Consider the following 114,227-nt stretch of genomic DNA (forward strand, 5'->3'; position numbering starts at 1 on the left):
CTGATAGATCGGAGGCGCTCCGACCAAACCAAAGGACATTCGGGTGAATTCGAACAGTCCTCTGCGACAGGTGAAGGCTGTTTTCTGCCTGTCACATTCATCCATTTCCACCTGAAAGTATCCGCGACTCGCGTCGAGCGTCGTGAAGTACTTCGCTCCACCAAGGTTGGAAACTAACGAGGAAATGTTAGGCAGAGGGTACGCATCTTTTTTCGTCACCTCGTTCAGCCGTCTGTAGTCAACACAAAGGCGGTATGTCCCATCCTTTTTTTTTCCAGAAGCACAACAGGAAAACCCCATGGGCTATCTGACGGTCGCGCAACGCCCGTGTCGAGGAGTTCGTCTAAAGCGTTGTCTAGACCCTTTTTCTTAGCCGGACTAATTGGCCGGAGATTGCATTTCCACGGCAGGGCGTCCCCCCTGTCAATTTTGTGCTTGACGAGCGTTGTTCGGCCCGGACAATCAGCGAACATCGCGTCGTACTTGTGCAACAGTGCCGACAAACGCTCTTTTTCCCTCCTAGAAAGACCGTTCGTATCCGCCAACAAGGGGTGTATGCTCGCCCCCTGCACGGCAGCGCAATGGTCCTCTGCGGCTGGGCGCCCATCCGATTGTCTCTCCCCCGTCCCGGCTGCGCGCCTCCTCGGAGCAGCCTCGGGCGGTCGGGGAGGCCCGAGCGGCTTCTCATCCTCCGCTCTCGTTTTCTCGGCCCTCGGCAACTGCTCGATCAGCGCCGAAGCTCCCGGCGGCTTTGCAAAAGGTTTAAGGGCACCAGTTGCTCGCTCTCGATATCCGCCACTGCTGATGTCTATCACAATGACTGTCTTAAGCAGAAAATCCCGCCCCAAAATGACAGGCACTGACAGACCCGGGAGATGGGCTAGGCGTTGTCGCCTTACGCGTCTCTCCCAACGCACCACTAGCCTTGACGCGCCACTTGACTGCGCCGTGCCGCTCTCAAGCCGGAAACTCGCGTCGCACATTCTCAGCCTGATATTTTTCTTGCGGAGGTGCTCCAATACCTCATCGCCGAACAACGAAGCGCTTGCTCCTGTGTCCAGCAATGTGGTAAATTTCTTTCCAGCTATCGCCAGCTCAATGAAAGGTACTGGCGAGTCGGCAGGTTGTCCCGCACGGCAAGCGAGCGGCGCGAGTAACTCGGTACAGCTCGTAGCCGCCGTCAGCTGTTCGGTGTTTGTTAACGGCGGCCTTGGCCGTTTCCCGCTCTCGACTGCTGTTGGACAGGTGGGCGCCTGCACTCACGGGCGAAGTGCCCTTGTTGGCCACAACGGTAGCACTGCCTGCCGAAGTTCTGACGAACCTGGCGCTGGCTATCTCCGGCCTCGTGCCCACCATTCCGTCCCACCGAGCTTCCTGCAGCCGGCTGATTTCTCCAATCCGGCCTTTTTCCCCCACTGCGTTCTTTCTGCACTTGGCTACTCTCCACGCCAGATTGTGTAGTCCGCCACGCGTAGGAATATGGGTCTAGAGCCCGGTCTGAGAGTTCAAACCCGACTCGGGGTTGCTCGTCCGCATACGAAGCGGTAGCATCTGGTCCTGCTCCGATGCGACAAAGGCAGCCCTCCGTTCCACGCACAGCGGGGCTCTAATGAGTGTGTCGCGGGCGGTGGAGGCCGGTACGCACGCGCGGCGAGGATGTCACCCTGAATGCGCTTCGCCTCTCCGGCGAGCTCCTCGAGATCCCTGAACCTCCCTCCTCGCAAGTACGCCATAAATGTCGGGTGGGCCTGTCGCGTCACGCGATCGACTTTCTCTGCGTTTGTTGCTCGGGGGTCAGCGAGGCGATAGAGATCTGCCATCGCTCTCACGTACTCCAGCAGGGATTCATCTGGATGTTGGGTATGCAGCTCAAGCTCCCGGCGCAGCCGCCACTTGTAGTTTGCGGGGAGAAACTCGTCGCGGAATTTCGCTCGGAAGCCCTCCATTGTGCGCTCTCGCTCTCCCACCAGCTTGAACCATCGAGCCGCCTGGTCCGTCAGGGAAATGGGGACTATGCGTCTGAGAATTTCGGCCTCCGTCAGCCCCGTCGCCTGCTGGTAGTGTTGCAATTGGTCCAGATAATCGTTCGCGCTGGCTCTGTCATGGTAGCCACTGTACTTGGGGATGTCCACCTTTACGCGTGGCTTCCCCGCCTGCGCCGGGCTTTGGAGGCTATTCACCACTACGGACGCCATATTCTCAACGAGGCGCATCGCGTCCTGAAGGAGTGCCTCTTTCGTTGGCTGACTAGCGCCAACCGGAACGATAGAGGCAGGGGGCGGCGTTGAGAACCGGCGCTGGCTTGCCTCCGGGCTCAACCCAGTTACCGCCAAAACGTTCGCGGCAGCGTCTTTCGTACCGGGCGGGAAAAGTCTGTAATCCTCGTTGCCGATGTCAACCGCGAAAATGCCTGACCAATTGGCGCCGTCCAGAAAACGACGCTGAGCTGATAGCTCCGACAACACTCGCGCGGCCTGGAGGTCAGGCTCGCCCGCCATTGTCCTTTGTTCTCGCGCCCGTGTTCCTACGCTCTAACAAACAGAGTCCAGGTCTGCCCATTTCGCCCCACGTTGATGCGCCAAGATATGGTGTCGCCTTACTCGCTCAGCCTGGCAAGCGGGCTTCGCCTAGCGGCTCCCGCGCGAGAAACGTAGCGATCCCAACCCGCGGCGCGCTGGACAGCGGCCACGGTGGGTTCGGGCGAAAACGGAGACCTGAACCCTATCAAACAGATTTATTAAATAACTAAAAACTACAAAAACACACTGGCTGATCTTAATACGCTAACCTAAAAAAGAGAGAAAAAAGGTCGGTCAGGCTTACCCGGGCTGGGGGCGCTCCAACAGAGAACAAAGGGACCCTGGTCGACGGAGCGGGAGTGGCCTACGTCTGTTTCCTTCCGTGGTCAGGACCCGAGAGAGCGTCCCCTCGGGTTTTTTGGCGGAAAACAGAAGACGACACCACCCCCCACTTCCTCCGTTCCCTCGACGGTCAGCAGCGCGCCCCGCGGGCTACGCGGCGCACGGGAAAACGAAACAACCGTGTCTCGCCTCCCGCCGCTCAGGCGCGCCGCGACACCCGTCGCGAGAGCGGGACCTCCTTGGAGGAATGCGGGAATAATTCAGCATTCCCACAGAACCTATTCGTTTCAATCTCTATTTCTTTTTTTGACATGACTGCGTATACCAGGCTATATCACTCACCGGCGATCCTCAATTCCTGTTCACTTAATGGCCAATTTCCGCGGTGCACTTGACGTTATAAGGCAATCTTGCAATTTTAAATGCAATTGGGAGCCACCTCCACTTCTAAAATAAAAATGTGGGTCAAAAAAGCTGAAATTCCAAGAAAATATATTCATATTGTGAATTATCTGTCGGCTATTTCTGCAGTGTGTCATATAGTGAAACGTCACCCGATAAAATGGCACTAAGTGTGTTACATATTCTTCTTATGAACTTTGTATTGCACAAAACTGCATGTAGACTTTTATTCCCCAGCTTATATGCTTTTCATAGCAATATCGTTCTGTACACGTGCTCTGCTCCATAAAAAGCACTCCCATACGCTTTGGCCCAGCCACTGAAACATTCAATACGGTGACAAACACAATGCTGCTATTACGTAACTCCTCAATTGCGGATGTCAGCACCAAGCGGCTGATAGTACAGTTTAATTATTTCAATCCGTTTCCTGCCAGCAGTGTTTTGTCTGTTATCTTGCCTTATATTTTTCGCCCTCCGGTACCATCATGCTGAATAAAGATTTCGTTGCCATCAGGATAGCGCACTAATCTAAGTGCGAAGCCCCTTAAGACCTCGCAATGACCGTCCGCCGTCCGACGGTGTCTCCCCACGCATCCCACTCGGAAAAGAAAGGAAACTAGCACCGGCACGATTCGAACCACCGACTCCAGCAGCAACACACAAGGAATTCAATACGCTACCACTCGACTACGCCGCCAGACGAAAGTGGGTCAAAAAATATGTGGGTCAAGCCACCTAAAAGGGTACAAAACGCAAAAAAATCACACATCTTCACACCGTGAACGATGCCGAGGGTGGGCAGTACTGGAACGCGAATTGTCTTTCGTGTGGCGCTTGTCATTTACAGTGCATTTACTGCACCTCAAAATCATTTAAAACTCAGAGTGCATCAGCACTCACGGACGATGACACTCATCACACAGGCAATACACAACTTGCGTCCCAGTGCTTCAAACCCTCGGCATCGTTCACGGAGTGGAGGTGTGTGATTTTTTTTCGTCGACAGAACAAGATGACAGGGTACAGATAAATTTGCTGTTGTTCTTACTGACGACACTGTTAAAATTAATACGCTGCAACGGTAAACCAAAACATACCGCATACCACAAACCTCATACTGATGTGACCGGCTATCTAAGGTACATACAAGTGATGAAACAACACGCTGCACGCTGAAGGACACACAAGTAAAGCCACCGGAGCTGATTGTAGGGTTCAACGCGCCGACACAACGCAGGCGGTGAGGCGCGCCGTAGTAGAGGGCTATGGATTAATTTTGACTACCTGGGGATCTTTAACGTGCGCCGAAATCTCGTACACACGGGCGTTTTTGACAGCCACGGGAGCAGTGGCTGTCCTTGTGCCTCTTCCTTTGAGCAAGGTGTTTCCGCTCCAGGTAGCTGCGAAGAGCCACGACCAAGACCAACAGCTTTGGGCCATCGAGCAGGACCTCGGGGCGCTCGAAAGGCAGGAACCCAGCGAGCCGGCCACCGGGAGCAGGGATTCGTGTCGAGCAACAGCAATCCCGTAGATGGCGTAAGCCCACGTAGGGGCGCTCGAGCGCCCAGCTGCCGGCAGAAATAAAGTTTGTTACAATCGAATCGAATCAGCGGTGGTTTAATACTACAACGAAGCTTTCGAAGCCTCCCTGATAGCGTCCGACGCACGGCAAAACGTGCTGCCGTAAAGCCAACGTTTTCTGACGATAATGAGGATGTTGCGTCAAGTGAAGTATGGGTGAAACGCAAACCTTCCTCTGTTACACAGACACTGTGTTGAAAATCCAATGTCGCAGTCCAAAATGAAAATCGTTGAGCCCGAAACGCGCTGCTTGAAAAGGCAACTTACACGATGGGTTCCTAAAAAGTTCAACAAAGGCACATCAAGCACCTCAAGAACAAAATCCCGCCATCTCCATGAAGTGAATGATGATGAGAGGGGCGAAGCTCAAATGCCTATCGGGAAAACCGTGAAACATTCGCCCACACATCATATAAAGGCTCGACACGTCAAGCTTTCCGCCGCTCCGTTGACAAGCCCGTCGACGACGCCTCGTTTTACATATTTTTTCTTAAAAACAGGGCTGTGATTTGTCAGACACCACAAACCAACGGGTCCATCCTTGCATGTTAGTCGTCTAAAGTACATTGAACCCAGTCAACACATATCCCTTCGATTGATGGTGACAAAATTAATCGGTCTCGCAATTCGACCGTTTCCTTTCAGAAGCACGAAAGCGAGAATATACCGTTTACTACACAACCTGTAACCCGTATGACAACGCAAACCAACTGTTTCATTACTCTACTTGACCTTCTTGGTCATAATTTGCCAGCCTGCCTCGTAAAAGGTGGTACAAAACCAACTCACTGAGATTAGCATTCTCTACAATATAAGGTGAACTAATTGGCTATGCGGTGAACGTGATCATGTTGCATAGAAGCGCACACGCGCATGGGAGATCAAAACGTCAAAAACGTCATTCTGAATTCTATTCCGCACACCCTTATATACTAACGCTCCGGAACAAAGCAGTACGCCCGTAACTGTTTTCACAGCACAGCTGCGGATGGAGCACTTTGCACTATAGGCGGGCTTTGCAGGCACAAAACGCCTGTTCGCATGCCCGCATTTCACTCAACTCTGAGCTCAGTATGGCTAGCAGGATAAGCCACAAGACAATAAATCTTGTACAAATAGAGAAATCAAGCTATTACAAAAAGATGTATCAGCTGTTCACACACCGTTGCCTTTGGTCACACACCGCTCTAAGCCAACCACTCCACACACGCCCCTTTCTGAAGCCATTGATCGTAGTGTTTGCATGCGGATGGGTTTCCTCGTCTTGGGAATTATTGTAACTTCGGTGTCTTCCCAGTTAGCGCTAATTTTGCTTTCTTCAAGCCCTTGCACATATACGCGAGAAGGGCATCTCTTTGCCTACGACAATGCGCACGGTGTTCTTTTTATGCTGCCCTTTTCTGGCGCGAGATTCGTGACGATACCTTCTTGCGGCAGTTTCCTTCTATGGTAAATGGTCCGAGAAATTATGGGTTTAGTTGAGGCAGCTGGTTCTTAGGTATCGTGATCCCTATCATGATCTCTATCAAGGCACCATGATCCCAATCTGAGGGCCTCGGGAATCCCCGGACTGGATATCAGTCTAAGGGCACCTGGTGGGCGTCGCTGTCAAAGTCAGGGTCAAAAACGAACGTTATATTGTCTTACGTGCAAGTGTGCTGCTTGACGCACCTGGCAACCGCTTTCAATGCACTTTATTCTTTGCCTAATCACGTCATGTTTGCTCACGGAAAAAACGAAAGGGCGCAAACTTATCTGAAGCTCTTCGAGGATGGCTCATAAAGCTGAAATAGGTCTGACGGCAAGAGCTCCGGTGGCGTCATGTCAAAGCTATGTATAGACCGGCAGTGCTATCGTTGTACTAACAGCAAATAATAAAGCACGGCGAAATACGTGGTGACGAACATATTTCACCCCATATGCTCGAATGACGAAATATAAGCGCGTTTGGTGAGAAAAAGGCAGACAAGTCTGAGCATTATCGTATATAACGGACCGGAACAGCAAGTGATAAACAATCTCTTCTTTCGTCTCTTACATTTCTGATAGCTCATGGAAGCTGTCAGAGCACATCACTTCTTGTAATTTTCTATTCCTTAATGTCAATTTTTCCCCTCGTTGGAGGCACCAACGGAAGCAGTCAATAACTCACGCCAATTCCGCCTGCGGGCGTGAGCATGGCGCATTCCTGGGCTCTCGAGCTGCGCGTTTCATCTTCCTTTCCCCCTCCGACCAGTGCTCCTCCCTGTTTTCCCTGGCACGTATCCTCCTCTCCACCTCCCCCGCTCCTTGCTTCACTCTCCCACCTGGGCGGCCTCCGACATAGTGTCGCCGGTTGCAAAAGCGGGGCACTTACGCTTGCTCATGAAAGGGGCTCTGCAGGTAGCAGATTTAGCTCTGCACGATGGGGAGTTTTAGCAGTCCATCTGGTCCGTTGTGTACGTAGTTACCGTGTTGGCCGGGACCCGACTGAGCACTTGTGAATTCCCCGCCGTAGGGGGCTTCGTTCCGTGGGGTGAGCCTCTTTGCAATTCCTCCTCGCACTTCCTCCTCGCAGTTCAGCGCGCGCAGGCGCAGTCAGGTCCCGGTCAGCACGGTAACTACGTACACGGCAGAACAAGACGGACTGCTAAACTCTCTACTGACCACAAGCGACTGCGCCGTGCATAGGGCCCCGCACAACTAATCCGGAACGCGGTGAAAAAACCATAACTGCGACAGACCGAGTGTACAACTGCATCCGCTTTATTTAAGTGGCCAATTTGTGGACTTTCGACCAATGTTTCGGTGAAACGCTCTTCCCCTTACAAGCTACCCGTAGTCGTGCCCTTGATCGCATGGAAGGAGGAAAATGGAAGCTCCAAGAAAGAAGTGATGAAATGCGTTGAACATAAAACTGGCGTCAATTATGAAATCGCAATGTCACGTAAGTAAGCGAATGTATGTGAAACATGTAGTTGGCATGTCCGTGTGCACACGAACATAAAATTCCTGGGGGACAACCCTTCCGCCTGGCAGTTTTCCGAGCTGTTGTTAGATAAGCCAGTGCGCCCCGCGGCTTGAACAAAACAAGGTTTATGTCCAGAGGAACGGCCAGATTGCGAAAAATTACCATTTCAACGCTGACAATGATAAGCGATACTCGGTATTAGTACTTCCAGTGACACCACTACATAATTTTGAAAATATAGGGGGTTCCCGGTGCTGCTACTGCTTTCCACGGTCAGCAATGCGAACATGGTTGGAGGTTTTACGATAAACCTGCAGGGCTTCGGCTACCGTGTTGCCATTCTTGTTATGTGTGTTTTAAAATGAAGTTTGGAGATCCTACCGGCTCAGTTGCTCCCTTAATTTAAAAAAATTCGATAAGAATATTTACTCACCTTATCGGCTTATCCGGTAACTATCACACCGTATCTACATTGTCCGAGCCATTGTTAGATAAGACAGTGCACCCCGCGGCTTGAACAAAACATGGTTTCTGTTGAGAGGAACGGCCACATTTATTCATTTGTGTTATTTATTTACACGGTACTGCCGACCTCTAGTACAAGGTCATTGACAGGAGGTGGCGGTAAAAACAAAACAAAAAAAAATTCCCGCGCCTTCCCGCGAGGGGAACACGAGTAAATGCAGAGCATTGGGGCCTCAGTACTGATTGAAGGCAGTGTTGCTTCCATCGCTTCTTCCGTGATGCTGGAGTAGCAGACACGAGTAAACGTGGGCACGAGCGTCAACCAAGGAAGGAAGGAGCAACGCAGTGACTGAAGCACGAGCGACCGCTAGCCGCTATATTTGCAGCGCGCGCAGTAGAGGAAGAGCAGTACTGGGGGGAGAGCGCGCATGCGCAAGCAGCGCGCGCCCTTCCACGCCCCACCGCGCTGGTATCACGCACCTGTTACATAGAGATACGCCGAGACCGGGACGGAGCGAACGGGCTGACTACGACGCATGCGCGCGCCAGCTGCTGTTGAGAGAGAGGAGGGAAGGAGAGGCGCACTTGCTGCGGACGCGGAGCTGTTGACGCCGTCCGACGCAGGAAGAGGCGAGGCTAAGAAATGCTCTGCATTTAAAAGACGCGACATCAACAAGTGAAGGGAGCAAGTATGTGGCCATATGCCTCACTGAGAAAGGTTTATGTGTACTGGCATCACTGTAGGCACAATATAAGCACGCACAAAAAAGGCGCCCAAAAGAAAGCAAAAGCGTTAATGAGACATAGCGCACGCATGCACAAAAAGATAACTTTGCACACAAGTAGCAACCCACTAAAATCGACAAGATCCAAGGTATCTTTTCAGCAGTGATTTCATCCCAACAGAATGCGACTAAGTAAGCGAACAATGTGTTCTGCAGGAAGGTAAAAACGTTACTAAAAAAGAAAAGAAATGAAGAAAGCATGTGTGAGCGTGTGCCCTTGCGAAAAATTGCGAAATATTGTGAAAAATTATCATCGCAACGCTGTAAATGATAAGCGATACTCGGTATTAGTACTTCCAGTGACACCACTACATCATTTTGAAAATATTAAAGAGGGTTCCCTGTGCTACTGCTGCTTTCCACGCTCAACAATGCGAACATGGTTGGAGGTTTCACAATAAACCTGCAGGGCTTCGGCTAGCGTGTTGCCGTTCTTGTTATGCATGTTTTAAAGTGAAGTTTAGAGATCCTACCGGCTTAGTTGCTTCCTTAATTTCAAAAATTCGATAAGAATATTTACTCACCCCACCGGCCTATCCCGTAACTATCACGCCATATATGTATTTTCCGAGCCTTTCCATTCTTCCCAATACGCGGCCTGTGTTCGCAGGGGGGCTGGAACGACAGTAGCTTTTTTTGCAGCTGTGCTTCTGAGCGATAGGAAAAAAAACACTTGACGCAGAATTTTCTTAGCATGTTGTGTAAATGAACACCCACAACTACTGCCGTAATTTTAATAACCGCGGTTTTGAACCAACAGGCAGCCATCATGAATCTGGGTGTCGTCATCACCGTCGATAGCAACCGATGTTCGGTGTCCCGTTGTCAGAATTCTTCCAAAAAAATTTATTGCAAAATTTTTTTTCCGAATCAATTCTCGGCATTTTTGTAGGCAACGGTTTTCCCTTTTGGGTAGTAAATAAGCGAGAGGATGAGCCTATCAACATGTTTAGTTGACGTTGTGCATCGTGCTTGAGTATGCCGTGCTTGAATCTGCACGAGGACGGAACGTCCCTCGCTCTAGTGATCGACCCACCACGTTGAACCGCATTCCCATTCAACTTTGTCATCGTGGAAAGCGAAGCTGGGTAACCCCTGTGCAGCGACGCAGCCCCTGCTGACGTGCAAGCCGGAAGAAGCCTTGATTGCGGCTTCCAGAAGCCCCCTGGACTAAGGGTACACAAAAAAATCACAGCGTTTCCACTCGACATGAATGCTGTGTAAGTGCGGGGCAGTGATTGGCCACAGTGCCTGTGGCATCCTGTAGTTTCAGTGGCGGCCTGGCGTTGACACCGAAAGTAGTGAAAAGGGCGCGCCGCAGCTCCGGAAAAGGCTTATCAAGAGACGCTGGATGGAGTTTTCATTAGTTTGGGGTGCTTAATTCGTTGATTCTTAGTTTTCTTGCGTTATATCGCCTACGGGGCAGAAACTTGGAGGCTCAATAAGAGGGTTCAGCTTAAATTTAGGACCAATCAGTGGGCAATAGAACGGAAGATGATAGTGTAACGCTAAGAGTCAAGAAGAGAGCGGAGTGGGTCAGGGAACAAACGCGTGTTAAGGACATAGTAGTATAAATTAAGAAGAAGAAATGGAGGTGGGAAGGGCATGTAATGCGAAGGCGAGATAACCGTTGGTCATTAAGGGTAACAGAGTGGATTCCTAGAGAAGGCAAGCGTTGCAGGGGGCGGCAGAAAGTTAGATGGGCTGATGAGATCAACAACTTTGTGGGTATAAATTGGTCGCAGTTAGCACAGGACCGGGATAATTGGAGAATAATGGAAGAGCCCTTTTCCGTGCAGTGGGCGTAGATAGGCTGGTGATGATGGTGATGATAATATCATTGTCTGCTTATTTCTTGTCTAGCAATGGCAGTCTCCGCGGAAACGGCTCAGCGTAACGTGTGTGTCTGGGAAGCAGATAACCAGTGAAAAATTGTTCCCTGTGCCTATTGTTAGCCATACGTGAATGTTGGGATGACACTCTTCTGTCACATTCTAGACATGTGGATTCAGCCGGCTGCGAAGACATGATCTAAACTGCATAACCTTCCTGTTCAAACGTGGCGACATTCCAATAGACCTTTGGTACCATGGTCTGTGAACTGTCGATTATGTAATCAACCTAAGAATATGAACCATTTTTTTTGTGCTGTCTAGAGACGCAGTGTTCTTCTTGGGCATTTGACAATGGACACTGACGAAGCGCAGTGACATCACCCAGTATGTTATATTATTTCTTGCGGTGGACCGAGACAGTGCATTTCTACGTTATCATTTCCTACTAATGGGGCTGTCCAGTTTGTGGAAGTTCCGCATGATCGACCGACATGCGTACCCTTCTCGTTCAACCAAATCGCTATTTCGAGAGCAATGTGTGTGGGTACGGAGCGTCTATTGTACTTAACCCCACCCCGCCCATTCACTCTTCACCCCTGAACAAAACCGTTACAGGCGATTCATGCAAACGGACTCTTTCCCATGCACAGCTCGTCTACACCCCATCCACCCCTTCTCATTCACGTCTCCTAACTGCCCCAATGCGGCCCTCCACGTGGGCTTGCCCTAACTTCCCCTTCCCTCAAATCTCCAGCTGCGAGCTATGGAGAGAGGCGTTGCGTAGATCTAGCCAGGTAATTCAGGATTCCCTGTTACACATAGGTACACCGAAGTTCCTGCTGGCCTTCGCCCAGCCGCCATCTACCTTCAGTGACCGTGGCTCAAATAAAAAATATCTCTCTCTCATTCCCTCTCTTCCTCTCTACCTTTTTGATGCGTATGTGTTCCTTCCGGACTTTTAGTTCGAACTTTTGACTTGGTAATTTCCCTTCTAAAATTGTGAATATTTTAGACTACTTACAGAGAGCGCTGTTTGAGCGCATAACATTTGTTTTATTCCCATGTAACACATAAAAGTGCATCTGTGGCCCAATGGGACTGACATATTGGCTTGGTAACGCGAGGGAGCCAGGGGCGATCCCGACCGGCGGGAGCGGTGATCTTTTGGAAGTCTCTGTTTGGGTGCGTCACGCTGTGACGTCGTCACCTCGAACGAGCTAAGATGACAAACCGGGACCCTACAGTGCTCTACCCTTTGAAGATAAAGTTAATTTCCTTCCTTTCCACCTTCCGGCGTCTAAACAATGAAATGCTGACAGTCCCTTAGCACCATGATGCATACCTGAGCAAGATATCGGCCCTGGAAATGGCCTAATAATGTATAAAAGCTGCGCCCTCCTTGCTAGGGTTTGGTACTTGTTTTCTGGCTTGGCCGCCTGCTCAGTCTAAAATCGTCAATTTCCGCATTCGATGTCTTTGCCTATTTTTATGAGAGATGTGAACTGCGATATTTTGCTGCATTCTCGCGGCATTCTTTGCTCTCAACTGACCACTTGGGGGCTTCCTCCCTGTCGTCATATCGGCCGTGGATTCCCTCTCCCGAGCCACGTCCTCAGTGCTTAGTTTGGTCGAAGCTTGCATAATGTGTGTGCTGTACGACTGTCTGATGCAAATGCCCTACGCCTATTACAAACGGATATCAGGCTATTGCTTAGGCCAAGTATTGCCCCGGATTCCAACGATGACACAGGGATAATTTGAAGGATAAGAATGGGGTGGAGTGCATTCGGCAGGCATTATCAGATAATGAATGGCAGCCTACCACTGTCCTTGAAGACGAAATTGTATGACAGCTGCATCTTACCGGTACTCACCTACGGGGAGAAACTTGGAGGCTCACCAAGAGGGTTCAACTTAAATTGAGGACAACTCAGGGAGCGATGGAGCGTAAGTTGATAGGTTTAACATCAAGGGAAAAGAAGAGAGCGGAGTAGGTCAGGGAACAAACGCGTGTTAAGAACATATTAGTAGAAATTAAGAAGAAATGGGTGTGGGCAGGGCATGCGATGGGAAGGCAGGATAACCGTTGGTCATTAAGGGTAACAGAGTAAATCCCTACAGAAGGCAACAGGGCAGGGGGCAGAAGAAAGTTAGGTGGACAGATGAGATGAAGAATTTCGCTGGGATAAATTGCTCGCAGCAAGCACAGGGCCGGGATAATTGGAGATCTATGGGAGAGGCATTTGCCTGCAGTGGGTGTAGACAAGATGGTGATGATGATGATGATGGTGGTGGTGTGTGGTGATGATTATGGTGATGATGATGACAAACATATCTCTGATTTGCGAATGTTGCGAACGTCAACTGTAAAGAACATGCGAACGCGTGATAATTAGGCTACTCCATATTGAGAATAACGACTTAAAACATTTTTTTTCAGAACTCCACCGCATTCAAATGTCAACTGTTTATCCAGGCTTGCTACACGACCCGCTTTCCAGTTAACGGCCCGCTCACGTGACAGGAGCCTACGAGAGCCTTCGCGCCGACAAGTTGCCGGGTAGGAACGGCTCACTTCTTACGTGGCACTGAACACAATACCTGACTTTTCCAGCCTCAGCGCTCGCAGTGCGACCTGCGTCTGCCGGCTAACGATGCGGTCGTACCAACCAATGCACACTGTAATCGATCAGTACCCAAGGCCCCATGGTCCACCCAAATCCGCACCTTAGCTATGCTAACGTCAACTTTAAAAAGTTAACCACACTGGTAGCTTACCTACTTCTTCTACTACTTATTTTATTTTTGACCATTTGCCCTTGTTGAGACCTCCATAACCTTCCTCGAATTTGGCTTTACGTGCAGGAGTTTTATTTTTGCGTGAAGCTTCGTCTGGGCATGGTCAACATTTTACAGTAAGTGCCTGATCTTGTGTACAACCAACGCCTGCATGACCGCCTACATGACTGTTTTGTGTGTGGCAGTGTGATCATGTTAAGCGAAAATGGTTGTTTCAGCGAAGGGAGAGCTATAGTTTCTTATACAAGCTCCATGCAGCCCGTCTGAATGCACCATTGTTGCCAACAATCCACTCCCTGAGCACGTCAAAGTCAGCGAGATGAAAGCGACCATTGGTCTTCGGGCTCCGCGGTTTTACTTTCCCGTGGGGAGGGGGGCGGTAATATCCTTTTAGGGCTTAAACACCAATTGTCACCTTTCTTAGTGAGTTAGACGGGATGAAGGGGCGGATTGTTGGGAACAATGGGGCACCCACGTGGCTGCACGATTCTCGTGAAACAAACTATACACACCTGGACTTCTTCAATGCTTGCGGCTATTTCACAAGACTTAGAGTCACTTCTGCAGTACCTCGCCTACGGCGACTTACAAGACCGCGAATAAGCCGAGCTGGATATATATCCACAGTTATCTTTGGGGTCCTCTCATTCAGCTATTGCTCCCTTTCTGAAGCAACGGGAAACTCGTCGAATTAAATTCCCTTTGCTATGCTGATGCTCGCCAGTTACAGTACACAACAACAAGCAGTCTCTTACAATATTCGGCTCGCTCAAAGTGCGGTAGAGAAACAGCCGTTCATTTAACATACAACTTAGCCCTTCATTTTAACATGCAGTTGTTACAATAAACGTCACCTTCCACCAGGGTAAATATACAAAAGCTAAGTGCAACGACCCGACATCAAGGATGGAACAGCAACGACGGCAGGCCGACAGAGAGCGCACATGGTGGACGTACAGCCGAAAAAAAGGGATGACAATCTTTATAAGTCAGGATCAAATGAGGCGCAAGCTGGGTGGACTAAAGAGAGCCAAATAGGGCGAAAACAATGATCACTCGAGGGATCACCGAGAGAGAGAGAGAGAGAGAGAGAGAGAGAGAGAGAGAGAGAGAGAATGCTCTTAATGTGAACTGGTGAGGTCAGCCCTGCTAGGTACAAGGCTTGCTACACCAGATGGGGGGTGACTACGTTGTTGCGTGGTGAATATCAGACATTAGGGCTACAGCAGGAAGAAGACAAACAGGAAACGTTAAAAAAAGAACAAGAAAAACAAGGGAATGCTGCCAGCAGAGTCGGGACATAAAATACAATTGAAAAGGAAATCGTTAATGGAAATGCTCAAGCAAAATGAAAAGTAAACGACGGAAAAGAATGAGTAACAGCACCAACCCAAGAAAACTAAATGCATGAACGCCACTGTGCGACAGAGTAGATATCGTGACACACTTGATAGAGTGCATGCAGGTTGTAACCGATGAAGCCGGTCGTGGTTTGCACTAACAGCAAAAGCTGTGCGCAAGAATTAAACAATCACCCAGGCTGGACAGCGAAAACGTGTATTCATAAGGGATTTAGTAAGGGCGGCACTCAACAAGAGTCTTGTGCCACGTGCTACAGTTCCCAAGGGGTTCAGCTGGGGTGGTACCCTTGTTCCAGTACTCCAACGGCCTCTGCTGCTTTGCGTGGCCGCTGAATCAGACCGATCTGGTCTTCACAGCAGTCTCTGGCCAGCAGTGTCTCCCATTGCTCCGCATTACGGTTTCTGATTTTTAGGACAGCCGTTGTGCTTTGGTATTTCTATGTTGTGTGGTAGAGGGCGGTTTTTGTTATTGCACAATGGCCATGCGTCTGCATATCGAGTCTGGTAAATTTTGCTGACTGTTAAGTTTGGGAAAGCGCCTACATGTCTGCTGATCTCTCCAGTCGGTGGCTTCTGCCCTCGACAGGGATAACACGGTAATATGCCAGTGTGGCCGAGTATTCAGCACGGACTGGCGTAGGTTCTTCGAGGTCGGAATGGTCGGGTGCTCGGTTTGTAGTACAGCTCGAGCTACCCTGTCCGTCTTTATGTTCTCCTCTATTCCAAGTGCTCCGAGGCCCACACGATGCTGTGTTAGGTCTTACGTGGATGCTCAGGATTTTCGGTACATCGTTTTTAGCATGGAGAACTACAAAGAGTGCGCGATGGCTTAGTAGTCTGTTAAAAAAGTGTCGAAAGGCCTCTTGCGATTCGGGAATTATTGCAAGTGATCGGCCCGTCCGGAAGCTTCCGCCGCTTCCAGAGTGAGTTAGCTCCTCGGCATCTGTCATGGTACAATGGCGTAGCGAGCCCCTGGGGATCTCATGGAGGTCTGACTCTATGGCGACAGCTACCCTTCGTCCTTTCCTTGGATCTTGTGTGGCTGCATCCACGTACACTGTGTTGTTCTTGGGGGAGACCGTGCGGCGTATGAAGTCCGCTTGTGCTCGGTGTCTGCTTTGATGGGGGTTAAGGTCGACGTTTTCAGATATCGGGTCACAGGAAACTTCCGGTGGTTCTCTTAAAGAATTCCTACAGTATTGGACATATTTGTGATTTGTCCCGTGTCACCGAGCTGGCGCAAGAGCATCCTACCCGTCGGGGTATGCATCGGCCTCAGCCTGGGCCTTGAGCTGGGCTTTTCGAAGTTCTCCAAATATGTTGTGGACTCTTAAGGCCAGTAGCTTTTATGCTTAGGTGCACATTGGTGGTGTTAGCATCGTCTTGTACACTTATAAATATTTCTCCCTGTTACCATTCGGGATGGGTCTTGCCCTGGTAGGGTATGCCGTATGTCACTCTGCTTTCTGCCAAGCTGCGCGCCGGCTTCAAAGTGCCTTCTTCTCTTATTCGGGCACTTCATCACTGTGGCTACTTCCGTCGTCGCCAGTTTTAGCAAGGCTAGTGTGTGGGTGCTCCGCTAGTTGGATCGAATCCACATCATTAGAGTATTCGCAACCTTGTTTTTTCCGGTATGTCTTTGCCCTCGAGGTACACCTTGATGTGCAGATGCGCATCCACGGGCATCGTTCTGTTCCGCTTGTCCCGAACGACCCGCATTTTTTTCATATTTTACTGCTGAACATTTTCAGATTTGCGGCGGAACGCATTTGGCTGCTGCCTGACGTTTTGCTTCCTTTTCGCCCAAGAGAGAGAGAGAGAGAGAGAGAGAGATTAAACTTTATTGTTAGAAAAAGGGTTGTGATGGAGCTATTTCAGCTTAGTCGGAGTGGTTCCTTATTCACAGGTTCCCATATGCTTCCCAAGCCTCCTGGCCCCTGTTCATCAGACGAAGTTGGTCTTCCAGGGCGGGGCTGGTCAGCAAGATCTCCCATCGCTCGTCCTCTATGCTGACGGAGTCAACAAGAATTGGTGGGGACTTGAGTTTTGTGCATTCTCCGATTCTGTGTTTCAGGGTGCCTGGTTTTGAGCATAGGGGACATTCTTTTGCGTATCTAATTGGGAACATGCGGTTCAGGAGTAGCGGGTGTGGGAAAGAGGCTGCCTGTATCTGTCGATAAATTGATTGTTCTTCCCTGGATAGTTTAGGGTGAGGGCGCGGAAGGCTTCTTCTGTTCTCCCTGTAATGTTTGAGGATTTCTGCATATTTCGTTATTGGGTGCATTTCTTCTTCCGTTTCCTCTGTGGCCCGGAGGTTTAAGTCTCGGGCCTGTCGATGGGCGAATTCGTTGCCCTCGGTCGAGGAATGCGCAGGGACCCAAATGAGTTCGATTCTTGTTTCCGGGGGTTTCCCGCTTGTCAGTATTTTGTCGGCAGTTTCTGAGATCCGTCCTGTTCTGTATCTGTTGTAGGCTTTCATTGAGTCCGTGAGAATTGTCGCTATACAAGGTTGCGTTAGCGCCAGCGCTATGGCGGCCTCTTCCGCTTCCTCTGGCTCTGTGGTGTACAATGATGCACAGTTCACTATTTCGTTTCTTGTGGTCACTACTATACTTGCTTTGTTGGAGAATTTGGGCAGGGCAGCACCAGTGTAGAGTATTCCCTCATGTCTCTTTTCTTCCAACAGTTTGTTGATTGCTTTTACTCTCGCCTCCCTTCTTCCTTTGTTTCTGTTGGGGTCCATGTTCTTTGGGGTCGGTTTGGTCTCGATTTGTGAAGTCCATTGGTCTGGGACTTGTCGCTCCGTGACGCGTGGCGCTTCTTGCCATCCTATCTTCTTAAGTACAGCCCTTGCGGCGTCCGTTTTGCTGAGGCGAACTCGTTGATTCGAAAGGTGGGCTTCTACTAGCTCGTCAAGCGTGTTGTGGATTGCCATGCGCAGAAGTCGCGCTGTTGATGAGTTTTGCGGTATCCCCAGGGCTTGATTGGTCGCTTTTCTGATTAAAGTATCTAGGTATATGGTGTCTGCCTTTCTGAGATTCAGGTATGGTGCTGCATATGTTATTCTTGATATCACGAAGGCCTGCACCAGACGTAATGTGTCGTCCTCTTTCATACCTCTTGTTCGGTTGGAGACTCTACGTATCATGTTGAGAATCTGGTCCTTTGTGGTCTTGAACTTTTTCACCATTTGCGATGCCTTGCCGTGTGTTTGTATTATCAGGCCAAGGATTTTGGTATGGGTGCTAGGGGTAATCCTTGCCCCGTCTATTTCGACTTCGACTTTGCATGCTCTCTCGGGGTTTCTCGGTCCTATGATGACTAGCTCAGACTGTTGAGGGGCGCAGCTAAGACCGCATTTTTGCGCGTATTCTTTGACTGTGTCGGCTGCCCTTTGGAGCGTCGCTTCCATCCATCCTGGGATCCTGTTGTTCCGAGCCATATCGTTATATCGTCTGCGTACAACGCATGTCCCAGGTGTTCTATTTTGCCTAGAAGTTTCGGCAGTGGGAGTAGGGCCAGGTTGAAAAGCAGGGGAGAGAGGACCGATCCTTGCGGGGTTCCTCTGTCCCTCAAGGAGATAGGGTCGGACCTCTCCTCTCCTATCTTGATTTTGGCTGTTCTTTTCGCCCAAGGAGTCGTTCGTTATACAGATTGTTATATCATCCGCGTACATATCATTTCTTATATCCGGATGTCTCACAACTTTCTGGCCAGGCCGACCATCGCTACATTAAATACTTGGAGTGATATTACAGAGCCCTGTGGCACACGTAACACAGCTGCACAGGATACACCTGACGCTCTTCAGCTGCTGCTGCAGCATCGCAATGGGACGCCCAACAACGTGTAGCACATGGTGTGGATGTGTAAGGGTATCGCGGAACCACCAGAGGTCCTCGAGCCGAAGCCGGAGGAGTAGGAGCTCCTGCTTGCAGGCGATGTCCTGGAAAACCAGTGCGGCATAGTGAGCCGGGCCATTCTAGCTGCAGCTGGTTGCGTCATCCAGGACTAAGGGCGCCACTCACTATGGGTGACCGACAGCAACCTTTCTTCCCATTTTTTGGGAGAAATAAACGTTTATTTCTACTCCTCCTTGCGATAGAAGCGCAGACTCCTGATACAGGGAGTAAAAACCACAGGTCTTGAAACTAAATCATTTATATACCAAAAACAGATCTTCCGGCGTTCTCGTACCTGAAGATAGACTGATAAGGCATCCGTCTCAGCACGAGTATAAGTTTAAAGGAAGTTTGTTTTTCATACTATCAGAAGTCCACGGAACTCGCATTTGGCTCGAACTGCTGGCGATAACAGGCAAGAAATATCCTTTGTCGCGCTCAGCTTTATTTAGAACGGTCTAACAGCCATCGTGTCCCGTCCCTAAGTCGTCTGGTACTCCTGACATCAGCGCGGTTGCCGTCCCACCAAAAAACCTTTGGCATTGTCGCGGCACAGCCCGAACTGCCAATGATTTCCCACCACGCCTAACACATCATTCCCTACAACACCGCCCCACTCATAGGATGTTACTCATTTGTATGGCGTGTACAATCCACTGCACGATCAGAATAGCTCATCCTATTGCGCGTATCCTGTGACCACCGGAGTTTAGTCATCGTAGAGGGGCGGCATGGCTTTGGAGCGCTCACGTCATGTTAACTTTGATAATTAGGTTCTAAGTGCAGAACCTATACTAGAAAAAAAATTTCCCTTGCCTTAAAAATTCACTCGACCTACAATTCCGTGTTTGGTCTAATTTGCACGTGGCATATTTTGCGAAAGCCATGCGACCTGGTTCGTTTTAAAAAACTTGCATTGCCCTCGCATCTCAAAGAGTCCGGAGTTTGATCAAGCATTGCGTTTCAGCTTGCTCAAGAAGGGCAATGAATTGCGGGTTTTGGCAAATGACCTCAATTCCATTTTCAATCTTTCGATTGGGGGGAAGCGTATTTCTAATTATATATTCACTGAATGTTTAAGTAAACAACGTTTTATTGGAGAAAACAGCTCAGACACTCAGCCTAACTTGAGTACTCTGAAAACTCTTACGACTTTACCCATTGCAAGTAGTCTGTATTGATACAAATGTATACATAAATCACTGCTGCGTCGCTTTTTTGAACCTTTATCTACACCTGAAATGAGTTTAGGGAATTTTCAATATTTGCGTAGAGTACGTAGATTAAGTGACCACAGAACACCTCAGCCAAATAATATTGCTCCAGGGGCGTCACATCACATAGATTTTTCTATGTTTCACTGAACCTATATATAGCTACCCTCCGGCGATTGTCAATGTCTATCCGTCTACGAGTCGCGTCGCCACGAAAAACATTCGCCTTAAGCGAATGCTCTGTAGCTCTCAATATAAGGTAAGTATCTTGGAAAAAGTCTACTTAAATCGGCCGCTCGGCCGACTTTATGATTATACCATTTTATTTACTTCTCATAAATAGTGTACAGCGAAGTTGCGACTGTTACAGAAAAACCGTCTGCTTTCAATATCCCTAGCCGTCCACCATCGCCTCCTGTATTTTGATAATTCCAAACGCATTAGCCAGGAGCGCCAACCAAGCCCTCTCCTTCTACTCCACCAACTCCCCCTAATTGGTAGCCTTCTCAGCGCTTTAGTCACGTGACCGGTTCATCTTGGGGTGACGTGGGGTGGAAAGCGGTAACGTTGACAAAGCGTGCGCCGCCGCGCCTCTGCGTTTTCTAACGCTGGCGGGAGCGCCATTACCTGGCAATCTCAAAACCTTGGTTGCCTTGGTAACCAGGCACAAGCCTCCCTCGAATTCAGTTACGGCTGGGTGATCCCGGTTCAGATCGGGGCCCCACCTTACGACATGTGGGCACTGCAGGCGTAGCACTCACTCCCGTAGCGAAGCGCGCGATGCGTTTGGCATTGTAAAAATACAGGAGGCGATGCTTCCACAGAGGGATTATGCGTTGCAGAAAACGGCTGTCACTGTTGTTTTGCATTAACCATCCTGAAACAAAATAGTATATAAACATTACCCGCTACGACGACTCTACCATCATGCCGAGTTTCACCTACTTTTCGCTTTTACGTAGTTTACAGTGCAGTTGCAAACTATTGTGAACTTCCCGTCTGCCGTCAATGCATGGGCTTATAAGGAAGGGAAAGACAGCCCAACGTTTGCCCCTAAAATAAAACTCTACGGCTTTGAAGTTTCATTCAGCTAATTAACCAGGAATTGTGCTAAATCGCAAATTCCTAACAAACGTGTTTTGTTTCATGCCAGTGCTTCGATTGAGCTGGGACGCACGACAGCTTTACTGCTCGTGCTTGTTTACAGAGTTAAAGGGCTGATGAATTCATTTTGTTACATTCATTTGCATTGGCAGATACTAAACAGCGAAAGACATGTTGTAAACTGGGTGCTTTTCGCCAAGAATGCCAAGCGCATTTAAAAGAAGTAGCTACCCCTTCATGGAAACGACAACAATTGGGACACGTGAACCTTTCCGAAATCAAGTCCCACATTAAACGAACCGACCCAGAAGCGAGCGGACACTATTAAGTGCAGAGCACTTTGGGGGCTCGCCTTGTCGCCGCAGCTCACTCGCAGTACCCAAGTAGAGCCCCACTGCGGACTGTAGTTGCGGAGTGCCGTCGTAGGGGCGTCCCACGGAGGCTTTGAAAACCAAGCGTTTTACATAGTCATAACCGTTCGAAACTCGTGAACCGCTGGCGCTTGCCATACATCTCCGCGTTGTTTGGCTCAAAGGAAACTGTAGGTACATTTGAAGCAAAGTATACCTAATTAACCGGCTGCGCCCGCGTTCATTTAGTTAGGAACGCTCGTTGGGTTGGTTTTTACGATATTAAGCGAAAAAAAGTGGCAGTGCAACGCCGGCACGTGCGGGGTGAAAAGCAAGTAGAAAAAGAACAGAGCTCCCGCTGGCGCAGTTCGGGCAGGGGGCGTGCGAGCACCGCAAAGGCGGGAAATTTCAAATGCGTTGGACAAACCTCCATTGAATTCATCAGAAGGGGAATGCGACAGGGCGGCGAAGAGCGTGATGGGTGGTAAGAGTGAGCGGATGACGGTGTCACAGCCCATTACGGCGAATCACTCCTTTGCACTTCCGACAGCTTTCACATTGATAGGAACGACTTTAATTATTTATAATGAGTAGCATGGTGGTAACGCGATTCCAACTTTGTGTGTATGGTACGGGGCTGTGATGCTGGTCCGCTCGCTTCTGCTTTGGTTCGTTTGGTGCCGGACGGGATTTTGGAAACATTTGCGTTCCCCATCGTTGTCGTTTCGACAGCGAAGTAGTTAGTTTGTTCTGTTTAATTTTGCGCATTCATGCACTCTCCCTAAATCCCTACTGCTTCGGTCACGTCGACAAGGTGCAGTCGTATAGACGTCGGCTTCATAGCGCCAGGGACACAGTTTCGATTCCTCCCACGAGAAGGGCTTTAATGTTTACCCACTTCCGCCATGACCGCCATCACGGTCAGAGAAAGTTGGCTTTCCTGCAGTGCGTTTTGAGTGGACTACAGACAACATCAGTTAAAGAGAGAAAGCTTCGCTTTAAAACTACGGATTCTAACCCACGGCAGCAAATGTAGGCTGCTTTTTTTAAGTGCGAATGCACTTTATAAGCGACCCCAAACCATCCACCGCCGGCGGCGGCGGCGGCGGCGGCGTCCGCAGTGCTCCTCTATATTTAAAAAAGAAACAGCATCCGGCGCCAGGTTTCGATCCGAGGACTTTGCGGCCGCAGCGCGACGCTCTACCGACCAAGCCACGGACGCGACGCTGATATCAGTGTTAGTGACGCGCCTTATATCTTTAACGCATTCAAACTACGTCGTCAGCGGCGTGCGTTGGCGACTCAGCGGCGTTATAGCGGCTTGATAACTGCGTGGTGTACACGTGATACTACAAACCCGATGGAAGAGATGGAAGAGAAGGCGGCGAGGCGGTGGGCTGCGGGGGCCGAGCGCAAGCGCCGCAAGCGGGCCGACAACCGTGCATTCGCACTTTCACATTCTCCCCCTCGGGGAAATGCGGGGGAATTTTTTTTTCAGATAATGGCACAGCGCATGAACGCCTCTCCTACAGTCGCCACGTCTACCAATTTTGCTCAGTACAACACGGCGGTACAATGATAACTTTCTTTAAGAGGTCGAGTGCAGTGCGTTCACACGCATTGCACTCGACCGTTTAAAAGGCGTGGCATCATTGCGCTGCAAGGGTGATAAAATGGTGAAATTCGTCGCAATAGGCCCGTACAAGACGGATGTTCCAGATACCGCTGACGTGCCTGTGTTTGCCCTCTTCTACTTTTTTCTATCCCGCAATGCTAGCGAGCAGTGAGCAGTGTGGAAGCACCTCGTTGATAAGAGTTCCGGTTTCTCAGCCGACACGTCAAACGATTGAGCTGTGAACTCCACCCGAAAGATTTGCGATAAAGGTCATGACAAGCTGATATCTGACCGTTAGCTGAAAATTTGCTTTACAACAGGATTCATCTCAGGTTTCCTACCTGCGGCAGGAAACCTGAGATCAATTTTGTTGTAAAGCAAAGCAAAGCAAGAAAACTAAACATTTCTTCACTGCCGTTTTCTGTGGTGAACTACTTTCAAAACAGCAATATTTATTTTATTTATCTCTTCTAAATACCCCTTAAGAATATATATATATATATATATATATATATATATATATATATACATATACATACAGGGTGCCCCAGCTATCGTGCACGAATATTTTAAAAAAGAGTAATGGCGTAACTCCAAGAAAACCTAGTGCATAATATTTGCAGTACTGTGGAGAGTCGGGGCAGCGTTTTCTCCGTTAATGAGACTTAACTAATTAATTGTAATTAATTATCTAACTCTAGAAGTACTGTCCTAATCACTAAAGTGTCCATGAGTCACTTGTAGCTACCTACGAGGGGCATCTAACTGCGGTATTTTCAGCGACGAACTAATTGCGTATTCATTTATTCTGACTGATAAAGAAAACCCGCGAAATATAAAAATTACCTTGTGACGGGCTCCTCCGCGTGCATTGTAAAGCAGTTCCCTCGAACAGGCTCCCTCTGAAATAGCCAGAATGAAATAAACAAAAGATAGAAACAAGAAAAAGCGACCGAGTTTGTGCCTTATCTGTACACGCGCACCGCGAATCTTGTTGTTGCTGCTCCTTCCATGCACGCCATTATCAAGGTGATGCGCTGTCTATTCGGGCGGGTGACAGGCAAACCAGTTGCTTTCAATCAGCGTATTTGGGGACGCTGCTTTACAATGCGCCCGGAAGCGCCGTCACGTGGTATTTTTCATAGTTCGCGGGTTTTCTTGATCAGTCAGAATGAATGAGTACGCAATTGTTTCATCGCTGAAAATACTGCAGTTAGATGCCCCTCGTGGGTACCTCCAAGTGCCTTATTGACACTTTAATGATTCGGGCAGTAATTCTCGAGTTAGATAATTAATTACAAATTATTAGTTAAGTATCATTAACGAAAAATTACTGTCCGCTTCTCCGCAGTACTGCAAACATCATGCACTAGGTTTTCTTCGAGTTCCGAAATTGCTCTTGTTTCAAACCTGCGTGCATGATAGCTGAGACACCCTATATATATATTATGTATATGTGTGTGTGTGTGTGTGTGTGTGTGTGTGTGTGTGTGTGTGTGTGTGTGTGTGTGTGTGTGTGTGTGTGTGTTCGAATGTTTAACACGAGGGACTGTATTGATATTGGTCTATATTTCAGTCATCATAAAAGAGTGCCAAATCTAAAAATGGCTGTTACATTTGCTATTAGCCAATATTCAAGGATTAGACTGGGTGTGAAACAGACTGCAAAAAATAGGGCCAGCAGTATGAGACGAAGACCATCAGAACCATTTTTGAGTAATTGTATTGAAACCGACGGGATCCGGTGCAAAACAGATCTTGCGCTTGTTTAGTAAAAATAGTATACTTCGCTAATGGCAATCTCAAGCTTGTGGTGTCTTCGATTGGGCTAACATTGAATTCCAATGAATACCGCAGAATTATTGAGGCTATTAAAGTCATAAAAATGCACGTTCATCGGATGATATGTAAATTCAGTGAAGTAAAAGAGATTTTACCTCGTCCGTTTCGCGCTTCCCTCGCTAAACTTCTGAATTCTTCTTGCTCAAGTTAACTGGGGTTATGGTTCTCTTTAATTGAGCGGTAATTATATGCCGTACTGGCTGTGGCCGCGTTGCATTCGCTCGTTGCTGTCCAGCTACGACCATAGCTCGTAAGTTGCCAAAATGTTTTCTTGCGGAAGTGAAGAATTTTCTTTTCGTTTTGATTGTTTCCTTTCTGCCACATTGAAAGAAATTCTTCGGCTCTTTTTGCAATTTTTATCATCAGGCGCATTTCAAGGAGCTTTGTTTGTACACAGTCTATACCACAACGGCGGTCAATTATTTAAAATTTTATTGTTTCGCGAAGTGCGATTTCTCAAATGGTCACTCAGCGAAATCACGCACAGTAAAAAGTGCCAGGAAATATCGTTGCATCAAGAATATAAAACGAGCTCTGCCTGAAAGGTGTACCGTGTTATCAGCGCGACTCGCGCATATTTCAAAGTTATCAGAAACGCTGGTCCGTTCTGTAGAAGGAAGTAACATAGGGATAGCATCAACTGTGGTTGCAGTGCAACCTTGACGCTTATCATACTCAGTAAAGTGCTTCACGAATCACTCGGGTGCTCAGAAAGCAACGTCACACCCCTCACTCTCGAGCACCAAAAGTCCAAGAGATCGAAATAGCAGGCAAGACTTCCTATCGCGCTAAACTCACTGTCTTATATACCTTCATGCGTAAAGTAACGCTATCATGAGCTTTTCACTCGATAACACATTAAAATTGCAAAGGGCAGCGTTATAGTCCAGAAGAAATAAAAGACAAAGCACAACGAAACGCGTGGCAGATAACTTACCAGGCCGCAACGGCTAGAATCACAAATAATATGTGCATTTGCAGTGTAAACGGACGCAAAATATGCAACTCTCGAATATTGTATCCCCAAAACGTATACCCTTAAATCACTGGTTTTCCTTTGTACCTTGTATATATCGAGGCAACAGTCTAAGTACTTGAGCTCACTCAGCCTCCTTATTACAATAGACAATTCCGTTCCTTGTTTAAGAGGCCGAGTACTGCAGATGTCGCTAATTTGTTCCCCGTCTAAATTTGGGTATTCTCACACACATATACAAGGTATTGACCATGTCATGTTAACTCCACTGCTTGCGTACAACAGTATAATTCACAAACACGAGCACAATGTTGTTCGCCTCATGAGCCACTAGTACGGCATATGCTTAACCTGCTCAAGTGAACGGCACCACTTTTCGTCGTTTTCGTTTGGACGCAACATACAGCAGTAGCCCCGATGATTATTTGTAACGCACTGAGCACATGTTAGTTCCAGCCCTTGCATTTCTTCCTTTGTTGTGAGTGCGTATTCTAGCTAATATCCCGCACCAGCGATCCCCGGTGTCTGCTCACTTTACGGCCAATTTTCGCGGCAGACTTGAAGTGACAATCCACACTTTGTCATTTTAATGCAGTTACAATATTGTAACATAATGTAATGTATTAATGTGAAATTAATGCAATTTCAGGCCCTTAGTGACGTCTACCAAAATAGCCACAATTCCCGGGAAATTAATACAACTATTTATTCAACCAAGGCAAATGCCTCTTGCTACTCTTGTTGAAATATCTCTGAATGATCTTGTACGTTTTTGACCTTTCACTACTGTACCCTTTCCTGCCAAAGCCTTTGTTAGGCTAGCAGTATGTACAAAATAAATAAAATAAAAAAATAAAATTGGCTGCTTCTGTACTTCATGATGAAGGTCTGTCTGATGCAGTCAAGAAAGCGCCGGTTGAAATGACATCCCTTATATTATATATTCTTTTTATAGACACTGAGTGTGGATTAATGTAGATTCAGATTTGGTTTAACCGCCTATGCTACACTTGGGCTATGAGGCGCACCATAGTGGAGGGTTCCGGATTAATTTTGACCACACGGAGGTCTTTCATTTGTGCCGAACTTGGTACACACAGATGTTTTCGATTTTCGGTTCCATCGGAAAACACGCCACGGAGGCCGGGAACGAAATTGCGTCCTCGGGTTCATCAGTATCGGATAATGTACACATTTATCTCCCAGCTTATATACATGCAAGTACGTGCAGGGAGGCACTTACATACAAGAACTTTGGCTCAAACACTCCAATGTTCAATGCCGTGACAAACCCAATGCCGCGATTATGTCAGTTGTGTGCACCAGGCAACTGATAGCACGAGTTAATTATTTTCATCTGCCTTCTACGATCAGCTTCCTGCCTGCTATATTTCTTTGTATTTTTCATTCTCGAGCGCCGTCATGCTCAGTAGATATGTGAATGCCATCAAGGTAGGGGACTACATAGTTTTTCATCGTCCTAACGAGATGATGAGGCATAAATAAATGTACTCTTATTTTTGCTGAACATATTGCCAAAACTAACGAATTCTAACGGCAAAACTAAACATACCAGATACCGAAGAAATAATGATTTATGGCAGGATGTGATGGAGACACGTCACCCGCTGATGAAAGCACAATTCACCCAGCCAACAAATTTTGCATTACTTTGGTGTTTCGGTGGACACAGAGATAACAGATCTCACAAACTGACATTTCTATCCTGAAGCAAAAATATACCTTTCAGAATTCAGCCTGTAAGCCTTAGGCCAGAGAAACACAACAACTTTATTATCTTTTATATTGTTCCGCAAAAATTTTTCAGCCTGCCTGGTAACAAACAGACATCCGGTTAGCAATTTCTGCAATACAACGAGGTATAGTTGACTATAGAATCAACATGATTATGTTGCATGCTTGCTCGACAGGATTTGCAGGAGCATAACGTCAAAGACACTATAACACTATTTTGAAGGCTCTTCCCCACACCTTTCAACGTATTAACGCTTGACAACTCATGTATTGCGTGCGCCATTGTTTTCACAGCTCAGCTGCTGATGGAACACCCTGCAGTATTGGTGGGCTCTGTGTGCTCAAAACGCCCTTTTGCACGCCCACACTTCAGAGGAGCGCATGCCGATTGGCAGTATCCACCACAAGCACTGACGAATCTATGAAAGATGAACCTCAAGTAAGTACTACGAAAATATATACCAGACGCCCACTTAACGCGCACCTCGGAGCGCACAATCCTGCAAGTCAAGCTCACGCGTTACATTTCGAGGCCACTGGCCGTAGGTTTTGATGCTCATTGGTTTGTTAGACTTGGGAATCATTGTAACTTTTGTGTGTTTCCAGCTGCCGCTAGTTTTCCTCTCATGTGAGAGCAGAGAGTGCGCGGTGGGTTTTATTGACGTTGTCCTTTCCTGGCGTGATATTTTTGATGAGGCTTCTTCCGGCAATTTTCTTCTTTGTAATGGTAAAAGTTTGATTGATTGATTGATTGATTGATTGATTGATTGATTGATTGATTGATTGATTGATTGATTGATTGATTGATTGATTGATTGATTGATTGATTGATTGATTGTAGGGTTTAACGCGCCGACGCAACGCAGGCGGTGAGGCGCGCCGTAGTGGAAGGCTCCGGATTAATTCTGACCAACTGGAGATCTTTAACGTGCGCCGACATCTCGTACACACGGGCGTTTTTGCTTTTCGCCTCCATCAGAAAAGCGGCCGCAGCGGCCCGGAACCGAACCCGCGACCTCGTGCTTAGCAGCGCAACGCCATATAGCGACTGAGCCACCGCGGCGGGTGGTAACAGTTTGATTGTATTTAGGTTCGCTTGAGTTGGTTCTTAGCCGGTGGTGGTGTCGTCCTTACCATTACATCAGAGCATAGCCTTGGCCTTTCATCGAATATCTTACTTCTTGCCAGGATGGTTGCGTATCAGCCATTCAAAGAGCTGACTGCCGGTTCCCACTGTGCTCACTGCGCAGGCACTCCGCGAGTAACATTGAAATAGATGTTACAGTTCCTTCATAATTTTGATATAAAGGTACACTTCAACGCGCCATATTCCAAAATGTCTTCTTTGTAAGACGATTCCGTATAGTTCGGATGAAATCCCTGAATGACTGAGATATTTAAATGTCAGCATTGTGGTATATCAAACGACGCTACAGGACACAGATGTGTATCCTGTATCATGTATCCTGTATATACAGATGTGATTTGTAGCCTGTATATTTGCAGGATACAGAAGTGTATCCTGCAAGTAAATCTGAGGTAGCTGAGGCACCGGTAATATTGGGAACAAGCGTAAGCCAGAGAACAAATTCGCAGGTAAGGAAGGTAAACAAATGCGCCCACGCACTCCATACAGATGGTAAACCAGCGAAGCTGTACATGCTAAGTTCCTCGGAACCGCACCCACCCCTGCCCGCCGTCGTTCCTTGAGCTTTGCTTCACGTAGCAGCTCACTGCGCGCGCGCTTTGCTGCGAGAGGTACTTTCGCTCCCTCTGGTGCACTGTTCCACCATACCAGTGTCGGTGGATACGACAGTGTGGCCACGTCATTTATAAACTCAGCTAGTCTCTCTCTCCCCTTAGTTTTAACTCGTCTCCAACTCGTTTCTTTTCGCGCACACGCAGGGGTTGCGACGTAAAAGTTTTCAGCGTACACAGTACCCCCGGATTTTCCTTTTGCTTAGCCTTATAAAGCTTCTCTTTAAAGATGCAATGCCTCAGGCGACATGATCTATTTCCGGGGGCTTCTGAAATACCCACAGGATGTCAATCTCTAGACGCCTAGTGGACGATACTCTTAAACTCAGGATCAAAAATAACGTTCAAGGTTGTCGCGTGAGGCACCCAGAAAACATTTTAAAGCGAAGCTTTTTACCTCTTTCCCCCAAGGGTTCTGTCGTTACCGTAGTTGTCAACACAAAACTCCCGCGAACAAATAAAAGAACTTACTGGCACCGCCAGGAATCGAACCTGTAACCTATAGAGAAACGGATCCAGAGCCCGTTGCCTTTCCGATTGAGCTACAAGCCTACCCTGATACGGGGGAGGCAGACGGTGCACTCACCGAACACAGCTGCGGGTTTGCCCCGTGCGTTCTCGCTGAATTCCACGTGATAGCGCCACGCCAGTTCTCGTGCTGCCGTGCGTTCCGCCCACGGCACGTGTAGCGGCCTTGTGCGAGCCTTGCGCATGCGCTAGGAGTTAATGAATATCAAAGGAAGCTCACGCCAACCCATGGCATCTCACTTCTCCTCCGTCTCTGCCGCCGATCTCGTCGCCTCCGTCGGCGGCGGCCAAGGCGGAGGACAAGCGAGATCGTTTAACACCGGGTTTGAGCTTCCTTTTATTTTCTAAAAAAAGGAGTTTCCACTCATGTGCTTCACCAATACAATTCAACCAACCAACATTCAAGAATCATGCATTGATTTGACCTTAGCAGAGAATATCTCTTTGAAGTAATAAAGGGTGCATTTCACTTGTCTCTGGTTTCACTCTTTGTAGAGCTCGTGTGTGACTTTAAGTGACGTCGCATGGGTAATCATTGTGAGTGTCGTTTACAGCTTCTCTTCCCATCCACCTTCACAGGGTGGACTGGTGGCATTTTTTAATGCACTGCATTCCCTTAGATATCAACTGATGCTTTTGAACCGGAGGACGAGTGAAAGGCTGCACACTTTATCACCTTTATCAGCACCCGTTTTGGAGCACTAATAAAGCTGGAAGCGCCACACAGGAAAGGTCTCGTGACATGATGCACAAGTATGTATAAGCCGCCGGCGCTACTGAGCAGAAATAGCATAATAAAGCATGCCGAATCACGTGGTGGAGAACATACATATGCTGGATTAGTGAGAGATATGTGCGTTTGTCTGCAAAATGTAGATAAGATAGCGCATTATCGTTTATACCGAGCGAAAACAGCAGGTGATTGTGATTTCTTTTCTTCCTCCTTCTATTTTTCTTATACCTGATAGATGCACCCAAAGCACCTGAGTTCTTGCAACCTTCTCTTACATTACGGTAATTTCTCCTCTCGTTGAAAACAAGGACGGGAGCGTTCAGTAATTGTCGTAATTTTTTTCCGCGGGGCCTGTGCATCGCGCGTTGCTCTGCTTTACTCTGTGGCCTATGTCTGATGCGCGGCCGCTTTAACCTGAGGCGGCACATGTCATTTTCCCCATGCCGCCGAGGGCTCCACCCTACTTTCTGAGGCGCGCTGCCCCCGCGCTAAGCCGCTTGGACAATCGACCGTTTACAGTAGAGACTATCTTAGGTCATTGGTCTCTATCATCGCCTTCGCAGAAGGCAACAAAAGCCCTTCTATATTTCCTGATCGATATAAATTTACATGAACCACTGTAGTGCCCCAAACGCCTTCCCACTCCTATCTATTCTTCTTCATGTGACTCACTTTTATCCCCTCAACCCCAATTCCCAAGAGCAAGGTATCAAACCGGACCCCACACCTGGTTAACCCCCGGCCTTCCCGTCCGTTTTCTCTTCCTCTCCCCTACCCCTTTCCACCTTCTCCTGCCCCCGCCTCACTCTCCCTGTGGCCGGCCTCCGACATAGTCTCGCCTAGCGTCACTAAATAAAGGCGTTTAGAGTATCGGCACTCTTTTCTATCATTGTTATGTGCCGCCAGGATTTTCATTGGCCGGTCGGCACCACGTGACATTTGTTTACGTATGGGCGCAGCCATTTTGTTTCTGGGCGCCTCTCCTCTCCCTCACTCCGCTGACCGGACGCTAGTGCGGCCGGTCACACTCTGCCCGTCACAACCGGCGGCGATTTCGTTGGGAGAGATGGCAACACTGCAAGCCACAAACAAAATGGCCCCCAGACATTGCCGGGTGCACGAATTGGCGGTACTCTTAGGCGTAGCTTATTTAGTGACGCTAGTCTCGCCGATTTCAGAGACAAAGAACTTACACTTTCTCCTTAAAGGTTTCGAGGGAAGAGGCTTCACGTCTGCAAAATGATCGTAGGCGCAAGGGCTGCGTTTAGGAACCCGGGATTGGACAGTTGAAGGTGGTAAGGAAACAAGAACAGTGACAGGTAGAGTGTCAAATTAATTCTTCCTTAGCTTTATTTGAACGGGTGAATGAGGGGCCTCGAAGGCTATAGTTGACCGGTAAAAAGCGCAAAGGCTCATGGGTACGTCGTCTGCTCCAGCCACTTCCGGTTCGAGATCTCGCCTGGCCTCCCGTACGCCAGCGGCTTTCACGCGCGTGTGTGCGCGTTGTTTATTTGTCCCAGAGTGCTTAACTTTCAGAGGAGTCCCTAGTAGGATTCATCGTTGCTATTCATTGAATGTGCGATGCATGAGCGTTTTTTTTTTTTTTCTTCGGTGGAAACAGATAAACAACGAGCAAACGCGCGGATGAAAGCCGCCGGCCTACAGGACACCATGAGAGCTCTCGAACCGGAAGTGGCCAGGCTCCGCGGGAGCAGACAATGTACCCATGAGCCGTTGTGCTTTTTACCGGTCACCTATTGAGTGGCGTTATCGGTAAGCTGACAAGCTACCGGAAGTCATGCCCTCGATCACCAGGAAAGAGGGGAAAAAAAGCACGTACAAGCGCTCACAAAGTGCGGTGAACACCGAACCGGCGTCAATTAGGAAACGCCGATCTTGCCTACAGAAGTAAATAGGGGGACAAACAGACCATGGTATTAGTCAGTCTGTACGCAGGTAATGCGTCGGGGGCAACACTTTCGCATGGCTATTTTGTGCACTATTGTCAGATTTATTAGTGCAACGCTCAGCATGAACAAAACAAATTTTCTGGCGAGGGGAAATAGATTGCGGAAAGTTATCAGTAAAGCGACGTCCCTAAGAAAAGGATGAGGGAGACGAAGTATTAGTAATTCCATTGGTAGCAATCCATGCTAAACAGCTTTAAAAGGCTCCGATAGCCCGATGGGATTCTGGGTACAACCTGGGTGTAATTTCAAAAATATTACGGAGTTTTTGGTGTTATTGTTGCTGTCCTAGACCGGGAGTATGAACATGGTGGGAGGTTTCACAAAAAACATGTTGGACGTTAAGTACCATGTTGCTATTGTCTTTTTGCGTGCTCAACCACTCAATACACGCTGCCTGTTCTTCCTTAAGCTAGCAGGCAAACATAGGTTAACTGTCGAAATTTGTTTTTGAGTAATTGTTTGGCAGTCTGCTCTAAGCAAGTTACGTATGTTTGTAAAGTACATGCGTTCAGAGCCTACAAGTTCCTTTGTTCGCCGGAATTCAAACGTTTGATAAGGACGTTTGACTACCACTTCAGCCTCTTCAGTAACTATAACACCGTATCTGTATTGTCCGCCCCTTGCCACTTTACACAATACGCTGCCTGTGTTCCCTGGCTGGCGACAAAGAGTGTAGCTATTTCTTTTTTTTTTTAGGTGTAAGACGGGTCAGTGAGCGATATGAAAAAACATTTCACGTAAAACCTTGTTATTACGTTGTGCGCATGCACGCTCATAACTATTTTTGGGATTTTTTACTTCCACAACACTGTTTTAAACAAGCACGCAGCCATTTTAAAGCTTCTTGCCGTCATCATGGTGAACAGCAACCCATATTCCGCGTCCAGTTCCCAGAATTTGTTGCGTCCTCATTATTTTTGGGCCCTTATCTGGTGCCCGCGTTGCAGGGCGATGTAGTCTTATTGTTCTACTACAGCTTGCCTTTATAACTACCCTCATCTATCTATTTCTTGCTACAGATGTTCCTGTCTCTATCGCTCATGCACTCCAGGGTTTCCGACCATGTTGCTTTCTTTTAAATTGTTTTTTACATTCTAGTTCCTACTCGAGTACATTGCGAAGAAGCTTAGCCACAGGACGAGAGTGAACATAGTAAGCAGTGAACAGTATTTTTTACGCTGAACAAAACCTGCAAAAACCGTTTCAGTTGATTTACATCTAATGTGTAGTGTCCTCTATCAACGTTTTGCCTTGTCAAAACCGTTTCAGTTGATTTAAATATTATGTGTGGTGTGCTCTATCAACGTTTTGCCTTGTCAAAACCGCTTTAGTTTATTTAAATCTAATGTGTAGTGTCCTCTATCAACGTTTGTCCGGTCAAAACCGTTTCAGTGTATTTAAATATTAAGTGTACAGTCCTCTGTCAGCGTTTGTCTTTCGGGGTAAATAACGTTGACTTCTAGTATTCAGCTTATCAATATTACCTTTGTGAATTTCTCTAGAAAGTTTTTTTTTTTCGTTTGTTTGAAATAATTTATTTTGCCATCAGTTCTAGTCAATCAGCAGAAACAGATGCTCGCAGAAATCTCGAGCCCCTTTTATTCCTTCCGAGAGGACGATTCGACTTTCTGGGTTTCCTGCAAAAAACCCAGAAAGTTGAAACCTATGATCCACGTGTTTTGATGAAACATCATAACCATTCGGCTGCCGATCTTCTTGCTGGACTACTAAAGTACAGCTGAGGGGTTTTACTTGCAAGATTCTTATACTGTTTCGGACCCTATGAGATGCAAAAAAAATTCATCATCAGTCGTTCCTTCACTGCGACAAGAAACGGTGCGTATCCAAGGCGCTGGCAGGTAAATTCAAGCGCTCATCTCTATTTAAGCAATAAAAACCACCCCAGGTCCATGCAAATGTTAGGCACGTACCCGCTCCGGCATGTCGGTGTAGAACATATTCATCAGCCGGCTCCTCGATATAGGAGTCGAGGTTGGTAAAAGTCCTGCCCTTCCTTTATACAGCAAGCACTGGTTGACTTTGAACACTCCCGCTTCCCCTTTGCGCCAAAGTTTACAGCGTCACGCAGGTCCGGTTACAAACGTAAGGATATATTACCGGCTTCTGACACTTAAGGCATTGTTTGGAGCCCTGGCATTCTATATAAATGTTTGCTGCCACGTGATTTTTATCCGAAGCGTACATGGCTGCACTTGCATGTATTCTTGATGCCCGGGAACAACTCCTGTGCTTTGCGTTCCTTCGAAGCGCAATGCGCCAGATAACGAACGTATTAGCCCGTGCTCACCACCCTGGTCGTAACCCGTTCAAAGCATTACTGGCTAGGCCTCACCGAGCGTGGGGTGTCCGTGCGTGTACATTTATTTGTCTTTGAACCGCAACACATTGCTACCGCGAGGTGTTCATGCGTCTGCGGTTGTTTGTTGGTTGGTTTTTGTGCTTGGTTCAACTCATCTTCGCATTTGCTTTAAATGGACAAGCTACCGTTCTCAAATTTTGAATTCTAAAGTCATTGGTCGTCGTAATTGGCAGGTTTCCTAATATGCGCACTCACGAAAAGCAGAGCGCCTAAGAAGAGGTGCGGTGGTCGGTAAACAACACTGGTAAATGGTGCGCACAAAATATGTACCCCTTTTCTTTAATTCTGACCACCGTCAGTGCTCAACAAAAATAAAATCTGCTGAAATCTTTCACCTAAATTCTGTTCCCCCTCCATGTCGTATAGCCAAGTTCCTTTGCTGGTCGTTCAACTTCACTGAGTGGAGCAGCTGCTAATTTTTATTGCAAGAATGTTTCAACAGGTCAATTCTTCACATTATTTTCTTAAAACACAGTGATTTGGCCCATTTTTGGTCGTTCAAGCGCACAGAGCAGTCTATCACTCGCCGAATTAGCGTTCTGCATAGAACCAGAATGTTCTGATGGTACATCCACGGTGCCAGTGCCTATTACCGCTTTTCTGCAAGGTGGATTAAACCCGTTCTACATGGAGCGAATTTCGCGTGTGAATTCGTAGCTGCGCTGCCGCTCGTGCGGCAAAACGATCTATTTTTCTATTTTCACTCCTGCAACAAATTGCCAAACGCCCAGCTGCCTTCACAGGAGAAGTTCGACTGTTCCGAACATTCGGCAGTTTGCCACAGCAACAAGAACAGATCGTCTTGTCGCACGATCGGTGCCGCAGCTGCGAATTCTCAGGCGAAATTCGCACCATGTAGAGCGGGCTTTTGACGGGCGCAGAAGGCGATTTGTGGACAAAAATTATGTATTCACGGTACTGCACGTAGCTTCTGAAAGTAAAAACGGAAACGCAAACTTTGTCAACGGCTGCGCATATTTCACAATAATGGGAGTTATAGTAAGAGTAATAGTAATACTTTATTTCATCTCTTGAAATATACAAATCTTGAAATATACGAATATACAATATACTTTGAAATACACAAATTATGTCAGTACTACCTTTCTCGAGGTGGCTTTAGACGCCTAAAATAGGCCAAGCTGAAAAAATTCACCGCGTGTATGCAAGCTTCACTGCAAATCTTGTCGAAAGACGATAGCCGTGTGCCGCTTGAGCCAGTATATTCCTCTCTTCTCTTTCCCACTCACCTTTCACGCTCTTCCGCTCCCGCTTCGCTCTTCCAACGATAACCACGGTGGAGGTTTGCTGAAGTCAATTCAGTTTAGCCGTGTTTCATTGATCGCGCAATCTACCAGAAGTTCTTGCTACTTTGGGACTAGGAGAACAGCCACAAGGGGGCGCCGCGAGTGCGCTTTTTATTTTGAGGTCGAAACATGTTTTACAGGGCGTATATTTTATCTTTATCGCTAAACTCAAGCAGTGCTGTATACCATTTAATTGAAAGAACAGTGCAAATGGCAGTAATTTATTGATACCTCGCTCAAAAAATATCTAGGGAAGCTTGCACTCATTAGCAAGACTTTTATCGCGAACATGTTGTGGGTAAGCATTGAAGCACACATAGTTTCAGTAGCACCCCCTGCCTTTCGGTTCTCGGCCTCTTCCGCGGCCATGCGAACAATCAGCGGCCGGCCCATGCCAAGAATTGCGAAAACGTTGCGCGCGAGGTCTCTTGTACGATACTAAGCCCATGCGCACGCCGACGCAAGCTCCCGGGCGAAGGGCTCTCCTACGATACTTAGCGCATGCGCACGCTCCTCTCGAGTGTTGCGGCGGCCGCTATCACGTGTCATTCTTTTGTAGAGTGGGTATTGCGGCAGCTGCCGGTGCCTACGCGATAAGATTCCTCGCGGGTTGCTTTCGGCGCGCACGGACCCCAAACTTACGGTAACAACAGCTGCGCTGTTAATATGCCTAGTATTTCTTTCTCAACAGTGTTAAAATTATAAACATTGCCACTAGGTTTAGTAGGTTTTGAAATGGTTAGCCTATATAAACGTCTCGTTCAAAAATTCTTATAACTTTTGGACGGGCGTCTGATTGTGGATTTAATTAAAGTTTATTCTCTCTCTCGAGGGACAGACAAACAGACGGACAGACCAAAATTATCGACTTCAAGTAGCCAGAGAAAGACTATCGCCTTTTAAAAGATCCGTAGGTATCCTCGAATAACTTCCTTCAACCACTGCTTGCGTGCGAAATCGACGAGAAACTCGGGAGGGAAAATTTCCTTTGCCATGCGCCCGCTCATCTTGCACAGCCAGTACGCACCAGTGAACCGTCAAGTGCGACAATCATTCCACGAAAAGTGTGATACAAAAACAGCTCTTCATTGAACAAACAGCCGTGCCCACAACAGGTGAGCAATCCCCCCCAGGGAGAACCTGCAAGGGTGGAACTACAACGACGGCAGATCTAGAAAGCGCACATGTGGCCGGCGGACGGATAGAAGACGAAGAGGGGCGGCAAACCTTATGACTGCGGATAAAGTGCAAGCCGTTGCAGTGACGTCGTAAGGAACTAGAAAACCCAAATGTGTAAAACCGAACATGGCAGGGCGTTTCCTACAAAGGCGGCTGTGGCTTCCACAAACAGCGAAAGCTGTAGACGAGACCTTGGTAGGGACTCGGAGTGCTGAGGACACTGACAACGAAGCCGAAAGCATCGGGGGCGGGTATTTGTAATTCCAATGGCTAATAATATTCTGATAGCGAAGCTGTTAGTCGGAAAATTGAGTGTTGTAAACAAAAACCCAGACAGTACCCAGCAGTTCCCGCCTGAGACGCCGAGCGCATGTGTCAGGTTTATCGGGCACACAGCATACACCTCTATATTCGTTTCAACAACCAGAAAACAAGCATCGAAACATCATTGTGGATGATAAGGCGCCTGTGAACAATTGCCCCCCCCCCCCATGTAATAGTGTCACTAAATAGAGCAGTTCTTGCGCAAGACGCCGAGAGCTCATGCGTCAAGGTAGACAGGACCCAGCATTTGCCTCCAGAGAAGCCGAGTGCAAGTGACAAGCCCGCCGAGACGACGACAAACATTTCATACCCTCCCCATCAGAATTTGTAGTGGTTTACAAGAGTTTCGTTGAACATCCACTTTCGCAGGGCGGGATGACGACCGTTTTTTAGTTTAACTATACCCCCCGCACGTTGCTCTATTTTTGTACAATATATGACCATGTCAGCAGGCTGGCTATTCGACACAAATTCTAGTATTCACAGGTAAAGATTTAATTTACTTCGTCTCGCCCCTGTCCCTCATGCAACTTTGATCAATCATGTGCGTACGGTTCCAGGGACGATCGATGCCTTCTTGACTTCACTGGTCACCCTTTCATATTGGTTTATGGCCCCCCGAAAAAAAAGGTGTGTTGGATACTGCATCGACATAGCAGTTCCTCTCTGCCTTTAGGTACTACGGCTTTTTATTGTTCAAGCATACCTATCAAACAGAGAAGACATCTTTTAGGCCCTCATTCCTGAATGAAGGCAGCTATTACAGACCACAATATGAGCTTCATCCTATAGTTCTGCTTCTTGTAAAATTAATAGCACGCCGAAAATCCCTACAACTGCTTCCTACAGATACAGCTTTATTAACAGCGAAGTTGTTCAGCAGATCGTAATGTTTCGTGTTCACAGCTAAAAGTACCAAGAAATTGACGAGCGCACGCACGTGAGCCTGGGCCTCGCTGCGGCGGCCCGGCAATTGACAAAACCAAGAAGATTCCTGGCGCTCGTGTGTGTGTGTGTTTCGCGACGAGCTCCCAGCGTCCCCTGTGCACGTTTGTCAAGCCAAGCATACCCACTTAGAGAGATTGGCCTAGGTGGGGAAAAAAAAGACTCCAGCGTTCGCCGTAATCGTGGGGACACCCACTTACCCGCCGCGGTGGCTCAGTGGCTAAGGCGTTGCGCTGCTGAGCACGAGGTCGCGGGTTCGATTCCCGGCCGCGGCGGCCCCTTTTCTGATGGAGGCGAAAAGCAAAAACGCCCGTGTGTACGAGATTTCAGGCGTACGTTAAAGATCCCCAGGTGGTCAAAATTAATCCGGAGCCCTCCACTACGGCGCCCCTCATCGCCTGCGTTGCGTCGGCGCGTTAAACCCCACAATCAACGATCAATCAATCATCATCAATCGTGGGGACACTTCCTCGTAACGATAAAGACCACAGCGTTCGCCGTAATCGCGGTAAAACTTTCGCGGGACAAAAAATACATGTAGCGGACGCCTTCCAAGGTGATGTCCCATGATTATAAATTCCAAAAAATTAATGGAACTCCCACTTATCGCAACAATGATGAAGTATAGGTCATTGCGGCAGCGAAAAAGAAGAGAATCGGCTGCAATCCTGGGTCACGCTCGCGTTAGCATTGAATACGAATTTTTTTTTCAACACGATGAAACGTATTCTTTCCCATACTACATTGTTTCATGGATTGACAATTTTTTGTCGGATAGAAGATTCTTTTGTTCACAGCAAGGCCTGTCCTCTCCTACATACAGCCAAACGAGAATTGTTTTTCAGGGTTCTGTTCTGTCTCCCGTGCTTTTTAATATTTGAATGAGTTCGATCCCGCTAAAGCCAGACGTCCAGGTGTATGTTTACGCGGATGATATTGCTTTTTCCGCCTCAGCCAGACATATTAACATGTTGTATCAGCGTTTGCAGTCCTATTTAAACACCTTAGAGGCTTCGCTAGATGGTCTCCGCTTGAACCAAAATGTGAGTAAATGTGCCCTACTTCCATTCCCAGTAAGCGGTCCAGTCCTCATCTCCCTTAGTTACCGTAAGCAGACCATTCGTCAGGTCAATTCCTTAAAATACCTGGGAATTTTATACGAATTTTCTCTTAATTGGTGTCTACACATTGATTATATTACGACTAAAGGGGCTAGGGCTATGTCATGCTTGAGCGGGCTAAATCACAAAAGACCGGGCATGTCTCGTGAAGCCCTACTCACGATTTACAAAATCTATGTCCGGCCAATTCTACAATATAGATGCGTGCTGTTCTCCGTAAATCCGCAGTACAAACTCCGCCCGTTGATAATGCTCGAAAGACAAGCTTTCAGGTTATGTCTGGGTCTTCCCGGTTATGCGCCAATTAACGTTTTATACATGGAAGTCCGAATACCTGATTTAGTCTGCCGCATGCAAGCCCTCACCGTGGATGCATTTCTATGAGTTAAGGAATCGCCCTTGCTCAGGCTACAAACAGCCTTCGTTACATGGCCTTCGTTGTGGCCGCGGTTCAAACAACCACCGGCGGTCTTCGTACTGTATCTACTTGACCCATTAAATGTGGCCCTCTTGTCGGCTTCCGTACTTGATGGAGTCTCGCCCTTAGCTATCTCGTTTGATAAAATTTCCCCTCTAATGCTAAATTACTCCCTGTGAGTTTTTTTTACGGGCCTCCTAAAGATCATCTGAAAGGTTTCTCTTTGCACACTATTACTGCAACAGATGCCTCTGTACGAAAGGAGAAGGCAGGCGTGGGTATTTTTTATCGCCTTCTAGATTGGGCCTTTCCCAACGGTTACCTAAATTTATTATTTCTTTCCCCCAATAAATTCTTGCGACAGTCGGGGCCCCTCGTAAGCTTGGCTTTTCTAAACAACCGGCAATAATTCTTACGGACTCGTTTTCTGTTTGTGCAGCACTACCTTCCACAAGTTCATCTCCCCTATATCGAGCTCTTGCTTCTTCATCGCCTTCCTCCCTCCACAAACTTCGTTTAGTTTGGTTGCCTGGACACGCGGGCATCTGGCTCATGAATCGGCGGATTTACGGAGACTCTGAGCTCGAGCACCTCCGGCACTTATGGAAGTGCAGCGTATGCCAGTCGCCAGCCTGCGAAGTAACCCTCACTAGTTGTCGCTGTCGGGGCCAAATTTAAATTTTTCTTTGCACCGCTGTAATTTTTCCCCGTCACCAATATGTGCATTCTGCAACGAACCCAAAACGATTGATCATTTTCTCTTCTCCTACCGATGGTTCTCCTTTATACGATGAAGGTACTTAGAAGCCACTTGTATCCGCTAAATCTCCCACTGTCTGCGACACTAATTTTGTCATTCGGAGCGAAAGTACTGGGCTTCTGCCACGGGGTTCTTTGCCATGCATTCCAGTCATTCATTTGTAGCAGCCCGGAATGTCGGCGGCTGAAGGAGGCGAGAAAGCAGACGTAGAGCTGGTTGGCAGTTTCAAGACAAGACTTTATATTCCACAAAATGCGTACGCCGAGAGATTCCCCCGACGAGGGAAAGAAGGGGAAATCCCGCGTCCTTCAAAAGAGAGAGGAAATACCTCGTACCGAGCGGCTTGGTCAGTTTTGGTCAAATCTGTCGTGCTTTCCCGAACTTCCACGTCTTTTCCAGCTCCGTACCACTAAACATAATGTTCCTTCATTGCGCCCGTGATCAGTATTGACGCTTTGTTGAAGAAACATCCCCCTCGCGAGGGGCCCGATCAAATGCAGAGCATTTTCGGGGGCCCACGACGTTAAGTAGTTTGCGTTACGTTAATGTTGTTCCACTTGTGGCAACTGCTGACGGGAGAGCGCTCGTCAGCAGTAATTTGAATGAGTCAACGATATAAGGCGCGTTCGTAGCGTCCCATTCTCTGTCGGCTTTGTGGCGCAGTGGGTAGAGCACCATGTACGTTGCGTTCCGCCCGCATGGTCGAGGGATCGAAACCGGGCGCCGGATAGTATTTTTTTTATATATAGTAGGGAGGGGTGCGGTGCGGACTACGGACGTCAACGCGGGTGACATCGTGAGTTACTGAAATGCTCTGCATTTAAAAGGCCCCCCAAGCGAGCAGTCGGCAACGGAGCCAGGACTAATGCCAGGAGTCGGCCGGACAACAAGTTAAGCGCTCCCCCGAAGGCGACTGTTGAAGAGGGCGGGGGAATGACCCCCGTAGTAAGCCGGCGGTGGCGTCGCCAATACGCGTCATCCGCAAAGGCGCACTGTCGACAAGCCGGCGGCAGACCGGATAGAAAGGAAAAGTCCACGTCGGCGGGAGTCGCTTGCGCGGCGGTGCCAAGCGGCTCCCGCTGCACATTCTACAATCAGTTCGTCTGCAGTTTCAGCTGTCATTTGGGCCTGCTGTATTCCCCTGCCGAACCTACGCCCGCCTTTCCCACTGTTTCGTCTGCATTTTCATTTCGTAATTCTTCCTTATATTATTGCAATTTGTTTTTTTACTTCTGTCTATATTCTCTTCCCTTTTATTTCTCTAATCCTCTGCTGTTAATGCATTGTATGATTTACATATTTTTCTTTTTCTTCAAAACCTGTATAGATTATTTCGGTAATGCACCTATTTCCTGGCCAATCCCCCTAAGTGGGTAAGAACCATTTAATTGGTACCACCACCACCACCTATACCATCGTTATGGTCGTGAAGGTTGCGTACAGCTTTGCTAACTTCAATTCTTACGGGTTAATGTGAACTTCCTTCATTTTTCTTTAGTGAAAATAACAGCACTAATATTTTTGCAAAGTGCAGGCAGAGTTTGCAAGGCCACCAACCTCAAGTGGTTATTTTTGCCGTCGTGTTTTTGTTCTGATGAACGTACATGTAGTGAATTTAAAACCCGCCCCTTTATTGACCCTCGTTCTACGTACGTAGATTACCCTAGTAAAGTCGCGAATCGAGCGCGTTGGTGCAGGTTCATACCGTACAACAGCGCAAGCAGAGACCGACTGGAAGAAAGGAAAGACACACAAACGCTGACTAGCAACTGCTCATTTTATTCAAGAATCATATGCGTATAGTATCGACACCACGTGACACGCCGTGCGCCGTCAGCGAGTGAACGAAGCAGCGTCATGAATAGGTTTCATTCAAGAACCTAATCTCTCTTTCCAACAAGTTAATCGAAGCCTAGCTCACACAGTTTCTCCCCATCTTACTGCTGTGGTGTGCTTCCACGATTTCGCGAATATGGCGGTCATTGTACCTGAAAGCAATCATTTGTCTCAGCGCAGACTACCTATTTCACTTGCTACGTTCCACCCTGTAGATAATTTTCTATGCCTTCTTGACAGAATTCTATCCTGATGAAAGGATGAATTTAGCCATTCTGCGTGAACGTTATTCTGATGGACCCCTTTCCACTAGAAAACACTGCACGACAGATGCACTCAAAAAGGAACGATATTACTAGTACGGTGTCATTTCGTCAGATTCCCTCGCCTGAGTGAAACACGAGCACTGCGCATAGGCACATTGCAACGCACAGGGGCCGCTGTGAGCGCAGCACTTTTCGTACTAAAGTTGTCTGCAGCGCACGCTAGGGCATCGATAAAGGAGCGGCGATTTCTCGAGCAGTTGTCGCCTACTGCCTGCAGCATGCCGTGCCCACAATCTATGGGGTTGACACTGAGACACGGTGTAAAGAAAGACGGCCGTTAAGAATGCATCGATTGATTGATTGATTGTGGGGTTTAACGCGCCGACGCAACGCAGGCGATGAGGCGCGCCGTAGTGGAGGGCTCCGGATTAATTTTGACCACCTGGGGATCTTTAACGTGCGCCGAAATCTCGTACACACGGGCGTTTTTGCTTTTCGCCTCCATCAGAAAATCGGCCGCCGCGGCCGGGAATCGAACCCGCGACCTCGTGCTCAGCAGCGCAACGCCTTAGCCACTGAGCCACCGCGGCGGGTAAGAATGCATCGATTCCTCCCTTCCATGTCTATTGTTTGCAATCTGACTGGTCAGCTGCAATAGCAGCGACTGACGTATTTTCGCCTGCGCCACTTTCAAGGCTGCCAGAACCGAGACCCTCGCTAGGCTTTCGCAGAATAATATGATTAGGAAATGAGGGGCTCGTTGAGCAAATACACAAAGGTAGGTCTGAAGTCTACAACGCCAAAGGAGGCGTAGGGTTATGGTAAGGCTGTAGACTTGCGAGTGACGCCCCGGGGGTTTAAAAAGGAGGTCCCCTTCTCCCCGTGTAGTCAGAGTGGCGCTGGCTACTACCCTCAAGCGTCAGATACAGTTGTAGTAAATATAAATACCCGAGATTTTTCTCCCTGCCTTTCACTGATGACCCCGGTCTTCATGAAGTACATACAGCCATAACGCTATACGGACGACACGTGCGTGTTGTGTAACGATGCTAGGGCTTCGACCGCCCACTTACTTTCGGACTGTGAAGTGCGACCTAACGAGGCGGCAACCAGAACAGACCTACCGCCGTAGATCCAAGAAGCAGTGCGCAGTTGTGACAAGGACACTCAACTATCAGCCGTCCAGCAAGTCCTGGCGGCCCTCGAAAAGCAGCACCGGAGCGAAAGCTGCGGGGCGACGCCCTCCCTTACGGGGCAGCGGCGTCCAACCCCGTAGCGAGTAGCGAAGGGGTGGTCCGAGTAGGGGTGACGTCGGGATCGACGAGTGGCTACGTCCGGGCGCAGTGTACACACTGTTTCTGTTGCAGGTATTCAACAAAGTCTTTCTTCCTTCCTTCCTGCCTTCCCTGTCATTTGCATTATTTGCAGTTTGACTGGTGGGCTACAATAGCAGCGACTGACCTATTTTAGCCTGCGCCACTTAAGCTGTTCGTTCTTCTCGGCCTTGTTATCATGACGTTAGCTTAGATGCCTTCTTTGTGTGGGCACCCGTGCGCCACTCGTGATAATCCCGGCTGTTAGCGTCTGGAACAGAGCGCCGGCACTTACGTAATATGAAGGCTACGAACCGAGCCTGTTGTATAAGCGGCATTTTTCACAACAGAGATGACCAGCCCCGCGCCTCCCCCCCCCCCCCCCCCCCCGAATTACCAGGACATAGAAAACGGCGCTGCTGCTTGCGAAACAAGCATCAGCGCAACGCGCCTATATCAGCGCCCGCCGTTACGCCACTGAGCAAGAGGTCGTGAATTAAATTCCCGTTCCCAACGGCCGTGTTTCAAATCAAAACAAAAATGGCGTTGCTCACGTGTACCATGCCTCGGAGCTTACTAAATTCCCAAAGTAACTTGAATTGGTCAGTACACAGCCACCCCGATTTCTCGTGCCATAGCCACACAAAGCATCAGCGCGAAAAACCCAAACTTTCAATGTTTCGGCTCATGCATGCCACCACATATTGACGGGTTACAAGAAGAAAGGAATTTGTAAACATGGGTTGGGCACAAGGCAATCAGGGAGCGACGTCATTGCGGACGGCGCGATAGCATTATCGCCACGCTAACAATAGTAACTCCTTGCCTTTCGGTCAAATAATGAGCCACCTTGTTTGTGTCCTATCTGTCGACGCTACAAAGACATACGTCAGTGCCAGAGCGATAAACCGATACAAAACAAAGGAGTACCTTTGCGCATACCAGTTGTTCCCGAGCCGCCAAACTGCATCGAGAACGAATTACTAGCTCCGCATTTTCTTCTCACATCGCCATATTCCCTCAGCAGAGTTTTAATCTTGGGCTGCATCACATGCCTTCCTCCAACATTGGGCTTAAATGGCGTATTGGAAGCAAGAATGTAACAACGAAAAATTTTAGAACCATTTACGTTGTTTCTTTACAGTTCCATTGAAGAACAAAACGACAAGTATGACTTGCCGAACACATGTACCACGTATGAAACGTGTCCTTCGAATTAAGGTTTGTCTTTTTACTTAAATCGCATCTGTAGCACTACTATTCGACGCATGGTTTATTTGAATTATAAATTAAACTAACTAGCCCCGCACAGCCTATGCCGCCCCCACAAAAAAGCTGCTGCCGCAAGAAGTAGCAGGCTGCTGCAGTTATACGAAGCTGTGGAGGAGCCTTTCGATGGAGCATGTTCCTTGATGCATCCAGCAAGCGCAGCTTCATTGAACCGCACTTTTCTGTACATGCTCGTGCCGTCATTCTTGAAGCAGCCATTTGAAATGCCCTCTGTGCAATATAGGAGTGCAGCTGCCGTCCTGTAACGAAACGTTTCCGTTATCACTAACGGCTGCCTTTATAGCTTGCTTCACAACAAGCACAGCGGCGCTGCAGTGAAGGCAACAATACTGTTACCAGCTAGAGATACGGACATTGTGGAAAGTCAGCACAAAACCGACGCATGACGAGAAGAGATGAAGTGGCACTACTGAGAAGCATTATTCCAGAAGAAATAAGTAAAGATCAGAGCCATGTAATTAAATCGTCGGAAAGCTTAAGTACTCTTAAATACTTGTTCCTACTAGATACGCTATTGTCTAGTTATTTCTCGTCGTGTATTTTTGTTTTGCGTTGGCTTTCAAAATGAGTTGGCGCCAATTTGTCCGGACGTTACGGGTGCAGAAAAAATGTTAAGCGTTGGCTGATAGCTAATATTCCCGATTTATTTTTAGGATAATTTGTGGGTATTTACGGTTGAACATGCAGAAGCTCCAAATACAGGCAACGCTAAATTATCCCATTACGCTCTTGTAGTCGTTTGCTAATATTTTGCGGCAAGTATTCCGTAAGCAGTGCACTACAATAAAGATTCTAAATCGCCTTTAGTAACGAAGAAACGCCGGCGGCCACCACATTTTTTCGCCGAACGTTATTCCCAGCCAACTCAAATACGTCGTCCTGAAGCCCAATTCTGGGGCATTACGAGTACGCGCAGGAATATTGAGGTTACAGAACATACGGCTATAAACCACACTCCGGAGAAGTAAAAAGGCAGAGTTTGCCGAGTGCTTGGGAAACCTAATTGACAACAATTCTTTGAGAGTCGATGCATTATTCTAGGCGGTGATTCGAGATAATATTCCAATCGACTGAAATAGCCGAAAAAATGGGAGCTTGTGGTGATAAGCAGTGACAATGAAAACTTTGAACCTGAATTTTACACACCTTTATTATTGTGTGGTAACTGAAATAAATAGAGAAACATCTCTAACAGCAACCATTTTTTTGTGGCCTGAAAAGAGCGTGGTTTTGAAATGTCTATGATGGGTTATTTAAGGTGAGCAGCTGATAAGATTGCTAGCTGTTACGTAGGTGTAGGTGTAGGTGCATACTTCCATCAAGCGGAGTGACGGGAGGGCGTTTTCAGCTCAGGCGAGTCTTCTGAGCTACGGTATCCCGGTGGGCTCGTTTGGTTAAGATGAAAAGAAATGACACGCCGTTGAGGCATGCAGTGAACAACCGAAAAGTAGAGAATAGGAGGGTTGCACTCACTCGCACGCAGCATGTTTGGATGTCATTTCTTTAGCAGCGGATACATTGGCGATGCTTTCTTCTATGCACTTGACGTAGTCCTTGTCATGCCGCAAGCACACGCGCTCCCTCAGGTACGCTGCGTAAGGAAGGATGGCTCCGTCAACGGACATAGGCATAACTGAACAGCAAGGCTTTTTCGCCAAAGTACCTTCGACAGAAAGCCCCAGAGCGCCTTTTGGAAGGAGATGGTTTCTTTGAGTTTCTTGTGTGAACAGAGAATGCGAAACAGCGGCGCGTATTTATTGCATACCAACATTATTCGCAATGAAACCTTTTTCTTCAGTGTTTCAGTTAAACGCCAACTTAGCAGACGATCTAACATTTTTCATTGCGACTTTCCGCGCAATTGCCTTCGACTTTCGAAAACGCTGGCGGAACATTTGACAACCTTGCCAAAGATGGGATGATTTGTACATTTTTCCCGACGCATTCAAGGATAAATTATCAGAGACGTATGACACATTTTCGGGAACGTGCAATACTGGTTCCGTATAGGTTGATTTATTGGCGTTGCTGGGTCACGCGATGTTGGCCTGCAAGGTATGCTGGCAATTGCTCCGGGCTAGCGCCACTTAACGCGTTAATAATAAGGCAACGCTACCACATTTCCCAAAGTTTGGTGTTTTGAAGTAAACTATAACAAGAAGGCGCAGCACCTCCCTCCCGAATATCCAATGGCCGCTTGGGAAACGAGGTGGTGGGCGTGCGGGGACGCTAGCTTTCGACAGGGCTGTTCTTCCTGCAGAATGCTCTCGGCTGCACATTACGCAGTTTTGGATATCTTGTAATACAGTACATAACAAACACAGAAGCGATCGCACGAGGTTCGTCTTGAATTGCCACGCTGTGCTCTTCGCTGAGCGCGTTCGGCGGCGATACAGCAAAGTTGCGTCCGCTCTTGTATGTAGCTATGTGGCACAAGATTTATGTTGGTTGTCACACAGGAACTCGAAATGATCGAATGTACAGTACAAGAAGCTCGTTTGTAACGGCAAAGGAAAACTTGATTTGAACGGGATACACGGGTGCCCGTTTCTGAACGCACACGACTCAAGGTGCTGGAGCACCACCGCATACATTATTCCTGTTAATTTTGTCTTACCTCAAAGTCAATTACACACTGGCTTTTTGCCCTTTAAGGCATCTTAAATCAGTGTGCGATGGTGCTGATATGATGAGCGCAGACTACGTTCAATCCAGGCCTCACCAGATTAATGAAAACTCCGTTGCACCTTTCCAGATAGCTCCGCGCGTGCCCAGAAGTTTCCTTGCATTGTGGTCATTCTCTGGTATTAACGCGACGCATGCCCCATAAATTTTTTCACATTCCCGTAGATTTAAGGGTGGCCTCCCTCCTACTGATTCCGACGCTGTTTTTTTCGCTTAACGGGTCGCTTAATCCTTTCGAATTGAAAATTTCTCGCACATTTGCCCCATTGTCTCTATGTTGTCAAATCTGCAAGCCCGTCGGCTATTCTGAGGCCCCACTAGTGTGTGGTTGCGAGTGTGTGTGAAGGCGTGCGTATTTTAACACCTACACACATTACACAGATGTCGAATACCCAAGCAGCGCAGCAAACATTTCTTACACCTACACCTTCCATCTCAAGGTTCTTCCTGTGAGGTCTTTGTCAAATGTTTTTAGGTCATACCAGAGGTCAATAGGCAATAAGTACTTTTGTGACTGAAAATTCTATGCGAGGACTCTGACAAAGGCGCCTTTCTTTTCACTGGCATTAAATAATTCGGTTACACTTAAGTGCTAAACTTTTGCTTGGAATAATCATACGTACCCCGGCCCACTCTGCTCTTCGCCGCAACCAGACGGCACACGTCCTGGTCCGAGAATTCGCCCACCCGGCCCGCAATAGTCGGAGTGGACCTGGCAGCCACTCCTCCCATACGTCGACATAACTCAACATTACCGACTACCGAGGTAACTGTATCCACAAGTCACCAAGCAGACCCCGAAAGAACAGGAAGTCAACCTTAGACAACTACAGACCAACACTAACCTACACCCAACATGGCTACACGCCATCCATCCTACTCTTTATGATCCCCAATACCAAGCCCCAGGCACGCTGTACCATATTGCCTGAGAATGCCAACTAAGCCTCCATCATCCCCCCATCCCCAACCCCTCACGCGTGCAGTGGGAGAGTACGCTGGCCAGCTCCAGTCCTGAAACGCAGCTTGTGCTAGCGGAAAGGGCGAAGACAGCCAGCCGTACCAACGGAGTCTTGAACTGAAAACCCCGACCGCAAATATGCTCACTTCAACAATGATTAAAGTTTCTCTCTCTCTCTCTCTCTCTCTCTCTCTCTCTCTCTCTCTCTCTCTCTCTCTCTCTCTCTCTTCGTAGTCCAGAAACCTCTGGCGAGGACTGTAATATTTTGATAGTAAGGACTGTACATGTTCATCGAAAATTCATTGCTTGGTGCATATACCTGTTAGGTTCCTCTTTTGGCAGAAGATGTCTCGCTGTGAGCGGTAGGCCTTTTCGTTCAGGCTGTACTTCCTCACGTCACCCAAGCATTTTGAGTACATATCTGCCTTGCAGACCGACACCGGACCCAGGCTCCTAGTGTCATGAAAAATTAGAGCTGTGAGAAGTTCGGAAAAAATTATTTCATCTGGAAACATTACGCGTTCAGAACCTTTAGAGAAGTGAGAAGTGCAAATCCAAAACGTCATTCGATTTGCGTGGACACACAGACGAGCATAACACAAGAGATAAAGAGATGAAGAGATGAACAGTTGCGTGAGCACACACATTCCGTTTCATGTCTGCATTACATTACGACAGGCTCAAAGTGCCGTTGCCGTCATCTGTTTATGTAGCATGCTATTAATACAATTTAACCTTTTCGTTGTTGACAGTTCCTCAAGGCAAATACAAAAAAACAAACACAAAATAATGTTAAATTTCACTCACAAAATAAGGAAGCAACGGTCATTTTTAACACTGCTGAAATCTAGATAATTATTTGGTCGTTTTCAAACTGCGTGACTAACATTTTTAAACATATGCGTCACAAAGATGGGCTCCGTTATTATTTCTGTGCTCACACCCTTTAGGTACATAAAGCGTCACCGGGTAATTGATATTAAAATAAATATAAATAATTATGATCGAGGACTGGCAGTGGGCATGGCTTTTCGCAGACATCCTGCCGAGAAAAAGCCACAAAATACCTAAATTCTCATGTCATCCCTTCAGGACATCAGCTAACATGAAACAATAATGACAGATGACGACGGTCACAACGAAGGGAACCAGTTTGTGCACTTCTCAGTCTCCTCGGCGTAACCATCCCCGTTTGTACAGAGGAGCTGTTATCGGCTACGTTATGATCAAAACTGAGTGCATCGACCGGGTGTGTAGGGAAACGCGCCCAGAAAATAAACATTGCAGCAAAGACAAATTTCTTGTGAGTTCTACCTACCTCTCAATCTAACTCAAGGTAACTTGGTACGTTGTACTATCGCAAGGACGGAACACAAGAGGAAGAAAACCACAGGACGAACGCTGGTTTGTCCTTGAAACGCAAGGATAGCAAGGATCTTTAAAAAAGATCATAGTGACACTGGATGCTGAGACGGCTGTATTATTGCGACGAGCTTCATTTCTCAATCTAATGCTAGGCAACTTGGTACGTTGTAGTATCGCAAGGACGGAACACAAGAGGAAGAAAAACCACAGGACGAACGCTGGTTTGTCCTTGAAACGCAAGGATAGCAAGGATCTCTAAAAAAGATCATAGTGACACTGGATGCTGAGACGGCTGTATTATTACGACGAGTTTCATTTCTCAATCTAATGCTAGGCAACTTGGTACGTTGTAGTATCGCAAGGACGGAACACAAGAGGAAGAAAACCACAGGACGAACGCTGGTTTGTCCTTGAAACGCAAGGATAGCAAGGATCTCTAAAAAAGATCATAGTGACACTGGATGCTGAGACGGCTGTATTATTACGACGAGTTTCATTTCTCAATCTAATGCTGGGCAACTTGGTACGTTGTAGTATCGCAAGGACGGAACACAAGAGGAAGAAAACCACAGGACGAACGCTGGTGTGTCCTTGAAACGCAAGGATAGCAAGGATCTCTAAAAAAGATCATAGTGACACTGGATGCTGAGACGGCTGTATTATTACGACGAGTTTCATTTCTCAATCTAATGCTGGGCAACTTGGTACGTTGTAGTATCGCAAGGACGGAACACAAGAGGAAGAAAACCACAGGACGAACGCTGGTTTGTCCTTGAAACGCAAGGATAGCAAGGATCTCTAAAAAAGATCATAGTGACACTGGATGCTGAGACGGCTGTATTATTACGACGAGTTTCATTTCTCAATCTAATGCTGGGCAACTTGGTACGTTGTAGTATCGCAAGGACGGAACACAAGAGGAAGAAAACCACAGGACGAACGCTGGTTTGTCCTTGAAACGCAAGGATAGCAAGGATCTCTAAAAAAGATCATAGTGACACTGGATGCTGAGACGGCTGTATTATTACGACGAGTTTCATTTCTCAATTTAATGCTAGGCAACTTGGTACGTTGTAGTATCGCAAGGACGGAACACAAGAGGAAGAAAACCACAGGACGAACGCTGGTTTGTCCTTGAAACGCAAGGATAGCAAGGATCTCTAAAAAAGATCATAGTGACACTGGATGCTGAGACGGCTGTATTATTACGACGAGTTTCATTTACTTTTCATAATCAGTCCGCAGTGAAAAAGGTAGAAGTCAGAGAATTACCGGCTGCTGCCAATAAATGGCTGTCGACGGAGAGGAGTACGGTGACACAAAATGGCTGTCACTCATGTTTTATCACAACTATGCCGAAAACATTTAAATGGCAATCGGCCGCTTGGACGCCTGTAACATTACTCCGAGATTCTTCTACTTTTCATGATTACGTAGTTCGCAGTAAAGTTTCAAATTTTGTGGAATTGCCGTTTGCTGTCACGATGTGGGCTTCTACGGGAGGGAAGCGGACAGCCCCATGTTTGTAAGCTATAATAAAGCTTTGATCTTTCCCATGATCATTCAGCTAATTAACCATGAAGTATACTCAATCGCAAATTACAAACAACGTGTTTGGCTAGTGCAATTGTGGTACTGCGCCAAGCTTGATTGGTCATCCTTCTTCAGAATGGAAGGTCATTGAATTTTCGGGGTGAAGCCCCTTAGGGGCTGGGGCTGTTGGGGTCTCCTGTCGTCGCCGTCGTCGTCATCGTCGTAACCGTCGTCTCAAGTAGTCATGGTACTAAAACACCGGGAAACTCGCTTACGCCTCGAACGAGAACGTAATGCGGGCTAAAAAACCCGGTAAACTCCTTTACGCATCACGCTGGAGCACTTCCTAACGCGTACTAAAAAAATAAACACCAGGACACTCGCTTTCCACGCCTCGCGCTAGAGAGCTTCGTGCTGCAAGGACAAGGGACTTTTACAGCAAAGCTGTAAACCTCTACCCCCAACTACTACATCTCCGTTTGCAAAAAACGCCAAGCCGCCAAGAACGCACGTACACACTGCATGCTTGCCCCTGCCCAGGTTTCGCGTTAGTGGAGACGGCCCGGGATTTTTTTAAGTGCGAATGCACTTTATAAGCGACCCCAAACCATCCACCGCCGGCGTCGGCGGCGGCGTCGGCGTCCGCAGTGCTCCTCCATAAAGAAACAGCATCCGGCGCCAGGTTTCGATCCCCGGACTTTGCGGCCGCAGCGCGACGCTCTACCGACCAAGCCACGGACGCGACGTGATATCAGCGTTAGTGACGCGCCTTATATCTTTAACGCATTCAAACTACGTCGTCAGAGGCGTGCGTTGGCGACTCAGCGGCGTTATAGCGGCTTGATAACTGCGTGGTGTACACGTGATACTACAAACCCGATGGAAGAGATGGAAGAGAAGGCGGCGAGGCGGTGGGCTGCGGGGGCCGAGCGCAAGCGCCGCAAGCGGGCCGACAACCGTGCATTCGCACTTTCACATTCTCCCCCTCGGGGAAATGCGGGGGAATTTTTTGAAAACAAGTTCCTATTCCTTGCTCTAAACAGGTGTTTTTTTAATTTTCTAGTAATTTATGGAAGTAAATATTAGTACAAAAATATATTCTTCCTTACCGGCACACTTTTTCTAGCCGCTCCTGGGAGAAATTCCCATTGTTGACATTGATCCCCAGCCAGTAGAAGAACCCTGTAGCGGTGAACTCGTCGTAGCACCTGTACACTTCTGCATCGTTGCACGTAACTTGAGGCTGAATACAGGGCCCTGCAAACAAGGTTCTTGTAAGTACGCATCCGTCCCGTTACAAAAAAGCCGACGGAAAAACTGGCAAGAGCGATTAAAACGCCTGTATTTTAGTATAGATACTCTGTAAAACAAAAAAATTAAAGCCGTTCCACTCAATGTCAAAGTTGTCGGATGTGCAGAGCAGTAGTTCGCCATAATGGGCTGTAGAGCCGTTATCCGCTCACTGCTGCCACCCAATGCGTTTCAAATTTCCCGCCTTCGCAGTTCTCGCGCGCCGCCAGCCTGAAACTGCGCCAGCGGGAGTTCTGTTTTTTTAACGCGACAGTGTTTTATTCCATGGTACACCAAGATTTCACTGACGTTATATTGTCACTGACATGACGCCAGTACAACGAAGCAAGGGGCCTCTAAAAGGTGCACCCCTGCGCACAGGTCTTCCTGCAGGGAAGCAACCTTTAGTACTAAAGAGAACGTTAAACTTGTTTTTTTTTTTTTTTAATTACCCCGAAGGCTCTTGCGGTTGTTCGTTTTTGGGTTTTATATTTTAACACGAAAGTGTTTTATGCCGGGATACACCGAGATTTCACTGACGTTATATCCGTGCCCAAAATGACGCCAGTTCATTTTTGCCGAAGCGATCCACCAGTAGGACGTCGCTCAACAAACACACCCACAAGACAGCCGCCGACCCGCGAATCATACTCAGCTGCATATTTCGGTGCGCATTTAAGTTACGCGTTTCACCAATTCATATGGCAGAGAAATCAACCACAGTTTTTGTGCTTGTTTTTCCTCCCGCACGTGCCGGCGTTGCACTGCAACTTTCGTTTACCAACACCTGCCCTTTCTGTACGGTTCCTGCCGAAGACGCCGACACCAACCACCTACTATGGACGTGCCCTTCCCTTAGTGCAGCGAGATCCAGACACCTTCGCGGCACAGGCCTGCATCCTGGGAGACCTCCTGATCTGCACCGATGGCTGTGGGGGCCCCACCACCGCTGTCTTCTGGATTTCCTCCGGGAAACGGGTGCCAACTTGTACCTATAAGACTTTATGCCAAAGGGCATACTATCGCAAAAAAAAAAAAAAAAAAAAAAAAAAAAACTTTTTTTGGCTTACTATCGTAAAAACCAACCCAACGATCGTTCCTAACCAAATAAACACGGGCGATGCCGGTGAATTCCGCATATTTTGCCTCAAATGTACCTGCAGTTTTCTTTTGCGCTAAACAACGGGGGGATGTATGACAAGCGCCAGCGGTTCACGAGTTTCGAACGCTTATGTCTATATAAACCGCTTGGCTTTCGAAGCCTCTGAGGGACGCCACGACGACAGAACGCCGTGGGGCTCTACTTGGGCCCAGCCAGCAGGCAAAGACGACAAGGCGCGCGCCCCTAAAGTACTCTGCACTTAAAATTCTCAGGAGCGTGTCTGCTGACGTGCCTTGAAGGCGAAGGGCTGTCGATTACCAATGCCTCTTTGCTGCTGCGTTGCCTTTGCGCTCTCTCTTCGCTTTGGTTTGTTCCCCTTTTACGCGAACTACTCCCGCCGGGAAGCTGGGCGCAATTCACGGGGCACCGCCTCCGCATCTGTACCTCTTTACGTGCAGCTCTTCTACTCGCGGGCCAACTCGGCCACCTGTCACGCTGCACACACGCGGCTAATTCTTGCCTTTATCTGGCAGGGTGCCGATTGCACTGTGGTAACCATACCTGGCTCCTTCCCTAGAGGCCTTGGTACCAATCGCACACAAACCAGAATGTGCTTATTCCTTTTCTCTTTCCATCGATGACCATTTCTGCCCCGCTCGTATTGATGACGACTAAAAAGGAGCCATGGAGACTAAATACAAGTTTGTGTTATTCGAAAGATTTCGTCTTTTACAGTGCCCCCAGCGCTTGTACGAACGCAAACGATGCTTTATTCGCTAAGACATTGACTCATTTAATTTTGATTTTCACGATAAATCATGCGTTTTCGTGGTCTGCAATGACATCTCAGGATCAGACCGCTCTGCAGCCGATTGGGAAGCATTGTTTACCGCTAGTGAACATAGATGGCGCCACCATACTGCGGCAAGCCGTTTTCTGTCTGTGGTTTGTTTTTGACCGTATTTAAACCTGGCGCTTGTTTTTGTTCAGGGAGAGAAATAATCGTTTCGTGAGCTATAGTGCTCGCTCGACAAATATGGTCACGTAAGACACTGTCGCTTGCGTCAACCGGCCAGTGTCGTCTGAGACAACCCCAAAGCCCCGCAGTCCTGTGCAGCTAAACCAAGCATAGTGTGCGTAGTACCAACAGCAGTACGCATCGGTACTTCTATGTTTACGTGTGCTTTCGTAGCTTCCACTGTTCGTCCCACCATTCTTACGGCACATTCTTTTTAGAATGTACCCTCAAGTTAAGTGCGAATAGCTTGTTCGGCAAGCCTATAAGCTCTGGCTAATTTGCGTTTGCTTTTGCCGGCCTCCGCCAATCGCAGACCTGGCTGGTAGACATCATAGATTCTGTTGCGGGAAATGAGCTAGTGGGTCGCATGGCGATTCCTTTTTTTCCTAATCATGCAGCTTATTTGAGCGAAGTTTACGTTAAAAGTGGTGTGAGTGTGATTCTAACGAGGCAATCTTTTGAATGAACCAAACGTGTTTTCTCTTCATCGCTTCTTTAAGCTTTCTCACTAATATAAGTGTGTCGCGATGGCACTACTTCAACTTTCATTGGGGCCGCGAAAACAAGCGCCCGTATATGTAAAGAATATCTCCCCATAGAAATACATATTCTTTTTGAGCAGACTTGGAGCGTTCCTCCTCGTGTGTTTAGTTTCTGCGCCCGTTCAGTGTGGAATTGAAGCAAACTGTGAAGGTGTTACTTCTACACAGCACAGCACTTCGTTGAACTTTCTTGTAATGCTTTGTGTCACCCCACCTTGCCTCGAAAAGGTCCCTTCGCTGGATTTTTAACATCGCGAAGTGGCTTTTTAAAGGGGATTTTGTGACCAATAAACTATTTGCATAATCTTTGCAATTTATTGTTCCCTTGAGCAGGTGTCACAAAGTAACAAGGTCATGAGAAGTTGTTTGCATCCCACTTGTGGAAAAGTCAGAACAGATCCCTTCGGGTGTTGCTCTGGGGCGTAGCAATACATACTGAATCGCGTAAATGCACTCGCCGAGTGGGATCGTTTGTATAGATATAAATAACACGAGTTCGCATAACATGATTAGTACGAATTTACTCCCACGCAGCTCAAACGACGTCAAGCCATCGCCGGACAAATATAATTGGGACGCTTGCGCAAGCGGAGAATATTAAAGCGGAAGTGTCCTTATTGGGACCGATGGCCCCCTGTGAAAAACTAGTGCATTCCTCCATAGACGAGTTAGTCGACCGAAAAGCTCCGATAACATCTCTGGACAGACCGCGCATGCGCAAAACCGGGCTTCTATTGTGTCGAAGCAGTTACTTGAAATCGCGAACAAGGAAAGGTTCTAGATAAGACAATAAACGTATCGATATCATGAAAAGGGAGTACAATCATAGAGTTTCTTACAGCATACACTAGAGAGGAATCTGGCGCTAGCGTCTATGCGCCTCACATCAAGGTAGTCTGTGTCGTCATGGGCCGCCATTATAGATCGCGCTCGCCTTAGTTTAATCATTGGCTTGGATTAAAACGTTCTAGTGACCGCAAATTTAAACAAGATGCCACAAAAGCGCGAAGAATAGTGTGCAATTATGTAAGTGGAAAATAAAAACAGGCTGTTGTATGACTAAGGAAAAAGGAAGTAAAGCGTATTTTTGCCAGGACGGTTTTGCCTGCTATTCCGCAGGCCAAGGTTGTAGTTACGAACAATGTTAATATTTGGGGGGTAACTCATTAGAGACTGTGATTTTATTAATTTTACCATTATTTCAAATAAGAAGTTGTTTGAAGAGTTTCGAAAGTTTTTGAGCGTGCCTATGAAAACGCTGCCTTCGTGGTGAACCGGCGCACCGACCGCCAGCTAGTTTAACAAGAAAAAAGAAAAAGTGACCTTAAACAGTCGTGGACGATGACAAGATAGGACGCATACAAGCACCCGTATCTGCCGTATCTTGTCTTCGTCGAAGTACGTTTTGTTTCTTCTTTTCGTCGGCTACAAATTTCGCGGCGGCATATTACCCGCTCAGTCATACGTCCTTCGACTGCGGCATGAGCAACGTCAGGTGCGATGACGCATTGTTTGCTGTTTCACTGAACACGGCTACCACAGAAACCTGAGGATTTCGGCTTCCTTGCAGCTCGTAAACGTGTTAATGCATAGTGAAGAAAGCAAACCCCCCAAACCCCTTAAGAATCCAATTGTCATGCCAAGCCCAAGCCAAAAAGAGGGTCTTCCCATGAACCCCTACGACGACATGGCTTACGAGGCACAGTTTCCTCTCTAGTATACTTACTAAGATACTCTATGAGTGCAATAGTGCACCCTTATCTCATAAACGTATCGCTATACGTTTCGATCGTTCGCAGATGCGCATACTTAGTGTCCAAAAAACCGTCGCATGGGTTCGTTCTCCCTTTGCGATTTGGGTCTTCCAAGGTTTGACCATCGATTGGACGAACTTTCAGCCGAGGTTGGACGCACTTTTAGCAACGGCTTAGCAACGCTGCTCTCAACTTTCTTTGCGAAGGGATGGTAAAAATTTTATTGAACCGGGTAGACTCGACCGGCCCTACGTAACCAAACCCGACGATCGGCGCAGTGTGGTTACTTGCGGCTGTAACGTGAGCCACGCGACTGGTGAGTCAGGCTATGCTCAGACTACCGACGCAAAACCCATATCGCTATCTATGGACGTGACAAAAAACGGCATGTCACGCAGTTTGGTTGGGTGAGACGTGAAATGATGCCATTATTTAAAGTTATTACGACCGTTGCAGCCACAGTCTGAGCCCGGCCTATGTGGCATGGCTTGTACGGCCGCCGCCTAGCACCTTATTTTACAGCGTCTGCTGTTACATAGAAGATGCGTGGTCATCATCATCATCACCGGCCTATCTTTGTCCACTGCAGTACAAACCCCCTTCCCTTCCCCCACTCCCCAAGGGTTTCCTGTTACTTTTGTGTGTGTTTCAGAGCCCATTCGTTGCGCCCGATTTTCTTAGCTCATTTTTCGATCGAATCCTTGGTCCTCTCCTATTACGTTTACCGCCACTTGGTGGCCATTACGGTTAACGAAAGGTACCCCTGTTGACCTGCATCCGCAATACATGACCTGTTCAACCTCGTTTCTTTCGCTTAACTCGAACTATGATGTCGTCTGCCCGAGCCTGCACAATTTTCAGAACCCATTTTAATACTGATATTTTGTTACCCGCTCTAAAAACCCTGTCAACTGAAATCAGCTGTAACAGCAGCCTAAGGCACCCCGCGAGAAAAACAAAATAACAAGGCCAACAGAAAAAAATAGTGTTGGTCTTGTCACCTCAGGGGCCAAATAAATGCATGTTGCAAGGCACACCAAGTAACGAAGGAACACTTCTCGCCGCCATGACGGCTCCCATGACGGACGTGGCGGCAGTGACATAATTAATATACTATAAATTAGTATGAACCTCCATGGCGTTAGCACAATAATTTGTAGTATCTCTCAATGGGTGTAATATCGGCGCACTGCATCGTAGCGGTTTCAGCTGACGCCTCAGAGAAATACCTTGTGGTGTCAAGCCGTAATAACGCGAACGATGTGAGCGGAGAGACGGCCTACCGACCCCTTCGTGATCATACCCCGGCCAAACTGGACACCACTCGCTCACACTCACTCAAAAAATATTTTTCCTCACGCACCCAATCACACTCAATTCGCCAGTCACCATCACTACTCGCGCTCAATCGCAATCACACTCAACACTCAGCCTCACCACTCCTCCTTCACTTGCGCTCACGCTCGTATCTCGCCCTCACCACTCGCCCTCACTTGCGTTCACGCTCACCTCTCCCCGTCACAACTCACACTCACTCGCGCTCGCAGTCACCTTTCGCAGTGACCACTCGCACTCACTCGCACTCACGCTCACCAGTCGCCCTCACACTCGTACTCATTCGCACTCAACCCTCGGGCTCACCACTCGCGCTCGCCCTCACCACTCGTCGTCACCACTCACACGCGAGTGCGCGCACCAGTTTCTTTTCAAGTGATGACACGGAAGACTATCGGGGCATTACGGCGGCAGAAGTCTATCGAAATCGCATCCCTAATTTAACACACCACCAGAGACTTAGCTCTACGGTGCTGCATAGCAGGAGTGCAGTGACGACATATTCCCGAAGCTAAACGCAATCGCGCCATTAACAACCACCACAGCCAGCTGTTTTGAGACGAACAGCCAACAGCAGGTACAAGCGCAAGAGTGGCGCTCATCGCTTTAAGCCCCGTAAAACGCGTGAATAGGTAGAGTGCACACGCCCCTCGTGAGGGGTGAGCGGGGCTCAGCACTCGCAGTTGGTGAGTTGGTCTCACCACTCGCGAGTGCTAAGCGGGGCTTACGGTCAGTGCTCGCGAGCGGTGTGCGGGCCTCATCACGAGGGGCGCTCGCACGCGAGGGTGGTGAGCGTGGCTCACTGCGAGTGGCGCTCACACTCATTCTCACTCGCACTCGCCAGTACAAAGCAATTGCGAGGCTTACTCACCACTTACTCGTAAGTTGAGGGCATGTGAGTGCAATCGTGAGTAAGCCTTCCGACCTATGCACAAAACACACGCATGCAGCACCGACGCATCCTACAAAACCGCGCATTAATTACTTCAACAATTCTCCCCAACCGCAAGGCTTTGACTGCGCAATGATGTGCGTACTTTGCATCCCAGGTAGACAAATGGGCACATGGTGGGCTTGCCGCCGAAACCTGTTTGGAGGCGACCTCGAAGATTCGTTGCCGGCGGAATTCTCAGGCATGGAAGTCAGTGTTCGTTGTACGTCAGTGGAGTCCAATTTTTCCAACCGGTAATCTACTGAGGGCGATGCCATTGCTGTAAGAAGAGATAAAGAGAAAACTTATTGGCCCGCTCTAGTTATTTGCAATTCTATAGTGCAACGAACAGACTTTCTCGTGATTGAAAAATAGAAGCTTTTACGAGTACGAAGGCAGATTGAACAGATATAACCAAAGAACCAAGTTGAATGTACGCTTTCATGTTGTGGGCGTTCTCCAAGAATACACAGCTCGTGGGAAAGACCTAACACTAGAAATATTGACCGCCTTCCCTTTCTTTCATCGCCTCCCCCCTTTTAGGTCATAGCACCGTCCTTATCGTATTTATTCATTGATTAAATATTTATTTATTTATTTATTTATTTATTTATTTATTTATTTATTTATTTATTTATTGTAAATGAAAATATCGTAGGAGCCAACTGTACGAATAATGAGCGCCTGTCTGCGAGCTTTTACATTACCTAATCCCGAGCATGAGTATTGTTGATTGTTTCAAAGATTAAGTACATTCTCTAAAGATATGACTTCGAATGAGAGAAAACTAGAATTTTCGTGTTAACTTTCCTCAGAATTTGAATACAGAAAGCAATTTTTATGCTACACTAGCGATATAAACCACATGCCAAAATATTAGAGAGCCCATGCAGTACCCGCTTAGGTATTAGGGCGTTCTAGCTCCGATTATTGTTTTAACTATTTATAAAAATAGAAATGACGCTACTTGATACAAAAAATACCATTAGGAAAGCGGCGCGACTTAAAACCAAAGAATTTACAAAGCATTCAGCGCACCAGCGCTCAACCCGCATGCAAGATGTGAAATGCCAATATTTGTTTAGCTACTTAACCATCGTTAAGAACTTACAGAGGTACAACGGTCAACTATAGTCTTCAAGATCTTATCCTGACGCTGTCAGAGTGTAACACACTCGCGAGAATTAATAAAGTGCTAAATCAACTATGAATTCGTAGAATCATAACAACAGAAGCAAGAGGCAAGTTAGAATTACTTTTTTCGGGATTCTTTTGATTGCAGACGATTGACTTGTAGTGGTTAATACATCTACCATAATTATTGCGTTATCTCACTTTGCCAATTCAGTTTGCAGAATTTAATATTAGCGACAAAATTCTCACTACAGCTTCATCTTGCGAAATTCTCAGTACTGCTTCATCTTGCATGGGTCCCGAATGCAACTTCGATCTTGTAGGTCGTTTGATGGGGCCTAAATAACCCTTTATATATATAATGTGCAGAACGGCAACATGACATTTATAATCCACACAGAGATCATTAATCCAGATGCATAGCAAATTACCGCGCAGCTGCTTTCTCGGGCCAGCATTATTGTGTTTTGAGGATACAAGATTGAACACTGAAGATTCAGCGATCCCGAAAGAAGGAAATGCTTTACACCACCAGTTTTACCGGGAAGGACGACTTATGTAGGCTAGACGGTATGAAAAAACTAAAGCCGTTCGACTCAATGTGAAAGCTGGAAGTGCAGAGCAGTCATTCGCCATAATGGGCTGTACCGCCGTTATCCGCTTACTGCTTCCACCCCATGCAATTCAAATTTCCCGCCTTCGCAGTACTCGCCCCCCCCCCCCCCCCCCTCCCAAATGTGCCAGCAGGAGTTCTGCTCTCTTTGTGCTTTTCTCTCCGCACGTGCCGGCGTTGCACTGCCACATTTTGCGTTCACTATCGTAAAAACCAACCCAACGGGCGTCCCTAATTGAAAAAACGTGGGCGCTGCCGGTTAATTACGTATATTTTTCCTCAAACGTACCTATAGTTTTCTTTGCGCTAGACAACTGGAAGATTTATGACAAGCGCCAGCGTTTCACGAGTTTCCAACGCTTATGACTATACAAACTGCTTGGCTTTCGAACAACAGCGTTACCCCGGGACGCCGCCTTGGTGCTCTATTTACTCGGATCGAGCGAGCGAGCTAGGGCGACAAGGCGAGCGCCCAAAGTGTTCTCACTTAAAACTTCAGTATAGGCCTCATACAATGGGGCAGTTAAGAGGTCCAGTAAATCAGTGCTACTCACCTACGGCCATGGACACGAGAAAGACGAGGGTGTATCCAAAGATCACGACTTGTGAAACTCGAAAACCTTTCCCACTGCAACACACGAGTCCGCTGGAGACTGAACCCACCATCATTCCTGCAATTCTTTTGCCCCGAGCGAGTTGAGCCAGTTTCTACAAAACGGTGGACTGCTCGCATGCGGCTCACACAGCGTGGCAAAACAAGCTCGCGGCCGATACGAAAGAATGCGGGGCGGGGGGAGTACAAGGGCTTAAAGATTTAAACCTGTTTTATCTTTGCTATGTAGTACGTAAATATCTAAAGAGTTACCTTTGTGTCGTTATTTCGGAAGAACGGGAGATACGAGCTATCTTACGTGTTTCACACATTGTTTTCCGGCAGCTCGTCCTATCCTTCTAGTCTGTATCGGTGCAGATAACACAAATACCAGAAAACAAAATTATCACTCGATCTCTGTCGAGGACGCCAGTCTAGTAGTGGGTGTATTGGTGTGGGTGTAATGGTTGCGCAAGCACTAAGAAAAAGTATGTTATGACGAACACAATGGCGAAAGATGTGAACTTGTTTGGCTTTTAGCCACGGGGTGGCTCATTGTCCTCCAGTTGTTGAGCAACTGAGCGTGAAGGCGAAGCTTCTAGTACTGGGAACCCGAAAACATCAAAACGAACTCACGTTTCTACAAGATTTCTGCGCTTGATAAAGATTCCAAAGCGGTGCAAATGAATTTTTGTCCCTCCTTTATGACGACTTGTAGCCAAAGTGTGTGGTTTTGCTTCGTAAGGTTACATTGTGATGTTGGCGCATAAAACAGAGACGACTGTACTTATTACATTGTCTAGGACGGACGCAGCTATAGGGCCCTCCGCATACTTGCCCGTGAAACAACAATCTCTCAATGGTCTACAGAAGAATTCATACGTGACGTATTGGTGTCCCTGACACGCACCTGCAACGCCCCCTTCCACCACGCCTACCACGGTGTGACGCAAGCCTTCTTTGCCGTCTCTGGCTGGGGGTGGCATTCACAAATACTTACTCATACTTGATAGGAATGGCAGCCAGTGTGAGGAGTGCGAAACGTGCGGCACTCCATAGATGATACGCCATGATTTATGCGAGTGCCCACGCTACTGGCCCAAAAGAAAGGCGCTATCGTCAGCATTGAGGAACCGGGACCCCCCACGGCCATTTTTGGATGAGAGGATTCTGTGCCTAGGCCTTCCCTGTCATCCGCTCAGAAACCGACTAAGGAACTCTTACGTTTTCTGCGGGCGACGAACTTAAACACGAGATTATATACTGAAAGCCTCCAGTGGCAATTACTTAACTTGAACGTTTAGTGCTTCAGCGCTGGGCATACCTGCCTGATCCAACTTTTGTTCATTCTTTCCTTTCTCTTTTTTGCCTATTTTCCCTTTCCCACATGCAGGACCGCAAACTAGGCTCTAGCCCAGTTAACTTTCCTGCCTTCCTTCCACATCCTTCCTTCCTTCCTTCCTATTTTTGTTGTCGCTGCCTTATGTATGAAAAGGAGGAGCCTAACTTGAGGATATGGCCAGAATGGAACACAGCGCCTCATCTACAGGAATGAAAGATCAAACGATACGCACTGACAGTGGCGTACCCCTAAACTATCTACTTTTCTGAATTCTCCTCTACATCCAAAGCAATTATATTCTACTCCGTAATTATATTGTATTCGTACAAAATAAGATGACGGTTTCCGGAACGGTGAACATTCTTACGGTTTTTCAGCAGCTTAGAATTTAAGACAATATGCCAGCACCGTACGCGGAACAATTATACCGTTTTTCAAGGATCCCCTCGTGCATCCTTTCGCAGAATGTGTTCATTGTAGCTACCGCTAGTAAAGAATAAATTGTGTACATACGTGGATCCGTTCTACAAAAACGGAATAGAAGAGAAAATGATGCCTTTTAGGTTTCTCCTTTAGGTTTCTCCGCAGTTATGGTTCAACCTCGTACAGAGAATATTTTTCTAACCGACACATGGCGGTTTCAAACGCAAACAAACCAAACAACCTATACGTAGTAATTTTTTCTCTTCCCGACAAATTTATTGCATAACAATTTTGGCTGAAACACTTCTATACACAAGTGAGAGGGTGGGAAGCAGTTCTTCAAGGAAACGTGGATTCAAGGGGCGTGTGCACACCAACATAGGCTCTAATGATAGCACGAGGAGAGGGAGAATGAGGAAGAATAAAAATTTATTTGACCAAGAAAGTATAAGGTTGGGGACTTGGTCACCTCCATGGCCAGGAGGCCGCTACCCTTCGCCGAACCCAGGGCTCGCTGCACAGCGGCATGTTGAAGCTCCGCAGCCAAGCTGGTCAACGGAAGCTCCTCCTGCCCAAGCAATGGGTTGACGAGACAGGTTGACAAGTTGTGAGGGTGATTTCTAGGGTTGGCAGCCCGGCGAGTGAGACAGAACAGAATTTATTGTCCGCAGGACTTGGATCCAGGTCGTAATTGCAGTCTTCAATTCACCGAGTCTACGTAGGGCTCAGGATTGTTCGTGAGGATCCGGCGCACATGTTAACTGAGAGCTTCCTGGGCAGCCTGTATGTTCGTGGTCGGCAGGGGACACAGCCAGAGCTCCCAGGAAGTGATGGAGGCGAGGGATGGGGCAAGAGAGGGCGGGGTGCGTTCCCAATGCGAATTAGGGATATATGGGTACGAAAACAGGTTGTACAGGAAGGATGCTCACCGATACATGCGGTGAAAATGTCATCAGAAGGGAGTGAACAGGTTTGGGTGGACCGAATGCGACACGTCGCCTCACAAGAAGAGGGGTGCGGATAGAGGCGAGAATTTTGTGTGCTTGTAAAAGGTTGCTGTGTGATGCTGCGTCGGGCGTGCGTGCGTGCGTGCGTGCGTGTGCGTGCGTGCGTGTGTGTGTGTGTGTGTGAGAGAGAGAGAGAGTGAGTGAGTGAGTGAGTGAGTGAGTGAGTGAGTGAGTGAGTGAGTGAGTGAGTGAGTGAGTGAGTGAGTGAGTGAGTGAGTGAGTGAGTGAGTGAGTGAGTGAGTGAGTCAGAGAGAGAGAGAGAGAGAGAGAGAGAGACTGTAGACCTGTAATCGGGTCGATTGGTGCTGAATTCCCGAGTTGTCTGTGCCGTTCGGGGTGCCATGTCTTGAAGTTACGAATGGTCGTAATGAAGTTTGCATGAGAAAATAAAATCAAGATTTCTCCACGAGCAGCATAAACCTCCAGTGGCATAGCTTTCCTATCGGGTATCTGTCCCACACACTCGACCCCCTTTTGAATGTGCCCACGCAATCTTATGAACGACAATAATTTAGATGTCTTACCCAGAGTCGTCTTACCAATATTTCTAACGCGATGACCCCAGCGAATCGCCACTACAAATGTCTATTGCAGCTACAGCTACTAAAGAATAGATTGTGTACATACGTGGATCCGTTCTACAAAAACGGAATCGAAGAGAAAATGATGCCTTTTAGGTTTCTCCTTTATTCCCTTTAACCGCACTTATGGTTCACTTATGGTTCAGAGAGAGAGAAAAGTTTATTGAAAACAGAAAACGGTCCGGTGGCGCCTAATGCCGACGCCCGGGCCGGCACTAAGAGCCACAGTTCGGGTGGCCGGCGCGCGGCCCCGAGGGACCCGCCGCGCCTTCCCGCTGCCGCTCCAGCGCCTCCCGGACGCACTGGACGACTAACTTCTGGGTGTAATGCTATGCGCACGGATGCGGACGGATATTGTGTGGTCCTAAGGTACTCCGCACCTAAAAACGCATGGTAATGCTACCGCGCTAAACACCTACCGATAATGGCAAGACAGTCGCCTATTTACTCAAAAGCTTCCTTCTGTCGGCTAGCTAATGACGTTAACTCGGCATTTTTACTAGAGCATTATTTATTAAATTCCTTTTTGAGTCATAGCGGAGGGCCGTATTCAGCATAATACTGCATATTTTGTCAAAGCACAAACTGCCGTATATCCGACTGCAGAGGATTCCAGCTTCGTGGCCGTAGTGTGGTAATTTTGAGAACTGAATAACGCCTGTTGCTGTTGCCCGTCGTATTGGCACTGGTTTAAATAACTCGTCGTACTTGGTATGAAGGTGCTTAGAGTATGTTTCCAGGTGTGGGCGTTGTATAAACAATTCAGCTCGTGATGTCAGCCGTATAATACACGTTCTGTCCACTGTAGTGTTAGCGTCTGGGCCACTGTGTCTGCTGCTAGTCAAGGGTATCTGCGGTGCTTCCTAAAGGGGGGATTAAAAGAAATCCGAACAGCGGAGAGCACAGCCTTCGATGCATGCTGCGCCATCTGGCTGATTCGATAAACTGCGCGCATGCGCACTTCTTTGAGAGCGTTTGAGAGTGGGGCCTACATTTATGGGACATGCTTGATCAAGAAGCGACGCCTTTCGTTTCGAAGCGACGCCTTTCGCCGTGTCGACACTGAGCAGGATGATCGTTGAAGGGCATCATGCTAGCTGCAATCAGCCTGCAGCGCGCTTGGCCGCTTGGCTCCGGAATGTAGTAGATAAGAGGATGCTCAGTAGCGACAGAGCATTTAAAGACGCCTCAAAGTAAACCACCGGCGTCGCTTCTTTATCAAGCATTTCTCATAAATGTAGGCCCCACTATCAAACGCTCTGAAAGAACTACGCGTGCGCGCAGTTTACTGACAGTGAAGCCAGACGGTGCGGCATGCGTCGGAGGCCGTGTGCTCCGTTGTTCGCATTTCTTTTAATCCCCGCTGTACATCTCACAAGTAGCTCTCAGGAACTTTACGCGACGTTATTAGCTCCACGGTATCCTCCCTAGCGCTTTTCGTAGACAAGCCGTTTGTTGTGTAGGGACGCAGCTACTACGCATGGTGCGCGTTGTGGTGGCATCGCAGTGAGCGCGCGACGAACACAGAAACGGACGTGAGCCCATCTGCGTCATGAGCCGTGTGCGTGTTCGTACGATAACGAGTGGATATGTGAACATTTATTAACTGATATATTACTGAGAGGTAGCTAGGAGAGAGCCGTCTCTATAGAGGACAAGGAACACGCGTGGTGCGTACCAAGCCCGGAGCATGCGCACGACGGCCCCGTCTGGTATAAAGACTGCTCTCACTGGTGCGGTAGGGAGGAGTTGGACGGAACAGCTCGGCGGCAGCAGAACCAGGATGAGAGCAGCAAGGGGCCGACAACCGGACCGACGAGACCCCTAGCCAGCTCGGACTAACCAGCCCACGTGGTGGGCGCACACGCAGTGCCTCGGTACAAGGACTCGAACGTTGTCGCGAGTATAGAGCGAAGCGCCGTATTATTTTTCTGCACAATCCGTGCAGTGGTTTTTTTTTTTTCAGTGTCGCGTTCTTTACATGACCGTATGTGTTCCGAGCTGATGTTTCTACTCACGTCATTTTTGTTTCGCTGCCCCGGAAGAAACCAGGGATTTCTGTTTATTTCCTGTCCGCGTTACTTCGTCGGGCAGGGTCGGGCTCGCGAACGCTTTGCACATGAAGGAGGTTTCTTCAGTTTCGACGCTAAATGCTCAATTGTACGCTTGCAATGAAACCCCCCCTCCCAAAGCAGGAGTTCACAAGAACATTAGAAGCAAAGATTTATTTGCAGCCTTTTTGTTAGGACGTGCACATCAAGTGAAGTAAAAGAAAGTCACAGACTGCAACCGGACCGTCAAAAAATCGATATACGTCAATGTATGATTTGCAGCGGTCAGACATAACATTAGGGCAAAAGCAGTCTTTACATCGGCATATGCAAATTTAATGCCTTTGGGAATACTACTGTGGATGTACAGTTGACTATATTGCGAATGTGCATCAGGGAAAGGAACGTTAAAACACTGGGGAACCAATATCTAACAAAATTATAACACAACAAAAAATAAATATTATTAATATTTACAAAATCCCAAGGCAAAGTGCGAGCCCTTTGTTATGAACAAGATATGAGGGTACGCCATAAAGTTTACGGAATGCGCGGAAGACAGACTCAAATAATTATATACTGTCAATGTTGTTCGGTAAATCCAGTGAGTTTTACCAAAACTTAGGAATGAAATTTGCTTAACCTGGCTTTAAAGCAACGTTGAAGCAATGTGGTGCATTTAATGCCTCAATTTCTACTGGAAGTGCATTATCAATCGTAATTGAAAATAAATGGTCAGTTTGCTACGGTAGTTAGATCGAGCTTTGGACAGGATTAAATTATGATTAGCCGAAAATCTAGTCGGGTTGCGATTTAAAAGGGATGAAGCAGGGAAAGTGAACGGTTAAGATAGGTTATTAATATTAAATGATTCATTGATTGATTGATTGACTGATTGATTGTAAGTTTTAACGCGCCGACGCAACGCGGGTGATGTGGCGCGCCGTAGTGGAGGGCTCCGTGTTAATTTGGACCGCCTGGGCATCTTTAAAGGGACACTGAAGTGAATTTGTCAAGCTCCCGGTTTTGCTTGCACTTCGTAGACTGGCTCAAATTAACACACTTTTCATCGTTTATCCGGTTGATAAGTCGCTAAATATGTTATAAAGCGCGAAAGAAGAAAAACTACCATGCGCGGTTTGCAGTGGCCGCACCAACTAAAGGATGTGACGACAGGAGGAGATGCACCTTAATTGGGCGATGTCCAAGGTTATCATTCAAACAAGTTTCGCTTTCGTTTCTGTAAAACATCATGCTTGACATCCGACGGCATCATTGAATGAACATTCTCGATATCTCAGTAATTGTCGTACCGCGCTTCTGCCATGTTTTCGGCTGTAAAATGCCTAAGATACGCCTCCCAGGATGGCTTGGAATCGTAGCAATCACTAGCCGAGGCCTACGCAGTGGATGAACGCCCTCCGCGTCGCCGCAGACGCTCAAATGCCATGCGCTTTTCCCCCATATTTAGAGCTTGCCTCACTCATGCCTGTATCGCAAAAAACGGGTTCGCACCAGGCCAAGGGTCTGTTGATTTTGGAATGTGCCCACGGCCCGCAAGCAGTCGGTGCTTATGGGAACAGCACGCCTACGAGAACTCGCTAGGGCGTCAGTGTCAGCCTGCGCGTGTTCTGTTAACTAGTTCGTGAAGCAGTGAACGTTACGGCCCAAAAATATTGAATTCAGTATAGAAAGCATCGGTCGAAAACGGAAAAGTCCATAAAAAAAATGAATGCACCCTTGGGATTCGAACTTGTGACCTGCAATCAATCATACCTAGCGCTCCAGACCACTCGGCCACGGGGCCGCGCAGTCACTTTATAAATATAACGCATATAATCTATAACCACTTTACACTTTTATTTAGTTTTAGCATTTCAAGCAGCTTAGGTGACTGTTGTATACCGCTCGTGCAGTAAGCGTACCTCAAATTTCTCCAATATCTCACGTCTAGCTATTGCATTTCTTAGACGGAAAAGCGTTCGTCGATGTGTGGTCATGCTGCTGACCACTGTGCTTGCTCTCCCAGCGCAAAAAAGTGATTCGTGCTGCCTAGTTTTCGCTGCACGGTAAAAGTATCAGTTGATTTTATTTTCTTAGTACCTATATTGACTTCGCTGACTCTTCTCCCGCCTTCAAGTGGCCTTAGATTTTCCTACTAGCGTACCAGTCAGCGAAGCGTCGCATGTGCGCTTGTGCAGCGCTTATGTGGAGCGACCTTGACTTGGAGCTAGATGCAGTGTACAAACTAACCAAGTAAAGAAATGCAAATTCTACCATTCACAAACGTGTCCTGGCTTCGTTTCAACTGAGCGAACGAATTGCGACGACCCGTCGGCGGCCGGCGGACTAAACGCGGGGCCGACTGACTCTGCCGGAAGGTTGGCGAGCCGTGCTGTAGCTCAGTCAAGGGTCAAGCATATCTCCTCCTGACGTCACAAGAAGACGCCACAGGAAATGGGCGAGGATGCAGAGAGGATGACAGCATTTTCGAATTGATTTTTCTACTAAATTAATTCGCGTAAACGCGCTCAGAATGGTCGAAACATGGCCTATGGACTCCGGACTACAATATGCGCTAGTAGTCCCGCAATTTTTACAAATCACTTCAGTGTCCCTTTAACGTGCGCCGAAATCTCGTACACACGGGCGTTCTTGCTTTTCGCCTTCATCAGAAACGCGGCCGCCGCGGCCGGGAATCGAACCCGCGACCTTTTGCTCAGCAGCGCAACGCCTTATTTGCTCATTAATACTTCAACAAAGGAAAATGCAAAGACCATATTCGATGAGACTTCCAGGTTTCGCGAGTGGCAACGGTCGTTCATTTTCGGGTTGCTCACTGCAGGCACTTAAAACTCCCTTTGCTCCACTTAGCACTTTCAGGTGGTGTCTTAAAGGCGCGTGCTGACCCTGGGTACTGACAACCAGAAACCATTTACAAAAAAAAACATAAAACTTTATTCGTTGGATTCGCTGAAGGACAACTGAAAACAGACACAAACATGGCGCGGGTGAAGCACTTCTGCGCGTTTATTTTCCCCGTCCTGCTGTACTTGGAGAGGGTTATGGCGATGCATCATATTCATTAGTCGCGCAGCTGACCCGCACGTACATTCCGATTTCTGTTCTTGTTTATTTTTTTTTTTGTTAGTAACGCAGTATCGCACTGGCTGCCACCACAACAGCGTACACAGCGACCCAAAAAGTTCTAGCGCTGTCGGAGAACGCTGTCGGGCCAGCGCTCGAGACAACGGGGTCGTTACTCCTCCCCCGCGTGGTCATTCCCGCAGAACTTGTTACAAGTTCGTGGTCCGGAGTACCATCCCCCGAGACGTCGCAGCCAACCAGGGCCTGAGTGTTCCTGATGGCTGTGAGAAGAGCATTGATGCCGGGCTTCAAGCACATCGAAGAGAACTGTTTTATACATGGCAGCATATTCTCTGCCCTCCTGCGGGAGAAAATAGATCACGCGTATATAAATAAATACAAGTATAAATATGAAGTCATTGTTATAAATAGGAAGCAAACAATACCTACAAATGTTTCGCCTCAGCGTACACTTGAGGTGAAACGATACGGCGCCACGTCGGCGCTTCTCAAGAGGAGCGCCGAGAAAATAAAAACACGATACAGGCGCCCGCTCTGGCACCTAGATCCTCGCAGGCGGCGGCGGGTGAGAAGGTTGCCTTGAACGCATGCAGAACTGCTTCTGTGCGTACACCCAAAGACTCGAAGTTGCTGTAAGTTGTTTCGACTGGAAGCATTAAAGTCTTGCTTACCAACGCACTGAATTTAAGAGGTCATGGACACAAAATACAACTTTCTTCTATTTGAAAGAACTAGCCTTCGGGTAACTCACTCAGTTTCATTCCAGCCACGTAAGCCTTTTTTAAACCGAAAAGTCCCGGGAAATATAAGGAAATTTTCAAAATTTCTGCCAAAGTGACGTAATAGGGGCAGGAGTGCACGTTATATTAGTCATTACTAAAATTATATTTAGGCGTATGTTAACTGCACTTTAGCACTCACGTGATACGATCAAACGGAACAAGATGCCCCACTACAATAGCCCGGACACTTTTCTTGACGATGGCTTACGTCGGCGGACTATGACGTCATAGAGAAATTGCCAGAAGTTGGCTGCGGAGTAGCCGCTACATCATGTTTTCTTTAATATCTATATTATTAAACACGGTAGTCTTTCCTAGGTTACCTGAACGCGGAAATTTCGGGCTATCTGTCTTGAAAGGATAAAGTTATTATTAAAAAATCCTGGTATCCACGGTACAACGTAACAAGCGGAAACAATTAAACAAGTGCATCGTCTGTTGCTACAAAACTAACAGAGCTCGAAGGCTGCCAGTTACAGACACTTACAGAAACACACAGTCAGTTTCAAGTTGATTGCAGGCAGAAGATTCACATACAAACAATTCAGGGTTTCTTACGACCAAAAGATTAACATGCGAGGGAAACAAGGGTACAAAAACATTCGCTTCAAGCATGCAACAATATACGGAACAAGGTTGATGTTGATGTCACAAGGAGTTGTGTAGCGCACTAACACCCAATTCTAACACCAGAATCAATTGCCTCTCCCTCGATTCAGCCGCCCGGCAAAAGTGAAACAAACGCTGCACAATAGGTTTACATACCCACTGGCAAATATAAACGTCTAAGTCCTGTGGCACTGTTTGTACTTGTTGCAACGTTGTTGAGCCAAAACAAAATATTACGCATGTCTGAGACAAAACATCAATACCTAACATATCCACAGTGTTTTCTCGATTAAAAACACACGGATTGTTGATTTAATAAAAAAATACGCCCAGAAAATACAAAACCGCTCGCCCGCGGTTTCCTTAGCGGCATTTTAAGAATTCAAACGGCAGCAGTAACGAAAAGTTCCAGTAGACAGGTTCCATATTCCACTTGGAACGCAAGTTGGGTATGGTGCCTCGATTAACGCGCGTCTCCGCTTTACGGTAGCGCTGGCATCAAGGAATTCGGCGTGGAGCAGTGGAACGCGGTAAATTTAAATTGACGTGAGCAAAGCGTTAGCGCGTTTATCTTGGGAGGAGCGAGACGGGAGAGGAATGGCATGTGAGGTCAGCGGGAAAGAGGAGGAAGGCATTTACTTGGCAGTATCATTTTAATCGAGGCAAATCGGTATGTTTAATGAACTAAACGTAAATTTGGTCTTCATTACCCTTTAAGAATTTACACAGAGGAATGCTCTCATGGGCGTCGGCAGGGGTGTGCAAAAGGGGCACTTCCCCCCTCCAAGCCTCACCAAAACCTCACCCTCTCCCCCGCAATTCAACGAGTTGCGGGGAAGAGGGAGAGTTCACTCTTGAAACGTTCGGTGTATAAGGAATAATGTGAATAGACTATCCTTGCGGTTGCTCAATAAAGATGTTTTTTTACCAGCACCACCACCTAGGGAATATGGTTCGCTGACACGCCATTGCAGCATATATTCTTTAAAAACAGGGCAATAGAACAGTTATTCTCTATACGACAATTTTCCACCGCTTTCACGTGTTCATTTATCCGAAATCGCCAAATCAGGCACCCTATGTCTATGTATGTCTTCCTTACACTCCGTGTTTACGTCATTCATACGGACCGTGAGTTGCATTTTGTGCAGTCCTGCAGAGTGAAGACCATGCCAAATATTTTAACAATATATGCAATATAACGTTAAATGCCTTATTCTCACGCATTTGTCAAGACATATTTTCATTCACACTTCGACGTTCAGCCAGGCTAGCTAAGAGTTCCGTATTCCCATTATTCAATATGCACAAAGCGTTTCAGCAGGGTGTTCTTTAATTAGTATCACACTCCCACTTCAGCGTTTTAAACACATGAACTGGAAACTTACGCGAAAACTAAATAAGTTTTCAGTTCAGTGGAAGTTCAAAGTACGCACCTTGAAAAGTGTCACTGAGACGTCATGGCCGGCCGCTTCATTATTATGTGTAGTCCCATGTTTCCCGCAACAATGACATGGTAGGGATTTCTGCAGGTTTTGCCTGCGCTGTTTAAGTATCTTGTGCGGAAGCTACGCCCCAGTTCCACGCCTCCCTCCAATCACTGCTCTGTTCAAGCTTTGTTAACATTCAAATGAGCCAAGGTATACTAAGGAAGTTTTGATTTCGCTTTTGCACGTTTCCAGTAACGTTTAAAAATCTGCAGTACACAACATAACAATGCTTGCAGCAACCAAATTTGTAGCACTTACTCGTGTTTACCCAAGTCTTGAAAAATACTTTCCACGTCGTCACAAAGTATGAAACAAGGGCCAGCTTTTCTCAGAGACATAATGCTGAACACTGAACGAAAGCTTTATATTCGTTATTTGGTCAAGCAACTCCCACATTATTACTCATGATTTAAACATGAGTAATGATTTAAACATAATTTAACCATGAGTTTCTTCTATGCGGCTTGAAAATTCACCTTTGTGTTACAGTTACTGTGTTACTGTGCATAGAACCAACATCATGCATTTCACAATCTAAACCTGGGGTTGATGAAAACTAGTAAAGGCAGACGTGGCAACTGAAACCTATAATAACAGGAACGGTTAATTTCGAAGTTATTACACTCAGTGGAAAATGACGGTTCGGTGCCGCTATGACCTACAAGAGCATCTCTTTGGGCCTCAAAAGTGGAGAATAGCTTTATCGTCTGAAGGAGGCATGAATGCCCTGGTGGTGAAGAAAAAAGAGGAAAATAAAGGGAGGGAGCCATGAAACAGATGCCACAGTTTAAGGTTATGTATATCCGGGCCTTTCAAAGCTCGTCAATCTCAAGTCACACGAACTGCCCAAAAACGTTAGAAGTCTCACCGTGTCTAACTCTGCGTTAGGGATTGCGTGTTGGAACATCTCCATTGGAAAAGCCCAAATTCATCGTTTTATTGAGGGCCGTCCATTTTGAATCTTTATAACAAGAGCATTGCTGTCACCCCTCACGCCATTCTTCACGACACGTCCCTCCGAGACTTACGGATATTTCCTAACGCAAAAACTGTCCTGGTATGTTCTCGCTTCGCTGCAAAAGTTGTTTTCTGCGGCCCCTGCCATGTAACTTCCCACCTCTCACACCCTTCCCTGACTGTCTTGGTCCTGTTTGATAAACACACTGAAAATTTGCTAAAATGAATTCCCTTTTCCCGCATTCACACTGCTTGCCCGCCATCTGCTGGTACGAAATTTTGTTACTTTGAGGCTTGGGACTCGAGCCACGAGCTCAGTGGTTCAGCGTGAGCTATACTTTTTTATTTTATCTCAACATATTGTTTAACACGTTTTATTTCATTTGCAAGAGCAAAAATTACTCCCGCGTCTATTTTTTATTAAAATAACGGCGCTCCAACAGGTTGCGCATTTCTGGTTTGCTTCAAATGTTTCTAATGTTTTCATTTTGCTCGACAGAGTTGACAACTATTAAGCATGCTACCAGATTCCGCAGTTCGGAAATATTTTGTCTATGTAAACGTCTGATTCAAGATTTCTAACTTTTGGTGGAGTGTTCGAATCGAGGGACATACGTACGTACATACATACATACATACATACATACATACATACATACATACATACATACATACATACATACATGCATTCATGCATATATACATACATGCATACATACATACATACATACATACATGCATACACACATACATACATACATACATACATACATACATACATACATACATACATACATACATACATACATACATGCATGCATACATACATGCATACATAAATACATGCATACATACATGCATACATACATACATGCATACATACATGCATACATGCATACATACATACATACATACATACATGCATACATACATACATACATACATGCATGCATACATACATACATACATGCATACATACATACATACATACATACATACATACATACATGCATACATACATACATACATACATACATGCATACATACATACATACATGCATACATACATACATGCATACATACATACATACATACATGCATACATACATACATACATGCATACATACACACATACATGCATACATACATACATACATGCATACATAAATACATACATACATACATACATACATACATACATACATACATACATACATACATACATACATACATACATACATACATACATACATACATACATACATACATACATAGATACATACATACATACATACATGCATACATACATACATGCATACAGAAACAGACAGACATACAGACAGACAGACAGACCAAAACTTCGCGTTTAACTAACGCAACGGCGCATTCTCGTGTGTTCTCGTCTTTATTGCGCTAGAAAATATGCATAAATTATCCAACTACCAGCTTTCCAACTGTCCGCTCTAGTCGCCGAGAAGTTGACAAATGACCATTTGTCGTGTGGCATGCATACTTACGCGCATTCGAAGCTGGCCCAGCTACTCTCGTCCGGGGATTCGTCAGGCAATGCGTTTGTGCAGTTGTGGAACCCTGGTTGATTTCCAATACAACGGGATGCATTCTCGTAGTCTGTACAAAATAATGAAGACCACTCAGATTTGGCCACCTCAGATACATTGGCAATGTCATCATCATCATTATCATCACCAGCCTATCTACGCCCACTGCAGGGCAAAGGCCTCTCCCATTATTCTCCAATTACCTCGGTCCTGTGCCAACTGTGACCAATTTATCCCCGCAAACTTCTTGATCTCATCTGCCCATCTAACTTTCTGCCGCCCCCTGCAACGCTTGCCTTCTCTAGGGATCCACTCTGTTACCCTTAATGACCAGCGGTTATCTTGCCTTCGCATTACATGCCCTGCCCACGTCCATTTCTTCTTCTTAATTTCTACTAATATGTCTTGAACACCAGTTTGCTCCCTGACCCACTCCGCTCCCTTCTTGTCCCTTAATGTTACACCTATCATTTTCCGCTCCATTGCCCGCTGAGTCGTTCTCATTTTAAGTTGAACACTCTTAGTGAGCCTCCAAGTTTCTGCCCCGTAGGTGAGTACCGGTAAGATGCAGCTGTTATACACTTTCTTCTTCAGCGACAATGGTAGGCTGCTCTTCATTATCTGAGAATGTCTGCCATATGCACCCCACCCCATTCTGATCCTTCTAATTATCTCTGCCTCATGGTTGAGATCTGGGGTCACAACTTGGCCTAAGTAGATATATTCGCTTACCACTTCCACTGCCTCGCCACCTATCTCAAACTGATGTGCTGTCCCGAGGTTATTGATCATTACTTTAGTTTTCTGCATATTAATTTTCAGGCCCACGGTTCTACTCTGTTCGCCCAGTGCGGAAAGCATGCTTTGCAATTCGTCCCCCGAGTCACTTAGTAAGGCAACGTCATCAGCAAATCTGAGGTTACTGAGGTATTCTCCATTAACCCTTACTCCCACCTGTTCCCAATCCAATGCATCCAATGGGGAGCACATTGGCAATGTGCACCCCACTGAAAATGTTTTCAGTAGTTTGTTTTTGCTTCGTAAATATGTATTAGCCTAGCAAATAAGCAAGACAAGAACGCGTCAATATAATGTCGATACAATTTAGGCAGCAACAAAGACATTCTTCAGAGAATTCATTTTACCCTCTATACGGCTATGGTCCACGCCAATTCATTGCCGCCTTCTAAAATTGCCACCTCTGAGATTGCAGATATCTTTTTGTGAAACTGACGTGCGTAACAAATTGTTTTATTGCAACTCTATCAACTCTATCAAATGGTACTAACCCAGCTATATCACGTAAATTTTCATACGAATCTGAAGGCGCGGTCCTAAACGTTTACGGCGGAAAGCAGGGCTGAAAAGAGACAAGTTCAAAGTCAAAGCCCCATTCTTTAGCGAAAGTTATTTAAAACGCGTAGCTGTTTCGACCGTGGTAGGCCCCTATGACCAAAATGATTCCCGCCTGATTGGTATCCCCTCCTTATTCGTTGTTCAATGTTTCCCGGTTTAAACTAAGCGCATATAATTGTTCACATTTTAATTTTGTTTTTCAGCTTTTAATCAACTCATTTGTACGTGTGCATAGTATATGTGTCGTGCAAACGTCGTTTCCTACACTCACATGTAGTGCAATAAATACAATGTGGAAAACAAAAAAAAACGTGCCAGAATGACGCGATCCGATACACATCGGCTTCATAAAGCGAAGGACCCAGGTTTGATTCTGACCACGGCAAGCTTTCTTTTTCAGGCGCTTGATGTGGCTTCGCTTATCATTATCGTTTTGTGAAACCCGTTGCGTAAAGTAGGCTTTTAGCAGTGCATTTTGGCGGCGGGACGGTCGCTATCAAGTGAGCATAGAGAGCTTCGCTTTAAAAGACAAACAAGCGCTTTTTGTAAATTTCTTCGCTTGTGCAGTCATTGTTACATCGGCCAGACTGGACAATTTTTCAACATATGCCTGCGCGGACATGTGAATTCCATGAACAGAACACCGAGAAGTAATTTGGCTACTCACATCTGCACGCGCAATCACCAGGCGCTCGGTAATTGCAGCAATACCATTATACGTCAATAAAAACAGCGCGCAAGCACTGAATGCGACGATTTTGCACTAAAAAAATGTTTTGTATATGCGCAAGCATGCATGCGATCAGACTCTTAGAAAAAGAGAATCAGTATCTCAGATGTTATTTGTTCTCGAAATTTCTCTCTCATGTGGTCGGTATTACATCCGCCAGACTGGTCGATGCGTCAAGGTTTTCCTGGATGAACACGCCAATTCTTCGAACCACCCCGTGACCGGCCATTTGACTGCTCACGTTTGCGCGTACCGTGGCCTGGTACTCTTTAATCACCGCAACGTCATGAGACGGCATCTACAACACTGCACGGGAAATAAATGCGACATCTTTTTACATTTGAAATGTGTCGGTATGTGCGCAAGTTTGCCTTCGATGGCACTCCTGAACCAATCAACTCAGTGTCTAGAAAGTGCGTTGTAACCTTGCGGCAATGTCTTGCCAGTGGTTCGGGTTCTTAATCTTATAATCCTATCATGTTTGTTTCTCGCTGGCGCCAATTTTTTGGCGGGCCAATTCAATGCACTTGGCATCGGGTCACTTCAATGCAAATTAGCATCAATCACCCACCGACACACCGATGCAGCCAGAGGACATAAGTTGAAGTTTGACGGAGACCTTTTGCGCCAACTTTAATGTCTACTAGCAATATTTGTCGAGAACGCTGCACTTGTTTCGCAATTTTTCTTGCCGCTATAAACGAACGCCTCATATAACACATTTATTTATTTATTTATTTATTTATTTATTTATTTGTTTATTTGTTTGTTTGTTTGTTTGTTTGTTTGTTTGTTTGTTTGTTTGTTTGTTTGTTTGTTTGTTTGTTTGTTTGTTTGTTTGTTTGTTTGTTTGTTTGTTTGTTTGTTCACTCTGCCAGTTTCCTTACCGCCTAGAGGTGTGTTCAAGTGGCTTTTTGTAGCTAAAACTGTAGTATTCGCGCATTGTGTCTGTGTACTCCTCTGCCTATACCTTGTCTAGATTTAGCGCTATTTTTCCTCCACAGCGCTATTTATCCACAAGCCCCCCCCCCTGCACAGCACTAGAAGTTGCTATTCACAGGATTGCGGCCCGCAGCCAAAATCAGATTAACTAGCTGCTCTAATCTTCCTCGTGAATCTGTCGACAATTGCAAATAACACAAAAATGCATACCACGTTAGAAGCGTGCCTTTACAACGAATTCCTCACGGTTGCTAAATGACGAAACATTCATGGTTGTCCCAGTTGCTGCAATCAGGCCCCGTACCGCAGCGGTGATAAAATGTTAAACCAGTTACAAAATTGACTGAAAATGGAGAGTATCCGCAGCCTTTCCATAATTAGCTGTAGGTCTAACGGATGAAAGAAGATATCACAAGAAAAGTATCCCTGCGATTTATAGCTTTCGAGAATTTTTTTGTGTGTGACAGCTAAGGCTCCAGTTAATATTGTAACGCTTAACCAGTATATAGATGTCACTGCGTGAGCACTGGCATGCACTATAGCTTGACTTACTTTAAAATAACTGCGTAATTCCATATTTCCAAATAACGATAAAGCTATCGTGCTAATATTTAATCGCACTCTCGATTGATTGTGTGGTTTAACGCGCCGACGCAACGCTGGCGATGAGGCGCGCCGTAGTGGAGGGCTTTAAAGTGCGCCGAAATCTCGAACATACGGGCGTTTTTGCTTTCCGCCTCCATCAGAAAAGCGGCCGCCGCGGCCAGGAATCGAACCCGCGACCTCGTGCTCAGTAGCGGAATGCCTTAGCCACTGAGCCACCGCGGCTTTTTTTTCTTTATTGCCTGACTTGGCATAACACAAAAGTTACATGCTCAACCAACAGGTTGATGTAATAACACCCTGCCGTACTTTAAGCAAGCATTTAACATTTGTGCACTTTCATCACACAAATCGTTCATGATTCTCGCTACATCATCATCACACCCCTGTGCTGCGTGCACTTCTCTAAGCTTACACACATTTTCACTGAAATAATTTACCACAGGCTTAGCGTCCACGTCACTGTTACGTACTGCCATTCTGCTCCTCCATATGGCGTGAAGGCCGAGCAGGAAAAAAACATCGTATGGTATGACATCGTCTTTTATGTCAAGGTAACGTATTCCATCTAGTGTTAGTGGCAGATCTTTGTGGAAGGTTCGTGGGAGGACATCCCAAAAAAACACCGCGTCCCAGCAATCCACAAAGACATGCTGTACATTTTCTGCCTTTGTACAAAGCCTACATTCGTAGCCCCATGGCAAATACATTCCCTTTTCATGCATCCATGTCAAAACTGGCAGGGTCTGTGTGTGTGTAACTTAAAGAAAAAGGTTTTTACCGCCCCTGTTACTGGCATACGCTTAACTCCTTTAAGGACGTTGTTAGTATGAGCTCCCCGGTAAAGCCCCCTGTACATAGGTTCCGAGCATAAAAGTTCAATAACATCACAATACAGACGTTTGCGCGTTACCTGAGACAAGTAGTCTAGTGTAAATCGTGCGTTCAAAAACCGGAAAGACGACACAACTTCGCGTAAGTACCCACTAACAGCGTATCGTTGGACACCTCTTGTTGACACAATAAAATTAGGCATTGCCGAGGACAATCTAACCTGAATGAATGTTCGTATAAATGGGTCACACTGGTCGCGTAGAAACAAAAACCTTAACACTAACTGTTTTACAAACAGATTAGGCAGTCCCAGGCCCCCACCTTGTAACTTTCTAAACAAGCTGCTGCGCTTTGTTCGTTCAAAAGACGATTGCCATACAAATACTGCAAACATCCGATGAAATCTCTGAATGCTTGCTCTCGTACAGAACAGTGCCTGCATGACGTACCATAATTTAGCAAAAAGAAACATGCTGCATATGGTCGCTCTCGCAAAAATGGATGCGTGACGGCCTGCCCATGCAGTTGTCTGTGCGCGCATTTCTTGTTCTTTTTCCCTCCAGTACATGGTGTTCTCGCGGTATTTGTCGAATGGAACTCCCAAATACTTTGTGGGCGTTGATGACCACAATACGTTATCATAAACGCGGGGCGTCTCCTGCCACTCACCATGCCTGATTCCATTACATTTTTATTAAACAAATCTGTTGGGCAAGTTGGTGCATTATGCTTGAAAAGGTAAAAAGCGTTGAAAGTTAGTTGAAAGTGAGCGCTTGTCCCGTCGTCCTTCTCTACTGTCGTTGTCCAAGTCGCGCTTTTTACCTTTTCATCCATTACATTTGTCCAGGTTCACACTGCTGCCGGTTACTTCGCAGAACTCTTTTGTCAAAGATAAGGTGTTTGTTACGCTTAACTGGTCAATACAAAATACGGCCACATCATCTGCATACGCGAGCACTTTGACCTCGGTTGCTTTAAAACAAACCCCTTGATTATGCTATTTTGAATTATCTTTCTGCATAGTGGTTCCAAGTAAAGCGCGAACAGTAACGGTGACATTGGGCATCCTTGACGAACTGAAGCATTTACGTTTATTCTTTCAGTTAGTTCTTTGTTTATTATTACATTGGTCGAGCAGTTTTTGTATGCCATCTTTATTCCCTCAAATACCACCGAACCAACTTTAACGTGGTCTAAAACTGCAAATAAGATGTCATGAGATACCCTGTCGGAGGCCTTTTCCAGTTCAATTTTTAACATGGCGACGTTTCTGTGTTCGGCATCACAGCACTCCAGAACGCTCCGTGCGACGTGTATGTTAGTGCATATGCTTCTCCCTTTGATGCCGCATGTCTGGTGTGGTCCGACCAAATTCTTCATGACAGACTGTAGCCGTTTCGCTAACACCTTCATAAATACTTTGTAGTCGATGTTGGTTAAAGTGATGGGTCGGTAACCTGTCACTTTGCTTAACTTTTCCGCCTCTTCACTTTTCGGGATAAGTACCGTGTATCCATTGCTGAAAGGCGGTGGCAGAAATCCTTTCACGTAACTTTCAGCGTAAACCGTGAGCAACAAAGTAGTTACTTCTGACTTAAACATTTTGAAAAAAGCGGCATTTAGTCCGTCAGGTCCAGGTGATTTTCCAGAGTTGAGTTTATCAATTGCTTCTTCAATTTCTTGTCTACTAATTGGGTATTCCAAACTCTGTGTTTCGTCATTGTCAAGAGCTGGTAGCAGGTTTAGAAACTCCGTTTCATATCCGTTTCTTGTCGGCATTTTACGGCTGAAAAGCGTTGTGTAATATTCTGTGAAGGCCTTTTTTATATCGCTTTGTGCCATCTTCATCATCCCACCGTACTCTATCTGCCTTATCTCGTGCTTGCGCGCGTAACTTTTTTCGTCAGCCAGTGCCCTCTTAGTTGGCTGCTCCCCAACGAGCAGCTTCTCGACACGAGCCCTGATAGCAGCTCCTTTGTATTTTTCAACTTCAAGCTTTTCGATTTGGCTTTTATGTTCCGAATATCTTCACTAAAATACCCTGGTGTTATTGTTTCCTCTTTAGTTAGTTCCATTAATAGGCTGCGTAAATCTTTTTCCTATTTTTTTTCCAGATAGTGAAGCTTACCGGCCGGTTCAATCGCCATCATCTTTACGTCTTGTTTGAACCGTTCCCATGCTTCGCCGGCACTCTGGCGATTCCTGTCGTAGTGTCGGGTTTAATCGCATACTTAAACAGAGCAGGAGACGAGATGAGGAGCGCAGGAACACCGGGCGAGCGCTGTGTTGCTGTCTACAACAGTGCACGAGAGAGATATGCGACTACTTCTACATTTCAAAAGTGTGTATATTTGTGCAAGTGTACCTTCCATCGCACTGCTGGACGAAGAGGCACCGCATCTAGGAAGTAAGTTGTAACCTTAAGTCGAGGTATCGCCAGTGGCCATGAGCCTCTTACGCGAAGCTTATTTGCCTCAGCTCAGGCACAGTAAACGCCTGTTTCTTCGCAGCGGAAATCTGACATTTAAGCTCAGCCAAGGTCAAGCCAGTGCCTGGCGCTGTTGCGCAGTGAAAGCGCATCTTATTCTCCTTGTCCCGCCTAGCGCCAGCAATGTTCTTGATCTCATCTGCCCATCTAACTTTCTGCCGCCCCCTGCTACGCTTGCCTTCTCTAGGAATCCACTCTGTTACCCTTAATGACCAACGGTTTTCTTGCCTTCGCATTACACGCACTGCCCACACCTATTTCTTCTCCTTAATTTCTACTAATATGTCCTCAACACGAGTTTGTTCCCTGGCCCACTTCGCTCTCCTATTGTCCCTTAATGTTGCACCTATCATCTTCCGTTCCATTGCTCGCTGAGTTGTCCTCAATTTAAGTTGAACCCTCTTAGTGAGCCTCCAAGTTTCGGCCCCGTAGGTGAGTATAGAAAGCTTCAATTATCTCTCGTGTCAATTGGTGATTGTACCTCCACAACACGCTGGGGTTTTCAAACAGGGAACAACATTGCACTTGGTTCTTATCTGTGTGGGTCGCGCAATGCCGAGTGATATGTGCATGGTGGTTTCAAGCGCTACTTAACAATGTATCAACACCAACTAGCCCAACTGTCGATTGTGCTCAACGAACTGACCCAATGTTCCATTTTTCTTTATATAATTGCAGCCAACTCTAAAAAAACACCAAATTCCTTATTTCCAAATAACGATAGCGCTATTGTGTAAATATTTAATAGCCGCCAAATAATCATCCCATGTCGAGCGGTGTCAGCCACTGGTAAGTATAAATATGGCTTCCTGTTTTCACAAAACGTGGGCAGAACAACAGTCCTGCATGCCAAGTTTCGTCACGCTTTGAGTTACGTGGTTGCTCTTGTATGCAGTAAAACTCGGTGGGAACGAAGTTTACTTGAGCTGACATTTCTGGCCAATAAGCATGCAATCAGCCGCCAATACATCTATGCAACCAGAGCAAATCTTTTGTAATTTGACGAACTCTTTTCACGCCCCCTTTCGTGTCTACTAGCAATATTTGTTGACAGCGCTGTATATGTCCCTCGATTTGCCTTGTCGTTACAAACGAGCGCAGCGTAATCTCTTCCCTTTTTCATCAATTTTATATCGGTATGGTGTCCGGCGTACACTTCCTGTAGTTCACTGTCCGCATTTTGCCTGCCGTGCAGTGCAGTCATAAAATCTTACGGTATAGTCCCGAGAAATGTGGCTCGTCTGCCGTCCTAGGCCTTAGACAGGGCCATTTCTGTGGTAAAAGCCTCGGTCAGACAGCACACCGGCTTACTGTAGCGCCCTCTCAAATTTCTGCCCCTTAAAAAGGTAAATTGTTGCTTTCATAGCTTTTGTTGACAAAATTATTTTTTGCATCCTTTTTCATGTATGGATAAGTTTATTCCAGAGTTTTGAAACTGCAAATAGTACTATGCATGCTTTAAATCGTCTGCTCATCGCGGAGTCCAGACGACCCCAACTAAAAGCATCGTACAAATAGACGACGCTATGTTCTTTTTTATGCCTTCAATTCCAATAGAAAATTATTCAGGAAACAAAAAGTAAGCAAATAAATAATTTAACAATAAGAATTTATAGTAAGAGTAGTTTTTTTTTCCTTTCAATTATCTCAATAGCAATTTTCCTTTCAATTATCTCAACAGACTGCGCTGCGATCGACCGGTGTGCTGTTTTTTGGCACTTTGATCACTGCGACGACACACATAATGCAATGCGAAACTGGCCCGGATGGTATACTAGCCGAATTTCTAGGGACTATACTTACTGTTCCAGCAGTAGTTGCCATACCTGATGTCGGTCGCAGACGTAATCTACGCTAGAGCAAACACTACCGTTTGGTACAACCGAGGCGGAGTTCTCGAACTAAAACACGCGAAACGTGTGCACGATAATGGAAGAAAGTGTAAATCGTCTCCCAGTATGTTGCTTTGCCAGTAATTGCGCAGCAACCACTTGTAGGACGCAGTCAATTTAAGCATATAAGTACGCTCTACTTGAACGTATCAGTGCGCAAAATGATATCGGCAATTTTTCGAGCTTGAAAAGTGTCAAGAACTTAAAAGATATTACAATGAAGATTATAACTTAATTTTACTGAGAGCAGTACACTTTTGTCGTACAAAACTCACTGTTGTGCACTGATTTCAAAAACGAACGTGTCACTTACGCTAATTTAAACATATTTACTAAGGTTTCTTTTGCATATTGCTTACTTCAAAACATGTCCTGATTTGTCTCACCGTAAAAATCCGTGCCGCTGCGCGTAAGCACGACAGAATTTGTATCGGCATATTGGACACGTAGCCGTGGTTAACTGTACAGCACGTCACTGGAACAGCAAGGACACTCTACCAATTTGTTTCATGGACCGTTACCTTCGCGCTTTGCGGTTGTGCAGAAGATGTCCCGCTGGGCTCTGTAAGCCTCCTCTCTCGATGCAAGTTGATTGTCATCCGTAGGGCAGTTCATGAATGAGTGCTTGCAGGGTGATTCGGGCTCCATGGCACTGAAAGAACAGGGGTTTGCTTTCTTGGGCGAGTTGGTTGTTCATAACAAAAAAAGCGCGGGGGGGGGGGGGGGGGGGGGAGGCGAAGACGCAGCAAGACGACGGGGCAGTGCGCTTTCAAACTTGATTTGAGGCAAACAGCATTTGTAACGTTCTCAAACGTAATTTCAGGCAAGGTTTTGCAAGTCTTTGCCTCAAATCAACGTTTTCAAGTTTAAAATGAAAGATTTGCAAAGCCTTGTAAGTGGTTCCACAAAATACCGACACCATCAGTCTCACTCCATCGAGTTAACATAGCCTGTAAAGTTGCACATGTTATCTCGTGTCATTATACGCGGTTACAGAAAATATTCTACTGGGAAACAGCTAAAAACAGGGCTGCAAATAAATTCGCTTTTTCTGACTACTCTAACTGTTTCTCACACTTCGTTGCAGATCGTTATTCCAAAAAGGTTATGGGTCCCCTCGTGCAGGCATCTGTTCAACCGTCCTGTTCTGCCATAAATAGACGACGCCCGTATTATGATGGTGACGTAATGGCTGCAGTATTAATAGTTGGCAGTACAGGGATGAATTTTCACCCTTTACCTTTGTCGTATGACAGCTGCATCTTACCGGTACTCAGCGGTATTTGAATCAGCGCTAACGAGCCCAAGAGAGTTACAGTGATGCTGATACGAAAAGGGAAAGCCGTTATTGAGCGTTTATTGCCGCCGCCGTGGAGAGAGCGGTGCTAACCTGTAGCACAGTGGTCCAAGCGCAGCGTTCCGAACTCATGCGCGTGCCTCCCGCAGTCCCCGTGCGTGCAGACCCGCCACTTCGTTCTGAGCGTCTCTACGATCATCACCATTGTCCATGTTGGCGGCAAATTAGAAATCCGCAACAGATGCACTTCTTCTAGTATTTATTTACAAACCTTGAAGGGGTGCTTGTCCGAATTTCGTGCTCCATTTTTCTGTTTATTTCTAACCTTGCAAGCGAATTTTCTGAGCATAATTCTTGAAATATGTTTTGTAAGTCCTGACAACAAGATCTCTCGTCTTTCACATTTGTTTCAGAAGTTTTGTCATAGAATCATATAGTCGTCTGGGCTTATTTCGGTGAGGGGAAAGAAAATATGCATGCTTCTTGTTATTTCCCCGGCTTGCTGCCAGAGGAAAGGTCCTCTCTCCAGGATTCCTGCTTCATTGGCTGTTCCCGTGCCCACCGCACCAGCTGTAGTTATCCACGCTGGTCCGGGCTAGGCAGCATGATTTCTCGCTGTTCTAGTGCTGAATGTACGTGGTGGTGGTTGTGTGGGGACATTGCCAGATGGATGGTAGAGGGACCTGTGTTTATCACGATGGAAGCATTCATAGAAGTGTTGGTCACACAGCGTGATAACGACTAGAATGTGGAAATGTGTGTGTTTGTGGCCAACGCACTAAGTCTTTAATAAGCAATTTATGGGGGGTCCCCAGATGTGTCGGTTTAAGCAGTTGTGTTGAGGGATAGCTTAGTACTGTCACTTGGGTGTAATGAGAGAGAGAGAGAGAGAGAGAGAACTCTTTAAAGGAGCCATGAAGAGAGAATACAACTTAGTTTAATTTGAAAGAACTAGGATTCAGTATCTCACTCAGCTTCATTAGAGCCGCAAAAGATGTTTCTTAACGAAAAAAAGCAAGAAGTATTTAAAAACGTTCAAATTTTGCGCCACAGTGACGTGTTATGAGCAAGAATGACGTCATGCAGGCCAACAATAATATATAATTTTCAGTGCGTTAACTGCACGTTAGCATTCAAGTGATGCGGTCAAATGGAACTAGAGGCCCCATTACAGACGCCCAGTCATGTGTCGTGGCGACAGGTCAGTTAGGCGGCCGCCAATCGCACAAACAAGGTTCCGTGACGTCATAGAAAAGTTGCGGGAAATTGGCTAGCGGGTCGCGACTGCTTCACACGTTTTCTTTAATATATCCGTTCTTTGTTCGAAGATTGCGATGACATTGGTATCATTGTTATCGGGACTAAGCAGTCTTTCTAATACACCCAACTTGTATTTTGTCTTCATGCCTCCTTTAACGGACTGGAGCATTGGCGGATCCAGAGGGGGGGGTCCGGATGTCCTGACCCCCCCTCAATTTGGGAATTTGTACCCCCTAGAAGATGACCCCTCAGGTCGTAGAAAAAGTGTAGTTGAATATTTTCTTCTATTTCTTGTATTTGTGATTTGAAATATTTCAGTGAATAAAATAAGACTACTATCCTCATCCACCTTTTTATCATCATCATCATCGTCACTGGTAGAAGCTTACTCCCCCTATGAAAAAACCTGGATCCGCCCCTGGACTGGAGAGGTCAGCCCTGCCAGCGGCAGCGCTTTCTTCGCCAGATGGGGAGGATTACAATGCAGCGAGGTGGATGTGAGAGATTAGGAAGACAACAATTAGAGCGAGAACAAAAGTTATATAAAAAGAACTCGTAATGAAATGCAAGAAACAAAACTCTAAATAAAGCTCAGTAAGAAAGTTCAACAAATGGTGCTGCAGAGTTGCACTCGTCAGCTCAGAGCTGCACTCGTTTTGCCCTTCATAACAATGTTTTACTTCTTAAAGCTCAAACTAATTATGGTAAACAAGCTGTTAATTTTTCTGCTGCTTACGAATGGAACTGTTTGCCTCACTTGACAAAAAGTGCTTCAAATATTTTTTCTTTCAAAAATAGCTTACGTGCTCATCTTCAGTCAATTTGAGTTCATTTTGTTCGCGTTTATCACATGTTTTGTTTTCTTTCTTACTTTGATTGTGCAATCTCAGTTTTGTAATATGTTTTGTCGGTTTCAACATAATACTGTAACCACTGTTTGTAAAACTTTTACTTGTTGATGCTTGTTTTATAGGAGGTCCCCCTGCAGTCATTGACTTCGGGACCTCCTCCTGTATATACCCTTTGTATGTTTTTTTGTGATAAATAAACCACCATCGAATCGAATCGAGAAAGCACAGAACGCCACACAACAAAAAGGAGAAAAAAAAAACGTGTATCACGACGCAAACGCGTACAGGTGTAGTCATGCGCACAATTAGGGCCGCCATGTAAGTAGAGAGTGGCCTTCTTGCTTTGCCTGGTTAGCATGGCCTCGGGCTGCAGCGTGTGCACGGCTATTCCCTCAAGGGGACTCGTGTTTTGTGGTCCATACGGTGTCGCATCCGGCGGTGTCGAGGTGGCTGGTGCGTTGGGGAACGTCGTAGGCCGTAGCAAATAGACGTTCTCTTGAATAATGTCTCCATGCGACCTGTCAGTCTGTGTGAGGGTGTTGTGCTGCGGATCCGTATTGCAGACGATGGCCGATGCTGTGGCGGCTTTTCCGGCTTCAAGTGCTCTGGCTTTGTCGAAGGAGACCGGTGCCACTTCCTAGGTGTCCGAGGTGATCCCGCAGGGAGTGGTCCGTTCCAGGGGGGCACGTCGCTGAATCAGTGCCCTTTGGTGTTGCTGGTGCCAATTGAGGAAGATAGAGACAATGAAAATATGTCCTCTTATTTGGGGGGTAGTGTGTGAGTGCTCACATGCCCACGACTTTATTTGCCATACCCAGACGTCACGGTATTTGAGAGAGAGAGAGAGAGAGCGGTACTTGAGGCGAGAGAGAGGCGTTTCCGTCGGCTGGATAGGAGGTGCTCTATCACTTTTCTGGCGGCGTTATGGACCTCCCGGGCTTCCAGTAGGAGTGTGGCAGCGCATGCGATGCGTCAGAGGGCTTCCTTACGGGCTTTTCGAGGGTGAACGCCCAGCCTGTCGAGTTCTATTAGAGAGAGTGCAGGTATGAACCCGTGTAGTCCACACGACTGGCGGCTGGGCACTGGATGAGCCGGAATACGTGCCATCACACCACGCGGCGTTGCCGTCATGTTTTTCTCCCAAACATGCACATCACTCGGTAATGGTCTGATTTAGACGTCAGATGATTATAGCTCTGATGCCATTTTATTGGAAGTGAAAGCCGTGGATACGGAGCCACTGACCTCCGCATTTAACAACGCCCCTCCCTATCTAGAAGGATGATGTGAGGTTGTATATCGTTGCTCCTTCCCTCGTGCCGGGCGATAAAATGTTTTCATTTTTAGAAGGAGCACTGCAGGCCGTAGTGCCGCTCCTTGACTTCGTCAGATGTCCTCCCACGAGTCCCACCAAGCCTTGGGTAGTTCATATGGTGATGTTGTCAGCGTAGATATCGTGTTGGATGACTGGGGAGATGTTTACCCCCCATTGACACGTGTTGAAAAGCATTAGTGAAAGCACTGCGCCTTGGGCTATGCCTCTTTTTGGTTTGTTGTGTGTTAGGGTGCGGTGTTGAGGAGCCCATCGTAATCTCGTTGTCGGTAAGGAAAGCGTTGATGCGATTGTACATCCTGCGATTGCAGTTGGTGGAGTTTCGGTTTTTGAGAATGGTGTGGCGGGCGACGTTGTCGAATGCGCTTTAAGCTCGAGGACCACGACTGTGCTCGTGTAGTCTGGGGGTCCTCTAGGACAAAATATTCTCGTTGATTTGGAGAAGGGCGTCTTGCGTGGAGAGAAGTGTTTGGAAGCCGAGCAGTGTGTCGGAGAGGAATTCATTTGACTTGATCTGAGGTTGGAGATAATTCAGGGTGGCGTGCTCAGATACTTTTCCGGGGTAGGACGTGAGTGAGATTGGTTTGAGATTGGTCATGCATGTAGTTTGCTGGGTTTCGGAATTACGATTCTACCCGCACGTACGTGTTAATCCTTTCGGTAATGTTCCGTGCTTCAGGCAGTCGTTGAAAACGTCCACTGGGGATTAAGTGTAGGGATCACCCGTGTTATATATATAGTAATATCTTCATTACAATATTTCTTTACATTGTCTCATCCTTTACAGTTATGGTACTTCTCCTGAGCGGTGGTGGTGCTTGGTGGATTTCTTATAGGGAATGGGATGATCTATGACTGTATTCCTTGCCACTTTTCGGCTGTACGTGAATTGCGGTAGTTGGAGGATTAGCAGCAATGTATCCGTCTCAGAGTTCCTTGAGATGTGTTAATGTCAGCGGGTGTGAATGGATGATGGATTGGACCAACGTCGCCTGTATAATCATTGCCTAACGCGTGAGCGAAAAATGGCCAAACGGCCACTCTCCTGTTGCTCTCTGCTACCCTTTCCCGGTCTGTAGCCTTCCTGCGTGCTTTCATGTCCGCCAGCCAGCGCCGCTTCGCAGAAACTATACAAAATAGCTGACAGTTTGTCTAGCGTTCCCCGGGCGGCGCTCCTACGCCTTCTTTTTTTACCACTATGCCTGTCTGTCTATCGCTGATAGAACCGACTGCGCCACGGCGGACGCAAAACCACCTGTGGTGCCGCAGGCTGATGCCGGCTTTGCGCTCTTACGTACTGGGATCACGGGCCCCGAAATTTTCTGAGTGGGGCATCCCCACTCGGTCCCCTCTGCGTTTCAGCCTCGTTTTGTCCACGCTGTGGGCACTCCGCATCGGTACGCAGTTTTAAAATTAAGGACTGTGCTGTAGAAGCGCCGTTACAGCATGGCTGGACCCTTATCTGCTTGTCCTTTTGTTTTCTATAGTCTCCTGAAATTTACAAGCACGTGATATTTTTATGGAAAGTAATGGTAGAAGTGAGCGCTTGAACAGAAAATGTACAGGCAATTTTTTGTTCCTTAAATCCTCCAGGGAGAAATATATCAGCAAAATACTGGCTGTACCGTCCGAAAAATATCATTTCTATATGTTTGCTATTTCTCTGCCTGGCAATTAATGTGTTCTTACAATATTTTAGTTCCGCCTACGTTAGTCATCTTACCAAAAATGCAGCATGTATGAAGCTATCGACCGACACGTTGAACGAGATCCCCAGTGCGCCCCAGAACTAGCGCCCCATCACCGCTAAGATGTGAGCGAAACGGCTTTTGAAACTCAACAGGCAAGCTGACATACACACGTCGTAGAAGTGGGTGCAGCGTTCGCGACTCGTGAGCAGTGGCGTAAGGGAGTAGTAGCAGTAATGGTAAACTTTATTTTGTGAAAAGGAGTGAGGGAAAAGGGGGAGAGATCAAGGGTGGGATCCAAATTCCAGGACCCCAGAAGCTATTTGGCCATCCCTGGCCCTACTAAGCAGCGCAAGCTGCTGCGCAGGGTCCGAGCTGGACAGGGCTTCCTCCCAGGACTCTAATGAGGTTTGGTGGCTATTTTTTCCCAAGTAATTGGGCAATTTCAGACTGTATGGAATAAATCGGCCTTCTGGTGACATTGCTTGCAGTCTTCATTATACTTTGCTGGGAACATAAGTGATAGTCCGGATTTATCGCTTCTTCAGCAGTTAGGCTGGGGTGTGGCGTAGGCATTGATCTTCGGTGAAGCCTATGTTAATTTGTCTGTGCCTTGACATTAAGCAGGGAGGGCGTACAAATTTTCCGGGTCTCTGCGGTGTATGGTAGTCCTCGCAAGAGAATCGGCCGCCTCGTAACCCTCTAGTTCCTGATGGGCGGGAGTCCAGACAAGTGTGTGGTTCTGTTTTAGAATTTTCGGAAGAAGACTTTCAGCATTCCTTGGGACGATGCCGCCGATGAAGTTCCTTATGGCCCTAGTCGAGTCAGTGATAATTATTCTTTATTCCTAATTAGTCCTTATTCTTGAATTCAGCCCATCTGATTGTTAGTATGACGGCAGCAGTTTCTGCTTCTTGAACTAAGCCTGAACTAAGCCTGCCTGAACTAAGCGTCCTTTTTATTCCCATAGGAAAGCGGGCGACTCGTTAGGCAATGTTTGTATACATCGAGTAAATGGAGCTTTCAATAGCTCCCCGGTACCACACGAAGTACAACCGGTTATACCCAATTGCAACAGTACAAAAACAGGCCAACCGGCAAAGAGAATTTTGTCCACACGAAGGTGGAGAGAAATTAACGGGAAAGACTTTCTTGCGGCGTTGCTTGGACAGTTCGGGGCTAGCGGTTTTGTTTTAGGTGTGGTCTAGGAGGCATTTAAGCCGTGCCCGTCTATTTTAGCCGCGCTCATAGTTCCTTGGAGTTTTTTTTTTGCATAATTGTTGCCAATTATGGTGGTCATTTGAGTAAGGCGTCCCAGTCGGTCCGTTCACCCTATCGGATTTGCCTGCGGGAAGCAATGTGTGTGCGCATTGTACTGTTTAAGACGCATTGATTGATTGATTGATTGATTGATTGATTGATTGATTGATTGATTGATTGATTGATTGATTGATTGATTGATTGATTGATTGATTGATGTCGGGTTTAACGGGCCGAAGCAACACTGGGCTATGTGGCACGCCGTAGTGGAGGGCTCCCGATTAGCTTTTACCACCTGGGGATGTTTACGAGCGCCTAAATCTAGACACACGGGCGTTTTCGCTTTTGTCTCCATCAGCAAAGCGGCCAAGAATCTAACCCGCGAGCCTCGCGCTCAGCTGCACAACGCCATAGCCACTGAACCACCGCGGCGGGTAGTTTTAAGTGCGAATGCACTTCTTAAGCGAGCCTGAATCGTCCGCCGCCGTAGTCCGCATAGCAACAGCTGCGGGTGCGCGCGCTCCTCGTCTTCCTCCTCGTCTTCCCTAGCAACGGGGGGAGATGGGCGCGCGCTACTCTCCTCCTCCTCTCTCCGCTCAGTGACTGCGGGTGTTGGGCGCCTCCTCTCCACTTCAGGCGGGAGAGCTCTCGCTCGCGTAGCGGGCGCTCCGCATTCCGACGCGTGAGGGCGCTCGTGTAGCCCTCGCCGTAACGGTGGGCGCTACTCTCCTCCTCCTCTCTCCGCTCAGTGACTGCGGGTGTTGGACGACTCCTCTCCACTCCAAGATCACGATATCCACCGTAATCCCGCAATCAACAACCGTGCATTCGCACTTACACACTCTCCCCTTCGGGGAAGTGCGAGGGAATTTTTTAAGTACTACGTATATATAATATCATTGGTAATAACTAAACAAGAAAACTGACAATAACTGAGCAATGGTTTCTTCTGCGCTGACTCATCTGGCAAGGTGAGTACCTCTGATAAGCGTGAGGCCGAAGCGGGTGTTCCTAGTCACTGTTCCCCAATCGTTTGGGGTAATGATGATCAGTGAAGATCGTGGATCGCTGCTCTGTATGAATTGCCAAGACCTTAGGGGAGACTAGTGTATCCCCACGTGGGAAGACCCACGTCGTAGTCACCAACGGCAGCTAGGCTGCCGTGCTTGACTGTGGCGATTCTTTTGCTGAAGAGATAGTCGAAGCACGCCTTAGGCGCCGTTAAAGGGTTGGAGGTATGCAGTATAAACAGGCTTTGTTCGCCCGTTGGCAGAATCTCGGGTACAGAGTGACTGATATCACCGCCGCCATTGTGTTTGTTATACTGGACAACACTTTGAGGGTGTGTCGCGAAGCAGCTGTTGGGCGTTGATGAGGGAGTATGATAGCTCTATTTTGTGGGTGTAGTCAGTTCCAGCCCCTTGTGGGGCTATTGCAGCGGGTGGGTGTGTGCGTTGCGCATGTGTTTTTGTGGTGTTCCGTGTTTGCGTGCGTAGCGGTTATTATTCCTCTGCCAGAGTGTGACTCTAGTGCTGTTTCTTTTGTCAAACTCTCCCTTTGTTTTAGCGAGAACAGAGATAAGACTAGAATTTTTATAGGTATTTTTTCTGGGCATGAACTTCGACCATTTTTCTGCATTGTTCTTTACAGCGCTTATTTTAGCCAACACACTGTTCATTTGTCGCATGATTTATTGCGCGGTATGCTAGAGTAGTTGAGAGACTGTGCTGAGGTATGCTACGAAAAGAACTTAAGCAGCTTTGCTAGCTGTGGGCTACTCAGGTCCATCTTTGCACAAACCACGCCGAGGATATATCGAGCACGGTACAAGATGGCGAGGCCCGTCGCGAGGGTTAGCGGGTGGCCGCCAGGCGGGAAGTTCCAACTGCTTTAATTTGGTGAAAAAGCGACCCAGTGGGTGGTCGCTGGGGTTAAGTCTATTCCTCTGGTCAGCTGAGTCGATTAAGATGCTCTTCTCTGAGTTGTGTGGTGCCTACAGGAAATAGTGATTGTAGGGACTAGCGACCTTGTGAAGCATGTCCTCTCAAGTTCGTTCCTTGGTGTGTGTTTTCTCTTTAAAGAACAAGTTAAATTCGTTCCTTGGTGTGTATTCTCGTTAAAGGACAACTTTGTTCCTTGGTGTGTGTTTTCTCGTTAAAGGACAAGTTCGTTCCTTGGTGTGTGCTTTCTCGTTAAAGGACAAGTTCGTTCCCTGGTGTGCGTTTTCTCATCAAAGGACAAGTTCGTTCCTTGGTGTCTGTTTTCTCGTTAAATGACAAGTTCGTTCCTTGGTGTGTGTTTTTCGTTAAAGGAAAAGTTCGTTCCTTGGTGTGTGTTTTCTCGTTAAAGGAGTAGAGACACAAAATTTGAAAGCTGAGATAACTATGTAAAATGCTTCCTTTATAAAAGGAGATATCTCTCAACAAGTTTCGACGGCAACCGCTTAGTATAACATACTTTAAATCCATTTTAATCTTTTCCCGCACGAGAAAGCCCAGAGCGGGCCAGCACGACATCATCTGCTACTTGCCCCAAACTGCCGACGTCGGTGCTCCCGTGACGTAGCCGACGCGCTGGTTGCGGTTGGCGCGCGCTGCTACACTGTGTGCACGTCATGGTTTTGGGACTGACGTCATGCTACCCGGGCGCGCGGGTATGGTGAAGTCCGCGGCCTATCTGGGCGAGCGCGTGCACTCGCTCGCGCGCGCGTCCAGACAGGCAGCGGTGGGACAAGAATGATGACGTCAGGTGCGACCTCCTGTCATGGCGGCCGCTCGGCGTTCCTTTTCTCAAAACCGAAACTGACACAAATAAACGACGCCGTAAAGGATTGTTTACGCTACGATCGACCGTCTAACGTGCCATTCTATGATTGGGGGCCCGGTAGGCACACATAGCAGCGAAAAAAACGTAACAAGAAAATTTTGTGTCAGTGCTCCTTTAGGTTGTAAATTCAAAAACTATCAGAAATTCTTCTAGCGTCAGCACGTGCCATGTGTCCATGTGTAAATACCTGCATGAGGCAGGTAACCCTCCGGTTTTAGGCATTCACACCGCCGTTTTTCGTCTAACCCCTATGGGTATTAGGCTTTGGTATGGTAATGCCCATCCATCGGATGGGCATGGGTCTGTAGCAGCAACAGCGTGTATTTCTGGTGTTCTTATTTCCAGTTGCGCCGAAACTCTCAAGCCATGAATATTTTTTTTCTACAACCTTGGCCCCACACAGTCCACGAAACTGGAAGGTAGGTCCCACCATTATAACATTATAACTCATTAGGTCAGACGACTTACGACGTAGTGGTAACGGTTTCCACCTCAAGCAGAAAGTCCTGGGCTTGTTCCCCAAACTTCCAAAGTGGGCAAAGCATTTAGCTTTTCAGATTTGTTCTCGCAGCGCATGCGTCATGACACCGGCGACGGACACACGGCGACGGAGACACAGTGGCAAACACATAGTGTGAAAAATAGCCTTATGAAAGTACCCCACATAATAAACTATTCCCAGCAGTCGCTGTAAAAGTGCAAAAGCTGGGTTACAATTATATGCAAGGGTGCATCCTTGCATTCTAAAGATCTCAACAACGACCACGTATATGTCATTGTTGGCGTCGCTTACGAAATCAGGCTAGCGTTTGGCGTTGTTTACGTCAGGTATACCGTATGCAGCTCAGCGAATCAGAGGTCACGTGCGTGAACACTGGCTTTCCTTAGAAGTAGCGAATTACGTTCACCTTCCGGATCACTGCAGCGTACGCACCGGCGAGCCAGTTGACTCAAATAAAGAATGATGCTTACACTGAAAGAATGACGGCTACACTTGTACTCGTAGATACTGGCTATACTAAGCGAAAAAATAAACAGCATCAGCTGCATGTTGCCGCATTCCCTCGTGAATCAGATGCAGTTTCTGGACTTGCTCCCTCATTTGCTTTTAGGTTCGGTATGCCCATATCGGTTCTCTGATGTGCACGGCAAGACGTGGGTACCATTTTGAGTCCTCTCAAACAAACGGCTGTTGATATTATCTCCGGCTCATTTAAGCGTACATCCAACACTTCCCTCAGAATTGGAGATTCAACAGCTGACGCAGCAAAATACGGGAATGAAAAACCGCAGTTCATCCATCCGCCATAAATCATCGACTGCACGATATGCGAAAATGAAGCTATATGGACCTAAGAATAGTATGTTCATGTCTTTGCGGTGTATATGAAATAATTTAGCACATTCTCATTGACTGCCGTGATGTTATATTGTTCCAATATTATTTACTGAATGATTTCTTGCAATATTTATGGACATCTTGTCGTGCTCGTGATTGTGCTGAACTTAGTCTGGGATTGTTACTAAACTGTTGTACGCGCCTTCTTTTCAGTGATACTTCGATTGTCAAAGAGGCTAACATCGCCACCCTGCCGTCGACGTGTCTACGTAGAGGTGCGCACCTCAAGGTGTCACCGTTTTGGCTTTCCGACCAGCCAAACCATCGCAGGAATTCGCAAAATGAAGATTCGGTTTCATTTCATTTGTTTTGATTGGATACTTCATCATCATCATCATCATCATCCTGTTTGTGTCCACTGCAGGATGATTTCCAGCCATGTCTGTCGTGTGCTAGCCGAGCCCGATTTTCACCCCTAATTTCCGTAGTTCAGCCCTCGATCAGCTCCTAGGCCCGCCATAATTTTCTTTGCCGCCCATTGGCAGCAACTCCGTTAAACGGATGTTCCACCTGTTTTTGCAGCGTAAGCTACACTTGGCGAGGTTGAGCAGTTTCGCGTGGGCCCTGAAGAGCCGTACTGCGCAAGGGCGAGGAGCATTGGATTGGATTAGATTAGATTTGGATTGGATTTGATTGGATTAAATTGGATTGAATTGGATTCCAATCCGATTGGAGTACGGCTGTGTAGAGAATTGGGTCTGCGCATTGCAGAGGAGTGACGCCATAGCCGCGGCACACGCACTGGTGCTGGTGCGTGCACAGCTGTGCGCCTCCGTTGCGCAGTAGCCACGTCTGACGCTGCGCCGGAGCCGCTTGATAGCCGCTTCGCGTGGCTCCTGGAGAGCCATGGTGCGCATGCGCTAGGAGCAGTGACTGGACTGTACTGAACCGGAACGGGTTGTATTGGATTGGACTGGATTGGATTGCTAAACCTTAGCTCGCCCTACGTATATCATGGCATAGCCGAGCTAAGCCACTGCTAACTTTTTCCTCATACGCATGACGTGTCCACCTCAAGCCCACTTCTTCCGTTTAATTTTAACTAGAATCGCATCCGCATGAACCTAGGCATCTCTTCATTATACCTAAGCGTGCCCCATAGCGTTCCTCTTTCCATGGCCCGTTGACCCGATCGACGTTTCTGCTCAAGAAGATTTCTGCACTTTTTGCATCATGTGTTCTGCCCCAGGTGTCATGCCGGAAGAACGCATCGGTTGTATATAAAGCTCTTTAGTTACAGAGGAAGCTCGTGACAGTGACTTCTCTGGTAGTGGCACGTATTTCTTTACTTTGGTGCAAATGCTGCCTCCGTCGACTTGCCACAGCGGGACCCAAAGGCGTATATGGCTCTTGCACTAGTGGAGCTCACTGCTCCGACTCACCCGCACACTTCGTCGACTTTGTCCATGGAGAACGTGGCAGTTGTTCTGGGATCGAACATGAAAGCTTCGTGAAGGCGCGTGTGTGTGAAGTTGAGGTAACAGCGGGTGATCTCTGCCTCGGCACATGCTCCTGCGGTTTGGCCGTACGCTGCGTAGAGAACATGAAGCGCGTAGTCAGAGCGTAGCTGCCGTAATCGTGGTCACTTCTTGCACCAAACGCAAAGCTTGGGCGTTGGGAAGAAGCAGGAAAACAGCTGCAACAACTACTGTTAGCGAAGTAATGTTGGCATCATAGTCGATTGATTTATTGCGAAGTTTAAACACCCGCACGCTACACAGGCGATGAGGCGCGCCGTAGTGGAGGGCTGCGGATTAAGTTTGACAACCTTGGGATCTTTAACTTCCGCCGAAATGTCAAACGCACGGGCGTTTTCGCTTTTCGCCGGTACGTACTTCAGGGGCAATAATAATCTCTGCAGCACCTATTTCTACAAGTAAACTTAAAGGAGCCATGAAGAGAAAACACAAGTTTAGTTCATTCAAAAAATTTCCTCGTTAGAATCATACTGACACCACTTTTAACGTAAACTTCGCTCAAATAAGCTACATAATTAGGAAAAAAGGGAATGGCCATGAGACCCACCAGCTCGTTTCCCGCAACAAAACCTACTAAGATGTCATTCGAGCAAGCTCTGCGATTGGCGGAGGCTGGCAGAAGCAGACGCAAATTAGGTATAGCGTACAAACCATACGAACGAGCGATTTGCGCTTAAATTTAGGGCACATTCTTTACAAAGCAATAAGAATGGTGGGACAAACAGTAGAAGTTACGAAAGCACATGTAAACATAGAAGTACTGGTGCGTACTTCTGTTGGTACTGCGCGCACTATGCTTGGTTTGGCTGCACAGCACTGCGGGGCTTGGGGTTGTCTCAGACGACACTGGCCGATTGACGCAAGCAACGGTGCCTTACGTGACCATATTTGTCGAGCGAGCATTGTTTCAGGGAACGACTATTTTCTCCCAGAACAAAAACAAGCCAGGTTTAAATACGGTCAAAAACAAACCAAAGGCTTGCCACGGTATGGTGGCGCCATCTAGGTTCAGATAACGTAAAGACACGCGGGAACGCCACTGTAGGGTACATGGAGGCCAGCACCGCCGTTCAGGGTGGAGACAACCTTTGAACGGTCCCGTGCCGCCGCAATTGGGCCAACAGGCTCAACGCGTTATTCTTTTCGTTTCCCACGAGACCTAGCAACGCGAAACAGACAATATGATTCAATGATTCAAACTTCTTCAGTAAACCGCGTTGCGGCGATAATTTTAGCGCGTTTTTGACACAATTACTTGCTTCGGCGGCGAGGGAGCAACCCAAAATGGCGGCGCCAGCGTATACGTGTCTCTACCCTGTACGGCGGATGCGTGAATGGAGGTACTCTAGGCTGCAGAGCGGTCGGTTCCTGTGATGTCATTGCAGACCCTGAAGACAAACGATTTAGCGGGAAAATCAAAATTTTAACTTAAAATGTTTAATTTCTCGGTGAATAAAGCATCGTTTGTATCCGGACAAGCGCTGGGGGCACTATAAACCACGAAATCTTTCGAATAAAACCAACTTGCATTTTCTCTTCATGGCTCCTTTAAGGCTAAAACAGTTTCAAGGTGAGCCAACTTATTGGCAGAAACCAGCCAAGGCATGGCGTCGCAAAAATTCTGAGATTCCTGTATCGTTTTCAGAACCCATCTTACTTTCCAGAAGACAAAAAGGGGATGAATAAACGGCTACATTATAAATTATGTTTTATTAAGTTTCCAGCAGGAGTGAGTGTGTGTGCGTAGGGGGGGGGGGGGGGGGGGCTCAGAAAAATTCAAATTGCGACCTTACGCGCTGTCGGCAACATTTAGCCTACAAGGACCTTTGTAGTTGAGAGATACATCATAATTTATTCTAGCAGAGGATCTCTAACATGTGCCGAAATCGGTCCCGCTGCGTTTTCGTTTCCGCCTCGATAAAAATGGCAGCATCTCCACTCCGTGGATGATGGCGAGGGTGCGGAGTGCGGGGACTCAAAATGACATCCAAGATGCGCACCGAGTGACATCCGATTTGCGCCCCGACCGTCATTTGATATGAGCCGTGAGTTGCACCTTGATTATTCCCTAAATAAAACTGAAACTCACGGCTCAAATTGAATTTCGCTTGATTTTCGCTTGATGGTGGTGTGCGCACAGATGGACGCGGACGGACATTGGGAGGTCCTAAGGTACTCCTCACCACTACATGCGAGGGAGTAAGCTGTGTGGCTCTCGGGTACTAACTCACGGCCGTAGCCCAATGGGTAAGACGACTGACACTAACTCTGTTTGGTCTACCAGACGCAGGCTCGAATTCTGCAGGTTCCTGTGTGATTTTTTGTGATTGTAAATGCTATGCGCACGGACGCGGACGGACACTGTGCGGTTTTAAGGTACTCCGCACTTAATAAAACAGCCTAGGCGCCAGGATTGAACCCCCGTCCTCAACATATATTAAATATCGTAATAAAGATGCCAGCCGTGGACTAGCAGTTTTAACACATTTCCTAGTCGGCGCTTACAAGTAGGCCGTACTTTTTAGATCGGCAGCAAAGTTGCCCTTGCAAGTAGGCACAAAAGTTGAAGATGGTTTACGTACTGCTGAAAGTATTTCCGCCTAAACGTGCCAGACGTTAACACCACCAGCAAGGTGTATGCGAAACTTGTAAGCCCGTTCTTGGTGTAATATATGCCAGGGGGCCCACAAAAAATTCCTCGTCTTGTTCCACCCGCAAAACCTACATCGAAAACATCAAGACGCAGCGAGATGTGTACCATACCCTCTCCCACATCACGTCCTTTTTGAAACTTTGTAGCTTCAGGAATCCTTCCTCGAGCATCCACCGAAACTGACGACACGTTAGGGAAGATATAAACGTAATAAATGGTACTGCTCAAAAAAATACCAATGTCTCGAAATACGCTGAGTTTAAGCACGCGCACCACGATATCTGTCTTTCAACCATCCACTGATCTACCTATATACAACAGTGACCCTACGTTATGAAGTTGCCGTAAAACTGAAATATGAACGTGAATACGCCGTTCTATTTCCTTTCTTTACACCGACCTCAGAGCCGAAGTTACTTATTTACAAGACATTCTACCATGCACGCCTGTATTATAAGATTTGTATTACTGGACCCAGAAGCGGAATTGCAGAAGAGTCACTAATGGCGACGATAACCACGGGCGCGCACACCCCGCACATAATCCACAAGCTTGTTATTGAGTTTAAACATTCCATACTCACATTGAACTCGCGGCAATTAGTGAATGACCATTTCGCGCTACAGTAACTTTCTGGGGCAAAACGGAAAACAGGGTCGTGGCACTAAGCCATCTTATTTGCCTATACTTATTTGCAATTTTTTTGCACTCCCCTTACGTGGTGCGCTTTCAGGGATAGAAAGTTCTGACCTTGACTGGAGAAGTAGATGCAGGCGATACACAAAATAGCGGATGACGAGAATTTGGTCGCCATGTCGTCTGCCGCCCTTGCGCGTCACTGATCAACTGGGGAGTAATCGGAATAGGCGAACGTTTTTGTATAGTATGGCCTGTCCAGGCTTTACACTGAAAGTCGAGTGCTCGCGGCTCTCTCAGCGCCGGATGGAGAACCGGATGCAGACTTACACGCAGGAACAACAACCCGCAGACAAGGCAGACAGGAAAGGAAGCCTTGAACCGGACATCGCAACTGTACTGATATAGCCCCATGCGTCACTGTGAGTCAGACAAATCTTGTCAGACTTCTAGGGCATACAAGTGTTGGCACTGCTTTTACGAAGCGTCCTTTTTTAGAGTATTTTCGAAAAGAAAATCGCGCAAGTTACGATTCAAAGCCGGGCCACCGTTAAACATATGAGCCAGCGGGTGGTTGTTGTTTGTTTGTTTTTGGTTGCTTGTTTGTTTGTTTATTTGTTCGTTCGTTCGTTTGTTTGTTTGCTTGTTTGTTTGTCTGTCTGTTTGTCTGTCTGTCTGTCTGTCTGTCTGTCTGTCTGTCTGTCTGTCTGTCTGTGTCTGTCTGTCTGTCCGTCTGTCTGTCTACCTGTCTGTCTGCCTTTGTTTGTTTGTTTGTTTGTTTGTCACTGTTGCTTCTACTGTTGTTGCTGCTGTTGTTAGTTGCTGCTGATGTTATGTTATCGTCGCCGTAGTTGTTGCTGGTGTTGTTATAGCCGTCGTAGTTGTTGTTTTAGCAGCAACGAAAGAATTTTATCCGCGCACACCAGGCTCGTCAGGCAGCAACACCCTACAGTATAAGTGCTACCTGGTCAGGTATTTCAAGGCCCTCACCCGACCACAAATTTTGCGCACACTACCAAAGTCCCTCCCTCTTTCGGAATGAGTATGGGATTTCAAAGCAAAACCCATTCTAAATTTCCCCCTCTCGACGAGGAAATAGGGGCGTCTACCCTAGCATGTATAGCGCTTGTTACATGTGGAAATTCTACTCACTGTTGCTAACAGATTCGTTGTTCAAATCCCCGGCTCCATAGGAAAACAGGAAGGTTGCATTATAAGTTCGGATGTGTGCAAGTAACGAAGTTACCGCGCGTCTGCTTTTGCAGGTCTGCGTCGTTGCGCATAACACAGCCTATGGGCTCTGTTATGAAGACTAAGCTTGGAATCAAAACGAAACTTGCACGTCTTATGAAACAGCGCCCTATAGCAGTTCTGCCTTCTTTCGTCTATAATTTCAACACACCTAAAAATAGCTCTGGTTTGAAGTTTTTTATATGATTATTGTGGGTGCAGTTTCTTTTTAAGTGCAGAGCACTTTAGGCGCTCGCCTTGTCGTCCTAGCTCGCTCGCTTGGCCCAAGTATATGGAGCACCAAGGCGGCGTCCCGGGGTAACGCTGTTGTTCGCGGCGTACCCCAGAGGCTTCGAAAACCAAGCGGTTTATATAGTCATAAGCGTTCGAAACTCGTGAAACGCTGGCGCTCGTCATGCATCTTCCCGTCGTTTAGCGCGAAGAAAACTATAGGTACGTTTGAGGGGAAAAACACGTAATTAACCGGCAGCGCCCGCGCGTTCCTATAGTTAAGGTCGCCCGTTGGGTTGTTTTGTACGATTAAACGCAAAATTTGGCAGTGCAACGCCGTAAAGTGCGGGGAGAAAAGCACAAAGAGAACAGAACTCCCGCTGGCGCAGTTCCAGGCAGGGGGCGCGCGAGCACTGCGAAGCTGGGAAATTTTAATTGCATGGGGTGGTAGCAGTAAGCGGATAACGGCGGGACAGCCCATTATGGCGAATCACTGCTCTGCACTTCCGACAGCTTTCACATTGAGTGGAACGGCTTTAATTTTTTTAGAAGTCTTCTTTTTTTTTTCAGAACATGTTTCCCTATAACCAAACAAAAGCCAATCTAGAATGTGACGTTTCAAACAACTCTAGTTTCCTGCTATTATAACACCGTTGGTGCCTTGTACTTCGGGTCAGTCAAAATTCATCGAACAAAACTGATAAAAGTCTTAAAAGTATTTTTACGCTGCATAAAATACCCGGGCAACTGTTTTGGTTCTGTAGTGTCTCATTTACTTTCGTAACGACTGGAATTTGCGCAACACATCGGCATTTCTACAGTTCTGTCTAATAGCAAGGCATACTTGTTGAACGAGAAAGCTAGGGCACTATTTCTAAAGTGCTAATAATGGCAAATTTGATGTCCACCTTTTTGTGTGTGCACGTGCAATACCTTAAATCTACCCTTGAAAAGTCGCACCCATATGACATGCAGACTCCCTTGAATGTAGGGTGTCGTTAAACATTTGGCTCGTCGCGTGCTCACCTGCGTGTGAATTTACGTTTCACTAGTCCTTCGAGTCCGATGGTTCCGCAGATGGGATCGAATTGTGGGGTTTAACGAGCGGAAGCTACACAGGCGATGAGGCGCGCAGTAGTGGAGGGCCCCAGATTGATTTTGACCACCAGAGAATCCTTAACGTGCGCCGAAATATCGACACACGGGCGTTTATGGTTTCCGCCTCCATCAGAAAGGCAGTCAAAGCGGCTGGGATCGAACCCACGTCCTTGGGCTCAGCAGCACAACGCATTATCCCCTGAGCCAACATGACGGATTATGTCTTTTTTGTCGCCTACCTTTTAACATTACCCTATACGTGTGGCCCCTTTTGAAAAATTCAGCGTTTACGCCGCCGGTGCATTCTGCAACATTCTAGTTTTTTCTTTTCGGATAAGATTTGTTTTTTCGAAGATGAGGATGCATCATCAACAATTGCTAAAATACTCGCAACAGAATTAAAGGGCATAAGAAAAGATGCGAATCTGTTCCAACGAAAAGATTATCTGTGTGTACCAAATTTGACCAATTTGACGCTGGTCTCTTAAAATTATTTTATTGATGTTTGCACGTAAAATGTGCGTCTAGAAATTTGTAAAAACGAATTTTGTGGTTTAGATAACTTTTAAACCAAACGAGTTTAAATGAATAATATAACGGCTTAGACAACTTTTCACAAACATCTCTATCTGACCCCATGGAGGGCGACGGGGTCAGTTTTTGCCCCTATACGGCCCTTCGAATATTTAGCGGATTTTGCAATATACAAGCGCCTCGATAAAAAGCCAAGTAAACGTTGATGCCTTTTTTATCTGAAGAGATACGCACACCACCTATGGTTCTTTTAAGGTGAGGGCAGATTCTAAAATTTAATGGCACCCATTAGCAGTACCCTTGCACATGAATTCCGGCGCTTGTACTCTTTCTTAAACCATCTGAAGATATAAATCACGTGAGCAGCGAACTCTTGTACCCTAACATATAACAAGATAATCGCAGCCATAACGAAATACTTTCAGAGCAATTCCTTCGTAGTGAACTTCCAGAGTTATGTTGATGCTGCTCAGGAAAATGTCACTTAGCACTGGAGCCACGCGGGTGACGGGACCCAATGCATATTTTGGATGTATATACATTTTGCCTTGCCGTTCAGCGAATTTCAATCTACGCTTGCTGCTAAGAGCAACGATAAAGTCAGAAGGGTAGTAGTATTTGACGTAGATCAATTAAATTGGAATTACACGATACACCTCCACGATGCGATATTCCGTTCGGAGACCATTACAAGCCAGACGATTCACGTCGGATGTAGAACGTTAATTACACGTGTTGATAAACCGCGCCCTGCCCCTAAACTGACAGAAAGGATACAAACCAACCATATGTAGATAAAGAATCCATAAAATTAAGCAAGAGAACATTTCGCAGTAAAAAAAAAGATTCCCGGATCGTGCAAAAATCTGTTAGGGTTCGAACCCAGGTCGTTCGCGTCACTACTCTCGATTCCACCCTTAGGCTTCTGAGGACTTTTTTGTCTTTATTCCAAATAATTCAAATGATATCTCCCTCAAAAAACGTATCTTCACAGCCAGGGGAAAAAAATGCGCCCACCTCCCCGCGAGGGGAACCCTGTGTAGATGCGACGCATCGTGGGGTTACTTGGTGTTTCCGTTGGATTGATTCTGAAATCGCGTGAAACGTGTCGGGAACGCGTATGATTATTATGTTTTATGATTATTATTATGTTTCATTGGCCAATCTTGGTCAATCTGTCGAAGTGGTATGCTTGGGGCTTCGCTGTCGCAACGACCTTTACTCCATCATTGTTGCTGTAAGTGGGAGCTTCTTTTCTTTTAATTTCAAGTGTTAAAGGAGCCATGAAGAGAAAACACAAGTTTGGTTCATTCGAAAGATTGCCTCGTTAGAACCGTAACGACACCACTTATAACGAAAACTTCGCTCAAATAAGCTACATAATTAGGAAAAAAGGAAATGACCATGCGACCCACCAGCTCATTTTCCGCAACAGAACCTGCGATGTCACTTGGGAATGCTCTGCGATTGGCGGAGGCCGGCAAAAGCAAACGCATGTTAGGCAGGGCTTACAGTTTGCATAGCGAGCTAAATGCCCATTAAACATACTGCACATTCTTTTTATGACAAAGAATGGTGGAGTAAACGGTTGAAGGTCCGAACGAACATGCAAGCGTGTGCGCCAATGCGTACGAAACTAGCGCCGGCCGAGCTCGACATCTCGCCATCACGCAGACGAATTTTCGGGTTCGAGGCTCTTCGGGGCCAACGAACCGTTCCAGCACGCACAGCCGCGACCTTGCTTCGTATCTTAATCCCTTCACAGGAGGTAGGCCGTCATATCGCCAACCAGCAAAGGTTAAAATAGAAACGAGGGGAGTAAGGAACAGCAAGAAGCGACGAGATAGTGCCAGTCGTCGCGTAAGTTTCGAATGGTGTTGGCTTGCTGCTGTCGTTACGAGCTCGTTTCCAGTTTACAACCACTGAAAACTTCAGTTTGTTCGAGTACTTTACAATGAAATTTCGTTGCTGCGTTTTGAAATGCCCATGTAGTACGGGCAAATCGTCGAGGGAGTGCGACATCCCCACCGGTGAGGAGATCTCCTTTCATGTGCTGCCCAACGACGAACCTATAGTTCATCTCACAAGCTAGCTGCAGCACTGTGGAGGCTACATTGTTATCAATAGTGCGCCCGCTGAGGGCGCCTAATCCGCCGTGAAGGGGGTCCTGAAAGGACACTCCCTTCTCCCCTCTCGGCAAGTGGCACCGCACGGCCCCAGCGCCTTTTGTCGCTTCCTTCGCGGTGAGTTAGGCGCCCTGAGGGGGACAACAATGTAGCCTCCACAGTGCTGCAGGTAGCTTGTGAGATGAACTATAGGCGAAGCAAGTGGCTACGTTTTGTGAACTTTGCAAACGGAGGAGAAAGAGAGCTAAAGGAAGTACGAGTGTGCTCGCTTCATTTCCGAGGAAGTGATTACGGCAGGGACCCTTACGTTAGCTCACTCCTGGGACATGCTGGCGCTCGTCGCCGACTTCGTCAAATCGCTCTGACCTTGGGGAAAAAATGCCGTAAACACCGCGCATTGACGCTCGTATCTTTCTGGTCGAAGCAGACAGCTCGCGCGAACGGCTTTCCGTACACGACACCGGCCAACTGGCATAAGTGATACTGCTACTGAAATTGAACTATTATTAACCGTAATCAAAATACGGCACATACGTACCAGTCTATATTCGTCCGTCGCGACGGGGCTGACGAGGCAGCGGTGCCGACGGCTGGGCGTTCGTCTGTTGTGGCTATCGCGGAATGGTCGCTTTCCCGTCCACCGCGTATCCCACAACTCTTGCCGCTCGTGCACTTAGAAGCATTGAGCGTTCAAGTGGTGTGAGGTTGTTAAATGCAAGCCCGAGCTCCTCGGCGAGAGTTTTGTTCTCCGGATCAGGCGATTCCATGACTAGGGCTGCGGGTGCACTAGGTTTTACTAGTATTTTTAAAATGGCCGCCGTCTCGGTCGACTCCCGCGTGTGGGTGCTATATGGAATCGACATACTAAGTATCTGTTTCATGGACCGGCTCGTATGACGCCATTGTTCACGTGACGAAATGTGCAATTTTGGCGGGAGATTTAAAATTTTGGCTTAAATTGCCTTATTTCTCAGTGAATAAAGCATCATTTGCTTCTGGGAAAGCGCTTGGGGTACTATGAAACACCTAATCTTTCGAATAAAACAAACTTTTGTTTTTTCTTCATGGCTCCTTTAATCATTGCCCCATCATGCGTTGTATAAGCAGCTTCTTGACGTAGTTTGAATGAGTCAAGGATATAAGGCGCGTTCGTAGCATTCGATCCTGTCTCGGTTTTGTGGCGCATTGGGAAGAGCACCATGTACTTCGCGTTCCGCCCACAGGGTCGTGGGATCGAAACCGGGCGCCGCTAACCATTATTTTTTTATTGTGTAGGGGGAGGGGTGTGGACGGACAACGCCGTATGGAGGGACAAGGCGAGTGAATGAGATGCAGTCGCATCTAAAATGATTTCGGCAGCCTTCGCAATTGAGATGCGAGGACTGAGGAAGCAGCGGAGCTGGTAATGTTCACTAGCTTTAACTTGGCTTTCCTTAGGTCTGCCCCCATTATCATCACCGCCTTGCCAGATGTGCCTACCCACCACCGCACCAGAAGCTTACCCGAGAAGAGGCTGTAGCCTGGCGGCAACTACAGACCAACACATACCCCCACCTTAGCTTCCTGCACATCATACACCCCACAATATATACACCAACATGCCCACACTGCAGTGAACATGCCACACTGTACCACACCACGTGGGCTTGTCAGAACACACCAGCGGCCCCCATTATTCGCACCCCCACCCTCGAACAGTGGGAGGCCGCGCTGTGCAGTTCGGACCGTGAGGACCAGCGACAGTTGGTGGACCGGGCACGCAGGACCGCAGCCGCCGCAGGGGCCCTGGACTGAGGGCTTCTCCCGCTTTCAAGCGCAAATCTGTTGAATAAATGTTTTTACCACCACCACCACCACCAGAAGACCGGACACTGATGCCGCGAGAGCACACCGTCTCTCTAAACTACAGAACACCTGCACGTCAGAGCTTAGGTGGTCACCACTAAGGGCAGCCCATCACCGACGAGGACCTCCCCACACCTGCTCGTCGGCTCCTTCCAACACCGACTAGATTTGTGTTGCTCCTTCTCCCTCCCTTCTCCCTCAACTCACCTCACTCCCCACTCAACTCACTTCCCCCTCAACTCTCACTTCTTGACATAGCTTTTTCCTCCTCTTTACTTTGCGGCGCCAAGTTTTAAGCGACACCAGGCACAGAAGGAACTCAAGCTTAAAGCTCTCGCTTTAAAAAAAAGTTACATTTATTTCAGATACATACATCCACTATATACATAAGAGTAACATGCACGTCCAAAGGGGTGCTTTTTGTAGTTGCCTAGAACAACAAAAAGAATGTTCGAAGCAAAAAAAAAAAATCCTGGGCAATTTCCGCTAAAGTGAAACCCGGGGAGGGGCGAAGCGTGCAGTGTGGAGGTGTATTCTTGGCGCCTTGGCGTATTTGCCAACGGAGATGATACCCGGGGGGGGGGGGGTTCAGGTATGCAGCTTTGCTGTAAAAGTCTCTTGTCTTTGAAGCACGAAGCTCTCTAGCGCGAGGCGTTGGAAAACGAGTGTCTCGGTGTTTTAGTACCGTGACTGCATTAGAAGACGATTGCGACGACGACGACGACGACGAGAGGAGACGCCACCACCCTCAGCCTCTAGGGGGCTTCGCACCTAATAGTAGGTGGAGCTGGATGCGTACAGAAAGTGGCGGCGGTACACCAGCAAAGGAACGGAATCTCGCCACCCCCATACGAACCGGATGCCTTTAAAATTAATCAATCAACTCGTAACGCCACAGAGCTGTACGTGCACGCTGTAGGCCAGAGCCCCACCGTGCTATTTTCCGGGCGACGCCCCTTAGGAGCTTGGGCTGTCGTCGTCTCCTGTCGTCGTCGTCGTCGCCGTCGTCGCCATCGTCCTTTCACGTAGTCACGGTATTAAACACCAGACACTCCTTTTCAACGCCTCGCGCTATAACGTAATGCGTACTAAAAAAACACACCGGGACACTCGTTTTTCAATGCCTCGCGCTAGAACATATTACCTCCATGGGCGAAAACCCGTACTAAAAGAACACACTGGGCACTCGTTTTCCAACGCCCCGCGCTGGACAGCTTCGCGCTTCAGACACGAGATTTTTGCAGCAAAGTATACCTGTACCCGCCAAGGGTTTCATCTCCGTTGACCAAAACGCCAAGTCGCCAATAATGCACTTTGCATGCTTCGCCCCTCCTTAGTTTCCCGTTAGTGAAGATGGCCCGATATTTTTTTAAATATAAAAGTTATCGCATTTCTCTTTCGTGCACTGTTGCAGAAAGGAACAGAGCGCTCTTCCGGTGTTTTTCTACGCTTTATCTGGTCTGCTGCGCTGTTTAAGTATGCGATTAAATATTAACAAGATAGCCTTATTCTTTTTTGGAAAGACGAAATTATGTAGTTTTTTTTTTTAATTTGGTCAGGCCAGGCATGCCAGTGATCACGCAGTCACAGCTACATACTGCGTAAGTATAAAAATATTAACTAAAGCCTTAGCTGTCGCAACGAAAAAAAAAACTGCAAGGAAGCTATAAATCCCAAAGTAGCAGCCTCCAGAGACGTCACACCCTCTAGAGGCTACTTTTCTCGTGGTATCTCCGTTCATTCATTAAACCGACAGCTAATTATGTAAAAGCTGTGGATAATCTCGCATATGTCCATTTTGTTGCTGGTTTAGCTTCTATATGTGACCGCTGTGGTTTGAGGCCCGATTGCAGCAACGTTTACAACCATGAATGGTTTGTAATTGAGCAACCGTGAAGAGCTTGTTGTAGAGACATGCAGTTTTATGTGGTATGCCTTCTTGTATGGTTCACAATTGTCGAAAGACTCACAAGGATGCTTAGTGCAGCTGATTAACTTGATATTGGCTACGGGCCGCGATCCTGTGAGTAGTAACTAATACTGCTGTACTTTGGTGGCCCGCTGGATAAATAGTGATTTGGCGGAAAAATAGCACTAAAACTAGAGAAGGGGAAGGCGGAGGAGCACACAGAAACAATCAGAGAACGCCAAAGTTTCTTTAGACAGTCAGCAGCACCGCACGAACCCTGCATAACTTCAGGGCGGCGCTCGTGGCTGGAGGCGAGACCTGTCCGTGTTCAGAGTTGAATCTCACCTTAAGAGGCCTGCAGAGCTTCGCTCTAAAACGCGGGCGCAACGGCAAGTTTGGCCCGTGTCATGTCCATTTCAAAGTGTTTATTTCGAGCGAGCGCTGATTGGCTGAGCCCAGACGACCGAATGTGTGGCGGCACAAGCAAAAGGCGGTGCGTCCGTTTCTAGACACGTCATTGGTTAGAGGCTTCGCGAATGCGTCACGATTGAAATGGACACGAAACGGACATTTTGAAACGGGCAAAGCTCCGAACTCCGCTTGAGGTGTGCACCATCAGAGACTCCACTCCAAAGTATGATCTGTTGAGGAAGGACAGGAGGTAAAGGAGGAGGAAACCGTTTAACGAAACGGCGAGTCCAGTCAGAACAGCCGCCCGGTTTGCTACGCCCGATGCGGATGAAAGGGGACACGAAAAATTCGCTTACACGCAGAAATAAACACAAAACTGAAACACGCACCACACTCACTACACAATCAGGCGAAACACTCATATGCTCAATAATTTACAAGGTTTTGTGAAGTCCACTATCGCTGTGTTTGTTGCGACCGGAATTACTGTTTTTGTTGTCTTTGCTGTCTTTGTTGCGACCGGAACGGCCTTGTAAAATTCGGCCAAACTTCGCCTCACCCCTCAACACTTAGCCTAGCCTAGCAAGAACATTGCAAAACCTAACAAAACTTAACAAAGCCTAGCAAAACCTTGCAACACTTTGCAAAACCGGAAGAAGCTAGGTAGACCCCAGCTCCGACGTTTCTCCAGACTTGCACCACTACTGCAAGCTGCACCAATTTTTGTACGGTGTTTCTTTCCATTTCAGAACAAGGACACGGGCAGAGTATGTGTTGGAGGTCCACGTGAACTGCGCAGGTGTGGCACAGGGGGGAGGATGTGTGCCGAAGTTTTAAAAGAAAGCTCTTCACGTATACGCGACGTTTAGTCAGACTGGATGCAAGACGGCTTCATCTCGCCTACACAGACTGCTTGTCGTCTTGAAACTGACAAAATGAGTACAATTTTTAGTGCCTCGCAGCACGCGAATTATAAAGAGTATTGACATGAAATCAATGAATGGCTCAATGAACGCCATTAGACAAACGTCTCCAGCTATTCGGCTGTATTTAAATGAAGTCAAAGCGGTAATTGAGGAACCACTGCGACCGTTGACCGTTTTAGCGACCGTTGACATTGGACAAACATGGCTTGAACCAAACCGGAGTGCTGCTTAGAAGCGCTTTTGAAGTTTTGTTTAACCCCGTTTCCTTTCCTCTCTTGCTTGGATTGCACCACAAGGAGGCAACTCGCTGACACGCGAAAGGAAGTAGATGAGGCCTTAGGTTCCGCTATACAGAAGGATCTGCTTGTTCTCTAGCTAGAGGAGTTACCGGATAAATTCCTTCCTTCCTGCGCGCTTCCTTCGCACGGCTTGATTAAATTGTTCGACAGCACCTCCTGGGTAACCCGGACACGACAGAATTAAGTATACGTTAAAGGTTGGCTTGCAGGGCACGAAAACAAAATGTAGAGACCACATACAGACATCTGGCCGCTAAACAAACACTACCTTTCACGCACTGCTTGCCACGAATGGGACTCGTTTTCTAAATTGCTGAATACCGATTCGGTTGTGTTTTAACAGGTATTCTAAAAGGTGAAAGGAGCAACTAGTTCTGATAAATAGCGATTATAAGAGTTCCCTCAGCTTTCTCGCAGTTCTCAAACTTACTACACTAGCTAGTTTAAATCTGCATAAATGGAAATCACTAAGCTCACATGCCGAATTATTTTGGTGTACGCGCGTGTCACGCAGTGATGTATCCCCGAGCCAGCACTTCGGGATGACTAGGTTCCGCTGTCTCACCCTTGGAATGACGCTCCTCGCCGTTTTTTGTCTGCCGATGCACGTCCAGGCTACAGCGGCGGCGTTCGCCGCTCTAGCCCGGCCGTGACCAACGCTTATGCGTTAACTCGGGACGCCGCCCCTGCGGATTCTAGGTAACGGCAGGCAGAATCTCTAATTTCACTCTTTGTAGAGCCACGTGTGCGAATTCAAGTGACGTCACATGGGCAGTTGTCGTGGGTGTAGTTTATAGCTTGCTTTCCAACCACCTTCACGGCGTGGATTGGAGCCAATTTTTCCAAAATTTCTTGCGTTTTTCCGGTTGGAAAGTATTTCCTGTCTGGAGTGGAGCTGCGTGAGTTGCCACGTACAGGCTATATATAGTGTTTTCAAACTGAGCAAAGTTGTGTTTTGTATTCATGGCCCCTTCAATTAGTCACTCAAGGCTGAATAACTTTCCGTCTGAACTGAGAAACATGTTTCCCAGACCTCTCGGCTTTCGCTTGTCCACCAGCAGTGTCTTGTCTGCTCAGAAATAGATAATTATATGCTCGGCTGAAATCTGTCTTTCCCATTTTCCTTCCATTCTTTCATGACGTTAAAGAGCAAATAACAAAGTACCCACAGACAGCTAAATTTAACTCGATCATCGCCATGTTTTTAAGTGCCCGCTGTCAATAATGGCTTTCACGTTCATCGCGAAGGTTAGAGGCCAATCAGACAGGGGTCTTTTTATGACGCCCACTTGATAAGGCGGAGCCCAGGCCAAGTTGTTTGGCAAATATGGGGCTTTAGAAACTCTTCCTTGGCGCTTTTTGCCCTTAGTCGGCCTTGCGGCACAAAAACCCAATCACCA

The 114,227-nt window shown here is 47.1% G+C and overlaps 2 protein-coding genes across 2 annotated transcripts; both read right to left on the bottom strand.

Annotated features, from left to right (window-relative positions):
- Positions 1-45,119: 45,119 nt before the first annotated feature.
- On the bottom strand, positions 45,120-63,005 carry LOC144157776 (uncharacterized). The gene is made up of 6 exons (XM_077688538.1): positions 62,746-63,005; positions 60,551-60,724; positions 53,582-53,729; positions 49,894-50,027; positions 47,402-47,519; positions 45,120-46,167 (listed from the first exon to the last, which is right to left on the bottom strand). The coding sequence occupies exons 1-6, from the start codon at positions 62,858-62,860 to the stop codon at positions 45,933-45,935; spliced, it is 924 nt and encodes a 307-aa protein (XP_077544664.1). The 5' UTR covers positions 62,861-63,005; the 3' UTR covers positions 45,120-45,932.
- Positions 63,006-71,121: 8,116 nt separating this feature from the next.
- On the bottom strand, positions 71,122-102,533 carry LOC144158671 (uncharacterized). The gene is made up of 5 exons (XM_077689704.1): positions 102,333-102,533; positions 98,834-98,981; positions 86,059-86,189; positions 76,651-76,762; positions 71,122-71,635 (listed from the first exon to the last, which is right to left on the bottom strand). Exons 1-5 carry the CDS (start codon positions 102,394-102,396, stop codon positions 71,335-71,337), a joined length of 756 nt encoding a protein of 251 aa, XP_077545830.1. The 5' UTR covers positions 102,397-102,533; the 3' UTR covers positions 71,122-71,334.
- Positions 102,534-114,227: the final 11,694 nt, after the last annotated feature.

Source organism: Haemaphysalis longicornis, unplaced genomic scaffold (genome assembly GCF_048455015.1).
Source record: "Haemaphysalis longicornis isolate Haplotype H1 unplaced genomic scaffold, Haemaphysalis longicornis Haplotype H1 scaffold_10, whole genome shotgun sequence".
Lineage (NCBI taxonomy): Eukaryota > Metazoa > Arthropoda > Arachnida > Ixodida > Ixodidae > Haemaphysalis > Haemaphysalis longicornis.

Coding starts and splice junctions, on each gene's coding strand:
- LOC144157776 (XM_077688538.1), bottom strand. CDS start 62,860: ATGATGGTGGGTTCAGTCTCCAGCGGACTCGTGTGTTGCAGTGGGAAA. Junction 60,725..62,745: donor TCTCGTGTCCATGGCCGTAG/GTGAGTAGCACT, acceptor CTCTTCTTACAG/CAATGGCATCGCCCTCAGTA. Junction 47,520..49,893: donor CCAAAAGAGGAACCTAACAG/GTATATGCACCA, acceptor TTCCTTACGCAG/CGTACCTGAGGGAGCGCGTG.
- LOC144158671 (XM_077689704.1), bottom strand. CDS start 102,396: ATGGCGACCAAATTCTCGTCATCCGCTATTTTGTGTATCGCCTGCATC. Junction 98,982..102,332: donor CATCTACTTCTCCAGTCAAG/GTCAGAACTTTC, acceptor TTCTCTACGCAG/CGTACGGCCAAACCGCAGGA. Junction 71,636..76,650: donor TGGGCCAGCTTCGAATGCGC/GTAAGTATGCAT, acceptor TTTCTCCCGCAG/GAGGGCAGAGAATATGCTGC.